This window comes from Oncorhynchus clarkii, chromosome 13, assembly GCF_045791955.1.
Source record: "Oncorhynchus clarkii lewisi isolate Uvic-CL-2024 chromosome 13, UVic_Ocla_1.0, whole genome shotgun sequence".
NCBI lineage: Eukaryota > Metazoa > Chordata > Actinopteri > Salmoniformes > Salmonidae > Oncorhynchus > Oncorhynchus clarkii.
Window position 1 is genome coordinate 46,827,759 of NC_092159.1, and position 106,148 is coordinate 46,933,906.

The window sequence follows — 106,148 nt, forward strand, 5'->3', positions numbered from 1 at the left end:
CTCCTGTTATAGTATATGCCCATATGATTAACACTGACATAATCAACACTACAGTTTTTACAGTCACTTTGGCACTAATTTCGGGAACCTTGACGTCATTTTTCAAAACTCCAGACACAAAACTCACAACCAATGATCAAAATGTACATTTTTCAAAACTCTAACACGTTATCCAATTGCTTGGATACAATACACATAAAGCTAAGATCATTTGTTCATTGAACTAAAATCACCTGTTCAAAATGACACAACATAACATCAAAGTATTACCGTTTCAGAATGCAATTCACACATTACATCTGAAATGACTGTCTATTCATTTCATTACAACGATCTAACTATCAATTGATACAACTGATCAAAATGATAAGTAACTGTTGCATTACTCTTAATGCATAGTTTTATGGAAACTGACAAACAATATTCCATGTTTAGATCATGAAAGTTTCAGGATAACGAGATCCATTGACACCAATTACCGTGGAACATGAACCAATTGGACTACATTATCTATGGATGTAATATTTCATCATCATTCTTTATCAGACACTGTTTCTATGGTCCCATGTACCACTTTTCCAGACCATGTTTTCAGATTTGACATTAATGTACACTCACCGGCCACTTTATTAGGTACACCTATCGAGTACCGGGTAGGACCCCCCTGCCTCCACAACAGCCTGAATTATTCACTGTGTTGTACGTTAAGAGATGCCCTTCTGCACACCACTGTTTTAAACAGCTGTTATTTGAGCATTTGTGGCCTTTCTGTTAGCTTGAATGAGTCTGGACATTCTCCTCTGACCTCTCTCATTAACAAGGTGTTTTTTCCCAAAGAACTGCCGTTCACTGAATGTGTTTTGTTTATCGCACCATTCTTTGTAAACTCTAGAGACTGTAGTGCGTAAAAATCCCAGGAGGGCAGCTGTTTCTGAGATGCTGGAATCACCATGTGTGGCATCAACAATCATACCACGGTCAAAGTTGCTTAGATTACACATCTTGCCCATTCTAATGTTTGGTCAAACAACATCTAAAGCTCTCTACCCTATATACTCTATATATTAAATTGCAGGCAGCCACATGATTCGCTGTTCAAATGTAACCTTCCTTGATGAGCTAAATCAGGTCTGTAGAGCTGATGGCATGACCTACTGTATGTCATTGTGTGGGATAATGTCAGGTTCCACCATGCTCAAATGGTGCAAGCATGGTTTCAGGCCCATCCACAATTTACCACCCTGTACTTACCCCCATACTCTCCTTTCCTTAACCCGATTGACTAATTTTTCCTTGTGGAGGTGGAAGGTATATGATAGGCTCCCTCACGAACAAGCCACCCTTCTCCAGGCCATGGATGACGCATGCAATGACATAACGGCAGACCAGTGTCAGGCCTGGATTCGCCATGCCCAAAGATTCTTCCCAAGATGTTTGGCTAATGAAAACATCCATTGTGAGCTAGGGATGTCTCCTGACCCCTCCTGTCTCAGCCTCCAGTATGTATGCTGCAGTAGTTTATGTGTCGGGGGGCTAGGGTCAGTTTGTTATATCTAGAGTACTTCTCCTGTCCTATCCGGTGTCCTGTGTGAATTTAAGTATGCTTTCTCTAATTCTCTCCTTCTCTCTTTCTTTCTCTCTCTCGTTGGACCTGAGCCGTAGGACCATGCTTCAGGACTACCTGGCATGATGACTCCTTGCTGTCCCCAGTCCACCTGGCCGTGCTGCTGCTCCAGATTCAACTGTTCTGCCTGAGGCTATGGAATCCTGACTTGTTCACCGGACGTGCTACCTGTCCCAGACCTATTATTTGATCATGCTGGACATTTATGAACATTTGAACATCTTGGCCATGTTCTGTTATAATCTCCACCCGGCACAGCCAGAAGAGGACTGGCCACCCCTCATAGCCTGGTTCCTCTCTAGGTTTCTTCCTAGGTTTTGGCCTTTCTAGGGAGTTTTTCCTAGCCACCGTGCTTCAACACCTGCATTTCTTGCTGTTTGGGGTTTTAGGCTGGGTTTCTGTACAGCACTTTGAGATATCAGCTGATGTACGAAGGGCTATATAAATAAATTGGATTTGAATTTGATTTGATGAGAACCTGTGGCCAAATCCACATGTCAGGGTTGAGGGAAATATAGAAGTACAGTAATCAATATTTTGTTTTGCTTTTTACAGTAAGCCAGGTGAGGAATACTGCAGTGATGTTTTACAGTAAGCCAGGTGAGGAACACTGCAGTGATGTTTTACAGTAAGCTAGGTGAGGAATACTGCAGTGATGTTTTACAGTAAGCCAGGTGAGGAACACTGCAGTGATGTTTTACAGTAAGCCAGGTGAGGAACACTGCAGTGATGTTTTACAGTAAGCCAGGTGAGGAACACTGCAGTGATGTTTTACAGTAAGCCAGGTGAGGAACACTGCAGTGATGTTTTACAGTAAGCCAGGTGAGGAACACTGCAGTGATGTTTTACAGTAAGCCAGGTGAGGAACACTGCAGTGATGTTTTACAGTAAGCCAGGTGAGGAATACTGCAGTGATGTTTTACAGTAAGCCAGGTGAGGAACACTGCAGTGATGTTTTACAGTAAGCCAGGTGAGGAACACTGCAGTGATGTTTTATAGTAAGCCAGGTGAGGAACACTGCAGTTGACCATTATTTTTGCTTTGATTCAAAGAAACCTATGTTGTGATTTTATTGTATTTCATCAGTAAATGTCAGATTTTGTTCAATGATTCCACTGTGTCTGTAGTATTCTCTCTACTAGTCCTTTTACAGTGATGTATTTACGTTTAGTAGTATAATGAAACATGTGACATATTTTGTACTACAATATTTAATGATTGTATGAACAACTACACAGTGAAACTATCGGTATCTTGTGTGTGGGTGATCTAAATGAATGGTCCTATGGTATTTCATGATAAAGGAGTTATTTGAACCAATGATTCTGCAAGTGCAAGGTTTCTTTAAAGATATGAATGCACAATGCAATGTTTTGAACATTATCAGTGATGACCGTTTTGAGTGGTCCTGACTAAAAACAAACCCTTATTCAGGGTTGGGTAATCTTACCAGAAATCCCTTTGTCTGATTAGGATCCCTGTACGTAGAAACAGATAACATCATTATCTTAGGGGACCCCTTTGTGTGTGTCTGTGTGTGTGTGTATATATACTGTATCTCTGTGTGTGTGTATATCTGTGTGTGTGTGTGTGTGTGTGTGTATGTATATATGTGTGTGTGTGTGTGTGTATGTGTGTGTGTGTCTCTGTGTGTGTGTGTGTGTGTGTGTATAGCTGTGTGTGTGTGTATATCTCAGTGTGTGTATATCTCTGTGTGTGTGTGTATATCTGTGTGTGTGTGTGTGTGTGTGTATATATCTCTGATTATGTGTGTGTATATAAGCGTGTGTGTGTGTGTGTATATCTGTGTGTGTGTGTGTGTGTGTGTGTGTGTGTGTATATAGATCTGTGTGTGTGTGTATCTCTATGTGTGTGTGTGTGTGTGTGTGTGTGTGTGTGTGTGTGTGTGTGTGTGTGTGTGTGTGTGTGTGTGTGTGTGTGTGTGTGTGTGTGCACCACAGTCTCCATGTGACCACAAACAATGAGTGTAGCCCCTGTGGTATCTGTCTGTCTGTTAGCTGGGGCTCCATGAGGAATGCTGACCAGTGTGAGGGACACATATAGAATATCTGTGGGAAACAAAGTGGCCTCATTCTCTCAATGGACACTACATTTCACCTTAATTCATTCATGGCATAGAGGAAGACAAGAGACTACTTATTTTCTTCATCTTGGTATTACATGGTGATAATCAATATTGACAGAAGAGTATAGACATTTCTGAGCCTTACAAAAAATAAAAAAGTACTATGTTTCTACTTGTAAGGATACAAGGACAATGAATAAAACAACACCTGTAAAAAGTCCTGCTATCACAAAGTGGTGAATAGGCCTGGTTCTGTGTGGTCAATGTGGTCTCTATGGTGTCAATGAAAGGCTTAGTGTGGGGCCCTGTGGAGTTGAGCCTGAGGATTAGTCCCTATGGTGATGATGTTTTGCCCCAGGGTGAAAACTCCCACCACAACAGTGGAAATTGACCTCCTCTGTGGGGTCAGATACATGCCCTGTGGGCTGATTGAGGCCCCTTGTGGTACCCTATCTATGTTGGCCCTTTGAAGTTGGCCTACAGGTAGATCCCTATGGGGATAAATGTCCCTGTCGGATAAATGGTATTCCCCATGGTGTTACAGTAGTCATATATTGTGCCCTGTGTGAGTCCCATCTGTCAGGTGATCTTACTTTCCTATAAAGATAAGCTTGCCATGAATTATAGTGGCAAGGCTTGGTGTTAGATGAGAGGTTAATGCTAATTGAAGCCAGGCTGAAGCTGTATATCAAGGTCATTGAAATGGTGTCGCTCTAGATTATTATCATCTAAAGCACACGGAGAGCTGTCTTCGTCACATTAACTTCTCTCCCTCATAGTTCAGAAGTACAGTACCTGCCAAACGCATTGTGGCTGTTTTGCATGGAGTCTGTCTTGGCCTCCAACACTGCAGACTGAACCCCGCTCTGACTGTGTGGTTCCCTATTCCCTCCCTATGAGAAGATTAGAACCCTGGATTCAGACCCATGCGTTTCATCAGATCCATCTGATTGCAAACTGCAGACAGCAGGACCACAGCACTGTTTGCCATACATTGTTCTGCTCTGAAGTACAGCCTCTAATCCACCTCCAGTATTGTTGTAGCTCTCCTTAAAATGGTCCCGAAGGTCAAACTTTCAGCACAACGGAATCCAGTGTTTTTGTCTGCGTGGGGAATTTCCCTTTGTTTTTCCTTCTGAGGCACTAGGTTTCCCATCCGTCAGAGAGAGGCCATGGCCTGGCCAAGGAGCCCTCAGGCTGTTTGTTTTGCGGTGGTGCCTGCTTCAGTGCCTCTGTCTTTCTGGATGGTTCTGGACTCTGACGTCTTTAGAAGGACTTGGATGTGGGTGAGTGCAGTGTAAGTGTGCAAAAGAGGAGAGAGAGCCAGGGAAACTAAACCAGTGCCTCAGTTAGAAGCATTTCAAAAAGCCAGGCTGGTGGAGAGAGAGAGGGAGAGAGTAGGGACAGGAGAGACTGAAACCAAATGACTGGGAGAGAAAGTGAGAGAGTATGAGAGACAGGAGGAGCAAGGGAAAGAGAAAAGGTTGACAAAGAAATCCTCAAAGACATGCTGCCTGGGTCAACATTAGTGTCTTTGTGGGCCCTTTTATGTGTCTTCTCCGGCTCAGAGAGATTTAGGGAAGCGAGCCTAAATCCACACAAGACGGCCTTAACCCTGTATAAATATCATCAGTTCATCTCCACTGACGACTTCCGTATACATAGTACATACTGTATCATATGGAGGACAATGGACATACAGTTTTAGCTCCAGTACAAAAGAGCAAGAGGCTGGAGCTTTAGAAGCTCCTGTTTACTATAATGTAGAGTACTGCAGGGGTCAGTGAGGCCTAAACTGCAGGGGTGTGTGAATGGGGAACTCCACCTCCTGTGGCCGTGTGTAGGTAGGAGGTCACGCACCCTCTCTCCTCATTGAGAGTGTGGGTTGTGGAGGAAAATGACAGGGTGAATTGATCCAAGGGGAACTCTGCAGGCAGAATGCCACCCTCTAATCAGAGGGAGTTGCCTCACACACATAGTAGCACACTCGCACTGAACAGACACATGTGTGCGTACACACAAAAGCAAACAAACAAATGTTGAAGTGCACTCAAAAAGATGCATGCGCACACACTAGTCATTTAGAAGATGCTCTTCTTCAGAGTGTTTACAGGAACAATTAGGGTTAAGTGCCTTGCTCATGGACACATTGACAGATTTTTTACCTAGTCGGCTCAGGGATTTGATCCAACAACTTTTCGGTTACTGGCCCAATGCTCTTAACCTGTAGGCTACCTGCCACCCGTTCAGGAGCAAACGAACACACTCACACTAAGCTGTTAACCTCATCCTTGGAAATCAGAATGTTTTTGAGTAATCTTTCCTAAAGAACTCATGGGAATATGGGGTGACCTTCTGAATAGATCCCTGGAATTGAAACATCAGTCAAATGTCACTCTACTGTGGTTGAAGCACTGAAAGAATATATTTCAAATTGACAAAGATGATTTATTGACACTCAAACTTCAAACAACCTTGTTTGAACTGTAAGCCTGTGTTACTCTCCTTTTCCCAAACATTGGTATTACAGAACTTTATTTCTGGCACATGATTATTCTGGTGAAGAAAGGAACTCAAGATTAGAAGAGAAAATAAATCCATTTTACAAAGCTCGCCTAAAGCAAGAGAAAGAATGCGAGAAAAGGATGCAGCTCACATAATTCATGCGGTGTGTGAGGGATTTTGGTATCGTGTGATTTCTGCCTTCCTGCCAAGCACATCGAGCCAGGGCTCTGGCTGTGTGGATTCAACCCAGATGAAATGGAACAGGTCTAAACAGCCAGGAGGCTTGATTTGTAGCCTTGCTTTCAGACAGCATAGTGCTCCTGGGTAAAGTCTACTCCAGGACCAGAACTCTTGGGTGGGTGGGTCAGTCATTATGTTTCCCATGTTACATATGCATCTGCTTAGTGATGACAGTATTTTTTTTTGTTTCATCTGACTGCCAATTCCTGATCTTTTGAGAACATAATTTGAGGAGTGGCCTGAAGATTGATTGGAATGGGAGACAGAGGAATCCAGCAGTGCTGAGGCAGAGGGATCGTAGAGAAGACGACTGGCTACTACTCTGAACTTTGTGTGGTGAGCTTTCTGGCACCCAGAGCTGCTGAGGCGTCACTCCAGTGGCTGCCAAGTCCAGTGGCTGTAAGACTCAGGCTGGTTCCCACACTTGCCCTCTACAAGATCATCAGCAGACTCCATCACCATCATCTACCATCCTTTGTCTTTCTCCCTTCACTCAAGCCATCAACTGTCCCTCTCCGTCTTCAGAGGATTCAGCTTTCAGAGACTTGGTCTCAATTCGTTGAGCTCTCATGATATATTGCTTTAAAATTGTTTTTTTTTTTAAATCCAAGATGTGATGGATTAATAAATCACATCAAATTGGGTACAGAAATAACATTTGACCTCTTTATAACACCACAGCATTAAGGCCTACTGTATCACTGATTTGTGTGTGTGTCTGTGTGGGTATGTGTCTTTGTGTGTGTGTGTGTGGGGGGGGGGGGGGGGGGGGGAATGCCTCACATCTCTCTTTCACCCAATATCACTCAACACATGTTTTCAGCACAGTGAAGACATTCAGTGTAGTGTGCAGCCCTCAGGACCATTGCACCCATAAATCTTCCCCCTGGCTCAGTAAAGAGTCCCTGTGGACAGAGAGAGCCTCGCTCTGATCTGCTGCATCAGAGGATGTGCCGCTACAGCTATGTAGAAGTGCACTGTCCTAAAGGCATACAGCCAGGCCAGGCAGTTACTGTAACATCACCAGGGAGCTGACACAGCTATTAGCTGAACTGCGGGAGCCATGGTGGACGGCTGGTAGCCAAGCGGAAACATCAAGTGGAGAGTTGAGACATCATTTGTGTACAGGTTTAACTGGTGGAGAGGTTTAACTGGTGGAGAGGTTTAACTGGTGGAGAGGTTTAACTGGAGAGGTTTAACTGGTGGAAAGGTTTAACTGGTGGAGAGGTTTAACTGGTGGAGAGGTTTAACTGGTGGAGAGGTTTAACTGGTGGAAAGGTTTAACTGGTACATCTTTGTTCCGGACTCTCTCTCCTTCAACTGAACATTGTGTTTACCTTCTGTTTTTTTGTTTTGTTGTTACAGAAAGAATGAGAAGGAAAAGAAATACAGCGAAGTGGAAGATCAATACAAAAGCCTGTAAATCTGTTTGAGGTAAGCTGAGAAACAAGATCAAATGACAGATAATGGCAAAATCTCTTTGACTCACTGCTTCCTCTGTGACACCTAGGCCAGTATGTGTGATTAGCCATATAATTTACTTTACCAAATTGAAAACGATAGCTTAAAAAACATCCACCAGACAGTTTCATAGCTGGAAGGCATTGACACAATCAAAAGAGATAAGAGATAATACTCTTTCATTGCTGCTATTCTTGGCCCAGAACCCATGTTAGGGTGGCCATAATAAGCTGGGACCTCACTGTAATAGGAGGGAAAACATTTCCTCATAGTTTGAGTGGCTCTGCTCATTTGTTTGAGATAGAGTGACATTTTCCCACACATATACACAACTGGAAGTGGTGTCACATAGAGAAACCTGTTTTAAATGAGTTGGCTTGGAGTGGCAGAGGCGGTTCGTAATGTACTGTAGCTCTGCTTCTAGAGAAAATTGAGCAACCCTGTAAACAATATGCACACTTGTTGTGACCTGTTTGTCTTTTGTCATGAATGCTTACTGAGCTTATAGTGTCAAAGTGATGGGTGTGTGATCCTGTGTGGACAAATAACACTTCTGTTTGCATTTGTGTGTGTGTGTGTGTGTGTGTGTGTGTGTGTGTGTGTGTGTGTGTGTGTGTGTGTGTGTGTGTGTGTGTGTGTGTGTGTGTGTGTGTGTGTGTGTGAGAGAGAGAGAGAGAGAGAGAGAGAGAGAGAGAGAGAGAGAGAGAGAGAGAGAGAGAGAGAGAGTGAGAGAAAGAGAGAGTGGTTAAGGTCACATTCCTGCCGAACATACCTTTAGTCATGTCATGTCATGTTATGTCAATAACCCAAACTTGGAGGAAGACCAATAAGGCCATGTAATAATTAGCATTACAAACAGTATGCATTGAGTGAATGATAACCTAAAGTAGGCAAGATGGAAGAATGTGCTACATTCAGATGATTCTTCCATTAAAGTGGAGGGCCAGTCAGACAGGTAACGGACAGTCAGACTGGGAGGAAGAGGGATCAAAGGCAGGGCTAATGAGTGGAGTGGGGCTGCTGTCTGTCTGTAGAATGTCCTCATGATGAGGAAACGGAGGGTAAACACTGATCGGTTTACAGCAGAGGGGAATGTGAGGACACATGGGCAGCCTCCTGGGAGCAAGCTGCTGAGTTTAGGATGAGTGGGCTGATACTTTATGGAGGTGTGTGTGTGTGTGTGTGTGTGTGTGTGTGTGTGTGTGTGTGTGTGTGTGTGTGTGTGTGTGTGTGTGTGTGTGTGTGTGTGTGTGTGTGTGTGTGTGTGTGTGTGTGTGTGTTGGGACCGGGTGAGGAGCAGGTGACCCAGATTCCCATCACCAGGAACACTCATCACCGGGAGGGAGGGAGAGAGAGAGAGAGAGAGAGACAAGCTGCCGTGAAGCAGGCAGTTCTGTTACCTATCATCTACCATCCACACGTTTCACACACTGATGCCCAGTCCTGACAGACATGTGATGGCAACTATACTGCCCGTTAACATATATACTGTTACTCCCTCCAGTAAAGTTATTGTAAAACACATTTCACTGCTGTCCAAATGTAATGCTACATCTAAATGTAGAGAGTGGCAATGCCTAAGAAACCTCCTGGCAAACTTAATAAACACATAGACTATCCAGCTCATACCTGGCTTCACGGGTCCTTAGTGCTTTATAAAGGGTTAGAAACGTCTACTGTACCAATTAAATCAGATGCCCAGTCCACAGACACATGACTCCAGGAGAGGGAAGTTTACAAAAGACTGTTTATCCTTGACCAGAGCACTGTCCTGACACTGGTTCCAACCTGTCTTAGCATGGCCCCCAACCAGTCTCTACAGTAGGTGTGTCGAGAGAGGGGGCCCAAATGGATGAGCTGGAGATGAAATGGCCCCTCCGATGTGTATTCTTTGCTGTTTTGGGTTGAAGTGTGTGGTGTTACGCCTGGGCCTGTCTGATAGTAATGGATTTTGCAGGCAGTCAGAGAGAACAGTGGGACGTCCCCTCAGATTCTTTTGCCTGTTGCCCAGAGAGAATGTAAGCCAGCAGTTCAACAGACATCCACGTGCATAATCACCACCTACACATCGACAGGCATAGCACAAACAACCTCACTCCTACATGAATACATGGAAAATGTATTCATAGGAGGTATCCACAAGTGTGGACTGGTGACACTGTAGGAATGCATCCCCTACTCCATCAATATCAAACAACATGCAACTTCCCTAGTAATCAAAGGCCCGGCTGTCATATATATGACTGCTGTGCTAGCACATCAGAAAGGACAGAAAAGATTTAGTTTGACAGGAGTTATGGAGGAGCCTTATGGGTGTAATCTAAACTATAGAGAGACCCAGGTGGGTGTAAAGAATGCCACTGTCAGCCGAATTGTCCGAGGAATGTGGTGCCGTCACAGCTGAGGGGGTCAGGAGCAGTTGCCTGGATGGTTGGGGGGGATTATTAGGGGTGTAGGGTGGTTGGGCAGGGTACGAGAACAACGCGGCCTCAGTGCAGCGGTCGCCCCTCTCTCAACCACACACCACCCCAGGGTCATGACCCCCAGGGCTCCTTGAAAGCAGTTGCTGCCTGGTGCTCCCTCTGTCTGGCTGTATCCATGTAAAGACATACATCATCAGGTAATGGACTTGACCTTTGACCTTTTATTATGGACATAAATTATATTATGCTTTAAACCTGTCAATGTGAATGCCGGTATTGTCCTGTCCTGTGGTCTATGATGATTTTAATGATGATGTGATGGTTGTGTGTGGTTAGAGTTGCAAAACTACCAGTAATTTAGCAAAGTTACCAAAATCTATGGCAATCTACGGTAACTTTGGTAATTTATACTTGAATAACTTTTTTAAAAATGTGTTCATATATAGTATTACATTTTTCTATGTGTCCATATTGTCCATGAGTTTCTAGTGGAAAGACAACATGGTTCAAGAGAAAATAGCGTAATTACTAAAGCATCAAATCAACAATGGAATTGTTTTCTATTAACTCTGCAACTCTTCCAACTATTGATTTTTTCACAACTGCCACAAGACAGACATATTTACATCGTAAAAAATCTAAGTGTATAAAAAAGAAAGGATATTTCATGCTGAAACCCTCATATTAAACACCAAAGGTATTCACTAAGTTGACAGTTTATTTTTAGAATAATGTTTTACAGCTTTGTCATTCAATTTTGTATTTGAAAAACAATCAAAAAAATTATTTTATTATTTTATATATTTTACATGTGATAAGGCCACACAGAGAGCCAGAGATAACTACAGACATCTGTGATCATCTTAAGCACCCAAAAAGGCCACTAGATGTCATGTGATAAAATAAAATAAATACTTGAAAGTTACCCAAATTCTGGTAGTTACTGGTAAACTTAAGTTAAAGTTACCAGTAATATGTCCTCCCTTTCCAACCCTGTGTGTGGTATTGTCATTGTGGTATGTTGCCTTGTTGTTGTCGTTCCTGCAGACTGCCCTAACGAATTGGACCTCGGGGATAAGTAACGTTTTTTAAATGAAATTGAAGTAAGAAACATTTCAGACTACATCACTGGCACTGTCTGATGATAATACTACACTGCAATAGTAATAAACCATCCTGAAATGTCTATATACAGATACTCAACCCGATTCAATCCGAATGCGCGTTGTAGACAATGCGGCCTTGAAAGGCAAAGTTCCCACATTTGCGGAAATTATGTTCACGGTAAACGCTGTATATGTGAAGATGTCAGCTCAATTGGAAAGTTACCTTTAAAAAATTGCATAGCAGGCTGTCCAGTGTACTGCGCTACGTATAGAATCACGGCCTACAAATATAATTCAGACAGTCATTTTACAACTCGTTATCTCAGAAAGATACATATTGCTCACCTTTCCCTTACGGCTGTTAGAGTGATTATCTAGAGGTGCAGTTGCCTCAGAGTTAATTTCTCTGGAATCTCATGTTTTAGCTTTCGTTACAGTAATATTTGGGGGGGATTATTGAAACCAGGTGGTCCATCCCATTGACCTCTGAGGACCACCAAATCCTAACTATTGAAAACCACATGCAGGCTGCAGCCCTTCTGGTAGTGTTTGTGTAGTGGAATCGTGTATCATTGCCAAGACCCAATGTACGCACATCAGAGGATCCATCCCTGCCAGTTACTCTGAGGCTAGCCCATTGTTCCACAGTTCCTCCAGATCTTAGACCAAACAATACACTTTTCAAACCACGCTTTTCAAAACACGCCGTGATTCAATGGTCCTTGTGGACAAGTCCTAACTCACTGCTTGTTATGATAACAATGAGAGATACAAGCCTGGCATTACATCGCAGCCCTTAGATCCTGGAAGGGGACACAGGAAGTGAGAGGAGCACAAAGCTGTCAGGTACACATCTTTACAGTACATCTTCACACTCTTATCTCTCTCTCAGAATCCTGTCTGTGTTGTAGAGGCGTAGAGCCTGAGAGCTAACGTTTACACTCCCCATTCCTCACCCAGTAGAGTCCAGTCATAACACTGTTCATCTCACATACGCTCCAACAACTCGCTGCTGTACACAATCCCCCCCTAGTACTCTGACCTCAGAGCGTCTGTCAATCTGATACACACTGAGCTTTAAAACAAAAAGACATCTGCATTCCTCTCACTCTCAGTCTTTGTGGGATTACTGACAACAACTCAGGGGAAACTACTGTTTCAGAGTTGTAACCACTGCTGTCAATCTGCATAGAGTTGAGTGAGGAAAACAAACAAAAAACATTGATATTACACAAATGTTTAATGCCCCTCAAACATCCTACAATAACAAACAACTGACCAAGGCCAACTGGGTAAAGGGATGTTCTAGGTGCCAAGAACCGTAGCTACAATAATGGGAAGTGTGGTAAGATTTCCATCTGTGCTTCCATCTTTACTGCAGAGCTACACAATTGACATGTCCAACTGCTGAGGTAATACCTTTATCAGCGATATCAGCCTGGTCTCATAGACTAGACGTAACATAGTAAATGTAAATCTGGGACGCTCAAATCAGTAGGATATGTTAAGTTCGGTTACATAAAACAGAAGGCTACTTAAGGCAAAAACAAAAGCAGGATGGCTGGTTGGGGTGGATGGATCGGCATATAACGCGAAGGTCTAGCAACCCGAAGGATGCGTGTTTGAATTTCATCACGGACAAGCTGATCATTTCAGATAATTAGCAACTTTGCAACTATTTACTACTTTTTAGTTGTTACCTTCGTCTTCCCCTAATCCTAACCCAAACCCTTGAATTTAACACCTAATTTAGCCACCTAGTTAACTTTAGTGTTAGGCACCTAGTCAATTTTAGCCACAACAAATTGGAATTCGTAACACATCATACATTTTGCAAATTCCTCAAATATTGTATGAATTGTAATTTATAACATATTATACAAAATGGATGATGGACATCCACAAATTAATACATACCATACCAAAAATAACATGTCATACTAAAAGGATTTACATTTACTATGTTACATCTACCCCCTGAGTCCAGGTTGGCAATATGCCATCATTATATAGTATCTTAATTAGTGCCTCTACAACACATATGTAGTGGTAGCCCACTGCTTTCTCAGGAGGTAACAGCCAGCACAGCTGCTAGTATTATTTTAATTGTATTTAACCTTTATTTGACTAGGCAGTATTTAACTAGTGCAGTATGGTGTCAGTCAAAGAAGGTAAGTAAGTCAAGCTAAATGAGGTGGGAGTTTGTCTGTCAGTGTGTGTGAGAGAGACAACTAACAGAGTGGTGTTTGTGCTCTGGGGAATATCTCAGCCATATTACAGCATGAAAGTGTGTGTAGGCCTTCAAGTGTTTTAACCTTACCCTCACTATTTTCAATATAATGTTTATCATAAAATGTATAGGCTGTTGGGAAAGTTATTACCATTTCAATAAATAACAACAACAACAAAAAACGTACCACTGGTTGTTGTTGATGAAAGGTTCTTGTTGGCCCTATTCTTTAAAATGCAATGCAAGAGCTCCCTCTGTTGTCAAAAGCAATTGAAGTGCCACACAAACTGTGTGGCTTTGTCTTTCCGGCGAGAGAAAGAAAATGAGCCTATTGACACATTTTGTAATTTCACAAGCATTGTATGTAATCATTTCTTCGTGTCATTGTTTTTCGAACTGGCAACATTGTTTCTCGACTAGGTTCAATTCGATTTTATGTGACCTAAACACACTCATGGCAATGTTCATTTGCCTCAATTGAATACTTGAATATTGAGCAGACAGAGAAATGCAGCATGGACATTTTCAGAACCAAGACAAGAAGCCTGCAAACATCTAATTGGAAGTGGAAGTCCTCTTGCTGTTCCAACTTCTGGCTGCTCTACCCAAATGCCAGCAGATGGTGATATTGAATCGTTTCATTCTTCTTTTTCTTCTTCTTTTATTGGTCGCGTACACATATTTAGCCGATGTCATATTTAGCCGATGCCATATTTAGCCGGGTGTACTGAAGTGCTTATGTTCCTAGCTTCAACAGTGAAGTAATATCTGACAATACAAAACAATACACACAAAATCTAAAGTAAAATAATCAAATTAAGAAATATGTAAATATTAGGATGAGCAATGTCAGAGTCCGGAATGTAAATATACATACGTAGATATAATGGGATGTATAGACATTATGGATAGTATATGTAAACCAATAGTTAAATAAGATAGGCCTTGACTAGAATACAGTATTTACATATGAAGTTGGTAAAACAGTATGTAAACATTATTAAAGTGACCAGTGTTCCATGACTATGTACATAAGGTAGCTGTCTCTATTAGTACAGGTTGGTAGCCGGCTAGTGACAGTGACAGTTCAGTGCAGGGTACTGGGTGTATGCCGGCTAGTGACAGTCACAGTTCAGGGCAGGGTACTGGGTGTATGCCGGCTAGTGACAGTCACAGTTCAGGGCAGGGTACTGGGTGTATGCCGGCTAGTGGTGACTATTTAACAGTCTGATGGCCTTAAGATAGAAGCTGTTTTTCAGTATCTCAATCCCAGCTTGGATGCACCTACAGTATACTGACCCCACCTTCTACATAGTAGCAGGGTGAACAGGCCATGGCTTGGGTGGCTGAGGTCATTAATGATCTTCTTGGCCTTACTGTGACACAGGGTGCTGTAGATGTCCTGGAGGGCAGGCAGTGTGCCCCCGGTGATGAGTTGGGCAGACCGCACCACCCTCTGGACAGGACGGTGTAGTTACTGTATCAGGTTGTGATACAGCCCGACAGGATGCTCTCAATGGTCCATATGTAGAAGTTTGTGAGAGTCTTAGGGTCCTAGCCAAATTTCTTCAGCCTCCTGAGATTGAAGACGTGCTGTTGCACGTACCTGGATGTGCGTTTGTTCTTCAGCTTTTGTACACCCCTACAGTTGACACAGTGCTTTCTCTATCCCAAATGTACTCTCCCTCTGACTATGCCCTCTCACATCGTGGGATCTCCCTTCTACAAACTGCTGCAACATGTCCGAATCCTTGGCCCCAAAGGCACAGAAGCGAGTTTGGAACATAGGTCAACACTGCCCCACTGATTACCCCTTTTACACTCAACACTACCCCACTGATCACCCCTTTTACACTCAACACTGCCCCACTGATCACCCCTTTTACACTCAACACTGCCCCACTGATCACCCCTTTTACACTCAACACTACCCCACTGATCACCCCTTTTACACTCAACACTACCCCACTGATCACCCCTTTTACACTCAACACTACCCCACTGATCACCCCTTTTACACTCAACACTACCCCACTGATCACCCCTTTTACACTCAACACTGCCCCACTGATCACCCCTTTTACACTCAACACTGCCCCACTGATCACCCCTTTTACACTCAACACTGCCCCACTGATCACCCCTTCTACACTCAACACTACCCCACTGATCACCCCTTTTACACTCAACACTGCCCCACTGATCACCCCTTTTACACTCAACACTGCCCCACTGATCACCCCTTTTACACTCAACACTACCCCATTGATCACCCCTTTTACACTCAACACTGCCCCACTGATCACCCCTTTTACACTCAACACTACCCCACTGATCACCCCTTTTACACTCAACACTGCCCCACTGATCACCCCTTTTACACTCAACACTGCCCCACTGATCACCCCTTTTACACTCAACACTACCCCACTGATCACCCCTTTTACACTCAACACTGCCCCACTGATCACCCCTTTTACACTAAACACTGCCCCACTGATCACCCCTTTTACACTCAACACTACCCCACTGATCACCCCTTTTACACTCAACACTGCCCCACTGATCACCCCTTTTACACTCGACACTGCCCCACTGATCACCCCTTTTACACTCAACACTACCCCACTGATCACCCCTTTTACACTCAACGCTGCCCCACTGATCACCCCTTTTACACTCAACACTGCCCCACTGATCACCCCTTTTACACTCAACGCTGCCCCACTGATCACCCCTTTTACACTCAACATTACCCCACTGATCACCCCTTTTACACTCAACACTGCCCCACTGATCACCCCTTTTACACTCAACACTGCCCCACTGATCACCCCTTTTACACTCAACACTACCCCACTGATCACCCCTTTTACACTCAACACTACCCCACTGATCACCCCTTTTAGCAGCTCCAGAGAGCAAAGCACACCACAGTTTGAGCCCCGAGCCGTGTGACTCTGCACTTACTCTGGGCGGCGGGATACACAACAAATCAAAACAATTCCACTTCTGGAAACTTTCACATGCATCCATTCCCAGTTTGTCCTTTACCCAGCCCGACATAATGTGTAGGTTGGCCAAAAAGCAAGAATCCACTCTTTCCAAAAGTCTCACTCCTACCTGTCCAAACTCATCTCTGGTAGGATTCTCAGGGCAAACGTTGGAAGTCTCCACTACACCTGTCACCGCAGGTAGGCCTACTTCATCCTGGACTGGCTCAACCTCTGAGCCTTCACCACTGCCACTCCATTTCAAGATCATCAACGTTCTCAAGAGAGCATGAATAAGTCATATTGGTTTGTAATCAGGAGACGTAGGTATGTACACCTCGAACAAATATGTATATTCAGGAGACAAATCTCTGACCTTAATAGCACAATTTTTACACCGTCGCATCATTGCACTTCCTCCACTGATGCTTGCTGTTCTGGGGAATTCCCAAGCCTCTCCAGTCAAATGTTATAAGGATAAAAAATCCTTGAAAGTAGGTCCTGAGCTCATAATGAGTTGTTTCATCTTACTGTCCAAAGGCGTTGTATACAGCTAGTTATAAACTTGTATCCCCCCTGGACCGGTTCGTACATAAAACATTCTCTGTTCAGGCTGTAAAGGTGTCGATTTCCTCTGTAACTCGATTTAATGATGAGACGGCGGGAAAAAAAACAGGAAACGTGTGTTCTTTCTTTATGAAACGTAATTTTCCACCACCAAACTAGTGGCTAATGCTACTTCCTGATGTTGTGCCCCGTGTAGAGCCAGGGGTCACCCTTAGTGGAATTGCCAACAACCGGATGCATCCGGTTTTCAGGGATACAGCTAATTCAACCTACACTATATATACAAAAGTATGCAATGTCAGCACATCGTTGGGAGCGTCATGAAATGGGTTTCCATGGCTGAGCAGCCATATACAAGCCTAAGATCAACACGTGCAATGCCAAGTGTTGGCTGGAGTGGTGTAAAGCTCACCGCCATTGGACTCTGGATCAGTGGAAACACGTTCTCTGGAGTGTTGGATTATGCTTCACCATCTGGCAATCCGACGGACAAATTTGGCGGATGCCAGGAGAACACTACCTGCCCGAAAGCATAGTGTCAGCTGTAAAGTAAGGGGGAAGAGGAATAACAGTCTGGGGCTGTTTTTCATGGTTCGGGCTAGGCCCCTTAGTTCCAGTGAAGGGAATTCTTAACGCTACAGCATACAATGACATTCTAGACAATTCTGTGCTTCCAACCTTGTGGCAACAGTTTGGGGAATCCCCTTTCCTGTTTCAGCATAACAATACCCCAGTGAACAAAGTCATACAGAAATGTTTGTCAAATGCTCTTGTGGCTGAATGGAAGCAAGTCCCCCCAGCAATGTTCCAACATCTAGTGGAAAACCTTCCCAGAAAAGTGTAGGCTGTTATAGCAGAAAAGGGGGGGAACAACTCCATATTAATTCCCATGATTTTGGACTGAGATGTTCGACGAGCAGTTGTCCACATACATTTGGTCATGTAGTGTAGCTTTTTTTCCCTCTGAAAACCGGATGTGGGAACTCCGCTTAGGCGTTTTCTTTTACACCTGCTTTGTTAGGTTAGCCAGGCATAAACAACAGACTGCTGCAACCTGATTGGCTGAACGCATTAATCAGCATCCGGGACTAGCATTCCTAGGCATTAGCCACTTCTAGCATGGTTGTCACTAGTTACCACAGCCACAAAGTCATACACCCCATGTAATTCTACGATTTATCTTCTTAAAATCTGATTTTAACCGAACCCTAATCAAAACTCACTGCTAACCTAACCCTAACCTTAAATTTAAAAAAGCATACATTTTTACGATATAGCCATTTTGACTTTGTGACTGTGGTAACTAGTGAAACCCTTATTTGCAGGTTGAATGGAGAATGTTTTATGTATGAACCAGTCCACGGGGTTACGAGCATATGTATAGCCGGCTGCTTTGGACAGTAAGATGACATGACTCAATATCTGCCAGCCTTTGGGCTATTGCTGCTCGTTGAAACTACCATAGGATAAACTGTAATACTTTAGTTGGTATAATTTGAAACATTTGTACAAATAGTCTATTACAGAGTCTTTATAACCAGGTACTGAAATGATGGAATGTCTTTGAAATTGGGCCAAATATGTTTAGCATATTTTCTATATGTGTGTTAAAAGTAACTGAAATCCGCCTTATGTTTGGGAGTGCCACCATTTGCTTATCTTTTTAACATTTATTGAAAAAAATTGTTTTGCCTACAAAAGTAGCATAATTTTCTTGTAGTCCAATTGTTTTGCTCTCTGTCACTTGTGTCTGCAGAGTTAAAGTTGCTTACATAGCCCACTCAGGACAGAGAATCCCAGTGAAGGCTCATGTGGAAGACAACATCCTCTATCCAGCCCACGTTCATGTCCATGATCAAAGACATGGGTTCCTCAAGAAGTTGAAATGTATTGTCTTTCTGTCTTAGTATACTGCTTGGAAAGACAACAGTGCCTGCATTTCATAGTCTACTTGTGATCTGTTCTGTTATCATCTGGTACTGTATTTATACTCAGGTGCATATGAGGCTTCGTTGGCCTGTTCTACATGCCATGTGTATGTAAATTAAGTCTACGTCGACAAGCAGCCCCAACCTGAGCAGAGGTGAAGGACACTCAAGGACATTCAGAGACTTGTCCCGAAGCCACTCCTGTGTTGTCTTGACTGTGTGCTTACAGTCGTTGTCCTGTTGGAAGGGGAACTTTCGGCCCAGTCTGAGGTCCTGAGCGCTCTGGAGCAGGTCTTCATCAAGGATCTCTCTGTACTTTGCTCCGTTCATCTTTCCCTCGATCCTGACTAGTCTCCCAGTCCCTGCCGTTGACAAACAACCCCAGCGGTGCCTGGTTTCTTCCAGACGTGCCGCTTGGCATTCAGGCCAAAGAGTTCTATCTTGGTTTCATTAGACCAGAGAATCTTGTTTCTCATGGTCTGAGAGTCTTTAGGTTCCTTTTAGCAAACTCCGAGCGGGTTGTCACGTACCTTTTACTGAGGAGTGGCTTCCGTCTGGCCACTCTACCATAAAGGCTTGATTTGTAGAGTGCTGCAGAGATGGTTATCCTTCTGGAAGATTCTCCCATCTCCACAGAGGAACTCTGGAGCTCTGTCAGAGTGACCATTGGGTTCTTGGTCACCTCCCTGATCCCTCGATTGCTCAGTTTGCCCGGCTGGCTAGCTCTAGGAAGATTATTGGTGGTTCCAAACTTCTTTACATTTAGAATGATGGAGGCCACTGTGATCTTGGGCCCCTTAATGCTGCTGAAATGTTTTAGTACCCTTCCCCAGATCTGTGCCTCGACACAATCCTATCTCGGAGCTCTACGCACAATTCCTTCGCCTGCATGGCTTGGCTTTTGCTCTGACAAGCACTGTCAACTGTGGGACCTTATATAGACAGGTGTGTACATTTCCAAATTATGTTCAATTAATTGAATTTACCACAGGTGGACTCCAATCAAGTTGTATAAACATCTTAAGGATGATCAATGGAAACAGGATGCACCTGAGCTCAATTTCGAGTCTCACAACAAAAGGTCTTAATACTTGTGAAAATAAGGTACTTTTTACCCCACTTTTTAATATATATATATTATTATTATTATACATTTATGGGGGACAAATATACATATTCTCGGTCTTATCCATAGTAAACTCATCATGTAGACTACCCTCACTGTAACTGTGAGCTGTTGGCTAGAGTGCATGTGTCAAGACGAGAGTAGACACATTTGCATTTTTATTTTTGTACAAAAATGGCGGTAGAGTAGAAAATGCGATTGAAACACATTGAACTTTAGATTTTTATTTGGTACATGAAAACGTAAGGGAAAAAGTACATGTTGTGTCAACTATGTCATCATGCACTGACTTAACAAGTCAGTTTGGTGGAAACACACTCTTTATGCAGATTTTATAATATCGACTCCAACCCCATTCGATGCGTGGAACAGATGTGGGTGAGGCTAGGTTAACATAAGAGTGATCTTTCTTTTTTTTTACTCACAAACGCTCTGATGAAGGCCGTGAGGCCAACACGTAAAGCTTATTAAAGAGCAGTGATACTATCAAGAGCAGTGTGCGGGTTCCTTCTTTTTTTCTCATAATATTTGCATGAAAATCTGTTGCCGAATGGATGGAAACCTAGCTACTGATGTGGTTTTCCAACAGCAAGGCTCAGTGCAAAATGGCAGTGTTCCCATTGTTTACAAAAGTTTTTCTTTATTATGTCCAAACAAACATGTCTCCAACCCTCATATTTACACACTCACAAACTGAAAATATATATGTGTACATTGTACAATCAATTAGTGTGAGAGAGAGCCTCAAATATCACATTAATTTGTACATATCCACTGTATACATGAACTGCAGAAAAGTTGGTTCCTGTTTCAGTCACCCTCGCATGGGTCAAACAAACACTGTAATGTTCATAACTTATTTCAGTGTGGTGCCAGTACAACAACCTCTACCTCAATGTAAGCAAAACAAAGGAGCTGATCGTGGACTACAGGAAAAGGTGGGCCGAACAGGCCCCATTAACATCGATGGGGTTGTAGTGGAGCAGGTCGAGAGTTTCAAGTTCCTTGGTGTCCACATCACCAATGTACTATCATGGTCCAAACACACCAAGACAGTCGTGAAGAGGGCAAGGCAACACCTGAAAATATTTGGCATGGGACCTCAGATCCAAGTTCTACATCTGCACCATCAAGAGTATCCTGACCGGCTGCATCACTGCCTAGTATGGCAACTGCAAGGCATCTGGCCGTAAGGCGCTACAGAGGATAGTGCGTACGGCCCAGTACATCACTGGGGCCAAGCTTCCTGCCATCCAGGACCTATAGACTAGGCGGTGTCAGAGGAAGGCCCAAAAAATTGTCAGACTCCAGTCACCCAAGTCATAGACTGTTCTTTCTGCTACCGCAAAGCAAGCGATACAGGAGCTCCAAGTCTAGGACCAAAAGGCTCCTTAACAGCTTCTACCCCCAAGCCATAAGACTACTGAACAATTAATCAAATGGCCACCAAGACTATTTACATTGATACCCCCCCATTTGTTTTTACACTGCTGCTACACGCTGTCTATTATCTATGCATAGTCACTTTACCCATACCTACATGTGCAAATGACCTCCACTAACCTGTACCCCGCACACTGACTCGGTACTGGTATTGGTATATAGCCTCATTATTTTGTTACTTTTAATTTTTTTTACTTCAGTTTATTTAGTAATTATTTTCTTAACTCTTTCTTGAAATGCATTGTGGTTAAGGGCTTGTACGAAAGCATTTAATGTGTGTTGTATTCGGCGCATGTGACAAATACGATTTGATTTGATTGATTGACAATAGATCCTCCCACAATGCAAGCGATGGCCGCAGTCAAAACTTGATTACCTTTGATCACATGATTTTTGTCAAATTCCTGCAGTCGGCATGTCAGACAATTTGTATCCCCATAATGCAACACACTTCAAAATTATTTGACAAAAGAGATAAGAACGCGCCCATATTTTTTTTTGCTGGCCAGGTCATGTGATCGGGCCAAGTTTAATCACAAAAATAACTTTCAAACACATAAAAGACACCCTCCTCTACTTTGCCTTATGCCCTTGGGCAAATCCCCGCAGCCATCTCTGTAGTCAGCCCAAATGATTAGCCAGGCTAAAGAAATTGCCAACTTACGCACCTCAGCCCTCGTTTTTCATCGAGTTTGCGAGTGTACAATTATATTCACTCTGGGGCACGAAACGCCTTATAATTCAATTTGCGATTATTGTACATCCGCTAAGAAAATTATGACTGAAAACTGAAAACACAACAGTGGAAGGAAAGAGTGAGAAATTTCCAGGCAAGAGCGGTCCATCTAAAATTAATGAACTCTTCCCTTGCCCTGCAAGTGTCAACTCGTCAGACATCAGAAGTATCCACATAATTTGAGGGGAAAGGGTGTGTCTTTTAAGTGTTTGGAATGCAGCCCTTCTTGGTTATTCCCAAACCACGTCTCACTCCGACCAACCAGTGTTGCCAACTCCTCAGTAAGAAAAGTAGCTATTGGCTATCCTGAAAGTCGCTAGCAGTCGCTAGATGATGTCATTACCTAATTTGCATAATTGGCCATGTGCATGTAATTGTGATGGACGATGTAGGAGAGAGGAATAACGTTGTGGGAGAGACAAAAAGTGAGTAAAAAAACACCCTAAATATGTTTAGAACTACAAATGAACTTTCTTCTGTCGATTCTTGTTTTTTTTTATGTCACAATTCCAACCCTCCTCCTCCTTTATCCGGGCTTGGGACCGGCAAAAGTGACCCAAAAGAGACACTCTGGCGGAGTTACTTCGTTTTTTATTTAATTTTTATAGTATTTTTTTTTGTTTAGTTTTCTTAATTCGGTTTGGTTTTTGACCGTGTGGTCCACTTAGGAGCCTACAACAAGTTACAGTAAAACATTTTAACCATAACATTTTTTACATTTTTTTGTATACAATCTACATTAACAAATCTAAATTGACCAAAAAGAGACAATAGAAAACTGTCAATGGCAATGTGAGAAAATGATGGTAACTAGTCTGGCCCTAATTCAGGTTAATTGTTTTTTTTATGTAAGCCAGGGCGGGATCAGCCAGTGGCAGCTTCCCGCATGCGCAATTCATTTGCAGTCTGGACGAGGGGTGAACATCTCCTGCTCTGATTGCAGCTGGGAGGGACTGCTGCACGAGGACTGCGCCGTCTGTGAGTGGTTTGGGACAGGCCCACCCGCTGCTCATTGAGAAGAGTAAGAACGATATGTGCTTTCAAGTCAGAGTCTCTAAAAGTCTCCAATAACACCAGAAAAAGTCACTCGATTTGTCACTAGTCACCTTTTTGAAAAGGTGTCGCTAGAGGGGTCTGAATAATCGCTAAATATAGCGACAAAGTCGCTAAATTGGCAAGACTGCTACCAACTCGCTCGGAGTGCCCTCTATTGTCACGTGTTGCTGACATAACTCAGAGGGTAACTTCGAGTGGTGCTTTGGCAAAAAAATGTACCTTTTTATTTAACTAGGCAAGTCAGTTAAGAACAAGTTATTATTTACAATGACGGCCTACCCAATAAAGTCCCTTGAATTGAGTGGTGAGAGGATCTGTCACGCCCTGACCTTAGAGATCTTTTTTATGTCTCTGTTTTGGTTTGGTCAGGGCGTGAGTTGGGGTGGGCATTCTATGTTTTGTGTTCTATGTTTTCTATTTCTTTGTGTTTGGCCGGGTATGGTTCTCAATCAGGGACAGCTGTCTATCGTTGTCTCTGATTGGGAACCATACTTAGGTACCCTTTTCCCACCTGTGTTTGTGGGAGGATGACTTTCTTTATGGCACTTAGCCTTAAGCTTCACGGTGTTGTTTTGTAGTGTGTATTGTTTTGTTCTGTGTCTTTTTCTTTATTAAAGAACATGTACGCTCACCACGCTGCACCTTGGTCCGCTCCTTTCATCAGCCGTGACAGGATCAGTAAACCCATCAACTTCAGGACAATTCATGTTCCACTTTTAAATAATAAAACATCAGTAGGCTAAATAAACACTTAAACATTTACTTTCATAAGTATCTCATCTTTTGTATTTGTCAAGTCTCGAATTCAGACATAAACAAATGCACGTGTCATAATTAGTCACGCTTCTCCATTCTTGTGTGAAATTGCGCAAACTCAAATAACACTGTTCCTTATGGTATTCTAATTGGCTATGAAGGCGGCAGCGTTGCAGGCTCAATAGAAGTGTCTACGGGAGGGTCTAATTAGATCAAATCAAATTCTATTGGTCACATACACATGGTTAGCAGATTAATTCATGCGAGTGTAGCGAAATGCTTGTGCTTCTAGTTCCGTCCATGCAGTAATATCTAACAAGTAATCTAACAATTTCACAACAACTACCTTTTACACACAAGTGTTAAGGAATGAATAAGAATATGTACATATAAATATATGGAAGAGTGATGGCCGAACGGCATAGGCAAGATGCAAAAATTTTGCTCCTTCAGTTTATGGACGCTTGTACGTGAACACGCAAATGGAGGGGGGAAGGGGGTGATTTGGGATTCAAGTGTGTGTTTCAACTAGCCTAATCCCTTCATCAGATGTTCTATGGGGCAAAATCATGAAGTGATACCACACCAGGGCCTTTGAGACGGGGTTTACGATGGGAAAAGGGTGGGCAGTGGACAATGGAGGGGGCGGGATTAGACCACTTTGAGGAACAGATAGTGTGAGAGGAAAATAAGTATTTACTTCAACAAAAGCCTATGTGTGTTTTGTTGTGATGCTGTTAGTGAGCTGGGCTGGCCCTAGCCCGAATTGCATGAAATTAGTTATACAATTGCTAGATGTTCTCTCTGACACATGGCAAAATGTGTAGAATTGCAGAAAACTTGCTTTAAAATGGCAATACTTCCTCTATACTCAATGTCAAAATGTATGGAATTGCAGGAAATTAACTTTAAAACATAAAAGGCCCAGCCCTGATCATACACTATATATACAAAAGTATGTGAACAGCCCTTCAAATTTGTGGATTCGTCTATTTCAGCGACGCCCCTTGCTGACAGGTGTAGCAAATCGAGCACACAGCCATGCAATCTCCATAAACAAACATTTGCATTAAAATGGCCTTACTGAATAGCTCAGTGACATTCAACGCGGCACCGTCATAGGATTCCACCTTTCCAAGAAGTCAGTTCATCAAATTTCATAAAAATTGTCTGTCCTCTGTTGCAACGCTCACTACTAAGTTCCAAATTGCCTCTAGAAGCAACGTCAGCACAATAACTGTTTGTCGGGAGCTTCATAAAATGGGTTTCCATGGCCGAGCAAACGCACACAAACCTTCATTGCAAAACAGTGTATTTTAATCAATTATTTGGTGACATATGCATATATTTAGTATATTTTTATTCAGTGGGACTGGTCTGGAATGGGTGCGTTGGTGTGACCACTGATGGGGCAGCTGTCATAACGGGAAAGCACTAAAGATTAGTAAAGCTGATCCTGGAGAGAGCACCGAGTGCGACGTGGAACCACTGTTTCCTACACAGGGAGGCTTTGGTAGCGAAGGACATCGTGCCTGAGCTCCACGCCACTCTCCAGAATGTGATCAAGTGTATCAACTATATCAAAAAGAGTTCCATGAAAAGCAGGTGTTTCCAGGCCTTCTGCGGGGATATGGGGAGGGAGCACCAGCAGGTGCTTTTTCATGCAGGGGTCCACTGGCTTTCCAGGGTAAACTTTTGGGTCGCTTTTATGAGCTTCGAACATTTTGATTGTGAGGAATGGCTTGCGCAGGTTGCCTACCTGGTGGATATTTTTGATCATCTGAATTTGCTCAATGTGTCAATGCAAGCGCAATCAATTTGAACAGATGAAGTGGATTCCTTCAATATTAAGCTTACTGTTTGGGCATATCATGTTTCTAACAGGTTTGACATGTTTCCCAATGCTGATTTCGAGATTCAGAATCTGATCAGCATAGCGCATCTCGACACACTGAAAAAACCCGCTAAACAGCATCTTGTCAACTTGCAGGGAAAGTTTTGCGACTACTTCCCGGAGGAGAGCGACTACTTGTCGGAAGAGAACAGGAGACTTGGACACCGGACACCTTTTGAGTGGAGATGGGAAGCCCCATGTTGCCAAGCAACGAAAAGGATCTGCTGTTGGAGCTGTCATTTGATCTCGCAGGAAGTTCACGGAAATGACACTGCCACAGTTCTGATCATTTATTACAACCAACTCCTGAACTGGTCGCTTAATTAAATGACTTACTTCATGAATTTATACTACATGTTTTCTCTGTTAATATGGCTGTGTAATGCCTTTCTTTAATACCATAATTGAGTCTATTTTGCAAGTGAAGCCTGCCCAAGAAAGCAGCTGTACAAATACAACAATACAAAATGTAATCATCAACAGGTCATCATCATATTGGGTCGCAACTCAATTGTCATTGTCAAATTTGGGTCCCCAGGCAAAATTAGCTGAGAACCACTGCTCTAAAGTGACTTGTATCCAAGTCGAGCTCATTGGCCACCGTGTAGAAACAAGCACTATCTTAATCCATGACTCAAACGGGCAACAATACATTACCCTTTTCCTTTCAAATGGAAATCCAACTTTTGCTTTACTGTGAGGAGATGTCCTTATTTTTACTGAATGATTGCTTGTTAGTATTGTTGTTACAATGCTCTACCCTCCCTTGCTTCAGGGAAAAGTGTCATAAGGCTTGTCTAAGTCCAGCTGTTGTAAAAAGCTGTGATTGCATTTTAGAGTAATGGTTAAATACAGGAAATAGAGACAGCGAGAGGCAGATTTCAGAGGTTTTTTTTCACGCATTTATTGTAATTGAATTAGATTGGAAGTTTCAACATGATCCAACAGTTTAATTTGAATAAATAGGCAAATAAATATATCAATAAATATACTGAGGTTTGTATTACGAAATCATTCCAATACAACCGGAATGCATGTAAATCTCGTAATTTGATTATAACAATGAAAGAAAAACAATTTATAAATTAAAATAAAATATAAGTTTAGTACATAGTACTTGGTTGTATATAAGAAACCGACTGTCTTTTCACTTAAAACAGTCTCATGCCACTCTAAATCTAATGTTGTATTCCAACCTGGATAGAACATGATAGAATTCAGCCTATCAAGCTTATAAATACGTATCTTCAGAATCCCAGAGAATTCATGGAATGATTCCCCCTCTTCATTTGTTGCTGTTGAGGAAAATAAAAGATTACGTTATTACAATATAATTGCCCATGTGAAGTTGATTCACAACTTTTTGTGAAGCTAGATTAGAAAATTCCCCAAGCTCAGGATAAGGAAAGATTAAATAATGTCACTTGAACCTAGACATATTTCTGTCAGGTGAAGCAAGTCATGTTCTGCTGTATTTCTGACATCATTTTGTCCAATTTTGTCTTTGTTAAAAGACAGTCTTATCTGTGTTGTTTTACCCGGTCGGTTTACATCCATGGGCTGTACAAGTTTATGTTGTACTTACTTGGCCAGCATCTTCTCAATGACCCTCTTGACCCACGGAGCGCTGACATCCAGACAAATCTCCTGACCGCTCTTGCTCAGAGTGGCACTACAGGACAGACACACAGCACAGTCAGACAATCATGAAACCTGGTAATAACTACATTTTAGTGTCAGCATTAGCTAGTGAAATTGGATGGTAGTCAGGGAGTAGGACTGATTAATTGAAGTTATATATTTTTTAAATGAACATTATATAGTAACCACATTTAATGTCAACATCATATAATAACCATATTTTACAGTAAGCATTTGCCAGTGTAATATGACTATAATCAGGAAGCAGCAGGACTCACATGATCTCAGTGTCTCTGCAGTGCGAGCTGGGAGGGAACATCTCCACCTTCTTAATGAGTTTACCAATCCGTCTGCTTTCCGTCTCAATGCAGCGACATCGCAGGTCAGCCCCCATGCCTCTCAGACTCATCCCTGTTAGAGGTAAAAGGTCAAGGGTCAGCGGTAGAAGGAATACACAGGCATCCACCGTGATGACAAACACACTTGATTAGTTAGAGAGGGGGAAAGAGAGAAAGTCATCCAAGCATGACTGTAAGTTGCTCTGGATAAAAGTGTGTGTTAAATGGCATATATACAGTATATATACACAGTATATATTTCATATATATATATATATATATAGAGAGAGAGAGAGAGATGCAGATTTATTTGTATGTAAAATAAGATACAATATACAGTACAGTATATAAAGGTAAATAGTAATCCTACTGCTCATAACCATTATATTCATGTCCATTGGTGTCAATGCATTGAGTCAGAGTGATGTAGGTAATAATATAAACTCACCCTCAGTAATGGTCAGGAGGGCCAGGAGCACAACGACAAGGCTGGCTGACATTCTGATGCTCATCTTGGGGTTACAGATGATCCTACTAGAAATCCTCTAATAAAGTCTATGGTTGTTATCTAGCTGGTAACAGGTATTGTAAAGTATTTTATTGTTATATCTTTCTCTCTTTGTCAGTCCAGTTGCGAGTTCTTTCTTTCCTTCCTTCTCTGTCTGTGGAGAGTTTGAATCTGCCGCTGTGAGAAGAGAACCGCTTTGTCTGCCACTGTGGGGAGAGAGCTGTTTTAAAGCCGAGTCCTGGAAGTGAGTCATTGTGGCATGTGAAAGATTGTGAAATCGGGGATTTGGCTGACTTTGAGGGCTGATTGAGGTAGGGAATTTCTCCCTTTAACTCATGAGTGACAGTAAGACACATTGACTTGGTACCGGTACCCCCTGTATATAACCCCATTTTTGTTATTTTATTGTGTTACTTTTCTATAGATTTTATTTTTTACTTTAGTTTACTTTGTAAATATTTTCTTAACTCTATTTTCTTAAAACTGCATTGTTGGTTAAGAGCTTGTAAGTAAGCATTTCACGGTAATACAACACCAGTTGTATTCGGCACATTTGATTTTGATTTATCAACAGCTTTCTCATGGAACAACCTGTCACATCATACAGATGGAAAAATGCCAAATGAAAGTGTCATGAAATTTGATGAAATGCTTGAGTTTTGAATGCATTGATGATTCTTTAATAACCAGATTTTGTCTTTACTAACCAGAGTAAAGTGCACAGCGCTATATTGCTGACTGACAACTATGTATTAACACATTTAAGATGAGTACATTGGAATCATAACTGACATCAACTAATAGAACATTTCTAATGCAACCTAGCTGTGGACAAATGGCTGAAATATGCGTATTGTGTCACAAGACATTCGTCACACAGGATGGAACGTTTCAACAAAGAATCATCATCGCCAGTGATTAGGCTCACCGGATCACAAAACTTCTGACCCTAACTATGATATGAGGGCCAGTAGTTTTCCCTGACAACCTGGCCTCAGACCCTATTTATTTTATTCTACCATTGAATGGGGTATGATATACTGTATGTTCGCTCACCTACTACTGTATGATGGGGAGTTTCAATGAAGACATAGTAGAGGAAAGCAGGCTTGAATTGAATCCAATTGAATTAAATTCAATAATCTTTTATTAAATGTACTACATTTTATTCCAAGTAGGGCTACTTTACACCACCAGGGCCTCTAAAGCTGACTGATGTTTTATTTACAAAAATAGGCCTACCTAATAACACTTTAAGTCATCATCTCTGTGCATGCTTTACACCGAGTGTAGAAAACATTAAGAACACCTGCTCTTTCCATGACATAGACTGACCAGGTGAATCCAGGTGAAATCTATGATCCCTTATTGATGTCACTTGTTAAATCCACTTCAAATCAGTGTAGATGAAGGAGAGGAGACAAGTTAAAGAATGATTTTTAAGCCTTGAGACAATTGAGATATGGATTGGGTCTATGTGCCATTCAGAGAGTGAATGGGCAAGACAAAATATTTAAATGCCTTTGAACGGGGGGGTATGGTTATAGATGCAAGGCGCACCGATTTGTGTCAAGAACACTGCTGGGTTTTTCACACTCAACAGTTTCCTGTGTGTTTTCAAGAATGGTCCTCCACCCAAAGGACATCCAACCAACTTGAAACAACTGTGGAAAACATTGGAGTCAACATGGGCCAGGATCCCTGGGGAACACTTTTGACACCTTGTAGAGTCTATGCCCCCGACGAATTGAGGCTGTTCTGACGGCAAAAGGGGGAGTTCCTAATCTTTGGTATATTCAGTCTATATCACAATCTCTGTCCACACTTTAAATACAATGTTCTGTAATAAACATTACATTCACTAAAACAGGAAGTGACAAACAATACAATTTAAGTAAACATTGAGTAACTGAAATGACATTCCTCCAGACAGGCAGGGTGCCAGAGACTCAGCTTTCAGTGAGAACTAAACACATGAAGAAAAAAAACATGAACCAACACATCTGGCCTGTACAACTTCGACATCACACCATTAATGACCATTCAGCCCCCATCTATGAGAGGAAGTGTGTCTTTTTTGAAGATTGTAATAAGATTGATGGGGGATTTTATATAAATTAGTTCACCGATTTTGCTGCAATGCATGTGCTATAAATAGGGAAGGGAGTTTTTTCTGACCTTAAAGTGACCTCACTGGGAAAACTCAGTAACTAATTACAGAGGGCTCATTTAAGTGGTGAGGCAAAAGCAACCAACTGTATACAAAAGTCAAGGAGGGAAGTCAGCAAGGTGCATCTGCAACAACTGACAGGTTGAAATCTACTGGGGGGAGGGTTGTGTGTTTTCTTATTGGGCACAGGGAATGGTAGTGCTGTAAAGGCAGATTTCCTCCTCTTAGTCTGAAGAGGAGTAAGGATCGGACCAAGATGCGGCGTGGTAAGTTTTCATGACGATTTTAATAAGAAAAGCACTGAACACTATGAAATACAAAAACAATAAACGAATATGTGAAATAACCAAACCGAAACAGTACCGTGTGGCGACAAATACACACACGGAAACAAACACCCACAAACCAACAGTGAAACCCAGGCTACCTAAGTATGATTCTCAATCAGAGGCAACTAACGACACCTGCCTCTGATTGAGAACCATACTAGGCCGAAACAGAAACCAAACATAGAAACACAAACATAGACTGCCAACCCCAACTCACACCCTGACCATATTAAATAAAGACAAAACAAAGGAAATAAAGGTCAGAACGTGACAAGTGCGTTTTTTCCCTGGTTTACATTCAATCTTCTGTTTTTTATTTTCCCTATAAACAATGGCTTGACTTACTTTTTATATTATCCTAATAAATTTTAGAAACATTTGTGAAAGTTTGGTATGGTGTGGTTATTGTTAAGCTTAAGCTACTGCAGACCTTTGATATGAAGGCAGTGCACCCCAGCTCTCCCGACCCGGCTCTCCAACTGACTCAGACAGGTGAACTTGAGGTGAGGAAGTCTGTTTTAGGCCTACCAGAGTTACTCCTATAATCTAACAATATAATGCTTATCTTTATAAAAATATTTGGATTGAAAATGTATGAATTAGCCTCCTTTTGCACGTCTCTATCTGTATAGATGACGCAGGAGCCATTTGACATAAAGAAATGCATCTAGGTGTTGTAGTATGCCCCTGGCATCTCTCTCTCTCTCTCTCTGAGGTTAAGTCTAAGCTTCTCTTCCTTTATATATTTGTACATAAAACATTCTCCATTCAGGCTGCAATGGAGTCGATTTACTCTCGAAATCGATTTAATGACGAGAAGGCGGGAAAAAAACAGGAAAATATGTGTTCTTTCTTTACAAAACACAATTTTCCACCACCATACTAGTGGCTAATGCTACTTCCTGATGTTGTGCTCCGTGTAGAGCCAGGGGTCACCCTTAGTGGAATTGCCAACAACCAGATGCATCTGGTTTGCAGGGATACAGCTAATTCAAGTATCACTGAAAACCAGATGCATCTGGTTGTGGATTGTGGGCATTTCACATTCTTAAAATAAAGTGGTGATCCTAACTGACCTAAGACAGGGAATTTTTACTAGGATTACATTTCAGGAATTGTGAAAAACTGAGTTTAAATGTATTTGGCTAAGGTGTATCTCTAAGGTGTATCTCTATATATCTCTATCTCTCTCTCTCTATCTATCTATCTATATATATATATAGAGAGAGAGAGATATAGAGATATATATAGAGAGAGATATGTAGAGATACAGTTGAAGTCGGAAGTTTACATACACCTTAGCCAAATACATTTAAACTCAGTTTTTCACAATTCCTGACATTTAATTCCCTGTCTTAGGTCAGTTAGGATCACCACATTATTTTAAGAATGTGAAATGTCAGAATAATAGTAGAGAGAATGATTTATTTCAGCTTTAAATTCTTTCATCACATTCCCAGTGGGTCAGAAGTTTACATACACTCAATTAGTAGAGAGTTTTCAGCTATACTTTTCGTGGCTGTTTATTTACCACCACAGACAGATGCTGGCACTAAGACCGCACTCAGTCAGCTGTATAAGGAAATAAACAAAAAGGAAACCACTCACCCAGAGGTGGCGCTCCTAGTGGCCGGAGTCTTTAATGCAGGGAAACTTAAATCAGTTCTCCAAAATTTCTATCAACATGTTAAATGTGCAACCAGAGGGAAAAAAATTCTAGATCACCTCTACTCCACACACAGAGATGTGTACATTTGATAAATTCCGACCAGAACTCTATCCTCCTGATTCCTGCTTACAAACAAAAATTAAAGCAGGAAGCACCAGTGACTCGGTCTATAAAAAAGTGGTCAGATGAAGCAGATGCTAAACTACAGGACTGTTTTGCTATCACAGACTGGAACATGTTCCGGGATTCTTCCAATGGCATTGAGGAGTACACCACATCAGTCACTGGCTTTATCAATAAGTGCATTGAGGACGTCGTCCCCACAGTGACTGTACGTACATACCCCAACCAGAAGCCATGGATTACAGGCAATATTCACACTGAGCTAAAGGGTAGCGCTGCCGCTTTCAAGGTGCGGGACTCTAACCCGGAAGATTACAAGAAATCCTGCTATGCTCTATGATGAACCATCAAACAGATAAAGCGTCAATACAGGGCTAAGATTGATTCATACTACACCGGCTCGGACGCTCGTCTAATATGGCAGGGCTTGCAAACTATTACAGACTACAAAGGGAAGCACAGCCGCGAGCTGCCCAGTGACACGAGCCTACCAGACGAGCTAAATCACTTCTATGCTCACATCGATGCAAGCAACACTGAGGCATGCATGAGAGCATCAGCTGTTCTGGACGACTGTGTGATCACAGTCTGGCCTGGCCGGGTTGTGTCAGAATAACAACTTATCCCTCAACTTAACCAAGACTAAGGAAATAGTTGTGGACTACAGGAAAAGGAGGACCGAGCACGCCCCCATTCTCATCGACGGGGTTGTAGTGGAGCAGGTTAAGAGCTTCAATTTCCTGAGATCCTCAAAAGATTCTACAACTGCAACATCGAGAGTATGTGCTCCGTGTAGAGCCAGGGGTCACCCTTAGTGGAATTGCCAACAACCAGATGCATCTGGTTTGCAGGGATACAGCTAATTCAACCTACACATATATATATATATTGCATCACTGCCTGGTATGGCAATTGCTCAGCCTCCGACCGCAAGGTGTGTACAGCCCAGTACATCACTGGGGCTAAGCTCCCTGCCATCCAGGACCTCTACACCAGGCGATGTCAGAGGAAGGCCATAAAAACTGTCAAAGACCCCAGCCACCTCAGTCATGGACTGTTCTTTCTACTACCGCATGCAAGCGGTACCGGCGTGCCAAGTCTAGGACAAAAAGGCTTCTCAACAGTTTTTACCCCCAAGCCGTAAGACTCCTGAACAGGTAATCAAATGGCTAGCGTAAAAGAGGGGTTGGGGGGGCACACACACTATTTAGAACTATTTAGGTATGTTTATCAAATATGCATAGTCACTTAAATTATATATTTTTTTAACCTTTTACCCCAATTTCGTGGTATCCAATTGTTTTAGTAGTTAATTATCTATCTTGTCTCATCGCTACAACTCCCGTACGGGCTCGGGAGAGACGAAGGTTGAAGGTCATGCGTCCTCCGATACACAAGCCGCACTGCTTCTTAACACAGCGCACATCCAACCCGGAAGCCAGCCGTACCAATGTGTCGGAGGAAACACCGTGCACCTGGCAACCTTGGTTAGCGCGCACTGCGCCCGGCCCGCCACAGAAGCTAGCTAGCTGTGCCACCAGAGACTCTGGGTTCACGCCCAGGCTCTGGTGTAACCGGCCTTGACCGGGAGGTCTGTGGGGCAACGCACAATTGGCCTAGCGTTGTCCGGGTTAGGGAGGGGTTGGCCGGTAGGGATATCCTTGTCTCATCGCGCACCAGCAACTTCTGTGGCGGCCGGGCGCAGTGCGCAGTGCGCTGCAGTACAGCGCCCTTAACCACTGCGCCACCCGGGAGGCTCATAGTCACTTTATCTATACATTCATGTACATACTACCTTAATTGGCCCGACCAACCAGTGCTCCCGCACATTGGCTAACCGGGCTATCTGCACTGTGTCCCACCACCCGCCAACCCCTCTTTTACACTACTGCTACTCTCTGTTCATCATATATGCATAGTCACTTTAACCATATCTACATGTACATACTACCTCAATCAGCCTGACTAACCGGTGTCTGTATGTAGCCTCGCTACTTTTATAGCCTCCCTACTGTATATAGCCTCGCTACTGTTAGTTTTCACTGTCTTTTTACTGTTGTTTAATTTCTTTACTTACATATTGTTCACCTAATACCTTTTTTGCACTATTGGTTATAGCCTGTAAGTAAACATTTCACTGTAAGGTCTACACGTGTTGTATTAGGCGCACGTGACAAATAAACTTTGATTTGAAACTTTGATTTGATTTGGTAGCATTGACTTTAAAATGTTTATCTTGGGTCAAACGTTTCTGGTAGCCTTCCACAAGCTTCCCACAATAAATTGGGTGAATTTTGGCCCATTCCTCCTGACACGAGCTGGTGAAACTTTTGTAGGCCTCCTTGCTCGCACATGCTTTTTCAGTACTGCCCATACATTTTCTATGGGATTGAGGTCAGGGCTTTGTGATGGCCACTCCAACACCTTGACTTTGTTGTCTTTAATCCATTTTGCCACAACTTTGGAAGTATGCTTGGGGTCATTGTCCATTTGGAAGACCCATTTGCGACCAAGCTTTAACATGATGTCTTGAGATGTTGCTTCAATATATCCACATCATTTTCCTGCATCATGATGCCATCTATTTTGTGAAGTGCACCAGTCCCTCCTGCAGCAATGCACCCCCACAACATGATGCTGCCAACCCCGTGCTTCACGGTTGGGATGGTGTTCTTTGGCTTGCAAGCCTTTTGTTTCATCAGACCAGAGGACATTTCTCTAAAAAGTAGGATCTTTGTCCCCATGTGAGTTGCAAGCCGTAGTCTGGCTTTTTTATGAGCAGTGGCTTCTTCCTTGCTGACCGGCCTTCAGGTTATGTTGATATAGGACTCGTTTTACTGTGGATATAGATACTGTTGTTCTGGGATTGATTTGCACTTTTCGCACCAAAGTACGTTAATTTCCAGGAGACAGAACGCATCTCCTTGCTGAGTGGTATGACGGCTGTGTGGTCCAATGGTGTTTATATTTGCGTACTATTGTTTGTACAGATGAACGTGGTACCTTCAGGCATTTGGAAATTGCGCCCAAGTATAAACCAGACTTGTGGAGGTCTCCAACATTTTTTCTGAGGTCTTGGCTGATTTATTTTGATTTTCCCATGATGTCAAGCAAAGAGGCACTGAGTTTGAAGGTAGGCCTTGAAATACATTCACATGTACACCTCCAATTGACTCAAATTATGTCAATTAGCCTATCAGAAGCATCTAAAGCCATGACATTATTTTCTGGAATTTTCTAAGCTGTTTAAAGGCACAGTGAACTTAGTTTATGTAAACTTCTGACCCACTGGAATTGTGATAGAGTGAATTATAAGTGAAATAATCTGTCTGTTAACAATCACCATTGTTAACAATCACCAACAATCATCAAGATCACCATGCGCAATGCCAAGTGTCAGCTCAAGTGATGTAAAGCTTGCCGCCATTGGACTCTGGTGCAGTGGAAACGCTTTCTCTGGAGTGATGAATCATGCTTCACCATCTGGCAGTCCGACGGATGAATCTGGGTTTGACCGATGCTAGGAGAACCCTATCTGCCCCAATTTATAGTGCCAACTGTAAAGTTTGGTGGAAGAGGAATAATGGTCTGTGGCTGTTTTTTTATGGTTCGGGCTAGGCCCCTTAGTTCCAGTGAAGGGAAATCTTAATACTACAGCATACAATGACATTCTCAACGATTCTGTGCCACCAACTTTGTGGCAACAGTTTGGGGAATACCCTTTCCTGTTTCAGCATGACAATGCCCCCGTGCACAAAGCGAGGTCCATACAGAAATGGTTTATTCGAGATCGGTGTGGAAGAACTTGACTGGCCTGCACAGAGCCCTGACCTCAACCCCATCGAACACCTTTGGGATGAATTGGAACACTGACTGCGAGCCAGGCCTTATCACCTAACATCAGTGCCCGATCTCACTAAGTCCCCGCAGCAATGTTCCAACATCTAGTGGAAAGCCTTCCCAGAAGAGTGGAGGCAGTTAAAGCAGCAAAGTGGGGACCAACATATCCGACCTGCGCCAGGTCGAATCTGAATGCATATGGATGCCTATGAAATTTCTCAAATGTCAAAATGTTCATGTTCATGTTGCCCGGCTCCAAATTTTTCTAAAGGAAACTCTGATATGGCATCTTGTTTTTTGAAGATTGTAGAATATTCACATGAAATCTGTCACCAATTGGATGAAAACCTAGCTATAGACACCCTAAAGACGCGGTAGTCCAGTGTCACTTTAATTTTGTCTGCACATCATGGTTTACCAGCAGCTCCAAACATTAAAAAAATAAGCTACCTGCCAAACAAGCTTGTAAGAATTGTACTTAAACTGCCCCCTCATACTCATCTGGAGGTGCAGATTTTTTTTGTCTCTACCTCTGTAATGTGTCTGTATCTATGTAATTGTATATGTATTTATGGGGAAAAAAAATAGGGACAACATTGGAAATAAGTCCCCGACTTTATTGTGCAATCCTGGTCACTTTTAAACATCTTTGTGTGTACTGGATATACAGAATGTATTTTTTTAAATGACAAATGATTAATGTATCTATCTATCATTCCAAACTGTGCAGCGGCCAAATGATGAATGGAAAGACATTCAGAGATTGTCAAGCCAAGCCTTCGATATTGGATAAGCCTACGTGGTAGGGAGGGATGTATTTTCTGTTTGTCGAGATTGACATGGTATATTTGTTGTGGTGCTGAAAATGCAAACCATGATACTGAAGGTCCTGACATCAGTATGCTTTGTTTATTGGTTGTGTGGTGCATGGCACAGAAACCTGCTGGTGGACTATTCGTTGCATATATTTTATATCATTATAAATATGGCATCAACATGTAGATAATCAGATCCCCCCTAGCTGATCATTGTTTGCCACTGGCTCTGATAGTGAAGTAATGAAACAAGCAGGGAGAGTGAGCTTGTCTGTGGGGATCGGCGAACCCTCAACCTTCTGGCATGTAACCTTGTGTTTCATGGACTGTGCCACAAAAGCATGCTGAAGTAGCAAAGTCGATATCCATGTTTATAAACACAGGGTTGCTAGTTATTGTTCTTTTTGGTCATAAACATTAGTTTGAGTTAAATCTATGAGGAGGGAGGGTGCTCAATTTATTTTACAGTACAAGGGGAGGGTCATGTTATTTTGAGTTGTACCAGCCCCTCCCCCCAGTAAATATCGATCCGTCACTAACCACGTTTCCAGACACAGTTTTTATGCAAGTAAAGTCATACATACAAAACACATCACAACAGCTGTGCCTGTGATGGAAAAAAAGGAAGTTATGGTACAATTTTGTAAATGCCGACAGTTCATTTGCTCGTTTGACATTGTGTCTTTTAAAATTAGTTTTGTGAGAAATGGTGGTGAAAACGCTGTAAACTTGGAGTCACGTGATGATATGGTATTGTGGCCCTACCATTATTACTACTTGGGAAACCATGCAGTTTATTAGGCTACAGATTGAATAAGTTATGAACTTCACAGGGTGGTGAAAGTGCACTGTTATGAGATTGATGCTCCTTTCCAATAAATATCTTCTTATTCTGGTGACATGATCGATGCTTGACTGCCATTTGACAAATATAAATATTCTCTGTCTTATCCATAGTAAACTCATCATGTAGACTAGACTACCCTCACTGTATCTGATTATTGATGCTAGACGGGTGTTTATCCATAGTAAACTCATCATGTAGACTAGACTACCCTCACTGTATCTGATTATTGATGCTAGACTGGTGTTTATTTATAGTAAACTCATCATGTAGACTACCTTCACTGTAACTGTGAGCTGTTGGCTAGAGAGCATGTGTCATGAGAGTAGACACATTTTCTATTTAGAGTAGACACATTTTTTATTTAATACAACAGTTTTTGTGACAAAAATATGAGTTAAAAATGCCATAGAAACTCATTGAACTTTCAATATTTATTAAGTACATGAAAACGTAAGCAAAAAAATATTTTTTTTTTGTGCACTACCTCATAACACTGATTTTAATCCACAAGTCAGTTTGGTGGCAACACACCACTGATGGGAAAATTGACATATTTCCATGAAAATCTGTAGCCAATTGGATTGAAACGTAGCTACTGATGTGGTTTTCCAACAGCAAGGCTCAGTGCAAAATGACAGTGTTTAAACAAGTTTTTCTTTATTATGTCCAAATAAACATGTCTCCAACCCCCATATTACACACTCACACTGGAAACATATATGTGAACATTGTACAATCAATTAGTGTGAGAGAGTCTCAAATATCACATATCTACTGTATAAATGATTTGCGCAAAGTTGGTTCCTGTTTAAGTCACGTTTTTCGTCACCTTGGCGTGGGTCAAACAAAACGCCCTAATGATTGGCTGACAATAGAGCGTCACACAACGCAGGCGATGGCTGCGTTCAAAACATTATTACTTTTGATCACATGATTTTTGTAACGTTTATGCAGTCGACATGTAGGACAATTTATATCCCCCTAATGCAACACACTTTGAAAGGACTTGACAAAAGTGATCCGAATGCGCCCGGAGTTTTTTTTACTGGCCAGGTCATGTGATCAGAAAAAAGGTAAATCACAAACAATTTTTCTGTGAATCCCAAACCACAGCCTCGTCGGCGTTCTGTTGTCAGTTGTTGCTGACGAATCTCTGTGGGTACTTTCTGAGAGTGGTGATAAGTAAACCCATCAACCTCAGGACACACTCGTGATGCAATTCATGTTTCACTTTTTTTTTTAAAGAGCATGCAATTCACATGTACAAATCCCCCCGTTGTTTTCCAAATAATATTTTGTATTTATTTGACCTTTATTTATTTAACTATGCAAGTCACTTAAGAGCAATTTCTTATTTACAATGATGGCCTACCAAAAGGAAAAAGGCCTACGGGATGGGGGCTGGGATTAAAAATAAATAAAAATATAGGACAAAACACACATCACGACAAGAGAGACACCACAACACTATTTAAAGAGAGATATAAGACAACAACATAGCATGGCAGCAACTCAGTAACAGTTAAACATTTAATTTGGTAGGTATTTAATATTTTGCATTTGTCAAGTCTCGACAGCAGACACACTGTAAACAAATACACGAGTCATATAATTAGGCAAGCCTCTCCATTATTTTGTGTGAAATAACGTGGTGCTTTATGGTATTCCAATTAGCTAAGAAAGCCTGCACCGTTGCAGGCTCAATCGAAGTGCCTACCAGGGGGTCTAATTAGATGCTACAGCACCCTCGATAATTTTCACTCCATCAGCTTTGGGACGCTTAATTAACGCGCAAATGGATGGGAGGGGAAGTAGGGATTTGGCATTTCCCCTATGTGTTTCAACTAGCCTACTCCCTTCATCGGATGTTTTAATATGGGGCAAAATCATGATGTCACAAAGGAAGTGAAACCCCACCAGGGCCTGGGTGTGAGACGGGGTTTATGACGGGGAAAGGGGGGAGGGGATTTGGTTGTGCATCAGCAGTTTTTCTATTGTTATGTCAGTCACTGACATGGTCACTCAACTACTGTAGTCCATGTCAGCTAACATTTTTTAGATCGGGAAGTTAGTCGAGCTAGCTATCTAAACATGTTGGTCATGTTCTCCAATGGGCCCCCATTAATTTTGTCATGCCAAAATGTGTAGAATTGCAGGAAATTAAAACTGCCAAGATTCTCTCCACCCAATGGTAAAATGTGTACAATTGCAGGGTATTAGCGCCATGGCAAAATGAATAGAATTGCATAACATTTGTTATAAAAATGTCTGTCTGTCTCATAGCAAAATGAATAGAATTGCATAACATTTGTTATAAAAATGTCTGTCTGCCTCATAGCAAAATGAGTAGAATTGCACAAAATTAGTTACACAATTGCTAGATGTTCTCTCTGACACATGAAAACATTTGTAGAATTGCATTAAACTTGCTTTAAAACTGCAACATTTTCTCTATGCCTATTTTCTCTATAACCGGGCCAGCTAGGACCGGTCCTGATCATATGTCTCCATCAGATTACTTCTGCTTTAAACTAGCCATGTTGATGTACTGTAGGTGTGGACCAACACAAATGTATTTAATCAATTTTAGATAATGTTAGTATATTAGTTGCATTAGTCTATTTAATGGCAGAGACCGCTGTTAAAATTTAACAAATAAATGTACAGTAGAATGTAGAGCACACATTTTTATTCAGCACATTTCTGAGTTTATTGTATTAGTCAACAGACACAGTATGTGTTAAATTATGAATGAATTACTCTAAGTCAGGGATGGACAAATTTGATGGGGTGGGGGCCACAAACAAATCGGAACTTGTGAGGGGCTGCAGTGGCTAGTGGGTCTGCATACCCAAAATTATGCCGGATTAAGTGATATGACATTCTATTCTATAAAATCCGTTCTTTGTAATTAATATTACCTGATTGAGCTAATCATGTATGTGTAATTAACTAGAAAGTCGGGGCATCACAAAATAATATTTATAGAGCTGTTATCTTCCGAATAAACTCTTAAAGACCTCGTAATACTTTACATCAATAGCAGTTAATATTAATCGTCACCTTATTTCAGTCTCATCTGAAAGTTGTAAATTCTTGGATATCTTCACGAACCCTGGCTAACAAGTTGAATCAGCAATACAAAATTGGGTTTAATTATTTATTTACTACATTTATTTACTAAATACCTAACTAATCACACAGAATTACATATACACAGAATGAATCATACCTTGATTACAAATTATATCATAAAGGAAAACATCCCTAGCTGACAGAACAGATATGACCGCTGGTTACACAAAAGAAAAGGGGGGCTGGGTTTGAGTGAAAGAGCGGGAAGACTGAGGAACAAAGGGAGAAGCGATGACTCTAACGGGCCGTAGGCAGCTAATCGTAAATACAGAATCTTATGCATTCTAAATTACCGCACATTTGGAAAAGGAAAATGCAATAAATATTTACTCTGAGCTGCGCTTCGGTAGGTTGGTGGTAGATCGAAGGCCGCGTTGCCCAACAGAGTCCTTTGTCCTTTGAAGAATGTCTCTGTAGGTAAATTGGATACGTTGTAGTAACGTTGTTGTGTGGTAACGTTGTTGATACTCTGTCTGTTCTTTCCTAGCCCACGTTTGTAAATTGAACAACAATTCCATGTGAATCGGATAACTACAATGTGCCGACTTTCCACTGTAGAGTTTATGTCATCCTATCATTGATGAGAATGTCTCAGATGACAACCGAACTGACATCATATTCATTAAGTACCACCGCATATGTTCAACTGGTCGGATTACCAGAATATGGTTAATTTCCCCCCACCTTCTGATGTTTCCAGAATCTCTATGTTAACCAAGAGATTTTCAAATGTCACATCAGTAGGGTAGAGAGAGGAAAAGGGGGGAGAGGTATTTATGACTGTCATAAACCTACCCCCAGGCCAACGTCATGACACATGCATGATCGATTTTGTATTTCCACTCGTTCAATTTGCAAATAAAGGAATCTGTGAAATCTAACCCTAAACGTTGTTTTAACCAGTCAAATCATGTTCGTATTTATTCCTCAGAGATCCTAGAACGTAACCAGAGTTCACTATATCATTAAGAGTGTAGTATATCCTATAGGACACTAAATTTGGTCAGAGAGCAACGCCTTAATGGCACGCCGATGACGCGGGCGGTCTTCACTTGATTGACTGTAACTTTGTCAAATAAACACCAATCGGGGGCAAACAAAGCTAGCTAGATAGCCAATGACCTGGGCTTTACGGGAGTATGCGGAAACCCAGTATCTGTTGCAAAATGTTGTTGCTAACCTTGTGCAACAGCAAGCGCTTTCCTTTTGGACAAAAATTATAAGAATATGGAGAGATATGAAGTTATGAAAACTGGGTGTTTGCAAACGTTGAACTTATAATATGGCTACTAATACTGGAAAAGCTCAATCAAAGTCCAAGTATTCAGATTTGACGATATTCTTGTAGAAAAATGTAATGTGAATGTAAATGTCTCCTTCACGATTTGCCCAAATGTACCTGGGTGACTTCACACTAAATGACATGTAGTTTGCTCATACTTTTGTCAGACATTTGTCTGAAACTTTCCAGATACACTGCTGCCATCTTTTGGACACCATCGGAATTACAACGAGAGTGATGGCTAGATTTGGGACCTTTCTGTTGCATTTCAAAGATGGTGGGAGAAAAAAAAGTTGTTTTTTTTCTTTATTTTTTCTTCTGACAGATCTATTGTGTTATATTCTCCTACATTCAATTCACATTTCCACAAACTTCAAAGTTTCCTTTCAAATGGTACCAAGAATATGCATATCCTTGCTTCAGGGCCTGGGCTACAGGCATTTAGATTTGGGTATGTCATTTTAGGCAAAAATTGAAAAAAAGGGGGCTATCCCTAGGAAGATTTATTTTAATAATGTAACTTTAATAATGTTTACATATCTTGCATTACTCATCTCATATGTTTATACTGTATTCTATACTATCTACTGTATCTTAGTCTATGCCGCTCTGACATTGCTCATCCATATATTCATATATTCTTAATTCCATTCCTTTACTTAGATTTGTGTGTATTTGGTATTTGTTGTGAAAATGTTAGATATTTCTGCACTGTCGGTACTAGAAGCACAAACATTTCGCTACACCCACAATAACAACTGCTAAACACGTATATGTGATTGGATTTGATTGGATTTGATTTGAAAATGTGTTAAGCAAACCTAAATATATTTGAGATTCTTCAATGTAGCCATCCTTTGCTTTGATGACAGGTTTGCACACTATTGGCATTCTCTCAACCAGCTTCACGAGGTAGTCATCTGGAATGCATTTCAATTAACAGGTGGGCCTTTGTTAAAAGTTAATTTGTGGAACTTTCCTTCTTAATGCGTTTGAGCTAATCAGTTGTGTTGTGACATGTTAGAGGAGCTATACAGAAGATAACCCTATTTGGTAAAAGACCAAGACCATTTCATGGCAAGAGCAGCTCAAATAAGCAAAGAGAAACAACAGTCCATCATTAATTTAAGACATGAAGGTCCGTCAATCTGGAACATTTCAAGAATTATATAAGATTCCTAAAGTGCAGTCGCGAAAACCATCAAGCGCAATGATGAAACTAGCTCTCATGAGGACCGCCACAGTAAAGGAAGACCTAGATTTACCTCTGCTGCAGAGGAATAGTTCATTACCGTTACCAGCCTCAAAAATTGCTGGCCAAATAAATGCTTCACAGAGTTCAAGTAACAGACACATCTCAACATTAACTGTTCAGAAGAGACTGCTTGAATCAGGCCTTCATGGTCGAATTGCTGCAAAGGAACCACTGCTAAAGGACACCAATAATAAGAAGAGACTTGCTTGGGCCAAGAAACACGAGCAATGGACATTAGACCGGTGGAAATCTGGACCTTTGGTCTGATGAGTCCAAATTGGAGATTTTTGGTTCTAACTGCCGTGTCTTTGTGAGACGCAGAGTAGGTGAACGGATGATCACCGCATGTGTGGTTCCCACCATGAAGCACGGAGGAGGCGCTGTGATGGTCTGGGGGTGCTTTGCTGGTGACACTGTCAGTGATTTATTTGAAATTCAAGGCACACTTACCCAGCACGGCTACCACAGCATTCTTCAGCGATACGCCATCCCATCTGGTTTGTGCTTAGTGACACTATCATTTGTTTTTCAACAGGACAATGACCCAACACACCTCCAGGCTGTGTAAGGGCTATTTGACCGAGAAGGAGAGTGATGGAGTGCTGCATCAGATGACCTGGCCTCCACAACCACCTGTCCTCAACCCAATTGAGATGGTTTGGGATGAGTTGGACCGCAGAATGAAGGAAAAGCAGCCAACAAGTGCTCAGAATATGTGGGAACTCCTTCAAGACTGTTGGAAAAGCATTCCAGGTGAAGCTGGTTGAGAGAATGCCAAGAGTGTGCAAAGCTGTCATCAAGGCAAAGGGTGGCTATTTGAAGAATCTCAAATATAAAATATATTTTGATTTATTTACCACTTTTTTGGTTACTACATGATTCCATATGTTCTATTTCATAGTTTTTAAGTCTATACTATTACTCAACAATGTAGAAAATAGTGCAAATAAAAACTCTTGAACGAACTAAAACTTTTTACCGGTAGTTTATTATTATCACTATGTTTTATTGGTTCACGGGCCTACAAAACGGTTGGGCAGCCAGTTGCCCATCCCTGCTCTAAGTGTTATTTGATGATGTCTTGTGTTTTTGAACGTGATGGTGTGATTTTTCATTTATGCCACAAGATGGCGTCATGCTCGCTTTTGGAGCAAAGTCTCTCCAGTACACACTCAACATGACTAGGTATTCTAGAATATAAATTGCTTTTGGTCCTCTGTAGTTAACATGTGGTTTGACGTAGACTCCTTGGAAATGTGCTCCTTCATAGAGCTGTAATATTTGTTTATTTGCCAAAAGCTATATTGAAACTGAAGGCATGGGGGGGTAAATATAATAGCACACAAAAATGACATCAGATCAAGGCGATGGTGAAAACTAGTAAAGCAAAACGTACTGACCTGATGATTTATGAAATTCCAACCTTTTCTTGAGCCCTCCTAAATGCAGAGAGAGTGAGTAAAGCATCATTCACAGAATAATAGACATGAACACACTTCCCGTTATTTCGTTTCTTACATCACTATTGTTTGACTCAGCAGTTCCTTAAATGTGGATGGACTGGTAATTCATGATATACAATGCCTCTCACATTATGCCTGAGTCATTCAACACTGCACTGACAAGGTTTTAAGTGGATAAAGCTGAGGAGGTGTTTATGTAAAATTGACAGAAAACATCCTCTGTCTTTGAAGTGCTATTCAATATTTCCTAATAAAAAAACATTTGTTAGTCTACATTTTTTGTTTTCAGTATGATCAGGCTTACACATTGAAGGGATATTTTGACAGAATTGGAAACAGAAATATGTAGACGACTGTCTGAAGAATAATAGTTTTAAATGATTTGTGTGTGTGTGTTTGTGAGTGAGAGAGAGTCTGGGGTCTGAAGAACAAATGAATGGAACGACTATACTTCAAATTACTAAAAAGTTCATCAGCAGGTGAATTTAACTTGGGTTTAGCTCTATTTCTCTGTAGGACTAAGCTGCTTTAATTATAATTTACGATGTGATATGACGATGCATTACAACTTTTACGCGACAGCATCATCTTTTATATCGCATCTAATAACAATATCGGATGGGGCGTTAACTTTCAATTGTTTCTTATAATGAACTGTCAATAGGCTATCTCAGTATAGGGCCTTTGTTGGTTTGATCATTTCCATCTCTGGTTTCTCAACGAGAAATGAATAATGTTTCTCGTGCCAGCTGTTGTCATTTTAGCACCATATCTGTGGAAATTCAGACGAATTTCTATTATTATCGTTTTTGTTATTGAAACCACACATCGCGTTTTTCCGCCACGGCATTGGACCTGTTTCCAATCTGAAGACATGCGTGATGAATTTGGCAAATCAGCTGCAGCTTTGTCGGTAACGTAGCCCACCCACACCAGCCCAGTCGTCCGCTGCCCTGGGGTATCAATGGGAAATGTGGAAATCCCAACAAAGGACTAAATCATTAAACACAAACAACCCAGGGCCTTCGAACAATAAAAAAGTGCCCTCCGCTTCTGGCATTCCTTTTATATATTGGCAAGTGCAAATCTATTACTTTCAGCATAATACCAGTTTATTCTCCGTTGGCTAAGGCCTATATAAAAGACAATTTAACAGTGTCATTACGGACTGTTATATATTTAAATGTGTGTGTTTTCAATTGAGTAGCAGGCCGATGGTTTCCTTGTTCATGAGAAATAAGGCATATCAATTACATTTTTCTCATTATGACCGTCCTGTTACCTCTCGCTAAATATGCTTCTCGTGGAGGAAAAATTATGCCAGCAAGCCTAGTGCCCTTTATCTTAGCCAGATCTAGTCATATACTCAATAAATTGGATGCAGTCTATCACAGTGCCATCCGTTTTGCCACCAAAGCCCCATATACTTACCAACCACTGCGACCTGTACACTCTCGTTGGATGGCCCTCACTTCATACTCGTCGCCAAACCCACTGGCTACAGACCCTGCTAGGTAAAGTCTCCCATTTTCTCAACTCGCGGGTCACCAGAGCAGCACCCACCTGTAGCACACGCTCCAGCAGGTATATCTCTCTGGTCACCCCCAAAACCAATTCCTCCTTTGGCCGCCTCTCCTTCCAGTTCTCTGCTGCCAATGACTGGAAAGAACTACAAAAATCTCTGAAACTGGAAACACTTATCTCCCTCACTAGCTTTAAGCACCAGCTGTCAGAGCAGCTCACAGATTACTGCACCTGTACACAGCCCATCTATAATTTAGTCCAAATAACTACCTCTCCCCCTACTGTATTTATTTATTTTGCTCCTTTGCACCCCATTATTTATATCTCTACTTTGCACATTCTTCCACTGCAAATCTACCATTCCAGTGTTTTACTTGCTATACTGTATTTACTTCGCCACCATGGCCTTTTTTTGCCTTTACCTTCCTTATCTCACCTCATTTGCTCACATCGTATATAGACTTGTTTATACTGTATTGTTGACTGTATGTTTGTTTTACTCCATGTGTAACTCTGTGTTGTTGTATGTGTCGAACTGCTTTGCTTTATCTTGGCCAGGTCGCAATTGTAAATGAGAACTTGTTCTCAACTTGCCAACCTGGTTAAATAAAGGTGAAATAAAAAAATATATGCCTATCACAAAATAACAATTAGGCTAGCTGCTACATTTAATTGGCATATTAGCCTAGTTTCAATATGCTCGAATATTATTCCTTTTGCTATTATAATAGCAGCATAGTATGAGCATAAGTAGGCTACTATACATTTCTATAGGCTATATTTCCCTCTATAAATTGTAAAAGTTGCACGGCGCCGTAAATTGTCTCTGTCTATAGGGGTAGACACCTTCTGAAGGTGACCTATAGGCCTACTGGTCCACCAATTGTTTTTGCCACTATAGATATAGATTATGGAGTTGGCTCATACTTCCCCTCCGTCACTGCAAGTCCCCAATATCAATACAATTATTGTGGTGTTGTTAATTTTCACTCTCCTTTGATTTGTCTCACTTACCTTGACTAAAATGAATAGGCCTACCACGTTTATTTTTGATCGATCTACAGTAGATCAATTTATTTAATCTAGCCTTTAAATTATTGCAGAATTTAGAATTTGGGCCTCTTGTTGCAGTATGTGAAGTGATATTTTCACAAGCATTATGCCTTTCTCCAAAGCACATCATTTCTTAAAATAAGCATAGCCTAATAAAAATGATTCCTCACTTTGATTTTTATTTAACTTAATGTCAAACTTCGTATTTTCAACATTTCTAACTCAACACGCTTCCGTACATGATAGTTGTTTAGTCGGTGCCATTTGTGTAAAATGTTAGAATTTATGCCTCGATCACACCTGTAGTGAATTTCGCTAAATGTACGCAGCGTCATCTGGATATGTGTGCAACAAAAGTTCTACATTCACCATCTGCTACTGTTTCTGTCATGCCGTCTATGCATACAATAAGATGCATATGTTCGTTAAATCCAACCTATGCACCACACAGAACGGACTGCAACTGCCTCTGTAACACAATGCTGCATGGCAAACGCAGAGTTCCATTGGAAAGGAATGTACTTATGGTGCACCAAAACACATAAGCTGTCGGTGTGATGGAGGCTTAAGGCTAATTTTTATTGTGTAGCCTTTCATTCATACTCATACTTCAATTCAAACTCTCCTCCATGTTTTGCGCATGGGCATATGTTGCTAAAATAGTACAAGAAAAATGTTCGAAGCACCCTTAGTAGGACATTATTATTTATTCAGAAAAACGACGAGTTGATTCATGGTTCAGCCCAGCCTCACATTCAATTCGCGCATATATGTACAAAATGTATCATGGTTATAGGCTTATTTTGAGTTATCTTTGTTTTTGGCGCTTCACGAAATTACAATTATAGGCCATTTTGTTTTTAAAATGTGTTATTGATGTGGTGAGAGTTCAGATGTCAGGGGCAGCTATATGTCTACTCCTACATATATTTGATATTTCGAATAGCCATCTGCAAGTAGGCCTATGGATAACAGAATTAGGCAATACGTGAACATTTCCCCCCACCATATTGATCCCATAGTTGTCACTTATTAAACGAATGGTAATTTACTGAATGGAATTTGAAATATGATGTTGATGTTGGAGTGATGGGATGATGATAGTTAACGGGTGGTACTTTGTTACCGATTGCCTTGTTTGAATTGGTTAAGAGCTTCTCCTCGAGCATAACCATGACATCACAGTCACCTGATCCAATGCGGTTACAGTTCCAACAGGAAACCAACGAGAGGGGATGCTGGACATCGTGGAAGACTCGCCGTGCTTCATAACTTTCTCAGCCTCCCTTTTCTCTGTTTAAGGCTAAACGGTTGTTCCATTTTGTGTTTGTTTGGAGATAAAAGGCTTTGGATTTTTTGAAGGGTTGTTTTTTCCTCTTGAATGACTAACGTGAGAGGGGGCTGGAGCGCACATATTTTAAGCTTGTTTTTTTTGTGAATGGAGAGAGCAAAGCCTTGCGCGTGAGCATCTATCCCTTTCAAAGAACTGACCCTTTCCCACCTTGTTGGGGCAGGTGATATTGGCTCTGCACGTGGACTATGACATTGGACTTGGAGCCCATGGAAGATTTTGTTATTGACGTAGTAGGAGAGGGACTCAGGGATAACGGAGAGGAGCATCTCGTGTCCTTACCTTTGGAAGAGACGAGAAGTGCAGAGCATGAACCCGAAACGTTTTTGTCTTCTAGTGGGCAGGATGAGGATAGGGACGACTGCTCACCCACATCGAAGTGTCCTCCAGCAGCAAGTAAAAGCCCGGCGTCGGTAAAGCCTCCATACTCCTACATCGCTTTGATAACAATGGCCATATTACAAAGCCCAAAAAAGCGACTTACCCTCAGCGAGATATGTGACTTTATCAGCCACCGATTCGTTTATTATCGTGAGAAGTTCCCTGCCTGGCAGAATTCCATCAGACACAACCTTTCGCTCAATGACTGCTTTGTCAAAATGCCCCGAGAGCCTGGTAATCCAGGGAAGGGAAACTACTGGACGCTAGACCCCAATTCTTCGGACATGTTTGAGAATGGGAGCTTTCTGCGTCGAAGGAAGAGGTTCAAACGCCAGCATTTTCGTTTCGGGGTGCTCAAGGAGCAATCCCTTGAGCCCAGTGGCTTTCACAACTTTTATGGTACTTATGGACTCGGCACAGCGGGTCTTCAGCTACCCAGTTTGGAGATTCGGCTTCCATCACCATTCGGCTTCCATCACCATGCGCACTCATCATGCGCTCCCACCATCCCACCTGTTAGCAGCCTGCTACCGGCTTTGTCGAGCCTGTTTACCAGGAACTCTTTCGCTGCCAAGGCTTTTCTTCAATCACAACAGCCTGTCACTATCGGGTCCTTCAATCCGAGCCGCTATGCCACCTTTTCTTCCGCTTTGACCACCAGCGCTCCATATGCGTCCCCTGCGCTGTTCCACTCCGCGGCGTCTCCACATCTCGTCAGTTTACATGAAGAATATCAGAAATTACAAACTCAGCGCAGCACCTCTGACCTGGCTAATGAGCAGTGCTTGTGAATATTAGAGTTGTGTTTCAGACTTTAAATTGTGTATTTGTATCTCAGGTGATATAGATTTTTGAAGCTCTTGTGGAAACAGGTATTTGGCAAATGGTAATTGGATGGACTTTCTTGTTGATCTAGGCCTATTTGAAGAGTGCTGTAGATGTATGCCTTGCATTGATTACATTTGTCATAGCATCTTGCGTTTTTCTTTCTAAAGTATGAAATTAAATTTGTCCATTGAAATGCAAATATTTAACTGACGAGTTTCCTTTTACATTTGGAAAGAAATAAAGTGAATTATTTAAAACAATATATTTAACTCAGTCATTTTTCTTATAGGCCTTTGCGTCACTGACCTGTCAATGTTGGCAAAATTGAAGATCTGTAATTGATGCCTTTAACAACTGATTATTGAATAGCGTATATCTTTAATCAGTGGAAATATAGCTGCACATTTTTACCTATAGCAGGCCTAAATGCGCAGTGAACTTGATTGCATCTTTCAGCAGGAAAACCATTAAATTCAACATTTTGCTGAGTGTGTAGATGATGTGTGGGTTAAATTATGCTCAGAACTTTTTACAAAATTAGGGTCATTTTAGTTTGGCTGGTTAGCATTTCTCTAATAATAAAATATTATTTCATTCAATTATATGATGTTTAGGCCTACATGTAAAACATGTAAGCCTATATTAAGTCAAATAAAAATCTTAAAATAATTGTCAAATTTTGACGGTTATAGCTTTAAAAGTGTCTATCGAAAGAGCGACTGAGGATCAAGCGATGTGCGGACTCAAACTATATAAAGATCACATGAACGAGATGCAACATTGTGTTGACTCTAATCTAGGCTAAATCCAATATCCTGGAATGTTAGGACTACATTTGAAGGATTTTCTGATATTACAATTGAAACATTTTATTTTTGTTCGTTTTTTTATGGCTACGATAAGGGCCCTACTGCTATTATTTATATATTTTGAAAATCTCTCAATATGGTTGTTCTGCAGCATCTCGCTGTCGTTTGCCATTCATCCTCAAAAACTGACGCTTAAACACATTGTAAATTAATGCTCTTTCTAAATTTGAAGTCTAGAAGTAACGGTCTGTGCAGCTGCGCAGCTTTCAGATTGTCAGTTGAGTTACACCACATCCATCCATTAGTTCAACATCGTATTATAATTGCCTGATTTTGCGTCATGGGGCCACACAGCCTGCTCGTTCCAAAAATGGAAAAAATCTGTGCAACACATTCAAAGACTTCATATTTTCATGTCAGATTATGAGGTAATTTCTAAAGCCGCATTTGGTTGTCTCTCCAAAGCATTCCTTATAAGATTTTTTTTATAGAAATATTTTAATATGTTTGTATGGGAGATGTAGCTTGAGCCTATAGCTTACTATTCAAGAGGTATACCACAAACGAACCAGTTGAGGATTTATTCAAATATGTGTTTAAATAGACATCGTGATTTAACTCGGTTTCGCTAGAACCAAATTCGTGGAATATAGTTCTATTAGTCAGAAAATAAAACCAATATTACATTCTAAGAAAATTAAAGCCCTATTAAAGCCCTGAGAATTATGGATGTTTTAAAACAATATTTTAAAGTAATTAATAACATAGATAGATATCACAATCAAGTTAAATTGTGATACTGTATGCTAAATATTTGTGAACATAAATGGAACAAAACATAAAAGGAATATAAACGTTTCCTTACACTCTTAATATCGTTTGAAATATCTGGAACCACATTGGAGATGATTCTGGTACTGTTTAAACCCAAAGTAATAGACATTTCTCATGGATTATAATGAAGATTGAGTATTTGAGACAGATTATTCATGTAAATGTTGAATTATATAATTAACCATATTTGTTGTTTTCTTTTAACGTCCTTGTTTAGATTTATTGTGTGTTTTTCTTTGACTTCTTTGCCAGACCGTGCTGTGTTACACTGAACATGACAGGAAGAAAATAATGTTAGGTTTCATGGGAGGAAAGTATTTATTTCATTCTATTCTAAGTCTAGTTTAGATTGATGACTACTCTAAAGCTTTTGGAAAGGGCTGATGGATAGAAGTACAATATCCAATTCAGTCTAATGCCGTTTGGCAACCATTGAAGGAGTTAAATAAATAAAAACATTGTTGCCTGATGGGGAATTGTTAAGTTGCTTGACTGAGAGAGAAATACACATTGATTTTCTTTGTGGGTCCCCGTTTGAATAAGGAATAAGTTTGATTCAGGAAATGGACAGACTCGCTCATACTGGGTCACACTGTTTATTTGATCCTTTTTGTGGTTATATATTTTTCTGCACATAAAACACTAAACGTTTATTATTGCTATTGATCATCTTAAACAGTGTGGTGGGAATTGTGGTGAAGTAACCTTAATAGATCCAACATGAGATTCGTATCATCTGACAGTAAATATTTAGTGTTCGAATGATACTTATCTGCTTGAAAGAAAACTGAAAATACCACCAATGGGTCATTTTAGCCCATGTATCGAACAGAGACTGTATGATAACAGTGTCAGAGCCGTAATGCCATATTTTATTATGTGGTCAGTCATGATTCATCTCAGAGCTCTGGTAAATTAGAAAAAAAGATCAAGTGTAAACTCTGGGACAGCCAGTGCCTTCGTTGATTGCACTAGCATCATCAGGCCTCGGCACATATAGAAGCTGCAAATGCGCGCCTTTGAAACATCTACATTTTAACCAGGCGTTATGGTTGAGAGTCACTTTCCCTGGTCAGGTATGAGACCTCAAAGTTAAGCCGCTCCTCATGCATCAGTCAATGGGTCTGTGTGAAAGCTTTGTAGACGATGCAGAAGTCAATGCTCTTTTATCAAGAACAAATAGAGAAAGAGACAAACAAACGATCAGAAAAGCAGAGCAGTGCTGTTGATTGACAGAGAGAGAAAGGAGTGACCTTTATCTGCGGGGAAAGTCACTGCACCTGACAAAATAAGCAAGACAGAAACTGTGCATGTATGTCCTCTTGTATGTGTGTTCAGCTGTCCTTTATCATACATGACTTCTCCATCCCTGCTGTAAGGGAAGAAGAAACTTTCCAATAATCAGTTGTGTTTGACTTTATTTTATTTCCTTCAAGATGGGTGCCTAACAGGATGTGAGAGAAAATGTGACTACCTCCTCTTTTTCTGTCAGTGGAGACCTGTTGCATTAACCCCTGGTCAGCACCACCTCTCTCCTACATTCTCTCTCTTATAGTCTCACTTTTGTTCTTGTTAAATGGCATGTGAAAGAATGTTCCTTGAGACTGCCAATTCATTTAGAAATGAAATATGTAAAAGGGCTCAGCAATTGTAACAACAATGACACCGGGCCTTAAATTGAATATGTCACTACAGAAGACTCCAATCGATGTCACATTATGGTTATTCATAACACTATGAACTTGATGAATGTAGGTTTATGTGACTCCCATCAGTGATGCGTGCCCTGTTACCGCTCCAGGGTTCTACTCAGTTCCACGTGGATTATCAGTTATGACTTATCATAACTCACATCTTCCCTCTGATGTAGAGGCCATTTCCTGGGCAGTCTGTCGATTTAGTCAGAAGTCCATTCATGCCTGACACGGTTGCTGTGCCATGCTTTCATTCGAGCATTATTAAGGCCAAGCCAAACAGGCAAGGTAAACTCATTCCTCCAACACCCACCCTCCCCTTTCTTCCTTTCCACAGCCAGATCACGGTGCAGAGAGTGGTGCATTGTGGGATATCCTTAGCTAATTCAATCATTAGAGGAAAAACAATGTTTTAATGTTATTCCTACATGTTATTCCTACATTTGAAATGCACCATTTGGAATGAGTTCCCTTGAATGTTTTTATTTTCCTGAACTGTTGAGAGTGGTTTGTAAGTTACTTAAACGGATTGAATTGAAATTTAATTGAAAGAGACCAAAGACAATGCAAGCATTTAAGTGCAGCACAATTTCAAAGGGATTATCTGTTGGCTACAGTGATCAGAATTGAGGGGGTGGTAGTATCAATGTATAGAGGAGGAAGCTACAGTAAGTAGGTGGCATTTTGAGTTAGCCTTTGAAAAGCTAGCCCTGTGCTACGGCTGATCAGAGCAGAGGTTTTCTCCTCTCACTTTAATGGCTGACTTCCACAGGCCCGGCTTGTTGGCGTTTGCTTTTCCTGGCAGGGCTGATCCCTGCTGCCCCGCTTTTGAGAGTTATTCAATTACATATCCTCCACCCTCCGCGTCTCCCTCTCTCCCCTGCTTCACCGGTCTGTGCTTCACCCTGCCAGGACCAGTAAAAAAGGGTGCTGCGTTGGTGCACCGTTCTCCAGTCTCGTGCCCAAGAATTTATGTGTGTGGCGCGGTGGAGGGCAGTGCGGTGTGTTTTCGGAAAAGGGACCCCCCCCCCAACCCTCGGTGCCAGCAGATGACAGTGACATATAGCAGGAAAGCCACCCAGAAGGAGAATGATCTCACACCTCAGCCACGCGCTGAAAGAGAGAGAGGGAGGAAGAAAAAGAGGGAGAGAGGGGTAGAGAGAGTGAGGGAGAAAAAGAGGGAGAGAGGGGTAGAGAGAGGTAGCGATAAGGGTTTACAGAGATGGAGATAAGGAGATTGCAAGACAGGAAAAGACTAGTAGGCATGGGGTCTGATGGGTGCCTGATAAGACAAGGGTGAAGTTATCTGAGTTGGTGTCGAGCCTTAGATTTCCTGGTGTTAATCATAGAACCCTAATGGACTTTGCCTCTATACCTATGAATTGACTAACCACACCCTCCACCCACTGACTCCCTCTATATCCCAGAAGACTACCCAACTTCTCTCACGAAACACCAAGATCAAAATATTCTCGCAAACAACATAAAAATATCAGCAGTTGCGCTCTGGGTTTTATTGTTAATCGAATCAGCCTCATTATAGCATCTGTGAGACAAAAACACAGGCCCTCTAATGCAGCCATTATGCAGTTCAATGGGTGGCATTTGGTCATGACCCCCCTACTCTTCCCAATGCCCCCCTTCAATCTTACTGGTACCCTGCTGCGTCCCAGCTGGCGACCTCATGCCCTCACCATTTTCCTGCAGCCTTGCACCTCTTAGGGCTGGTGGGTGATTGGGCAACAAGAATCGGGCAATGTCATGTACTCTACCTTCTTGTCGTCATCAAGTCCAGACCCACAGGTATGGACCAACAGCTCTAAACCTAGCACAACTGTGGCCAACAAGAAACGTTAGCTAGTGTATCCTCAGAGAGCTCAGATCAAAGGCACTGAGGGGTGATGTCACCCACAGCAGCCCCTAAACCGCTTATTGCACCAAATGAGCGCCATTAGCCATACAAACAAGACTAAAACCTGATGTCATTTAATCAAAAAGAAGCAGGAAGCACAATTAACATCTGGTCCAAGACGTGTCAGAGTGGGGTCAGGCTAGCCGGGCTCTGATTACAGTTGTAGTAGGCCTATGGCTTAACGAGAATAACTCTAACCCCAACCTGGCCATGGCTTGCTCTGGCCACCTGATCTCTGAGCAAGACAGAGTGTGCCTGCCTGCTCCACCAGGCATCACCATGGAGACGTGATGAAGTTTGGAAACTCTGAAGTTAAAGGCTAACAGTAGGGGATAGGTCCCTCCTACAACCCCCCCTCTCTCTTCTTCCTTCTCTCAATAACGTCTGCAGTGGCATATTACAACTTGGAAGTGGATTTTAAAGGGCATTGAAAATGTTGCCAGAATGGGAAAAACATGGACTGGCTCAATCGAAGCAGATTAGGCAGGCGAGCCAAACCTCACGCTTTGTAAAAAATAAGGAAAAAAGCCTTTTTACGTTGGTGCTCAGACCAACCGCATAGCAGGGAAGCCAAACCTAGCCCTCTCCCTCTACTGAAAAGAATGGCATCAATGACATAAAGAGAGTACATCCATTGAATTGGCACCTCATATCTCTCACCCTTTGCTACACAATGTCAACAAAGTCACTGCATCCCTGAGGGTGCTGGTGTTGGAGCAAAAGCCTTATTTTATCAGTGCTGCAGGTCTGAGTTGGGGAAATGACAAAGCTAATTCAAAGGCTTGTAAACAATGGAACAGTAACATAAGTCCAGTAATTCTTACTGTATGTAATGAATGTTGTGTTATACCATGTAGCAGTGATGTGATAAAGCTGATTGCTGTGAAGTTCAGAGATTAGAGAGTAAGCGTGAAAGCACCACCCTGCCACCCAATCTGTCGGCCAGCGAGCTGTTCATCCCATGTTGCCTCCGTTGGTGGTCCCTGGTGTAAGCTACATTTTCCCCTTGCTTCTCTCTCCCCTGTTTTTTTTTTATAGCAAACACAAAATTGTTCCTAATTCGCTGCTGCTAGAGGGGGGTAATTTGCGGCTTTTGGCTGAGTGTCGCAAGCCCCAAATTTGAAAAAGCTGCTCTGGGGAAGGCATTCTATAAGGCAGTAGAGCTACAGTAGGGAGAATCACTTCAATGCATCCAAAGGAAAACAGACACAGCTAAACATGATGATCTCCATACTCATGATGATCTCCATACTCAAAAGGCATTTATGTAATAATAACTTGGGGAAACTGAAACCCTTCTTTCTGAGTTTCTGCCAACAATCAGAGCTCTTTTAATTCATTGATCATTGTAATATGTGCTCACTCCAAGTAACTCTTGTTTTTAAATTGCATACACAAACATTGTGTTTGAAATGCAGTATGGAATCACCATTGTATGTCTGTTACTTTCATTTTCATAGCAGACTCTTACTTTTGTCAGTAGAGCAGCAGTAGAGTTTGTAGAATTTAAAACCAACTGGTGAAACGTAAAAATGCTGGGTTAAGATACATTTGATATGTGATCGTTCCAATTTCCGGGAAGATCTATCAGATGCCAACTGAAGTCCTCCCTAGTTGTGCTGACGAATGTGAGAAAACAGTTATTCATCATAAAAATACTATTTCATCTTTTCTAGAGGGATACACTGACAAAATATGACGTCAATATAAATGTTCAACATGTTGGAAAAGTAAGCAAAGAAGAGAAAACAATTAATACAACAGAAACCTACAATTGGTTGGGGTGATATCTTGTCTGTGTGTGGGAGAGAATCTGGATCTCTCTTCACACTTTGAGCAAGCAGTGACTCAGCCCAGGGGTTTCGGAGCGCTCCTAGCTCAGTCGACACAAGGGCCCTAAGAGGTGCTCATTCATTTTGATTAACAGGGTCCTCCTCTCTCTCATCCTCTCCTCGATGGCTTCCTCTCTCCTCAGGGAAAGCCTGCAGGGATGTTTGTCTTTTTTTTTATCCGGCATGGTTTTTCACTTCCACAACAGCACGTCATTACCCAGAGTGTTTAAACGCTTAAGTACGGTTTGAAGGGGAGAGAAAAAGCACTTGCAGTGCACAGCTCTACATTAACTCTGCATCACTCAGGGAGAAGTAAAAACCTGCCCTCTGAGCAAAATGAAGTCAATAAATAAAAGTAGCGGTTGTCAGATGTCTGGAACAGCTTGAGAGGATTTGAACAACAGGGTAGCCCACCGTGTTGAAATGAGCACTGCTAACTTTGGGCCGTCTCTTCAGAACTCCCCACTACCAGTTGCTGAGCGCTATTGACTAATGAGGTTGGGCCTGGTGCATGATAAGACAGTGTTAGAGGAGCATTTAATCCATAGAAAACACAGGCTGTTGAAGGACACAAAGTCACAGCAGTGCAGAAAGGGAAGAGAGAGCAACAACTTAAAACAGATGGGGTAGGTAGAGCCTGATTACTCCATTGCAAGAATATAAGAGGAACATAAAATGTGTTCCTGGGTTTAGTTTGATGGGAATAACACTTTGATAATTAAACTGTGCTCAGACTGTTGTTCATCCACAGGTTGCCTGGAACCACAGGCAGAACTCATAAAGCATGGGGCTGCAGCTGCTCTGCTACGATTTTCCCAAGTCAATGCGATTGATCATAGGTTTCAGGGTAGGTCCAGAGGAAGCTGCAGGTGTGGGGAAGGGAAAACACAATCACATCTCAAGTCAAACAAATGGCGTCTCCACTGATGGAGATGGATGGAGGAGCAGCATTCCAATCGATGGAGATCTCCACTCCTCAGCCCTGGGTGCACTCAGCTGCATGGGCCAAACATCTGGAGAGGGAAGGAGGGAAGGAGGGAGAGAGGGAATGAGGGAGGTGAAAGCTGTTAACTGATCCGCTGTGTTTATCTAAAGAGGCACGGGACTCCTGCGGAGGAGGGAGCCCACGAGTGAGCCTGTGTCAGGGAGGAGAGTTCACACCCTTGTCCCTGTTCTCTCTCTTTTTCTCTGCATCCTCATCCCCCTCACCCTCCTGGCCAGCTGAATGGAGGGAATGCCAGTCGAAGAGGGGATGCTGGTCTGGTCTCTGGTGCAGACACTGGTGGCAGGCCGCTGCAAAACACAGCATGACCACTTCCTCAACAAACTGCTCCTCTCTTCTCCACAGTTCTTCCCTCTTCATTCCCTCTTTCCCTCCCTCTATCACACTCCCCATGTCTCCTTCTGATGCTCAGGGAGCATGAGACTAAACCATACTTTTCTCTTCTTTTGGGCCATTCCCCTGTCTTTTCCCCAACAGCCCTATAAAAGGCTGCCCCGGTCTTGTTTTCTCTACAAGTCAAGGGATGAGCTGGGGCTCATAAAGTGAGAGCTCAGAGGGCAAGCGGAGGTCTCAGGCTCTGTAAAAGAGTGCAGTGGTAGTGGGGGGGGGGGGGGGGGGGGGGGGGTCTGTCAGGGGAAAATATAGAGTTGTACGTAGGACACCTTGGGAGCATTTGATCCCTGCGAACGTGCTCGGTCTGGGGAGGACACACTCTGTAAATTTCCCTCCTATGTGCAGTGTTCTCAGTAACGGCAGCCCGCGCTCGTAAAGAACGAGACAAGAAAATATAGGGATGACAGGTGCCAAAAGTGGGAATGTGAAAAAAGTTAATGATGAAAAACTATCACTGTGTGTGTTTCTCTACGTGTGTGTTTTTTTGTGTGTGTGTGTATGTGTGCGTGTGCGTGCGTGTTTGCGTGTGTTTATACTGCTGATGGCACCTTGGAGGATTTATTTAAACAGATGTGAACCCTCAGTGCCAGGTTGACCTCAGGTCCTACTTGGCTACACTGAGCCTGATCTATTTGCCCTGGAAAAATAACACTCCATTTAACAGACTGACCTGTGGAAAAAGAGCTCGCAAACACGTTGTAGCATGTCCAGAAATAAAAGACTACACTCGCTCAGTTTCACATTTTGCACATTCTACTTTTGTAATTGAATATTAATATGACCCAACATACAGTATACTGGATTGCAGACAGAAACAATATATGAGTCTGTCTTTGTCCTTGTCCTCTGTACAGGATTTGAGCAGAGTTACAGTAAACTTGGGAGGTATATATCCTTTCAGACTCAAATATAAAACACTGGATTTATACACTCATTGACCGACGACAAAGAACTTTATACCAAATGTACTGCATGTTAACCACACAGCATGAGAGTGGGTAGTGCAGTGGCTGCAGACAAGAGCCATAAAGAGAGGACATTTATGTGGCGGAGTGGCAGAGGGGAGGTCAGAGCAAGAGTGAAGTGTGGAGGGGTCAAAAATAATGGGGAGACAGCAATGTTTGGAGAGGAGACAGGAGAGAGCAATGCTAATTTATACCCTGCTAATTGGAAACAGCACAGCTCTCCACCTGAACCGCATTCCGGGGCCCTATGACCAGCCCAGCACTGGGCCCGGGCGGGCAACGTGGGAGGGTGATGAGGACCAGGGGGATGGAGAGGTGGAGGAAGGAGGTTAGGGTCGGTGTCAATGGCAGCTTTGTTATTGGGGAGGATTGCACCCTCGCCCTATAGATGGGACAGGGGTGAGTGTGTGTTGGAAATGTTCAGGGGGTCACTTTGTTGTGACAGTCCCAGACACTAGGCTGTAGAGGGAAAAATCGACACAATCTCGATTCTTCTTCGAAAAAAAAAATCTACACAATTGTTACTTCTTCAATCTGACACGATCTAACAATCTACACGACGCAATGAGCTCACTGACCAACCGACTTCAGCAGTCTAAAATTACTAGGCAAATAAATATGACAGCTTCCATAGATAATTACTGTTGTACAGAGGCCATGTTGAACCACGTTGAGTCATGGCAATAGACGTGAATACACAGATTAATTTTTCAAACTATGGCTGTGAGTTACTGAGCTTAGTGTCTGTAATATTTCAATGAATGATGAAGTGTTCAGATGTTGGCTGCAAGTAGTCTGGCGGTGTGATGGAAATGAAGTAATCTTGGAATGTAGATTGAAAAAACATTGACGTTTCTTGATGTGCTTCATATCTGAACTGCAGTTCTAGATGATCTGTTTACAGGGCTCTGTCTGTGTCTAATATAGGCCTATGGCCCCATTTAGGCCCATTTTCCTAATACTGCTGTATGTGCTATTGATAAAGCAAACCATACAGTCACTGCTAAGTGATGGGCTGTCAGCATCCACACAAAGACAGGCTTCACTTAATACACTGGGCATATAAGAGCAAAGAATAGATAACTAGATATGTGCAGAAAAGCCAAATTCCTCCAAAACAAAAACAAGACTGGAGTTGAAAGACACAACGCTGAAGTCAGACATATGGGGAGCATATTGGTCGCAGATTTCTGATCACACAAATACGACTTTTCCTTCTGTGGTGGAGGCTGTTTTGATTCCCTTTAAAGGCGTGTCGGTTGTCTGCCTCGCTTGAGGATATTTGGGGGAAAAGGTTTTTCTTCTTTTCTTTTCTTTCCAGTTCACGTGATTGACAACTTGAGTCTGCACACATGGATGAGTGTGAGTCTCTTGTGAGTTATTGTGCGACACACACACAGTTCTACTGTAGTGGTCTGTAGACAGACATTTGTCCATTGAATCTGCGATGTGTGCTTTTTTTTCTATCTAGCATCTATTCCTAGCAGCACCCAGCACCGAAGCACATCAAAGTAGCCCCGATCTGTCTGTTTCTCACACGGTTTGTCTCTCACACTCTGATTTCTCTCTCAAGCCCACGCCTTTAAACAAACCATGCACAAACTGAAACACATTTGTGTAGGAATATGCTATGTTAGGGATTAAACATTTTCTGTAGATCATGTTTAGGTTATATTTTCATATTTTCATGGCAGTCTTGCAAACGCTTTATCTCAGACTGACACATAGATTTAAATGTGACCAAAATGAACGTGCCAAAGCATGGACATCAGGGTAAAATTATATTTGACAAAATCAGGAATGACAGATTACCACCATATTGATTATTGACTATCACCAATAATGTTGAATTTGTTGTAATGATTACGCTTCCCTCTACCGTTGTTTCAGCTCTGGCACTTCTCAGAATGGTGATCGTTTAAGAAAGTTTAGATCAAAGCTGATTCAGTGTCTCGCAAGATCACTTAACGATTAAGAAGTATTCCACATTTGCCTAACATAGCGAACATAATAGCACAGTATAAAGTTACTGTTAGACCAAAAACACCAACTCATTTATTTTAGGATGAATAGGGTGACACTTTATTTGGATAGACCGGATAGTCCATCTGTAAAGCATCAAAATAAAGAATCTCATAACTCAACAGCATGCGCCACAAGGCTAAATATGTGTTTTGATTGAAACAAAAAAGTCTGTAGCTTGATAACACCACCTGCTCGAAAATTCAAGCAATCTAAAACAACATTGCATAATTTTTAAGTAATTAATTTACATTTTATTGCATGACATAAGTATTTCATACATCAGAAAAGCCGAACTTAATATTTGGTACAGAAACCTCTGTTGGCAATTACAGAGATCATACATTTCCTGTAGTTCCTGTTCTTGACCAGGTTTGCACACACTGCAGCAGAGATTTTGGCCCACTCCTACATACAGAACTTCTCCAGATCCTTCAGGTTTCGGGGCTGTCGCTGGGCAATACGGACTTTCAGCTCCCTCCAAAGATGTTCTATTGGGTTCAGGTCTGGAGACTAGCTAGGCCACTCCAGGACCTTGAGATGCTTCTTACGGAGCCACTCCTTAGTTGCTCTGGCTGTGTGTTTCGGGTCGTTGTCATGCTGGAAGACCCAGCCAAGACCCATCTTCAATGCTCTTACTGAGGGAAGGAGGTTGTTGGCCAAGATCTCGCGATACATGGCCCCTTCCATCCTCCCCTCAATACGGTGCAGTCATCCTGTCGCCTTTGCAGAAAACCATCCCAAAGAATGATGTTTCCACCTCCATGCTTCACGGTTGGGATGGTGTTCTTGGGGTTGTACTCATCCTTCCTCTTCCTCCAAACACGGCGAGTGGAGTTTAGACCAAAAAGCTCTATTTTTGTCTCATCAGACCATATGACCTTCTCCCATTCCTCCTCTGGATCATCCAGATGGTCATTGGCAAATTTCAGACGGGCCTGGACATGCGCTGGCTTGAGCAGGGGGACCTTGCGTGCGCTGCAGGATTTTAATCCATGATTGCGTAGTGTGTTACTAATGGTTGTCTTTGAGACTGCGGCCCCTCTCTTCAGGTCATTGACCAGGTCCTGCCATGTAGTTCTGGGCTGATCCCTCACCTTCCTCAGGATCATTGATGCTCCACGAGGTGAGATCTTGCATGGAGCCCCAGACCGAATTTTATCCCTGATATCCTTACACAGCTGTCTGATCTTGGCCATTGTGGAGAGGTTGGAGTCTGTTTGATTGAGTGTGTGGACAGGTGTCTTTTATACAGGTAACGAATTCAAACAGGTGCAGTTAATACAGGTAATGAGTGGAGAACAGGAGGGCTTCTTAAAGAAAAACTAACAGGTCTGTGAGAGCCGGAATTCTTCCTGGTTGGTAGGTGATCAAATACTTCTGTCATGCAATAAAATGCAAATTAATTACTTAAAAATCATACAATGTGATTTTCTGGATTTTTGTTTTAGATTCCGTCTCTCACAGTTGAAGTGTACCTATGATAAAAAAAAGTACAGACCTCTACATGCTTTGTAAGTAGGAAAACCTGCAAAATCGGCAGTGTATCAAATACTTGTTCTCCCCACTGTAAATGCAATTTATATGATGTGTTACGAATTCCAATTCGTACAATATGTTACAAATTGTAAGTGCTTAAGAGCCCCTTCATTCTATTCTAATTGCTTTCAGAAACTGTACGTTATTGTGTTTTAACTGTACGTTATATTAGCTTATCACTCTCAGCTTGGCTCCCTTGCCCTCTCTGGGGAGGCTGTGACCGAAGTGCAGCAATTGAAGCTCCATTGATTAAAACCTGTTTTCCCCAAGACCTGTCTTTTTCCCTCTCTTCTGTAGGATGCATGCTATCAAAGGAACCACAGAACAAATCAGAGGGCCGTCTCTGAGTGCCGACGGCCTGTCTCTCATTTCAAACTCAGATTAAAACCCCCCCACCCTCGCGCGTGAGGATCAGGGGCCTCAGTAACATCCGCCGCTCCGGGACCCATGGTTTCAACTGCGTGGGAGCCGGACCGAGTCACACACCAAACGGCAACCAACCGCAACCACAACCGCCGCTATCCGCTGCCTGCTGCGCAGTGACTGGAAAAGCAGGCCTCGCCCGGGCCCCGTTCTCATTAGCTAGCTCAAGGTTGAGTGTGAGTATGTTTTGTGTTTGACCCCTTTGAAATGATAATACAAGATAGGGCCTTTGAACAGGAGTTATTATGTGTTTTGGAGAAAGGCCTGTATTTCTGGGATGGAATTTGGATGTTTCGCAGAGCACTCGAAGATGCCTTAGTTTAGTCATAGCTCACAGTAAACGTCTCATACGGCTCTGCTGTTTAGGGACAGTTTGGCGCATTATTCCTGTGAAGAGGTGTGATGGGTCAGCCACTAGTTTATCTGGTGCAGTGTAGGCCTACAGTGGGCCTATGTGTGGTTGTGGCAACGCAACCTTCAGAATTTCTCCAGAATAATGGTCCCCCGTTTCTCAACAGTCAAATATGAATACCCCTGTCGAACCAAGTACGACATGTCAAACCATAGCTCATGGTTTACTAGATGTTAACAGGCTCTCACACTGCCTCTGGTGGATCCAAGTACTTGCCATGTTAATACATCAACTTGCCACCAAGTAACTTCAGCATTGTAAAAAGGCACGGACAGAGTGTAATCTACTGAATCTTGGGCTGGGTTGTGGATCTGTGCAAACAGCAGAGCCACAGAGCTCCAAGTTGATTCTGTGTTAATGTGGCGTGGCACCATTCGTCCTACTTGTCTGTCTTCTCCTCTCGTCTCTGTAGATCTCTGTTAAGCTCCCTCAACTTTCAGATGAAATGGTATCATCATGACTTGCATGTGGACCAGAGTGACATTGGACGTATGCGGTAAGAACGAGTGCATCGCCCCTCTGTGTCTTATTCATGTGGTCGAGGCAGGATTATGACTTGATCCAATGAGTTGAACTGGAGAAGTGAGGCTGGGGTCAAATCTGCCTTGAATTAAACCAGTGTTGTAGCAGAAATAATACCATCACCTCCCCCAAGCCCAGTAATACAATTGGAGGAAAGTGTGTGCTTGTGTTGGCCTGCCGGAGCCCCTGATCAAACCACAGGTCGGTGTCCATTACAGAGAGTAGGGTCTCTGCTGATGATTCAAACACAGCCCACGGCCCCAGCTTCAAAAGGCTCTGTGCACCGCACCCACTTATACCCAACGGCGCATGTCAGTTAGTGTGGACCACACTATTCATCAGTTATGGCCAGCTCTGGGGCCATCCAACAGCCACAGCCCATAGTGAGTCGTCATTAGTCCAGAGTCAGGCCCCTCCCCTCCTGTAAATTCTCAAGCACTGGCTTTTGTAGGAGGTGTGGTGTAAAACCACAAACCCTTAAGAACTGTCACACCAACAACAACCCAGCCCTCCCAGCCCTTTATCCCACGTTCTAAAACGTTCACCGCAACACAGATAACTCTTTTTAAAACTCTTTCCAAAGCTGATGGGAAATTTGGCTTGGATGTCTTTTTAAGATGGCTCAGTGTTGCCTCCTCCTCCTCCTTATGTAATTGTGTAATTGCCCCTTGTCCATCCACACCCCTCTTCCCTCCTGTGGTACCGCTCTCACACACATAAAACATCTCATAGTAGGACCATATACTGTACACTAATCCTGGCAGAGATGTAGACCATTCCTCTCTCTCTCTCTCTCTCTCTCTCTCTCTCTCTCTCTCTCTCTCTTTCTCTCTCTCTCTCTCTGTCTCTCTCTCTCTCTCTCTCTCTGTCTCTCTGTCTCTCTCTCTCTCTCTCTCTCTCTCTCTCTCTCTCTGTCTCTCTCTCTCTCTCTCAATTCAATTAAATTCAAGGGGCTTTATTGGTATGGGAAACATGTGTTAACATTGCCAAAGCAGGTGAGGTAGATAATATACAAAAGTGAAATAAACAATAAAAATCAACAGTAAACATTACACATACAGAAGTTTCAAAGCAATAAAGACATTACAAATGTCATATTATATATATACAGTGTTTTAACAATGTACAAATGGTTAAAGGACACAAGATAAAATAAATAAGCATAAATATGGGTTGTATTTACAATGGTGTTTGTTCTTCACTGGTTGCCCTTTTCTCGTGGCAACAGGTCACAAATCTTGCTGCTGTGATGGCACACTGTGGAATTTCACCCAGTAGATATGGAAGTTTATCAAAATTGGATTTGTTTTCGAATTCTTTGTGGATCTGTGTAATCTGAGGGAAATATGTGTCTCTAATATGGTCATACATTGGGCAGGAGGTTAGGAAGTGCAGCTTAGTTTCCACCTCATTTTGTGGGCAGTGTGCACATAGCCTGTCTTCTCTTTAGAGCCATGTCTGCCTACGGCGGCCTTTCTCAATAGCAAGGCTATGCTCACTGAGTCTGTACATAGTCAAAGCTTTCCTTAATTTTGGGTCAGTCACAGTGGTCAGGTATTCTGCCGCTGTGTACTCTCTGTTTAGGGCCAAATAGCATTCTATTTTGCTCTGTTTTTTTCTTCATTCTTTCCAATGTGTCAAGTAATTATCTTTTTGTTTTCTCATGATTTGGTTGGGTCTAATTGTGCTGCTGTCCTGGGGCTCTGTAGGGTGTGTTTGTGTTTGTGAACAGAGCCCCAGGACCAGCTTGCTTAGGGGACTCTTCTCCAGGTTCATCTCTCTGTAGGTGATGGCTTTGTTATGGAAGGTTTGGAAATCGCTTCCTTTTAGGTGGTTATAGAATTTAACAGCTCTTTTCTGGATTTTGATAATTAGTGGGTATCGGCCTAATTCTGCTCTGCATGCATTATTTGGTGTTCTACGTTGTACACTGAGGATATTTTTGCATAATTCTGCGTGCAGAGTCTCAATTTGGTGTTTGTCTCATTTTGTGAAGTCTTGGTTGGTGAGCGGGCCCCAGACCTCACAACCATAAAGGGCAATGGGTTCTATGACTGATTCAAGTATTTTTAGCCACATCCTAATTGGTATGTTGAAATGTATGTTCCTTTTGATGGCATAGAATGCCCTTCTTGCCTTGTCTCTCAGATCGTTCACAGCTTTGTGGAAGTTACCTGTGGCGCTGATGTTTAGGCCAAGGTATGTATAGTTTTTTGTGTGCTCTAGGGCAACAGTGTCTAGATGGAATTTGTACTTGTGGTCCTGATGACTGGACCTTTTTTGGAACACCCTTATTTTGGTCTTACTGAGATTTACTGTCTCTCTCTCTCATTCAATTCAATTCAATTCAAGGGGCTTTATTGGCATGGGAAACATGTTTACATTTCCAAAGCCAGTGAAATAGATAAACAATAAACAATAAACAATAAAAAACAGTAAACATTACACTCACAAAAGTTCCAAAAGAACTTCCTAATTCTCTTAATTTCTCTTTCGCTACACTCCCCCTCTTCTGTCTCCATCTCCGTCCCTCTCCGTTAGCTTCCTCTCCACATCTGGCTCAGGTCCAAGGCAGTCCAGCAATGTGTGAGAGGATGAATGGTGACTCTTATATTGGCTGACTGCACCATTCCACTTCCACCCAGTCATGCTTCTCCCATCCTAAACATCAGTCCAGCTGTTGGTGCATGTGAGGCTGGCTGTGTGCGTGCGTGCGTCTGTCCGTCCACTGGATCGTGCTAGCTCCCCTAACCTCGGCAGATGTACGTGATTGTAGGCCTACAGTCATGTTGGCTGTGGTCTCTTCTTTGTCCTGACACTTACATTGATTTGCGTGAAAGCATGCACTAATTGTACTCTAAGAAAATTAGTGCTGTCCTTGCTTTCAGTTGTGCATTATAATACATTTTGTTAATAGCTACAGAATGTGTATTACATGCTTTACCAATCAAAGCAATGTCAAATGGTCTGGATAACTGAAATAAACAGATACATTTGGAACTTCTATGTTGACTGTTCTATGTGATTATTGACAGAGGTAGGCTTACCCCTTCTAAGGTAAAAAATGTCAAAAGCCATAATAGTAAATCATGTGTTTGGCATGACATATCACCTCATGAAGCAATAAACTGACACTACCATTCAACGTCAACTACTTTAATATTGCCAGCCAGCTATAAACCTCTTCAAACCCTTCAATGTGCCGTTACAATGGACACATCTTCCTTGCATTATTATTTGCTAACTTGGCCGAAGCTTTCATCTTGGCTTTATGAGTTGTCGCACCAACCCACACATGGACAGGGCAAATGTTAGCTCCTCACAGTGCTCCATAAACAATTTCAGACACACACACGCTCACGCTACAGGGAGGAACATGAAAACAGCACTAATAGGAAAAAGATGAGTGGACTTAGAGCCTGTGCCGTGGAGAACACTTGGTGAGGAGAGAGGAGAGCAGGCAGGCAGGCCGCTGGACCTAACTTTTTAGGCCTTGCTCTGTTGGAAGGGGAACAGCATGGGCTGTGATATAATTATTACAGTATGCCTCACTATATGCAAAGCAAACAAATCTATGACGCAAAGTAACTATCAACCTTGAATTTCCAAGTTGGCATATCACTTGCTACCCACCCAGTAGGCTAGCCACCATCAAAAGGCCTTTCTAATATCTAGACACACCATATCACCACATTATTAGCCCACATTTTTAACAAAGGTTTCTGTCTACCTTTCTCAAAACCTATTTTTTGTTAATTCTGGTTGGCACGTTTAGTATTTGTTATTTCCTCTGTGATTACCTCCAGGGATGAAACAGTCTCTTTTCATATGGTCCAGATTCATTCAGCCAATGTCTTTGTAGCCTGCTGTATTTTTATTCAGATGTTCTTCTCAACAAACCACAAAGAGACCATACAGTATTTGATGTGTATTAGAGGGTATGCTGTGGTTGTAATCAGTCCTGTCCTGTTGATATTTTGAGCAGTTTACGGTGAGTGCTGTGTGAGCTAGCAAAGGGAGAGGCCTTGTCTGCGGTGGAGGAGAGCGTGTGTCATCCTGTGTATTTTCCTTTGGTTTGCGCGATGATAACAAAAAAATATTGCGGTGTCCACGAATCACAGCGAGCTGCCCCCACTTCAATGGGGGACCACAAGGTCCTTAGAACAACATTTTTGCTCAGAGGGAGAGCTTCAGAAGTTACAGCCGTTGTGTTAATGATGGGTCACTAGTGATTCCATGAGCTGTTTGTTCAGATTTTTGGCTTTGGTTATGCATACAGGCACAAATCAACTCTGCATCCTTTGCCGTCCTGATGAGGCTTCAGCCTCTGAGGACCAACCCTGGGCCACAACTGTCTACACAGACGAGATACAGTCTCCCTCTGATTTAGGCCTAACGGCATGGTTGCCTCAACTCACAGTGTCTGAGTGTAGAAATCCATCTCCCTACTTTCCACCCTTCTCTCATCCCTTCTTATCTCCCTCTATCATTACTCACTGTTCTCTCACTGATGCTTATCCAATAAGACAGAACGATATTTGGACAGGTATTCTTTTTTATATGCATTATCTTTAAGGGGTCTACTGGACGGGTGCACCATGTCATTTCATTGCAGTTTCATAAGGAATGAACTGGCATCATACCCTGGTTCACTGTCGACCGCCATACTGTAGTCCGCACTGTACTGTATGCGTAATCCTTAACAATAAAAAACTGTTTAGCACCAATTTTCCTTTACTTTTAAACTTTCTTTTTTTCCCTGTTTCAGACAACTGTGGAGGCCACATCTGGAAGACAGATGTAATCCCTGAGCATGTTCTCTCTCTTTCTCTCGCGCACACATATTCACTCTCTCCTCTTTCTTGCTCTCTCCCTACTCTCTTTCTCATTCCTTTCCTCCCTCTCTTCTCGGGAAACATGAGAGCTGGACTAATTCTCTCCCTCCCTCCCCCGGCGGACCACCCACATTCGGAAACGCCTAGCTGTTCCACAGGCAGGGTCTCTGTCAGCTTAGAGAGAGAGGGAGAGAAACTTAAAGAGAGAGATGTAAAGATGGGTTTGACTGATGGTTTTAACAGAGTATCAATTACATCAATGTCAAACCCGTAACCTACCGTTTTGCATAAAGAAAAAAGAGGAAGCTTTGAGAGCAATGCTTCAGTGCTTTCCAAAGTCAGAGGCACTTTCACTTAGGACTCCACACTCCTCACCACTATTATTAACGCCCTCTATACGCTCCAGCAATTGTCCTCAGCTAACACACACTGCTGCAGATGGTCCGTCTATAGCGGAGGTCTCCGCTACCTATCATGCATCATGTGAAAGTCTTATTTTCGAAATGTAGCCTATACTCAACTCCTAAATAAAGTGCTTGAAAATTTTGGCCAATAAATGACTAAATCCAGTCTGAGGGAAATATGTAATTGTATGCTTTAAAAGTATCAACTGTGTAACATATACAGGACACAACAAACTGCCTTAGAAATGGTATTATATTTCCTTCAGTTAGCAGTATGGTATCTGTTTTCAGTTGAGCTCAAATATTTAATGTTCAACTTCAATGTTTTGGTCAATGTCTCCACCAAGTGGATCGTGTATGTAACTTCCCCTTTATTTGAAGTTTTTCGTAAACCCTACTATACCTTCTATAATAATTGGTTTTGAAAATATGACCAGCCAAACAACAAATATTATAACAAGTATTGTGAGGACTGTAAGTTGGTCAAATACAAGCCAATTGCACAATGCTCAATAAAATATAAGTGCAGTGAAATAACAAAGGGAAACTAAAATTGTTCTACTTCATATTTACCATTTCCAGCACCACCCCAACATCAACATATGTGAAAATGGTGCGTTGTTTTGTAGTAAAAAAGAAAGAGGAAGATGATTATGACTAATTGTGAGTAGGCATTAAATACAAAATGGTTGATGATGTCATTGGAAACATCTTTCTCAATATTTTTTTACTACAAAACAGAAATACGCAATTTACACATATGTTGATATTGGGTTGGTGCTGAAGATGATGAATATGAAGTTGAAAAATTGTGAAATGTCCCTTTAATGTTAATAACTGGAGATATGTATCCATTGCCATTATTTGTTTTTTTCTGTCTTCGGGGTCTTCCTTCTCCCCACTTCAGTGGCTACTGAGCCCACAGTGGCCCCCAGCATCCGCCCAACGGGCCCACCTACGAACAGGCCAACGAAAGCCCCCAGCAGAGACTCCATCCTCAGCATCTTGGGCAGCCTCCTCAGCCACCCTGTCAATCCCTGCCACAAGGATGAGAGAAATGGTGGAGAGGAGGAGGCAGGAGAAAGAGAGGTAATACCCTCTGTGTCTATGTTCAGGTTGTGCACACTCCTCTCTGCCTCCTCCCTAACTCTTGCCATCTCTTCATCATCTAGCTCTTGCTCTGGAGGTAAGGCTGAGGAGGGCACCTCTTCATCTAGCTCCTCTCCCCCTCTTCTCTGCCACACTATCTCTGCCTGCTTCTCTCTCACCCTGGCCTCAGCCTCCTGGTAGAGGGGGCAGCTGTAGAACTCCACCCCACTCTCTTTTACAGTCTGTTCAACCTTCTCCAGCAGCTCTTCCACACTCTTCCTCTCATCCTTCTCTCCTCTACTCCTCCTCTCCAGAGAGTGATAGCGGTCTCCACACATCACCACCAGCTCCAGTAGGTCTTTGCGTCTGGTGGTGATGTACTCGTCCAGCTGTTGTCCCAGAACCATCTGGTCTGTGTGGGTGAAGAGGACCAGGGTGTGTCCACAGACTGCAGTGGGGCCAAAAACCTTCTCTAGGGCCTCCAGGGCCCGCAGCTCCATGTCAGCCGGCCGGTCCACAGGGACACACAGCAGGAAGGCATGAGGCCCCGGGGCCGACAGGGCCACGCAAGAGGAGACATGGTGCCTCACCTCTTCCGGGGGGCGCTCTGAGCAGAACCAGTCTTGGGCAACTACTACTGATACCTGCAGGCAAAAACAGTGTGTAATGTTAGAACCTCTGGTTGACATTTAAGTCATTTAATCAGTGTGTAGGCTACTGTCCTTTTAAAGAATCAACAAAGTATCTTACCCATCTCCCTGCAATGGTTCCTCTGTGCTTCTCACATTCCTGAGTGACAGCTGGCTCACTGGCAGTCTGGGTAAGGAAAGCCTGGCGGCCCAGTATGGCGTTTCCAGCTGCACTCTGTCCTGCTCTTGTCCCGCCGAGCAGAACCAGCCTCAGCTCTGCATTGGGACAAGACGAGGAGATGGAGTGTTCTTAGAAAGGGAGGATTTAGTAGGCCGCACACATCACAAGTTCTGTCATCTGATCTCTGCTTTTAGTTTCCGTTTACATTAGTACTGTTCAATAAGCAACGACTTTTGTATCTCTGAAAGTTCTGCCAAAATATGTATTGTAACAATGGAGACATTGTACATATTTTTCCTGTGAGACAAAAAAATATATGAATAGAACGAACTCGAATCACGAAACATCTCATAGGCTATACCAGGGTTTCCCACACTCGGTCCGTGTTGTTTTTTTTTGCCCTAGCACTACACAGCTGATTCAAATAACAAACTCATCATCGAGCTTTGATTATTTGAATCATCTGTATAGTGTTAGGGCAAAAAAACAAAACGTGCCACATGACCGAGTTTGGGAAACCCTGGGCTATAAAATGTAGCACAAGATGTAAACACGTTTTATCTACTGTCCAAAGAGACAGCTCAAACGAAATGCGGAGAAAGCCTCCCCCACGTTCTAAAAACTGACAGGCCGAAAAGTGCGTTTGTGGCGAGTTAACAGCGCACAAGCGAGTATGAAATAGTCTTAAACAAACGCGAAGTCAAAGCCTACACTTCCTGGAACCTGCGTGAATAATTGGTAGGCTACATGTACCTGATTGTGGGGGACCTGATGCCATCTCTTGATTGTGAGATATTGCCAGATATTATTGCCGTATTTAGTATGAACGCTAGTCAACTTCCTCGTGCCTACGTCCTGACTCATTAGAAGAAGGATCAGTCTGTACCGTGTGCTTCTGCAGTCTTCAGGGCGTAGCCGTACAGTCAATGCTCTTCAAGAAAAGCCGGTTTTAGATGCAGTGACAAAAAAAGTAAAGTAGGCTGACTTCTTAAAATGCGAATTATGCATCAACATTCGAATCAATATGTTCATGGCATACTTGCTCAAGCTTCCAAAAAATCTAATCTCACGTGAGCACATTCTCTGTGTAGACTGATAATCTGCCAGAATTGAAAGGGATGTGCATTATATTATGTCAGGGGCATTCAACCGGAGGCCCGCGAATATAAATATTTGTATTTCAATGTTTTTATGACTACTGCTAGCAACAACAGAATAAACTACTTTTGAATGACATACAATGACGTCAGTTTATTTCTCAGTTTATTCATCACAATGACATGGTCGCAGATGTAATTGCAGGGTACAGTGAAATTCTTAAACTTCAAGCTCCAACAGTGCAGGTCAAAATTATACAAAATGACACTCACTGGAGTGTCTGACATAGGCTTTGAAAAAGCACTTGCAAATAGGCCACCAGTGCAGAAGTGCCACTGGCTTTCTGGTAAGCTTTTTTTTATTTGGACAAATGTTTGACAACACATGGCTAACCTTTGTTTAACCAGTTAAACAGATGCTCTTAGCGAAAATGTGTTACCGTTCTACCTAATATGATATGCTAGAGTTTACACTTCCTCTTCCAAATTATGTGGGGTCAAAATAATGAAAAACGATTTACCAAATATATTCATTTAAAAATGTTCATTACTTCATTCACCTGATAAGACGTGATATTTTTTTTGTGCTAATATAGGATGGGGGTCCCTGGAACACCGATTTGCCTGGAAAGCGGTCCCTGGGCAAGAACAGGTTGAAGACCATTGTGTTATGTCGATTATTATTTGTCTTCATATACACATACAATGATTGGTCGCCAAAAAGTTTGTTTACGTTTCTACCGGTTTGGCTAAATGGAGTAGGCCTACAGCTCTATCTAGTGGTCGCGTCGGGGACAACAGTTGTTGACAACGTAACGTTGTAACTGAGCAATTTTCATAACGCCTCGATCACACCAACAGTCAAGCGCAAAATGGCGCAGCATCATCTGGATATGCGTGCCACAAAAGTTAAACATTCACCTTCTACCATTTCTGTCAAGCCGTCTACGTTCAATAGATCCAATGTATGCTCCACATATAATGCAGAGCAACGCAATGTTGCAAGTCAAACGCAGCGTTCCATCGGAAACGTACTTCTGGTGAACCAAAATGCAAAACAATGCCAGTGTGATCGAGGCTTAACCTTGACCTCGTTCTCCTAACCTGGCACGTTTATTATCCTAACCAGTCATGTTAGTTCGCTTAACTTGCCATGTAAATAAACCATCTGTGGCGACAAATCATCAGTATCACCAAACGTTCTCTCAATTTCTAACACGTATGAATTAATCACGTAGCTGACCAAATGACACTAGATTTTACTTCTTGGTTTACAGAGATTAACAAAAATCCAAAACTCGTAATTAGGGAAGGTTTTGCATTCCTCCCTGGCTGGGGCATAGAGGCATGTGGAAGCACAGACATAGTGTTCTAGTTCTATTGTATATGTGTAGAGAAAAGCATATCATCCTCAGTCTGACAAGGATCCTGAGGATTCACAGGCAGCTGCTGCAGTTCATGTACAATTCATTTACTCACTTAAAAATAGCAATTTCAGTTGTAGGTATAACTGGCCTTAAAATGTAAATTATCTTGATACACTACAATGGTTTGTTACAATAAATACAAGCCTTATTCATTAATTGGTTTGTGTTTAGGAGTCAGAACAACAGCTGTAGTTGAAAGAAGGTGGTGGTGGTACATACCAGTCATATAAGTCTGCTATGCTCAGTCTGCATGTTGACACTGTCATTTTTATTGTCAACATTTCCGTACTGTATACTCATAGGAAGAAATGTATTCATGAAAATGTGGCTTACAGCTTTGTGCTTCAAAAGCTGCAAAACCCACAACAGTAGTTTGATTGCAGTTGCCTCAAAATGTTTCTACCGTATACAAATTTCATTCTACAATCAAAATCTAAACCTTAATACTCAGTAAAATAGCATATATACAAAAGAACAAGTCATTATGTAATTAACTGGTAAAACAAACATGAACAGTTGTCAAATATATTATTTTCATGGTATGTTGATGGAAGAGGAACAATGGTGGACTTGGGCCCTGGCTTGTCCTTTTGAGTAAAAACTAGCCTCTGGAGATACTGTATACACATAGAAAACACACACGCCCGCAGACATTCACACAAGAACATACAGTTAAATCTGAAGACGCTAACAGACATGCCAGAGGGAAAGAAAAGAGTGTTCATTAAAATAGGTTTCTGTAAAAAAAAATAATAAGGAAATTAACACATTTTAAAATACATTTTAAAAACATGTTGAAAGTATTAATATCCACGTTTTCCAATGCCTTGCTGCATAAATAATTGTCTGCATCCCAAGCCACAAGCCACGCTTCTATAATGGGCACTCTCACTCCAAATGTTTTACTTCATGGCGAGGACACTCAGTAGACGGGAAATGAATGTTTCTGTTGGCTTCACAGCCCTGGCATGATGTAGGCAATGTTGTCCAAGGTGTTGGACTGAAAGAGACATAAAAGGAGAGAAATGTTTCAGGCTGGCCTTATGCAACACACTTGCTATCACACAATGTGCTGTCACTACAGCCACATATTTTTACTTTACAGCCCAAGTGGGAGATGAAACCTTTCAGAACAACATTTCAAATAGATGGCAAGGTGTGAGTGATTTACCAAGACTTGGCGGGGACATCCGTTGAGCTGGGGGATCTGTGCTGTGAGGCAGGTCAGGGGTCCCAGGGCACACAAGATGGAGTCCAGCAGTACAGAGAGACTGCCTGACACCGCCACCATCCCCTGAGTGAGGTGAGAGCAGAGGCAGTTAGTCTAGTGATCACACACAAATCTTTGTTCAGTCTTTACTCATATGAATGTGATAATGACACATTTCTGTTGTAGGTGAAGAGAGTAAGTTTGGACACAACAGCTAAGTTAAAAGATACAGGGAATAGTTGGTTGATGTGTGTGTACCTCTGTCTCTTGTAATCGGTGGCCGATGAGGGACAGGGACTCTCCCAGTAGCTGCAGGTGGGCAGCCGCATCGATGGGGTCGACATCAGGGACCCGTGCAGGTGACAGGGACACACCCACAGACGCCCGGTTGGGGGACACCAGCCCTGCTCCCAGCCCCATGCCCTTCATAGAGCCTGAGACGCATACAAATACAACACATGCAGTGACCAACTGACCATGAGTCCTGTGGGCTACTGAGAGATAAAGCAGCATAGAGAAGGGACAGGACTACTGATTGACTTGTAATCACTGTCAAAGCTGATAGAGCTGCAAGGCCAATGTGGCTGCAGATGGATTCTTACTAGGGATGCGCCGATATCACATTTTTGGCCGATACCAATATTTTCCTTGCCCCAAAAAAAACAATACCGATATTTGACATTTTAGCAGCCTTTTAAGCATTCTAGTGAGGTTAAATAGTTAACGCACACACATAGATGCAGCGGTCTAAGGCACTGCATCTCAGTGCAAGAGGTGTCACTACAGTCCCTGGTTCGAATCCAGGCTGTATCACATCCAGACGTGATTGGGAGTCCCATAGGGCAGCGCACAATTGGCCCAGCGTTGTAACATTTCACGTAAACCCTGTTTGTCTGCATCGAAGTAGCGGTCCTTGTAGCTAGCATCGAGCATGGTGGTGACACAGTAAAGAGGCTCAGAGAGAATCGCTTGTTCACGGCCTAAGTTATAACCCCACCGTCGGTGTGGGCAGTTTTGTTGAGCAGACGTTTCAATGCCATGGCAGAGGGTATCTGCTGCAGACGCAGCAGTCAGTTGTTCGAATGACACTAGAAGTGTGTTCATGTTTCCAAGTTTCAAACATTTTTTAAATGGAAGCAGCGGTATGAGAACCAGCACATTCTTGAGCATGCAATACCACGTTGACACACTGTGCTGTCAGACTCAACATTCTCATGGGGCTGACATCGCTGGTCCAAATGTCAGTCGTGACGCCCATAGCAAGTAGCATAATGAACTCCATTATCTTGGCGTTAATGGATTTTGCCTTTGCGTTGTCTCGCTGAAATGTTCTTACTCTTTCAAATGACTGCTCAACTTGAACTTGTTGGAAGTGTGCGCTTAGTATTTTTCTGCTTTTGTTCTGCGTAGTGCTGTAGTCATCTACTTACATTATATGCGTATGCACGTCAGCTTTGACACCGGTTTAGCACATCGGTGTTAAACTAGACATTGGGCCGATGGCGATGTTGGCATTTTTAGCTAATATCGTTTGATTCCGATATGCTCACCTATTTATCGTGCATCCCTAGCTCTTACCTTTGCTTTTGACTCCATCTGTGGAGCTCTTGCGTTTGACTGTGGTAGCCTCAGCTTTGTTCTGCTTGTGCTGCAGGTACTGAGCTTTCTGCTTCCACACCTATGTGTATATAGAAGCAATTTAGGCCATGAACCATGACTCGTAGCATAGTGCTGGTGCGCTATTCTTAAATTGATTTCAAATGTTTATTAGAATTATCAATTCAACTCTCTTCTTAAATTGGTAATTTCAAGTGAAACTTACCAGTTTATCTTTTTCTGGGAGCTGTTTCCACACCTCTGCCAACCTTTTGCTCAGCTCCCCGAACACTGCAAACACAGTAAAGTCTTTCTCTAAATTTTGTATAACATATGTACCACAATCATTAATAATTACAATGTAATTATAAAAAGGGATAACTCTGCCCACCTAGTCCCGGCTGCTCTGCATTGATGTTGACCCTGTACTCTTTACAGAACACCTGGTACGCTGTTGTGTTCTTCTTCTTGGGCTGAGAGAGAAAGGAGATGAAGTGTATATATATATAAAGCATTTTGCTACAACAGCAATAACATCTGCTAAATCTTTGTATGTGACCAATCAAATTTGATTCGATATATTATATATATATATATATACACACACTGTACAAAATGCAGGAAACACTGTCTAAAAGCCTAAACTAACAATCTGTTTTAGTTCTTACCTTATCTTTCTCCTTCTCGTGCTTTTCCCTTTCCCTCTCCTCCTTCTTTTTCTTCTTCTCCATCATTGCTACTTCATTACTTTGATGATGGTGAGTAAGGATGGGAGTAGGGATGGGGGCCCCCATGGCATACATTCCACCAGCTGCAGAGTGATTGGCTGAGCCATGGGTATGGGTGTGGCCTCTCGATGGGTCCCCTGGAGAAAGCATACAAGGAGCACATATTAGAATGCATAATAAAAGTAACTGTTGAAGTAACCAATGTTAAACATCTTTCTGCAATAGGACTTGACCATGTTTTGTTATAATCTCCACCCGGCACAGCCAGAAGAGGACTGGCCACCCCACATAGCCTGGTTCCTCTCTAGGTTTCTTCCTAGGTTTTGGCCTTTCTAGGGAGTTTTTCCTAGCCACCGTGCTTCTACACCTGCATTGCTTGCTGTTTGGGGTTTTAGGCTGGGTTTCTGTACAGCACTTTGAGATATCAGCTGATGTACGAAGGGCTATATAAATACATTTGATTTGATTTGATTTGGACTAAGGCAGACTAGCGGAGCGTTACAAAAGTTTCTAATCACCTCCTGATCCTTTGCTGTGCTTCTTCTCTCTCCCGCCTTTGTCTTTCTCCCTGTCCTTCTCTTTCTCCTTTTTCTTCTTGCTTTTCTTGCTCTTCTTCTTTTTCTTTGACAGATGCTTGTACGAGTCGTCTATCACCAGCTCTCCTGCCTCCAGTTCGCCCCCCGAGGAGGAGCTGTCTCCCCCCATACCCTCACCGTAGTGCCCTGACACACAAGAGAGAGAGGACATAAGGTTCATGCAGGAATCAACACAAATACAGGAAAAGTGGTTAAGTGCACATACAAATGAGTTTCTAATAATGTCTCTCATAGCGATAAATTTAGCCAAAGGCCTTCTTACCCTCCACCTCCACTTCTTTCCCCACAACAGGCAGTGGATCTCGGCTCTGCTGCATCTTCTTGGGGACTTTAGAGAGCTGCTTCCGGTCTCTGTCCTTCTCTTTTTTTATCCCCCCTTTTGAGGATGAGGAGGAGTGGGGAGGGAAGGGAAAGCCCTCTCCTTCGGCCTTCTCCTTAGGCGAGACCATGAGCTTCATCCTCAGCCCATCCGGCTCACGTATGTTCAGGAGATCTCCTTTAGGGGTACCGGTACCACCATGGAACAGAGACGACGACTTGGAGGAGTGCTTTTTGGAAGAGGAGGATGAGGACATAGGACGGGAATGAGAGGAGTGGCTGCCTTTGCTTCCTCCGGTGCTCCCATCACGTTTGCGGTCTTTGGAGAAGTGGGAGGAAGAGAAGGAGGGGTAGGAGGGCTTCTTGTGCAGGTGTGGGCTCGGGTCTGAGCCGGTGGCCATTGGGGAGGTGATGGCCTGTAGGAGCCCCATGGCTGTGTCTGTGGGATGGGAGGAAGACGAGGAGGACAGGGAAGGGGAGTGGTCTGACGACTTTCGCTTCTTCTTGTGGGGAGGTGGGCCTGAGCCTTGCTGGTCTGGTAAAGAACATAGTGAAGGGAGAGTGAGAACATAATGAATCGGTTCAGCATAAAATTCACACAAATAATTCTATATTTTTTATTGACAGAGCAGAATTCCTTCCTCCTTTACCTCTGTAATAGTAGTCTTCACTGTGCTTTTTCTTCTTCTTGTGGGAGTCCCCTCCCAATAAGAAAGGTTCTGAGTCCTAAATGAAAAAGTCAGGATTTGACTAAATTTACAACCAACAGAAACTACATGGCACTTCATTTTGAAACCAGTGTTCTGCTGTTACCTTGGGCCGTTTCTTGGAGGACTTGCGGACCTGTGCAGCAATCTCCTCCTCCTCTCTGAGCAGGTCCTTGTATGATCTCCTCTTCTCTCTCTGACTGCGACCAGCCACAAGGCCCACTTCCCCTTCCATCCCTACCTCTGAGAAATAGGGAGTTGTAATGCACACTGGGAACTTCAGGCATTGCATGACAATTAGAATGATGATGATGACTTTTAATAACTAAATTATTGACAGATTTCTTCAAAAGAACATAAGAGGTACTAGAGGAAAGAACTGGCACAAATTACCAACTACTCCTTTCTTCTTGATCTCCTCAAAAGCCATGATCTCTCTTTTCTCCTCAACAAGCTTGCTCGTCTCTCTGTGTCACTAACAATAGCAAGATATTAGAACACAGTCATAAGGATATGGAGGAAACATCAGCCACTGACTCAGCCAATATAACACATACATGCAACTTGTGACTTGGAGCAGTTTTACTGCAAAATACAGGTTATTTACATTTCACTGTGAATGGAAGGATGTAAAAAATAAGAGACAGACAACAATAAAGAAGTATTTTAACACCAAATTGATCAAACTGAGTAAACCCCTTCAAAAAGCAAGAAGTGCCTTGTTACAACTCGCCACCACATATGGTTGATGAGACAGGACATTCAATTTCTGTAATTGATGTCTCTCCTTAAAGTTTGGATAACAGTATACACTGATAAATGGCATGCTTGAGCCTATAGTAATAATAGATACATTACAAAACTGAAGTGTGTTTAGGCAAATGAAGGATAAATTCCCGCCTACTTTCGAAAAAATACACAAACACACCCCCTTTCATTAGCTGAGAATCCCTAACTCCCAACATTTGGAACCTCTTCTAACTCGTATTGCTGATTATGTGCTGGGTTATCCGGAAGGTACTGCAATAGCAGTCCGTGGCTTCTGGTGCAGCTAGGCCTATGTCAGTCTAAACGGACAAAGAAAGTAATTTTCATGCATTTGGTTCATAAATTCTGTTTAGCATGCTGAGGTGAGAATATGTGAATTTTACTGTCGCAAAGTGAGAAGAAATGTACAATTATATGTAATTTTACTACCTCTCCGGAATCACCAATTTACGCGGTTCCAGTCGCCATCTTTGATATCAGTCTACAACGATGCGTATCGGCAGGGGGAGGGACTTGACTGTGATGTAGCGAATCAGAACAATGAAATCGTGTACGTTATTGTAGTGCACAATGTCAATTGGCTGGAAATATACATTGCGTCTGTTAATTTGAAGATATTGTAACCAATTTGTAACAATTACTTTTCATGTATTAATTCTATGAATGGATAATGATAACTACATTAACTGACAATGCATATTAATGTTACACCGTATTTTCTTATAAAGCAGAGGCAACAAATATTTCCAAATATTTTTTTAATCCATTAACTCAGATTGTTACAACCATTTACAACAATGACCATGATTCTTTTTTTACAGTAAACATTCATGTACAACACATGCAAGGCAACAGAAAAAAGGTAGTGACATAAAGATGCTGAGAGGAAGACCAACACAACAGTCAAGGGTAATGAGCTCATAAAGATCTTTTTTATTTACTTTATCACAGTAGTATGCCCATTACTCCGCCGTAAACAGAAGAATGTATCCACAAAGAGAGCCCCCTCTACCTATCCCCCAAATTCTGCTTCTGTAGACTGAGTGACGTGAAGCTGGCCAGCAAGTCGGTTACCTCATCAACCTGAAACAGAAGAGAAGCCATAATTGTCACCTATGAAGACTCATTCATACTCATTCATAAAAAAATTATACCAATTGGTTGTGTTACCATTTGGTTCAATGCCAAAGAAACAGGTGTGTGTGAGAGAGAGTGAGTTAAACACAAATGTGTCTTACCTGTTCTTTGGTGCGTGTGTGCTGCAGCTGTGTTGAGATATGATCCAGTCTCTCTCTGGCCTCACTCTGTCCCATCACATTCAGGTACTCCCTCAGCATCTGAATGATCTACAGAGCCATGGAGAGAGAGAATTTCAGACTGCACCAAATAAATGTTGGTATACTAATGTTTACATAGTGCTGTTGTAATAACCCCTTACTACCTGTGTGACCTCCCCTCTAAGAGTTTCTATACTCCTCGAGTCTCCTTCCTGCAGGATGTTGAGTTTGGAGCGTGCCAGGTGCAGGGGGGTCCTTCCTGCTCGGTCTAGGGCATCCACACGTGCGCCTGAACAGAAACACAACATTAACAAGTTATCATTAGCAGGTGTACAGTATGTATGTCCATGTGTCTTCATACCCTATGGCTTCTCACCTCCTCTCAGCAATGTGGTGATTACAGGCACGTGGTTGGTACAGGCCGCTGCATAGACATAGACAGGTGCAGAAGTGGAAAGATTGTGGAAAATATACATTTCTCAGACATGGAAAAGTTCAATCAAAATAAAATGTTAATCTTTTAAGTTTCTACCATTGGGACCTAAAGTAGAAATGTTGTACACCCCTGAACTAAATGCTATACTTTCGGTGACGTGCTGTTCTTACCCAGATGAAGAGGGGTGTTCCCAAGGCCATCCCGCTGGTTAGGGTCAGCGCCGTAGCTCAGAAGAAGTTGCACTGGAAGGAAGGGGACGAGTTAATCATTTGTTCACAGTAATGCTGCTGTGACTATTATTAGTTCATAACAATGTCATTACTGTTGAGTAATGAATCAGGAGCCCCTTGCACTTCTCACTTTGACTTACCGATGCTCTCGTTGCCATTACAGGAGGAGAAGTGGAGGGCTGTTCTTCCTTTGTCATCTGCTGCACAAGGGTCTATGTCTTCTAGAAGAAGCCTGCGCACTGGATAAAAAAAGAGACAGAAACGTTAAACACCTGAAAGAGATACCATGTATTACTTGTTAAGTCTCACAATAGTTGATGTTCCAATAGTTATTTTCAGTGCCTACCTGTATCAATGTCGTTGCCATTGGCAGCCTCTCGAAACCTCTTCACCGCTAGAGAGAATGAACAAACAAGCTAAAGGTTAGGTAAACATCAGGTAGAATGCTAAACTCTGTGCTTTGAGTGTTGACATGCCTATCACTGTCTGATGTGTTAGGCTAGTATAATGCATACCGATGATACTTTTGTCAAAGTTTAGGAGCCATAGGCAGAGATGCCTTGCATGACATCCCATCCCTCCGCAACATTCACACAGCTTTACACTATTCACACCTCATGATTGGGTGTGGAATTCACCGCTCTCTCCATCAACACATTTTTTTTTCTCTGCAATTTTGAGTGTGGAATTTCTGTACCATAAATATCTTTTCCAATGGGCCCCACATTTCGCCGGGTTCTCCCTTGTCGCCTCGCTCTACACCCTGTCACCTTCCCGGGTTTGCTGCTCGCCACACCCGCACCTAATCCAACTCGACTGGGTTCCCATAGCAAGTGGAGGTACCGAAGTTCTTGTTCAGCGGTCTGTCCTGTACGACTCAACCTCACGGTGCCCTCTCCAAAGCCAGTTATCCCAAATCCCTCAGCAGCACCTCCATCCACCCTCTCATCATGTATCTTTAGTTCACCCCCTTTCTCCTCCGCTTCTTTTGGTCCAGTCTCCACCGTGTATTCACCCTCGGAGCTTGAACGTTCATCGTCAGAAGCTCTTGCAACAATTGGACTCCACCCGTCCATGTTCAACGACTCATGTGGAAGATTTATTTATCGTGTTTCGCTCTTCAAAATGATCCTCGTTCGCAAGCCAGTACTAGGAGCTTCAAAAAGAGTAATTTATGTTGATGAACTGACTTGCAACTTTGAATACGTCGTTTATTTTCTCCGTTGCCATCGCTGGCTCTAGAACATCAATACAGAAACGATTCTACGCATATCTCCCATTGTGGCTCATATGTTCATGCTTTGAATTCAAGATACGTCCCTGTTACAAGAACCAAAATGTCTCCTGTTTCATAATTTCAATTATCACGAGAACAAGCCGTAAAAGGCGGTCCTATTGTAAAGAGAAACGGTGACAATGACTATTACCAATCAGAGCCTACGTTGTTCGTTCTCTCGAAACAAAGCACCCACCCCGTGCAAAAGAAGCAAATGAGCAAGCAAGACAAGCGGGCTACAGTGTGCTACAGTATTCAATATCGGGTTAGTTCTATGTGAGCTCCTTGGGACCATAATCTTAACCCTTACCCTAATCATTATGCGTTTCAACTTCAAGGAACATTGAATATCTTTAATCAAATTTGATAGTATGAATAAAATCATGGATGCTGTTACACTCAAGAAATCTTGAAAACAGATACAATTTAGTGTGAAGAAATTCAAGAAATATGATTTGCCATGTAATACTACAAAAACATGGAAACATCTGAGCATTATGTTCTCTCTCTTTAATGTCTTACATCTGTTGCAACAGAAAATTAAGTAAGCAGATAAATAACAGTAGTAGGCCTACACAAATAGTATAAAAAATAAATAATGCATAATTCATAGATCACAATGCAATGAAAACCCAACATCACCCATACTGTTTGTACACACATCCAAATCTAAAGTTTCATAATATAAAACATTCCACAATTTAGTGTAATATATAAATATGATTTAAGGAATAAAATGGAATAAGCAGTCAACTCTCAGAGGAATCAGGATGGTTATTCAACCAAAATATTTGGAATATACAGTCAAAGTTTGAACACACCTACTCATTCAAGGGTTTTTCTTTATTTTTACTATTTTCTACATTGTACAATAATAGTGAAGACATCAAGACTATGAAATAACACATACGGAGTCATGTAGTAACCAAAAGTGTTATAAATATAAAAACATATTTTAGATTCTTCAAAGTAGCCACCCTTTGCCTTGATGACAGCTTTACACACTCTGGGCATTCTCTCAACCAGCTTCATGAGGTCACCTGGAATGCTTTTTCAACAGTCTTGAAGGAGTTAACACATATTCTGAGTACTTGTTGGCTGCTTTTCCTTCACTCTCCGGTCTAACTCATCCCAAACCATCTCAATTGGGTTGAGGTCGGCTGATTGTGGAGGCCAGGTCATCTTATGCAGCACTCCATCACTCTCCTTCTTGGTCAAATAGCCCTTACACAGCCTGGAGGTGTGTTTTTGGTTATTGTCCTGTTGAAAAACAAATAATAGTCCCACTAAGTGCAAACCAGATGGGATGGTGTATTGCTGCAGAATGCTGTGGTAGCCATGCTGGTTACGTGTGCCTTGAATTCAAAATAAATCACTGACAGTGTCACCAGCAAAGCACGCCCACACCATCATACCTCCTCCTCCATGCTTCATGGTGGGAAACACACATGCGGAGATCATCCGTTCACCTACTCTGCGTCTCACAAAGACACGGCAGTTGGAACCAAAAATCTCCAATTTGGACTCATCAGACCAAAGGACAGATTTCCACCAGTCTAACGTCCATTGCTCGTGTTTCTTGGTCCAAGCAAGTCTCCTCTTCCTATTGGTGTCCTTTAGTAGTGGTTTCTTTGCAGCAATTCGACAATGGCCTGATTCACACAGTCTCCTCTGAACAGTTGATGTTGAGATGTGTCTGTTACTTTAACTCTGCGAAGCATTTACTTGGGCTGCAATCTGAAGTGCAGTTAATTGCCGATTTCTGAGGATGGTAAATCTAATTAACTTATCCTCTGCAGCAGAGTTCAGAGGTAACTCTGGGTCTTCCTTCCCTGTGGCGGTCCTCATGAGAGTCAGTTTCATCATAGCTCTTGGTTTTTGCGACTGCACTTCAAGAAACTTTCAGAGTTCTTGATATGTCCCATATTGACTGACCTTCATGTCTTAAAGTAATGATGGACTGTCATTTGCTTATTTTACCTGTTCTTGCCATAATATGGACTTGGTCTTTTACCAAATAGGGCTATTTCTATACCAACCCTACCTTGTCACAACACAACTGATTGACTAAAATGCATTAAGCAAAGAAATTCCACAAATTAACTTTTTGAAATGCATTCCAGAAGCTGGTTGAGAGAATGCCAAGAGTGTGCAAAGCTGTCATCAAGGCAAAGGGTGGCTACTTTGAAGATTCTGAAATATAAAATATATTTTGATTTGTTTAACAATTTTTTGGTTACTACATGATTCCATGTGTTATTTCATAGTTTTGATGTCTTCCCTATTATCGTACAATTTAGAAAATAGTAAAAATTAAGAATAACCCTGGAATGAGTAGGTGGTCCAAACTTTTGACTGGTACTGTATATACAAACTGAGTGTACAAAACATTAAGAACACCTGCTCTTTCCATGACACACTTATTGGTGTCACTTGTTAAACCCACTTTAATCAGTGTAGATGAAGGGGAGGAGACAGGTTAAAGAAGGATTTTTAAGCATTGAGACATGGATTGTGTATGTGTGCCATTCAGAGGCTGAATGGGCAAAACAAAATGTGTGCCATTCAGAGGCTGAATGGGCAAGACAAAATATCTAAGTGCCTTTGAACAGAGTATGGTAGTACGTGCCAGGCGCACCGGTTTGTGTCAATAACTGCAACACTGCTGGGTTTTTCACACACAACAGTTTCCCGTGTGTATCAAGAATGGTCCACCACCCAAAGGCTATCTAGCCAACTTGACACAACTGTGAGAAGCATTGGAGTCAACATGGGCCAGCATCCCTGTGGAACGCTTTCGACACCTTATAGTCCATGCCCCAACAAATTGAGGCTGTCCTGAGGGCAAAAGAGGGAGTGGGACTCAATATAAGGAAGGTGTTCTTAATGTTTTGTAGACTCTGTATATATTCATGGACATTATAATGGGAGGTAGAGAATGTCTTGGGACATCAAAACTGTCATAGGCTTAGCCTGTCCTCCAGGCATTAGCCCAGCTTCATGGGCATGCTGCCACATCTGACGATTCCTAACAACCCCATGCTTCCTCAGGTATCCCTGACGACAAAACAGGGGTGGCTTTCGATTGGTAAGGGAAAAGCGGAAACATGACTCTGTGGGGAGAAGAAACAAGTTCAGTTTTACACATTGTAAAACAGTAATCAAGTAATTGAGTGTGCAGAACCATAATAAAACAGTAATAACACAGATCCTGTATGACAGTATGTCACAAGTGAACAAACAAATCCTGTGTGATATAAATAGATGAGTAGGAGGTACTGTATATGGAAATATAAAGGACATATCCTAAGAGCATATCTACCCTAGTATAATAAGGTGTTGTAATGAGGGATCAGGTAAGGACATGCTCTACCTGCATAGAAGGCCCTGAGGTCAGTGTGGAGACAGTGTTCCAGGAAGCGCCGCAGTGGCTGGCTGTGGGAGATGGGCCCATCCCACTCAGTCAAGAAGTCCTCGATCATGTGATGCACTGCCTTGGGCCGTGGCAGTGGCCAGCCAACAGGACGGTGTCTCATGTCCCTCTCTGTTTAGGATGGCAGACAAATTAAACAATAACATGTATTTGTTTTTGCATACATACGTAGGTTTGAATGCTGACGTCATATCCCAAAGATGCCTTGTACTATACACAGACATACTCTTAATTTGAATGTCATTACTTAACTTAGTTTTTAATACAACCATAAGGCCAAACTGTTTCGTACTCTTCATAAGGTTTCTAACATTCTCACACTCACCAGTGGGAAGCTTGTCGTAGTAGTATAGAACAGGGTGGAGGAAGTTGGACCTCCAGGCACAGGTCCACTCTGACTCTGCCCTGCCAGGGCCCAGTGAGTCTGTGCTGTTCAGCCCGTACTGTAGAACCAGAACCAGCAGCCCATGCTTGGAGAGCTGGTGGCCAGACAGAGAAGAGAACTGGGGCAGGGCCTGGAGGGGAAACTCCTCCAGGTACTCACAGTGAGAGCTGACAGGAAAGGAGAAGATTATTCAAAGTTAAACTGGTTCACAAATGGATTCATTTAGGCTGCGTTTACACAGGCATCCCAATTCTGACCTTTTTTACACTAATTGGTATTTTTACCAATTACATCAGATCTTTTCACATCAGATCGTTTTCAGAGCTGCTCAGATGGTCAAAATACAGATTGGTGAAAAAAAATATCAGAATTTGGCTGCCTGTGTAAACACAGCCTTAGTGAACATAAATTGGGATATCTATAGGCAATCAATCAATGTGAGATTCATTGGTAGAGAAAGGTAAATTACCATGAGGGACAATAATCATGAAGAAAAATGTGCACAGTGGTTCAGCACTACTTACCCTCTTAGTAAAATGATGTCTCCACGTACCCCAAACATTTGGTATGGTCCGGAGGCCTCATTGACCCTCCTCAACAGCCACCAGGACTGCAGCTGACTGATTGACAGTTTGATTGCTGGCCAGGAGTTGCTATGGTAACGCAGCTCAAGGACTCTATGTACAGCACGCACTAGGGTGGAACACATAACAAAGTTACAACAATAAATAGTGAAAAAACAAACACATTTTGTCGATAAAAACATTATTTTATAGACAAATTTGTAATTTCAAAGTCCCCCCCCCTTTACAGGCAGTTACTAACTATACAGAAGTCAGGTGTACTCTTGTCTACGTTGTAATACCAGCAGTTTGAATGGTTACCTGTGTATCGGAAGCCATGGATGAACCCCCCTGCAGAAGAGCAATAGTCTCTTGAGTGGGCAGCCGTCCCCAGAACAAAAAGGTCTGGGGTTCCCCGCCCCTCGTACCAGGCTGTCACCCCTGGCAACCGCCCCCTGGCACCCTCACTGCTTGGTGGGCGGGCCGAGCTGGAGAGATTAACGGTATCATTAGGACAGACTGACTGAAACAGCATGGCTTTTCCAATGAAAATGATAAAATAGAAGATCCACCACTTCCATAGAAAACAATAACTTTAACAGAACTCTTTTTGCATTATGTAAAGACATGCCACTGTAAAGTATACATTTACATACCCATCAAAGATGCTGAAGTTGAACCGGAACCCCAGGCAGCAGATCACACGATCATATGGCTGGCGGAGAGAGAAGTTGTCATTGTGGTACACAGGCAGGTTTGTCGCTGTGACCTTTGAACTGTTCTTCCCATCCAAACTGTCCAGTAGCTCAGCTAGAGTAAGGAACAACTTGCCACGCTTTTCCTTCCCACTGGATCTGCACTTCTTCTTTCTGCCTGAGCGCTTCTTTTCATCCTCTCCATTTCTGACAATAGCGATGTCCTCAAGGCCTCCCTCCACCAGCCCATCAAGGGACTTTAGCTGGTACGTGTCTAGCAGCTCATTGTTCACAGCTCTGTGGAAGAGAGGAAATAGGTCACTTTGATATGAACAGATTATGCTAAAGAGAATAGCAACATACTCCGATCTAAAACACTAATGCAGGAGTGCTAAATCAGTGAAACAAAAGAAAGAACAATTGGTAGGAGAGGACAATATGGGAGTCAAAACCTGATGATGCCTCTCAGTACCTGAGGTCTCCGACGTAGTGTGTCTGCCAGGCTAGGCGGACCGGGCTCGGGCTGTAGAGATGGATCCGGCTGGCCCGACCCAGGATGCTCTGAGCTGTTTCAAATGCTGAGTTCCCCTTACCCAGTATCAGCACGGCCTGGTCTTTATACTCCTCTGGGTCCACAGGGATGGACTTATAGCCCTCTACCAGGTCTGAGCCCTCAAACTGGACCTTCTGAGGATCCCACAGTCCTGTGGACACCAGGAGGACTCTGTGGGTAGGAAAGAAAGAGAGAGAGAGAATCATCTCTTTAATGGTATGCATAGTGGAGAATTGTTCCATATTTCCAACCTTTTACATTAGATATGTGTATAGATATAACACAGTACCTGCATGTATAGTCCAGTCCACGCTGGTCAGTCAGTATGTATCCCCTGCCTCTAGGTGATTCAGACTCTGAGGCCCTGATCTTCCCGATGTCCACCCCATACTGGACCTTCAGCCCCAGCTCCTTCACATACATGGAGAGGTAGCGGGGGAATGAGTCTGCATCTGGGTAGAGCTCCCAGCTGACTCGCTGAAGCAGCAGGTCGGGCCTGTCACTCAGGAGGGAGTTCCAATCGTGACGAAGGTTGAACTCGCGGTTCCGCCTTCCTGTGTAGATCTTGTTGATGCTGATGAGTTTCCTGTGTCGAGGGTATCTTTAAAGGGAGAAAAAAACATCCATGAGATACAACATATGTTCATGTACATGGTGTAGGTCAGAACATATTTCTATGAGCAGGGCAATAGAGAAAGTTGCATCATTGTTGCACTCTCACAAAATACCTTGCTGAGTTGGAAAATTGATTCAGCAAGTGCAATACCCGATATAGTCGACACCCATTACTACAGAGGCACTCACATATTGAAGAAGCTCCCTGGCCCAGAGTTCCTCTCCAAGATGATGTATTCTCTCTGACTCTTGGAGAGAAAGTGACCCATCTGAAGGCCCGCAGGCCCGGCTCCAAGCACACAGTAGTCATGGTGACGGGTGCTGTTGTGACTGTGGTAGTCATCAGGAAAACATTGGACCAGGGCGACCAGGAGGGATAGGAGAAGAAGGATAGGGGAATCCATGACCTATGAACGAGTAAAAGGCAATGAAGGCATTTAATGGTGGGAGAGTGGGTTTAGTGAAGGTCATTGCAATACCCTGGTGACAATAATCAACGGCAAATTTAAGTTTTGAAAGCTGCAATCTGAAAATATCCACTGGCAAGCAGCAACCATATTATTGTCAGAGTTATGCAACTCTTTTCAATGGATTTACCAACATAAGAAGGTCAATTGAAATGACATATCAGATAGCATTGTTCAAGTGAGTGGAAGAACAGAGAAACTACGACAATAGCGGGCCTTCATGGGGTGTATCCCCGTGCTTGCCTTGAAACTCTGGCCCGACATCATAACTCGACATGAGGGGATGCAGCTGCACTAGACCGCTGGTTGAGAAGCGCTCCACGAGCACAAAACACACAGCATATCTATTAAAGTAGGATGTTTTACCTTTCACTGCAGTGGTTCCCTCTCATCTAATCCCATATAATTTTGCATTTGGTCTGTAAATAAAACTCTCCAACAACCTTTAGTCTGAATTTCATAACGGAGCCCCATCCCTTGATACGACACTCCAGCATACCACAGTACTCTGACCAATAAACGCTGCTCTATTCTGGCCAATAAGAGCTTGTGTGTAAAATAGAGGGCGTGATAAAACTTAAATTGATGGAAAAGAAATGTTCCATCCTTTTGATACAAAAGTATCATGTAGCCAAAGTAACACATTTTACATTCTTTATTACATTCTTTATTACAGAGTTATAAACTTTGTAATGTTGCATTTTTTAAGATTTTGAGATAATTGTAGTAGTTTGATAATGTTTTGGTGAAAGACATACTAATCATTATAAAATGTTAATTAAGTGAAACATAGCATGCATATTATTATAATATCATAAACACAATTAACTATTCATAAAATTCTCATGCCTAGAAATTGCTCTTATTTGCCTTCTACAGCTGCAACATACATTTCTGTTGAGTCATGGTATCTCCCTTCTCTATTTTGTTGAAACCTGTTGAATCAGGTTATCTATAGATTGGTAATAGACCAATAGATGTATAATAGCCAAATGTAAGGTACATCATACTAATTGAATGTTGAGGACAAGAGTTTACAATGTAATCCACTGAAATGAATTTTGACCTGCAGTTAGTCGTTTGTGGCTGAAACTTTGTACCAACACAAAGTTCAATGAACACATTGGGAGAGAGAATTGGATTAAATTGGATTAATTTAACCATTGAGTCCTGCCTGCAGTTAAGTCAGCACATTGAATCACTCGTGTTATTCTGATTCATCTTCAGAAAACTAAAAGATACATACAACAAGAGCACAAAACAGTAGAAACATGACATTCCAGGTGAAAGTTATGATCGCTTATTGATATTACCTGTTAAATCCACTTCAATCAGTGTAGATGAAGGGGAGGAGACAGGTTAAAGAAGGATTTTTAAGCCTTGAGACAACTGAGACATAGATTGTTTATGTACACCATTCAGAGGGGGAATGGGCAAGACAAACGTTTTAAGTGCCTTTGAACGGGGTATGGTAGTAGGTGCCATGCGCACCGATTTGAGTGTGTCAAGAACTGCAACACTACTGGGTTTTTCACACTCAACAGTTTCCTGTGTGTTTCAAGAATGGTCCTCCACCCAAAGGACATCCAGCCAACTTGACACAACTGTGGGAAGCATTGGAATCAACATGGGCCAGCATCCCTGTGGAACGCTTTCAACACCTTGTAGAATTGAGGCTGTTCTGAGGGCAAAAGGGGGTGCAACTCAATATTAGGAAGTTGTTCCTAATGTTTTGTACACTCAGTGTTTATAACTTTGTTCTCACCTGTAGTCAACATACTCTCCCTCAATAGCAGAAGGAACACATTCACTTCCTGTAGTTCATGTGACTCTGTGTTTAATGATTTCTACCATCCCATCTGCTCACTCATGCTCTCCCCTCACTGGTAAATCTGCCCTGTCATGTTAAGCTTCAGCATAAGGGAAATGAGTCAACACTCTCACTTCCCATTTGATTTAGCTGACAAACATTGGGAGAGAAGGCAAGGGAGTCAAATATAAAGACTGGGACACAGGTTAAAGAGGACACAGCAACTCTAAACTCGTTTGAGAAGGAGGCAGCTTTCATTTACCAGCTGTATAACAAGACATCAACAAGGAAATACCCCACAGGTAAATTATCACCTCTTTCACTGACTTGTTTTTTAATAAACTGTAACAGTTGGTCACATTTGGGTAATAATGTTATAACCACCATATAAAAAATTCTGGATTACAGACATGGAGACAGTCAACTCGGGACAGAAAGATGATATGCAGAACCCTGGCAGGTACAGTAATTTTGTAATGAATGTTCGATATGTTAACTAGATTATTGTATTTCAGACCAGGTCAGGGCTGATATATGGTAAAGTAAAGGTATTGAACATACAGAACACAATTACTAACTGCAAACTCTGTGCTCACATTGACTGTACTCAGGTAAATCAGGATGTCCTCCTTCTAATGTTCTCCATCTCTCCTCAGGGATTTGTCAGAACAGATAAAAGCAGCAACTAAAGAGATCCATGTCAGGGCAGAAAACACCCAACTGATGCTGAGCTATCAGAAGGGACAGATAACTCTTCCGCAGTACAAGGTGAGAAAAGCCCATCTGAGAGTGAATTAAATACCACTTGCCAAAATAATTTACAGTGGTTTTCATAATATGAACTACCTAGAATGCCTTTTGTTAAACTTTCGACATAGTCATGGAAAATGAGCACTCACTGTGTACTAAGTATTAATCTGTAACCCCTCTTTTCCATGGCAGCTTCTTCTGTGTTCCCTCTACGAGATCTACAAAGCACTGGAAGAGGAGATGGACAGAAATGCTTCCCACCCAGGTGTCGCACCAATATACTTCCCCCAGGAACTGGCCCGACTGGAGACACTAGAGAGAGATCTGGAACACTTCTTTGGACAGGAGTGGCAAAAGAGAGTCATCATTCCTGCTGCAACACACAGATATACACAGAGACTTCGCAAGGTACAGGCTATAGACATACCAACATGCAGGGTAGGCACACTATCTTAATTGTGTACCTGCTTAGTAATAACAATTTATTTGTTTCCCTCTTCAGATTGGTGAAGGCAATCCTAAATTGCTGGTGGCCCACGCCTACACCCGTTACCTAGGTGACCTGTCAGGAGGACAAATTTTGGGGAAGATTACCCAGAAGTCAATTGGGTTAAGCAGCGGAGAGGGACTGTCGTTTTTCTCCTTCCCCGGAGTGTCAAGCCCTAACCGCTTCAAGCAGCTGTACAGGAGCAGAATGAACAGCATCGAGCTGACCAAGGAGGAGAGGGATGGGGTGCTGGAGGAGGCTATCATGGCCTTCGAACTCAACATCCAGGTGAGTGAAAGGGAAGAAGAGTGGAAGCAAACTGGGTAAGAATATAGAAAATTGTTAGACTCCAGCCACCCAAGTCATATACTGTTCTCTCTGCTTCTGCACTGCAAGCGGTACCGGTGCATCGAGTTTGACACCAACAGGCTCCTGAACAGCTTCTAACCCCAAGCCATAAGACTGCTAAATAGCTAACTAAATAGCTAACAAAATGGATACACAGACTGAGTTGACCCTTGTATTTCATTTTTGCACCGCCTCTATGCACACTCACTCACTGACACTCCAACACAGACACAAACACTCACTTCATAATTTGCTCACACAAATAATATGCACATACATTTATACTGACTCTACACACACGCACTCAAATGCAATCATATACACTGCTGCTACTCTGTTTATCATATATACCTACACATATCTACCGAAATCACTCCAGTATCCATGCACATTTTAGATATGGTTCTGGAACCGACTGATCCTGTATATTGTATGCTTTCTAGTGTTCTTGTTTTTGTTCTACTTTATTTTTAGTATTACATTCTTATTTATTACTGCATTGTTGGGTTTAGAGCTTATAAGAAAGGCATTTCACTGTGCTCGTGCATGTGACATTAAAACTAGATAAACATAACTGTGCAGAGGAAGTGAAACTGGGAAGGTCTAGTCAACGTGTTACTGGGTGCCATCGCCATAGCATATTGCTGATTGTGTACGTCTTGTTCAATGAAGACGTCCTGTGTTCTTTCTCGTACAGGTCTTCAATGATCTACAGAAAATGTTGAGTGTCACAGAGGAAGCTTATGGTAAAGTACAAGCTCATATGCTGATTGGAAATGTGATCTTTCACCTTCCTTTTGTGTTATAAGAAAGTATTACTTTGCTTTTGCAGGGGACCAAGAAAAGGCCGAGATGCCAGCTACCATCCCCTCTTTGTCCATCATGCAGTTGTCACTGGGTATTTGTGTTGCTTTAGCAACAGTCGGAATGGGTATCTATGTATTCTAAAGCCTTGAAATAAGTCTTAATGTAGTTGACAGAATCACTTCACTAGTCATAACCACCTAAGGGTGTGTGCATTTACAGCACTTGTCATGACTGTACTTTTACATGCTTAAGGCAATCTTAAAATGACAATCGACATGCTGTATTAATTGCAATTCTGTGTACATAGTACGTTTCATTAAAGATGATGCACACCATTTCAACATAAGAAATGTCTAAATAAAGAAGTTTGCCATTTATTTTCAATACAAAATACCTTCCACAAGTAATGATTTAACATTAACAATCTTTAGGACAGTCTCATAACACTTCTCTTGCCCCAAACAAGTCAACAATACAGTTCATCCAAATTGCCTCCATAATTTGTTTAGACTAAAAAGAATAGACCCCAAAATACTTATGAGAGCAATAGAACAGTAAATAACGGTTGTTGGCATAACTTGGCAAAGCAACACATGAAAAGGTAGACATCAGTGGCTCCATGGTCTAAGATGAAGACGTATCGACGTGACTTCATGAAGAATGCCACTGGCTTGTGAGGAAGAGTGAATTGAGGAGACGCCTGTCCCTTCTACTATTTACAAAGCCCATCGTGACTTAATCTTAGTGCGTATGCATCTTTTTGAGAGACTACTTGACTCTGTAGAGCACCTTCCTCTGCATGCGGTGCTGAAGCTCTCCCCTCCTCATCATCAGGTGAAGGACCTTGTAGATGGCCTGCTCTGGATACTTCTGTATATGGGAGAGGGTAGAGAGAGATTCTGGTCAGTGGACAGGTAAACAGGCTACAGGGCAACACGTAGGCCAACTGAGGACAGCACTGAATCATATAGACAAAGGGCCAAACATTCCAATGTCCAAAGTACTTTAATGTATTTGACCAAGTGGTCCCGTCTCTGTTCAAAGTAGACTAGTGTAACTGACCTGCTTGGTGAAGTCCTGGACGATGCTGTGCTCGGACACCTGGGAGCCAATGGCAAAGCGTCTCTTCAGCTGCTTCTCAACACGGGAAATCATCTCCTGGTCCTCCTGAGTGGTGAAGCCCTCCACACCCGAGAGGCTGCCGGACAGCGCAGCGTCCAGTGTGGACACCTGGAAGAGCCGCAGGGCCTCGTCCACCTCCTCCTCTCCAGCCACGGCCTGCAGCTTCATCTTGGCCAGGGACTCAGAGATGCGCACCACCGCCTCCAGCTGCCTGCAGGGGACCACGAGAACCAAGAATTATGACACTGAAGATGGACAGTATCCTGACTGGTAATGACGTTGGCAGGTCAGGTACCTGATAGTGATGGGGATGGAGGCTCTCCTGTCGCTCTCCCTCTCATGTTCCCTCGCTCCACTCCTCATCACCACGTATCTGTTCTTCAGCTTTTCAGCTGCCGCCGCAGACAGACGTGGGCCGCATTTCCTGTCAGGGCACATTTGACCGTTACAAACCAAATCCCTCAATGTGTACATACTAGTGTGTAGTATTGTTTCTCTGCAAGTAGAGTTCATGAACTCCATCTCAACAGAATCTAACATACACAGAATAAATCTGCTGATATAAAGGAGTTTAAGACTCACGTTCTGGCATAGGCGATGTACTTCTTCAGTGTGGCCAGTGTGATCTCTCCCTCCACACCCTCCGTCTGAGTATGAGCACTGAGATGGACGTTCATCACGTGGCGGGCCAGAGTCTGAGAGAGAAAAGGTCAATAGTGTTAACACTGCACTAGCCTGGGCAGTGTTCAGTATCCCTGTGCATAAACCTTCCCCTCCACACACACACAGAACAGACTAAAGTGTGTTCCCTCACCATGTCTCTCTGATGGTCGTGGATGTCCTTGATGATAAAGATCATGTCAAAACGGGACAAGATGGTAGGCATGAAGTCGATGTTGTCCTCTCCCTTGGTGTCGTCCCAACGACCAAACACAGAGTTAGCAGCGGCCAGCACCGAGCAGCGGGAGTTCAGGGTGGTGGTGATGCCAGCCTTGGCAATGGAGATGGTCTGTTGCTCCATGGCTTCATGGATGGCTACTCGGTCATCCTCTCTCATCTGAGAGGAAGGAGACACAGTTAAGCGTCTGCAAACAAACTAGTCAAGTATTCAGCAATTGATGTACTTCTGTCCATGTTTCCTTACCTTGTCAAACTCATCGATGCACACCACCCCACCGTCAGCCAGCACCATGGCTCCTCCCTCCATGATGAAGCCACGGGTGACGGGGTCCTTCAGGACAGAGGCCGTCAGACCAGCAGCACTGCTGCCTTTACCTGAGGTATACACCTGACAGAGACAGAGAGAGAGAGGGAGAGAGGGAAGATACAGGTTAGCGCTTTCGATAGGGGTCACTAGCATGCTGATAAATTGTCAGCAAATGACATTCATCTTTGTAATTCTGGAATTCATCTTTGTAATTCTGGTTTAAATCTTTGTTGAGGGAGTGTCATGACTGCTCTGAAATATATATATATTTTTCAATTTATATCAATTATATATTCAGTCATCAAGCCCATCCTTACCCCAATGGGAGAGCACCTCTCCACAAACTTGAGCAGCTGAGACTTAGCAGTACCGGGGTCTCCCAGCATTAGCAAGTTGATGTCTCCTCTACGGGTCAGCCCGTCAGGCAGCCTGAGACAGGAAAGGTCATTATACATACACACTGGAGAAAAATGTACGCACATCAAAAATCTATTCGAATTCCACATGCCATTTCCAATGGTTATGACTCACCTCTTCCTGGAGCCGCCGAACAGCAGGCAGGCGATGGCCTTTTTCAGGTCATCACTGCCGTAGATGGAAGGAGCGAGGGAACGGGCGAGGGAGCCGTAGACGTCGGGGGAGGAGGCCAACGCTCTCAGCTCCTCCTCTTCCTGAGGGGAGACTGACCCTGTGGCCCCACGACCTGAAAGACAAAGATAGCATTATATCTATAGTACTATTCCACATAGGACATAATGTTGGATAAGTAATCTAACCTCTAGTAGCCTTATCGTGCCTACCTGCTCCCTCTGTGTCCTGCTGAATGCCCACCACACGGAGGTAGGAGGAGCGGATGCCCACACCTGCACTTTTATCTCTGCCCTTGCCCTTAGCTTGGGCCACCTTCTTGATGGAGTAGATCCCCATAATGGTCACTCTGTTCCCAGGGACCACACGGTCACACAGGTACCTGAGGGGAGGCAGAACATGAGCTGTAATGTGGTATGTACTCGTCGGTCTCACTTTGCACTGTGTGTATATTGGGCATGTGTTAATTGTATTTAATTGAGAATATTGAGGCACACAGACAATGCTGTGTGTGTGTGTTACCTGTCACAGTAGAGCTGCAGGTGGCGGGGCATCTCTCCGTGTGGCACAGCATCTGGAGACTCCTGCAAACGGAGGGTCTGGAAGTCCACACAGACACAACGGTCTGGAATGATGAAGTAGGGATCTATAGGACACCTCACCCTGCCTGCCTGCTCACTGAGAGAGAGAGAGATGTTAAAGAATGAAATCACACACGATGATAAAGCAGATGATTTCACACACACAATGACTTAATGCATTTTTTCATGCACTGGAGTGTACACAAACACCCAACTCAGAGGGCTGCACTCACGTGTTGCACTTTCGGGGAAGAGCGTAGCCCTGCAGGCCTGGGGGCAGGAAGATGTTACTGATGACGGAACGACAGCCACGACACTGCAAACACACCCTGGTGGCCTTGGCCCGCACAGCCGTGGCAGAGATGACAATCCCAGGGACTTTCACCAGCCTGGACACCTGCTCCGACTACCAGAGAGAAAGAGATGGAGAGTTCAGAGTCATGGCATTTTACATGGATGGGAAATTGAGGGACATCTTTCATGCCACTTTCTACATGAACCAACTGAAAGATGAAAGGCCCAGCATTGCATCCTCAGAGACCTACCTTGAGGTTGCGGATGGAGGCAGGATGGGCATCACTCTTCAGCATGACCTGGATTTCCTGCACTGTCTCCTCTCCCAGGGGCCTGGGACGGGTCACCTCATCAGCCACCTCCTGGGCAGCCTCCTCCAGCTGTCAATCATAATGTGAGGGCTCAGTTTAAAGGGATAATTTTCAGATATAATTATTGGCCAAATAGAATACAAGATCAGCATGATAAGATCAGCAACAGAAAATATAGGAATCCATCAAAACCATTAATTATTCAACCTGCAATTTCTCCAATTAAAACTCCTCAAATTATTTGTCTGTTATTAGTCTATTCAATCTTCTCACCAGCGGCAGGTTCTCAGAGGGCAGCTTGTACAGGCAGTCTGACAGGTCCTCGTCAAAGCTGGCCAGGTCTTCCATCTCCACCTCCACCCAGTACTCCCCCAGGGTGTAGTGTCTCTTAAGGTCATCTCTACACAGCAGAAAATGTCAACAATACAACATGAACAATAAGATATATAAATCGCTTAAAACAGAATGCGAATATAATCATAGGGTAAAACAAACGAAATACAAACTCAATCACAGGACCTTGAAGAATCTAACTTTATTCCTTCAAGACCATTGTGGTGATCAGTGGTAGTTAGCTAACGTTACAGTAACTGGCTAACTAACTGTTAGCTAACTTAACGTTGGGCATCTGTGGAACATCATACCAACAGGCGGTAGCCATCGACAATGACTTCGTGGCACTTAATACAATCTCTAGTTTACCTGTATTTATAGGTGAAACCGGTGCGGTCGGTCCCAACTCTGAACTGCCGAAGAAATTCACGGAATCGTTTCTTGATCTGGCTCCGTTTCACTACACCTTCATCCCCGGGTCCATCTCCACCGCCGAAGCTGTCACTGTAATAAACTCCAGGGTCGTCGAAACCAGACATAATGCACCGATTATATCTACAAAGTGCTATAGATTATGTTTAATAATCCTAAAAGCAACCGTTTTTGGTGATTGACGCCAATGATCTTATGCGGACAATGAATTCCACGCTGACTCTTTCGCGGCAAATAAAATTCGTCACTTTCCCGCGAAGTCGAACAGTGACGCTTTGCCATTGGGCGATATGATCAACGAGTGATAATGATTGGCTGAATACATTGCAGGAGGCGTGTCCTGATTGTAGAAGGGTGGGACTTGCAAGAGTTTGTGGCGGGAAAAGAACAAGGAAATATATATATATATATATATATATATATATATACCAAGCCAGGGACATTGTGGTGCTACAACAAACTGGAACAACAACCCCGTTCGTTGTGTTTACAAAGTTACTGTTGATGCAAGCACACGTTTATTGCTCTAAATGAAGACAATACTTAAATATATCTTCTAGCTTACCCAGTATTACAACCATATCTAGCTAGCGCCATTGGAAAATACCAACGTTTTGTTAAAAGTATTTTATTCATTCAACTTCAACACAAATAGCATTGACCACAATTGAGCATCATCTGTAATACATTACCCTGTATGTAATAAATTATCTTTGTCACACTGTCATTCATAGGCCTCCTGTGTAACCTGTAACCTCAGTCCAAACTCTGCAAGCTGCTTGTCTTTTTAACTTGCTTATTGGCAGCAAAATGATCCACAAGTTGTTCTATTTAAGACACAACTCCATGCTTCCTGCCTGTCTGTATGAAAGCATCCACAGCTCGGTCAATGTCCTGGTCAGTGTGGGCCGCTGAGATCTGGACCCGGATTCTGGCTTTGCCCTTTGGTACCACTGGGTAGGAGAACCCAATCACATACACTCCTGTGGGAGAAAGAATAATGGGTACTTGTAGTAGATAGACATAACACTGAAGACTACGGTTCTTCAAGAAAAGGCCAGACTAATTCAAATGAGTATTTTTTTCCAGCCCTAGAATTCAAGCAGTGTAGTTTGCTGCTAATAAACTCTTAGGTCTCTGATTGTTGTCAGCTCCCATTTTGTGAGACAAAATTGTTGAATACAAAATACCAATGAGAATATCTCTGTCTCCCTCTACAGGTTGATGTGTGTCCATTCATTTGTAATTCCACAGAAATCTTTTGGATCAAGCTTTTCAAAAATAGTTAAGTTCTATAAAATGAGTGGACAAAAAATCCTGAGTATTTCCGACCAATATACAGATTGTGTTGTAATGTTTGATAATGCTTGAAATGTGCTTGTGCTCCATTCATATTCAGCCTGAACAGTTGCCTCACCTAGTTTCAGCATGTCATCAGCCATCAGAGAGGCTAGTCTGGCATCCCCCAGCATCACAGGACAGATAGGGTGGTCAGAGCCTGAGATGGTGAACCCAGCCTCGGTCATTTTGTTTCTGAACCTACGAGAGGGGGAGTGAATAAAGACATTACAGAAATAGCCATCGTTACTTATACAGTATCAATGCCTTCAACTGTTATGGTTGCCAACTGGGTTCTCTGGGAAACATGTAGTGCTCTTGAAACTGTAAACATGTGTGGAAGGACACCAGTGGAGGCTGCTAAGCAGAGGACAGCTCATAATAATGTCTGGAACGGAGCAAATGGAACGGTTGATACTATTCCACTCCAGCCATTACCACGAGCCCATCCTCCCCAATTAAATGTGCCACCAACCTCCTGTGAAGGATACAGTACAGATGAGAGATGAAATAAGCAAAAGTGTTGAATGCAGAATAAACACAGATCTTGAACTAGTCTTGTGCTGAAAAAGTGACATCTCATGGTCATTCAATTGCGCTCATACGTATTTTTCACAAAGACCAACACAAAAAGGTTTATCTGTTTTTGTCCGTGCTCCTATGTTAACCATTCCATAAGCTTAGATGGTGTCTACCACATTCACCAAAACAGAGCCCCCTATTCCCACCTCATGGTTTTGTCCCCGACACTCTGGGCAATCTCATTGGAAGCGAGGAGCAGCTCGACAGCCCGGGTAGCGCAGCCCACGACAGGAGGGGGTAGGGAGTTGGAGAACAGGTACGGACGAGAGCGCTGCCTCAGCAAGTCAATCAGAGGTTTAGGACCCACTGTGTACCCACCTGAGAGAAAACAGATAGAAAACCCATATCCACCTTATACAGTGCATTCGGGAAAGTATTCAGACCCCTTGACTTCTTCCACATTTTGTTACGTTACAGCCCCCCCCCCCCAAAGTCTGAAATATCATATTTGCATAAGTATTCAGACCCTTCACTCAGTACACTTGAAGCATATTTGGCAGCGATTACAGCATTGAGTCTTCTTGGGTATGATGCTACAAACTTGGCACACCTGTATTTGGGGGGGTTTCTCCCATTTTTCTCTGCAGATGCTCTCAAGCTCTGTCAGGTTGGAAGGGGAGGGTCGCTGCACAGCTATTTTCAGGTCTCTCCAGAGATGTTTGATCAGGTTCAAGTCCGGGCTCTGGCTGGGCCACTCAAGGACATTTAGAGACTTGTCCCAAAACCACTCCTGCATTGTCTTGGCTGTGTGCTTTGGGTCGTTGTCCAGTCGGAGGTCCTTAGCGCTCTGGAGCAGGTTTTCATCAAGGATCTCACTGTACTTTGCTCCGTTCACCTTTCCCTCGATCCTGACTAGTCTCTGCCGCTGAAAAACATCCCCACAGCATGATGCTTCCACCACCATGCTTCACCGTAGGGATGGTGACAGGTTTGCTCCAGACATGACACTTGGCATTCAGGCCATCTTGGTGTCATCAGACCAGAGAATCTTGCTTCTCATGATCTGAGAGTCTTTAGGTGCCTTTTGGCAAACTCCAAGCGGGCGGTCATGCGCCTTTTACTGAGGAGTGGCTTCTGTCTGGCCACTCTACCATAAAGACCTGATTGGTGGAGAGCAGCAGAGATGGTTGTCCTTCTGGAAGGTTTTCCCATCTCCACAGAGGAACTCCAGAGCTCTGTCAGAGTGACCATCAGGTTCTTGGTCACCTCCCTGACCAAGGCCCTTCTCCCCTGATTGCTCAGTTTGGCCAGGAGACCAGCTCTAGGAAGAGTCTTGATGGTTCTAAACGTTTTCTATTTAAGAATGATGGAGGCCACTGAGTTCTTGGGGACCTTAAATGCTGCAGACATTTTTTGGTAGCCTTCCCCAGATCTGTGCCTCGACATAATCCTGTCTCTGAGCTCTACGGACAATTACTTCGCCCGCAAGGCTTAGTTTTTGCTCTGACATTCAATGTCAACTGTGGGACCTTATATAGACAGGTGTGTGCCTTTCCAAATCATGTCCAATCAAATGAATTTACTACAGTTTTTTTTTAACCATTTTAGAATAAGGCTGTAACACAACAAAATATGGGAAAAGTCAAGGGGTCTGAATACTTTCCAAATGCCCTGTATCAATGTACATTTTCAAGTTAGTTTTGTCATCCATTTATGGAGTTCAATTACACAGCCTACATTGTCAATAGTGACATTTCATAACTATTGAGAACATTCAGTACCGTTATGCAACTCCATATATGAGTCGAAACAAAGGGAAACCTACCAGCTGCACCTCCCAGTGCTTTTCCCAAAGTAGAGTTGACAATGTGAACCCTGTCCATCACTCCCAGGAGCTCATCTGTGCCTCTGCAAACAAAATGTAATAACACTATTGGTCCACATAATTGGCTACGAAACCATCATCCTTTTTAGTTTTCCTAGGCATAATTACATCAGTAAAGTTCTAGCATCATTTCTCCATCTGTCCTTTTTTCTCTCCACCCGGACCTTCACTCACCTGCCTCGTGGGCCCATGAAGCCTGTAGCATGACATTCATCAATGAAGACCATGGCTCCATACTGCTCTGCCAGGTCACAGATCCCCTTCAATGGAGCCATGTCACCATCCATGGAGAACACACCATCCGTGACAACGAGGCGTAGACGAGATGACTGAGGAGGACAGGGAGCCATGATGACCAGTGACGCAAACACAGCCCATTAACACTAAAATCAATTCAGCAACCTTTATTTACCCATCACTATGGTTTCAAGCTTCATGGATTTCAAGATGATTCAGCATAATAAGCTTTATGAAAGGTGGAGCCCTTAATTTAAAAAAGATACTGTGCAATCATATTCTAAGAAATATGTGTAATGGCTGAAGGTAGTGCAGGTATTATGATGGGGAAGACAGGGTTTAGAAATCCTCTAGCTGGAAGATGGACAGCAGATGATGCCTGTCTTACTCATTACCCCGCTGTCATTATGGCACATAATCACCTCAAGGAGATTATTATTTCAATGCGTGTATAGCACCCTCTTTACCTGGGACTCTTTCAGCTGGGTCTCCAAGTCATTCAGGTCCATGTGTTTATATCTGAACCTCTTGGCCCGACACAATCTGATCCCATCAATAATAGAGGCATGATTCAGCTCATCAGAAAGAACTGCATCGTCAGGGCCCAACAGAACCTGACGTAGAAAAAGAGTGTATTACTACTTTACGATTGTTTAATACAGTGGCACAGAAACTGTAAAGACAGACCATGCAACAGAATGTATAAAACAGTTAATGTTAATGTATTCAAGAATCACAAACCTCAAATAGCCCTGCGTTGGCGTCAAAACAGCTGGCATACAGGATGCAGTCCTCACGCTCATGGAACTGAGCCAGCTTCTGCTCCAGATCTTTGTGAATGTCCTGTGGATCATATGGTAATACGAGAATGAGAGGAGACACAATCAGAGTCATGTGGACTCACACAGAACCACCAGAAACACTTGAGCAAGCAGTCTTTAGGTTACCTGTGTGCCACAGATGAATCTCACTGAGCTCAGCCCAGCACCATACTTCTTCAAGGCCTCAATCCCTGCCTCCACTACCTGGGGATGGCTGGAGAGGCCCAGATAGTTGTTTGCGCAGAAATTCAATATGTCTGTATGGGGAGAGAAAGAACCAATAAGTAAGCATATATAAGCCAGGTTCTCCAGAGGACATGCACACTATAACAATACTGACCCAACTGCCAGAGAAAGCTTGATTTACCCGTAACAATTACCACAGTGACCTTGCATGACTGCTGGAGGGAGTATGAGTGAGGGATTTCTACCATTGTGTACTTACTGGCAAAACACAACTGCAGTGCCAGCTGTACACGAGAGCCATAAGCCATTCATAAATCAGCACTAGGGGTCAGTCTTTCTCTGGTACACAAAAGTGAACAGTAACAATTTAGTAGTTACGTTGGTGGCAGAAATATGGGTTTAACAACACCAGCAGCCACCACAAATCACGATAACACTAAGCACACGTAACGTTATAACTTCAAGTTGCCAAGTAGGGCAAGTCTCGGTCATGTAGCTAGCTACCCCAACACCACCAGGCTGAGATGAATTTCCGCGAAGTTCAGATGGGGGCGAACAAGACTACGCTAGTAGGTACATTTGCTAGCTAACTTAGCTTGCTACAACTCTTAGCTGTATGCAACAAATTCGACCTGGTTAGACAACGTGGGTAGGCTAGACTTAAATTCCACGGTGCCAACTTCTGCCATGTTTTTCATGTCACTTGAGGACAGCAAAGCATAGGTAGGCAAATCAATATCATTGAAAGTTGGTGAGCTGACCCCTAACTATACTCACCGCCATGACTGCCGTCCACGTTGATATGAGGACCCTGCTTGGACGTGATTATTCTTTCTCCTTTCCACGTTCCACCAGTTCGGATCGTTTCAAGTTCATGCTCCAGCACCGTTCTAGCTTCGGCGATAGCTGCATAGCCCCGGTTTGAGGTGGTAGTTAAGGGTCTCAAAATATATCTTATTGGGGCACTAATATAACGGACAGCTGTTCGAATAGGCATGATGAATTTCTGTCAAAATCTTTCCAAGCAGTTAACAGGTTGCGACTAGACAGGATAACAACGTAAGGCGTGGCCAAAAATACTGTGAGTGACGTCAGTGGTATGTAACGCACTTGGGCGTATCATGGAGCACCAATCAGAAGCAATGGGAGTATAGAGATGCTTTCTGAATCTAACCACGTCTCAAAACATATAGCCAAAGACAGTACAGTATGAAGATAGTTTATCCTATCCCTGATCACACTTGTAGGCGACGTTCAGTTTGTCATTTTCACAAGGTTGGAGTAATAACATGTTAAATTACTTAAGACATTGGCTCGAATCTAGGTTGCCTTTAGATTTCGAGAAAATGTACAACTAAGGAATAATGTTTTACTTCTCAAAATCCCAATCCCGGAAGTCTCGCGATGTTTCACGTCTGGGTTTAGAAACTCCGTGGTGTAACCACACTCTGGGCAAATTCGTTTCACATGGCCAGTTGTCCGTTAAGC

General features: G+C 42.6%; 9 protein-coding genes across 9 annotated transcripts; 2 read left to right on the forward strand and 7 right to left on the reverse strand.

Moving 5' to 3' along the window:
- Nucleotides 1-27,415: 27,415 nt before the first annotated feature.
- On the reverse strand, nt 27,416-45,541 carry LOC139423990 (interleukin-8-like). The gene is made up of 5 exons (XM_071175663.1): nt 45,527-45,541; nt 28,602-28,867; nt 28,094-28,226; nt 27,760-27,846; nt 27,416-27,469 (listed from the first exon to the last, which is right to left on the reverse strand). Exons 2-5 carry the CDS (start codon nt 28,663-28,665, stop codon nt 27,460-27,462), a joined length of 294 nt encoding a protein of 97 aa, XP_071031764.1. The 5' UTR covers nt 28,666-28,867; nt 45,527-45,541; the 3' UTR covers nt 27,416-27,459.
- Nucleotides 45,542-49,668: 4,127 nt separating this feature from the next.
- Nucleotides 49,669-50,689, forward strand: LOC139423991 (forkhead box protein D2-like). The gene has a single exon (XM_071175664.1). The coding sequence runs from the start codon at nt 49,706-49,708 to the stop codon at nt 50,687-50,689; it is 984 nt and encodes a 327-aa protein (XP_071031765.1). The 5' UTR covers nt 49,669-49,705.
- A 19,868-nt stretch (nt 50,690-70,557) lies between these two features.
- LOC139364911 (GTPase IMAP family member 6-like) lies at nt 70,558-73,316 on the reverse strand. Its single transcript, XM_071102136.1, has 3 exons — nt 72,978-73,316; nt 72,165-72,319; nt 70,558-72,058 (listed from the first exon to the last, which is right to left on the reverse strand). Exons 1-3 carry the CDS (start codon nt 73,000-73,002, stop codon nt 71,186-71,188), a joined length of 1,053 nt encoding a protein of 350 aa, XP_070958237.1. The 5' UTR covers nt 73,003-73,316; the 3' UTR covers nt 70,558-71,185.
- A 601-nt stretch (nt 73,317-73,917) lies between these two features.
- LOC139364912 (HMG box-containing protein 4-like) lies at nt 73,918-81,166 on the reverse strand. The gene is made up of 13 exons (XM_071102137.1): nt 81,101-81,166; nt 80,297-80,378; nt 80,010-80,146; nt 79,847-79,922; nt 79,141-79,731; nt 78,801-79,004; nt 78,223-78,419; nt 77,946-78,027; nt 77,781-77,845; nt 77,537-77,636; nt 76,217-76,392; nt 75,920-76,042; nt 73,918-75,748 (listed from the first exon to the last, which is right to left on the reverse strand). The coding sequence occupies exons 2-13, from the start codon at nt 80,331-80,333 to the stop codon at nt 75,704-75,706; spliced, it is 1,833 nt and encodes a 610-aa protein (XP_070958238.1). The 5' UTR covers nt 80,334-80,378; nt 81,101-81,166; the 3' UTR covers nt 73,918-75,703.
- Nucleotides 81,167-81,412: 246 nt separating this feature from the next.
- On the reverse strand, nt 81,413-83,960 carry LOC139364913 (ankyrin repeat domain 54). Its single transcript, XM_071102138.1, has 8 exons — nt 83,312-83,960; nt 82,961-83,008; nt 82,755-82,853; nt 82,555-82,626; nt 82,325-82,372; nt 82,113-82,237; nt 81,910-82,017; nt 81,413-81,754 (listed from the first exon to the last, which is right to left on the reverse strand). The coding sequence occupies exons 1-8, from the start codon at nt 83,688-83,690 to the stop codon at nt 81,680-81,682; spliced, it is 954 nt and encodes a 317-aa protein (XP_070958239.1). The 5' UTR covers nt 83,691-83,960; the 3' UTR covers nt 81,413-81,679.
- A 419-nt stretch (nt 83,961-84,379) lies between these two features.
- Nucleotides 84,380-90,538, reverse strand: LOC139364914 (FAD-dependent oxidoreductase domain-containing protein 2-like). The gene is made up of 9 exons (XM_071102139.1): nt 90,324-90,538; nt 89,809-90,120; nt 89,439-89,690; nt 88,928-89,263; nt 88,593-88,759; nt 88,233-88,401; nt 87,649-87,875; nt 87,264-87,434; nt 84,380-87,003 (listed from the first exon to the last, which is right to left on the reverse strand). The coding sequence occupies exons 1-9, from the start codon at nt 90,536-90,538 to the stop codon at nt 86,810-86,812; spliced, it is 2,043 nt and encodes a 680-aa protein (XP_070958240.1). The 3' UTR covers nt 84,380-86,809.
- Nucleotides 90,539-92,593: 2,055 nt separating this feature from the next.
- LOC139364918 (heme oxygenase-like) lies at nt 92,594-95,194 on the forward strand. Its single transcript, XM_071102142.1, has 7 exons — nt 92,594-92,713; nt 92,820-92,871; nt 93,068-93,179; nt 93,354-93,569; nt 93,664-93,936; nt 94,694-94,742; nt 94,829-95,194. Exons 2-7 carry the CDS (start codon nt 92,822-92,824, stop codon nt 94,942-94,944), a joined length of 816 nt encoding a protein of 271 aa, XP_070958243.1. The 5' UTR covers nt 92,594-92,713; nt 92,820-92,821; the 3' UTR covers nt 94,945-95,194.
- Nucleotides 95,156-99,916, reverse strand: LOC139364916 (DNA replication licensing factor mcm5-like). Its single transcript, XM_071102140.1, has 14 exons — nt 99,609-99,916; nt 99,180-99,306; nt 98,847-98,975; nt 98,535-98,707; nt 98,243-98,398; nt 97,933-98,102; nt 97,664-97,835; nt 97,450-97,561; nt 97,070-97,213; nt 96,740-96,982; nt 96,508-96,620; nt 96,221-96,349; nt 95,866-96,136; nt 95,156-95,673 (listed from the first exon to the last, which is right to left on the reverse strand). Exons 1-14 carry the CDS (start codon nt 99,776-99,778, stop codon nt 95,572-95,574), a joined length of 2,211 nt encoding a protein of 736 aa, XP_070958241.1. The 5' UTR covers nt 99,779-99,916; the 3' UTR covers nt 95,156-95,571.
- Nucleotides 99,917-100,151: 235 nt separating this feature from the next.
- LOC139364917 (glycine C-acetyltransferase) lies at nt 100,152-105,747 on the reverse strand. The gene is made up of 9 exons (XM_071102141.1): nt 105,438-105,747; nt 104,601-104,731; nt 104,395-104,496; nt 104,121-104,267; nt 103,591-103,745; nt 103,357-103,439; nt 101,738-101,909; nt 101,089-101,210; nt 100,152-100,654 (listed from the first exon to the last, which is right to left on the reverse strand). The coding sequence occupies exons 1-9, from the start codon at nt 105,655-105,657 to the stop codon at nt 100,503-100,505; spliced, it is 1,284 nt and encodes a 427-aa protein (XP_070958242.1). The 5' UTR covers nt 105,658-105,747; the 3' UTR covers nt 100,152-100,502.
- Between the last annotated feature and the right edge of the window lie 401 nt (nt 105,748-106,148).

Bases quoted from the DNA above. Each gene is read 5' to 3' on its own strand.
- LOC139423990 (XM_071175663.1), bottom strand. From the start codon at position 28,665: ATGAGCATCAGAATGTCAGCCAGCCTTGTCGTTGTGCTCCTGGCCCTC. The intron at 28,227-28,601 runs GTGAGTTTATAT...TACCTCTAACAG, and splicing joins CCTCCTGACCATTACTGAGG to GGATGAGTCTGAGAGGCATG. The intron at 27,847-28,093 runs GTGAGTCCTGCT...TCTGTCCTGTAG, and splicing joins TGCAGAGACACTGAGATCAT to TGCCACTCTGAGCAAGAGCG.
- LOC139364914 (XM_071102139.1), bottom strand. From the start codon at position 90,538: ATGGATTCCCCTATCCTTCTTCTCCTATCCCTCCTGGTCGCCCTGGTC. The intron at 89,264-89,438 runs GTACTGAGAGGC...TCTCTTCCACAG, and splicing joins CACTACGTCGGAGACCTCAG to AGCTGTGAACAATGAGCTGC. The intron at 88,760-88,927 runs GTATGTAAATGT...TAATCTCTCCAG, and splicing joins AACTTCAGCATCTTTGATGG to CTCGGCCCGCCCACCAAGCA.
- LOC139364916 (XM_071102140.1), bottom strand. From the start codon at position 99,778: ATGTCTGGTTTCGACGACCCTGGAGTTTATTACAGTGACAGCTTCGGC. The intron at 96,621-96,739 runs GTGAGGGAACAC...TTTCTCTCTCAG, and splicing joins ACGACCATCAGAGAGACATG to ACTCTGGCCCGCCACGTGAT. The intron at 96,137-96,220 runs GTACCTGACCTG...GGTCCCCTGCAG, and splicing joins TCCATCCCCATCACTATCAG to GCAGCTGGAGGCGGTGGTGC.
- LOC139364917 (XM_071102141.1), bottom strand. From the start codon at position 105,657: ATGCCTATTCGAACAGCTGTCCGTTATATTAGTGCCCCAATAAGATAT. The intron at 104,732-105,437 runs GTGAGTATAGTT...CTCCCCATACAG, and splicing joins CGTGGACGGCAGTCATGGCG to ACATATTGAATTTCTGCGCA. The intron at 103,440-103,590 runs GTGAGTGAAGGT...TTTTGTTTGCAG, and splicing joins TTCATGGGCCCACGAGGCAG to AGGCACAGATGAGCTCCTGG.
- LOC139364911 (XM_071102136.1), bottom strand. From the start codon at position 73,002: ATGGCATCAGGTCCCCCACAATCAG. The intron at 72,320-72,977 runs GTACATGTAGCC...GTCCCAATGCAG, and splicing joins ATCAGGTCCCCCACAATCAG to AGCTGAGGCTGGTTCTGCTC. The intron at 72,059-72,164 runs GTAAGATACTTT...TTTTGCCTGCAG, and splicing joins GAACCATTGCAGGGAGATGG to GTATCAGTAGTAGTTGCCCA.
- LOC139364912 (XM_071102137.1), bottom strand. From the start codon at position 80,333: ATGGCTTTTGAGGAGATCAAGAAGAAAGGAGTAGTTG. The intron at 80,147-80,296 runs GTAATTTGTGCC...CCTATTTCTCAG, and splicing joins CAAGAAGAAAGGAGTAGTTG to AGGTAGGGATGGAAGGGGAA. The intron at 78,420-78,800 runs GTGATTAGAAAC...TGCTTTCTCCAG, and splicing joins GCACAGCAAAGGATCAGGAG to GGGACCCATCGAGAGGCCAC.
- LOC139364918 (XM_071102142.1), top strand. From the start codon at position 92,822: ATGGAGACAGTCAACTCGGGACAGAAAGATGATATGCAGAACCCTGGC. The intron at 93,180-93,353 runs GTGAGAAAAGCC...TTTCCATGGCAG, and splicing joins TAACTCTTCCGCAGTACAAG to CTTCTTCTGTGTTCCCTCTA. The intron at 93,570-93,663 runs GTACAGGCTATA...TTCCCTCTTCAG, and splicing joins ATACACAGAGACTTCGCAAG to ATTGGTGAAGGCAATCCTAA.
- LOC139423991 (XM_071175664.1), top strand. From the start codon at position 49,706: ATGACATTGGACTTGGAGCCCATGGAAGATTTTGTTATTGACGTAGTA.
- LOC139364913 (XM_071102138.1), bottom strand. From the start codon at position 83,690: ATGGACGGGTGGAGTCCAATTGTTGCAAGAGCTTCTGACGATGAACGT. The intron at 82,627-82,754 runs GTAAGTCAAAGT...CCTTCCTTCCAG, and splicing joins TAATGGCAACGAGAGCATCG to TGCAACTTCTTCTGAGCTAC. The intron at 82,238-82,324 runs GTGAGAAGCCAT...GTTTCTGTTCAG, and splicing joins CACCACATTGCTGAGAGGAG to GCGCACGTGTGGATGCCCTA.